The sequence below is a fragment of the Cervus canadensis genome, chromosome 1, assembly GCF_019320065.1.
Source record: "Cervus canadensis isolate Bull #8, Minnesota chromosome 1, ASM1932006v1, whole genome shotgun sequence".
Lineage (NCBI taxonomy): Eukaryota > Metazoa > Chordata > Mammalia > Artiodactyla > Cervidae > Cervus > Cervus canadensis.
The window spans coordinates 76,998,178-77,142,356 of NC_057386.1; the positions used below are offsets into that span (position 1 = coordinate 76,998,178).

Sequence of the window (144,179 nt, forward strand, 5' to 3'; positions counted from 1 at the left end):
TCTCACTCTTGGCCCCAGTCAACTACTGGTCTGTATTTTGTTTCTATAGATTTTTCTTTTCTGGATATTTCATGTAAATGGAAACATAGAATATGTAATCTTTATCATCTGGCTTCTTAACATTAATGTTTTGAGGATTCATCCATATTGTAACATGCATCAATATTTTGTTCCTTTTTATTGCTGCATAGTATTTTGATGTATGGATATACCATGTTTTGTTTATCTGTTGACCAGTTGATGGGCATTTGGATTGTTTCCAGTTTTTGACTGTTGCAAATAATGAAGCTTGAAAGTTTAAGTCTTTAGTGTGGACATATGGTTTCATTCTTTTGGATAAATGCCTAGGAATAGAATTTCTGGGTCATCTAACTTTTTGAGAAACTGCCAAACTGTTTTTGAAAGTGGCCACATTTTATATTCCTATCAGCAGTGTATAAGAGTTACAATTTGTTCATACCTTTGCCAACACTTGTTATTGTCCTTTTTGTTACAGTCATTGTACTATGAAATGTTTAACTCTTTGTGATTTTAAATAGCAGTTTTCCTAAAGATGCAAAGTGTTAAGCATTTTTTCATATGGTATTCATATATACATTTAGGTGGAAAAAGCCATTCAGATCTTTTGCCCGTTGTTGAATTATTACTGACGTGAAAGAGTTTTTATAATGCATTCTGGATGCAAGTCCTTTCTTAGATACATGATTTTACAAATATTTTCTCCCAGTCTGTGGCTTTTCTCTCTCTCTCTTTTAATTGGAGTCTTTTGAAGCACCAAAGTTTTAATTTTGGTGGAGCTTAATTTCCCGATTTTTCTTTTATAGATCATACTTTTGTTGTTTCAAGAATTCTACCTCATCCAAGAGCTTAAGGATTTCTTTTTTGTTTTCTTCTAGATATTTTATAGATTTTGCTCTTAGATTTATGATATATTTTGAGTTAATTTTTGAGTATGGTGCAAAATAAGGGCCTAAATTCACCTGCTGTATATGGGAAGATCCCCTGAAGGAGGAAATGGCAACCCACTCCAGTATTCTTGCCTGGAGAATCGCATGGACCAGAGGAAGCTGGCGGGCAATGGCCCATAGGGTCACAAAGAGTTGGACATGACTGAAGCGACTTAGCACTTACATAACGGGTTGTCTTAACACCATTCATTGAAAAGATCATCATTTCCCCATTGCTTGTAAATGTAAAGATTTAATTCCGGACTTGCAGTTCTGTTTCATTAGTATGTCTGTCCTGTGCTAGTACCGCCCCGTCTCCATTGCTGTGCTTTATGGTAATTTATGAAACCAAGTAGTGTAAATCCTTAAATTTTGTTATTTTTTAAAATTGTGGCTATTCTGGGTTACATGTAAAGTTAAAAAAAAATTGACTTGTCATTGTCTGCAAAAAAATGTTTTGGAACTTTTATGGGGAATGCATTGAATCTGTAGATCAGGTTGGGATGAATTGCTGCCTTATAATATAAATTATTATAATATTTTTTTAAATACAGGAACATGAAATTTTCTTTTTATTTATTGATCTTTAATTTTTCTTAGTGATGTTTTAGAATCTTCAGTGTACAAATCTTTTACTTAAATTAAAAAAAAATTATTGTAAGAACACTTAACATGAGATCTACCCTCTTGACTTAAAGACATTTAATTTATTTATTTATTTTTGGCTATGCTGGATTTTTGTTCTTGCTTGGACTTTTCTCCAGTTGAAGCAAGTGGGGCCTACTGTCTCGTTACAGTGCTCTGACTTCCCACTGCCGTGGCCTCTCTTGTTGCCGAGGCACAAGCTGTAGGAAGCATGGGCTTCAGTGGTTTTGGTTCCTCGGCTTTAGAGCACAGGCTCAGTAGTTGTGGCCCGTGGACTTAGTTGATCCGCAGCATGTGGGATCTTCCTGGACCAGGGATCTGGTGTTCCTGGACCCCAGGGTGTCTTCTGCATTGGCAGATGGATTCTTGAACACTGAGCCACCAGGGGATCCTTTAATTTTTTAAGAATACAGCACACTGTTGCTAACTGTGACAAAACGTTGTGTAGCAGGTTTCTTTATTTGGTAGAGGGTTCCTTTTAAATTCTATTTTATTCAGAGTTTTTTTTTTTATCAAATTTTACTGAAGTTTATCAAATGCATTTTCTGTCTCTTAACATGAAAAACTGTTATAGTTGCTCAGGCTGATCCTGGTTTTAGTACTGGAACTCCTGCTTCTTGGGAAACTCTTAGTCCCAGACAAAACAGAACGGTTGGTCACGTTAATGTCTGAGATGATCATGTGGTTTCTGTCCTTTATTCCATTAATATAGAGTTCTATATTAACTGATTTTTAACAATTAAACCAGCCTTGTATTTCTGGGGTAAATCCCACTTGATCATGGTATATAATTCTTACTGTTTGCTGCTTACTATTAGTTTGCTAATGTTTTGAATGTTTTTGTGTCTGTTCTTATGGAAGACACTGGTCTGAAGTTTTCTTGTGACTCTTTGGATTTTGTAATGTTTTAATCCCAGAATAAATTGAGAATTGTTCCCTCTTCTGTTTCCTTTGAGTTTGTGAAGGATTGGTGGTATTACCTCCTTAAATATATTCATAGAATTCATCAATGAAATATCCTGGGCCTAGGTTTTCCTTTTTGGAAAATTCTTAAACTACTAATTCAGTTTCTTCACTGGACCTATTCAGACTTTTTTTGCTAAGTTTTGTGTTACTAGTTTTGGTAATTGTGTTTCTAGGGATGTGTCTATTTCATCTAAGCTATTTAATATTTTTGGCATTCTCTTTGTAATAGTCCTATATGTGCTTTTAATTTTGCAAGCATAGGTAGTGATGTCTTTGTTTCATTTCTAATTTTGGTAGCATGTTTCTTCTTTTTTTACTTAGTCATTTTAGGAAAAGATTTGTCAGTTTCGTTTTCAAAGAAAAAGTTCTTCTGTTTTCTGCTTCACTGATTTCCATTTTAATCTTTGTAATTTCATCCCTTCTGTTTGCTTAATATTTAGTTTACTTTTCTTTTTCTAGTTTCTTAAGGTAGAAGCTTAGGTTATTGATCTGAGATCTTCTTTTCTGATATAGGCGTATAAAACTACACATTTTCTTCCAAACACTCTTAGCGACCATATGTTTTTATATGTTCTGCTTTTTAAAATTTTAATTCATACTTTCTCATTTCCTTTGTGATTTCTTCTTTGACCCATGGTTATTTAGAAATGTATTATTTAATTTTCAGTTATTTGGGGATTCCCTAAATTTCATTGTTGTTAATTTCTAGTTTAACCTCCCCTGTAGTAAGAGAACATACTTTGTATTTTTTCTCATTTTACATTTATTGAAACATCCTAATGACCTAGTAGGTAATCTTTTCTGAAGAATGTTCTATGTGCACTAGAAAGGTATTCTGCTGTTGTTGGGTGGAATATTTCATAGGTATCAGGTCAAGTTGGTTCTTTGTTGTGATTTTCTGTCTAGCTTTTCTATTAATTACTGAGAGTGAGATATTAAAATCTATTATTATTGAAGTGTCTGTTTTTCCTTTCAGTTCTGTCAATTTTTGCTTCATATTTTTGGGACTGGTATTAGATATGATATATGGATATAATAATACACATACATACATTTTGTAGTAATATTTTTTCTGGTGTTAGTGTGGCTACTCCAACTCGCTTATGTTTTACTGTTTGCATTACATATCTTTTTCTTTTTAACTTACTTGTTTCGAATCTAAAGTGTATCTTATAGACAGCATATAGTTAAAATGCTTATTTTAAAAAATTAATGTGACCCTTCTGCCTTTTGATTGGAGAATTCATAATCTGTTCACATTTAATGTTATCATTGATAGTAAGATTTATGCAGTTCTGCTAGTTATTTTCCATATGTCTTATTTCTTTTCTATTTCTTTCTTTGGCCTCTAATGCCTATTCTGGAGTTAATAGTTATTTTCCAGGCTATCATTTTAATTCCTTTGTTAGTTTTTTAACTGGATTTTTAAAAGTTATTTTCTTAAGTTGCTTTAGGGATTAGAGTGTGTATCTTAATTTATCAGTTTGCTTCAGAATTGACTGATTTAATTATAGCAAAATATAAAAATTTTGCTCTATTTTTTCCCCTGTCCTGTCAAGATTGTCATACATATGAAATTTTTATGTTTTAGGAGCCCAACAATACAATTTTACAATATTTTAATGTAATTGTATGTTTTTAAAGATAGTTAAGAGAAGAAAACATTTAAAGTTTTAAAAATATTTATTAAAAAATAAAATATTTATCACATATTTACAGTTTATGTATTCTTTATTTCTTTTTATGTATTGATTTATGGGCTCATTATTTCCTTTCAGTCTCATGAACTTCCTTTTGGATTTCTTGTAAGGAAAGTTTGTTACTAATGAATTATCTCAGTCTTTGTTTCTTGGGCTTGTTTTTATTTTGCCTTTATATTTGAAGAGTACTTTGGCTGGATATAGAATTCTTTGCTGCATTTTTTTTTTTTCTTTTAGCATCTTAAATATGTCATCTTCTACTTTCTGGTCTGTATTGTTTCTGATGAGTAGTTTTTCTTTTTGTGCTTTCAAGATTTTCTTTCCTTAGTCAACAGTTTTACAGTGATATGTCTGGGTGTGGATCTCTTTGTGTAATCCTCCTTTGGATTCAGTAAACTTAAATGTAGTGGTTAACATTTTTAAACCATTTGGTAAGTTTTATCTATAATTTCTTCACATGTTTTTTCTATTCTTTTTTTCTAGGACTCTCATTACATGTATGTTGCCATGCTTCATGGTATTCTTATATTTCTGAGGATCTGTTAATTTAAACTTTTTAAAAATTATTTTCTCTTCTTCATAATTGGTGGGCTTCCCTGGTGGCTCAGATGGTAAAGAGTCCACCTGCAAGGCGGGAGGCCTGGGTTTGATCCCTGGGTTGGGAATATCCCCTGGAGGAGGGCATGGCCACCCACTCCAGTATTCTTTCCTGGAGAATCCCTATGGACAGAGGGGCCTGGTAGGCTATAGTCCATGGCGTTGCAAAGAGTCGGACACCACTGAGCAACTTTCACACAGATTGATGTAGTTTCAAGTGCATTGGTTGTTTCTTCTGTCATCTCCAATCCACTCTTGAACTCTGCTAGTGAATTTAAAATTTTGGTTCTTCCTGTGTTTTTCCACCTGCACCAAGTGGCTTTTGGGATCTTAGTTCCCCCACCAGGGATTGGCAGTGAAAACTTTGTGTCCTAACTGCTGGATATACAGGGAATTTCCCCAAATTTTGGTTCTTAATATTTTTCAACTCTAAAATTGTTAATACTTTTTAACTCCAGGATTTACATTTATTCTTTTTTTAAAAAATAATATCTGTATGTTTATTGAGATTGCCTATTTTATGAGTTATAGTTGTCATACTTTAATTTTTTTAAACATGGTTTTTTTGTTTGGAGATGAAATTAAATTTTAAGTAGAAGATGATATATAAGCTATGTTAAATACTAAAATGAAGTTTGTTTTACTTCTAAATTATATTCAATATTTTAATCTGTATTTCATGATATGCATAAAAGTATATTACTCATAAATGCTAAATTTCATCTGATAGTTTCTTTTTAAACATAATTAGCAATTTACTTACAATACTATTGTTTACTGATAAGTAGGATCAGTGTACAATTTGAAAGACATGCTATTAATTCTGAAACCTTAGTTCATTTTCTGAATTGCTTATATATTATAAAGTCTACATGTTTATTTGTATTTCTTGCTGCTTAATTCTCTCACAGTAGGTGCTAATGGGTAAAAACAGCAGAAGAAGCCTAAGAGAGCAATATAATGTGTTAGAATGGTTATAAAATATCAAAGTCTTTATATGAGCCTGCACATTTAATAGTATAGTATTTATTCATTTTAGTTCCATGAGAGATTATAGTAAATAAGATAAATGTAGTACTTGTTTTCATGGAACTTTATATTCTGTTAGAGGAGACATACGTTAAACATATTAACAAGATAATTTTAGAGAATGATAAACGTAATGAACAAATAAAATAGGGTAAAGTGAAAGTCACTCAGTTGTGTCCGACTCTTTGCTACCCCATGGACTATGCGGCCCATGGAATTCTCCAGGCCAGAATACTGGAGTGGGTAACCTTTCTCTTCTCCAGGGGATCTTCCCAACCCAGGGATTGAACCCAGGTCTCCCGCACTGCAGGCGGATTCTTTACCAGCTGAGCCACCAGGAAAGCCCACAGTAGGGTATTGTGATCTCAAATAGAGAATGATAAGGCAGCTACATGGAAATGTGATATAATTTTGGTGGGAGGGGAGCCATGAAGAAAATGTCTCTCTGAAGAGGTGGTATTTGAGGTGAATGAAATATGCATGATGGATGAGGAGGATTCAGTTTGTTCATGATCTGGAAGAGCTTTGTAGCCTAGAGAATAGGAGGTACAGAACAAGCTTGGGGTGTTACAGGAGCAGGGCCGGTGTGGCTGGAGCTCAGCAAGCCAGTGAAAGAGAAATTAAGGGATGAATGAGATCAGAGAGGTGGGGTGGGCTTCCACTGGGTTATCTTTATAAAGACCACGTTAGAGTTTAGATTTTTTTCTAAGTGTGGTGGGAAAACAGTGGAGAAATATTTCAGTGACTTAACATTTTTAACTCAGGAGTTAATTACAGCCTGAAGCTCCAGTACTTTGGCCAACTGATGCAAAGAGCCGACTCATTAGAAAAGACCCTGATGCTGGGAAAGACTGAAGGCAGGAGGAAAAGGGGATGACAGAGGATGATAAGGTTAGATGTCATCACTGACTCGATGGACTTGAGTTTGAGCCAGCTCCAGGAGTTGGTGATGGACAGGGAAGCCTGGCATGCTCCAGTCCATGGGTTGCAAAGAGTCGGACACAACTGAGCAACTGAACTGAACTGATACAGTTTTATTCTTTTTAGCAACTTCTGAGTGTGCATAAATTTCTGAAGGGTTTTCTATAAATGGTTTTAGCTTTATAAAGGATAGAAGGGAAAGTAACTTTTCCCATTTCTTCCTTGAACTTTACTGAAAAATACAACAAAAAAATCAATATCTGTAAAGCTTTGAATTTGTAGTACAGTTGTAACAGTGGCAAAGATTCTTGCCTAGAGATAAGAGTTCCAGGTGCAGTGGAGAAGATGATACTTAGTTCTTCAAGTTAAAATAAGCATGCATTTGTTCATAAGTAGTTCAGGCCTCAAAGTGAGAGACTGGGTGCACTTTTCTCCCTAGCTACTTCTGCAGGGCCCTTTTAATTTAATACTATAAGAAAGTTTATATTTTGCTTCCAGGTGTAATACATATGGGCAAATCTTAATTAAGATTGAAAGCTTATGCCTGAAAAGCTTTGTTTGTTACTAATAGAGAGTTGCAGGCCAACGCTTCTTTCTAAAAGAAAAAAAGCTCAGCCCCTAAAGAGAGCAAAGGAGAAAGAACTTCTCATGCTGTCAGTTTCTCCCTTAGGCCTACAGGACTTGATATGAGAGAATTTGTGAGTTAAATAATTAATTCCCTCCTTGTACCACTTCCCCCATTTTTGGGGGGAAAGGGAGAAATGTATGCTTATATAGGTAAGATATATATAATTCCCATTTAGTATATTTGAACCTTTCTGATTAGCCTATGTTATGAGCCAATAAGGAAGTAGGTAGAGAAATCTCCCAGGGTTGGGTGGGAGAGGTTCTATGTGATTCTTTCACAGTTTTAATGTTAAAAACAGTTGTATAATCATGAGGCAGAAAAACTTAAAGAGCATAGACTCTGGATCCAGACTGCTAATCTCTATTTGTTTGTTGTTTGACCTTGAGTAAGTTCCTTAAAAAAAAAAAAAATCTCCTGGTGCTTCAGTTTCCCCAGATGTAAAATGGGGAATTATACTTGTTTTGTAGGATTGTGTAGATTTACTGGATGAATGCATATAGCAGGTTTAGAATAATGCTGGCATGGAGTAAGTGCTCTATAAATGTTAACTACTATTATCCCTTCATTGTTTGGAAGAAGAAAAAATACTCTTTTTTTGGTTTTTTTTTGGTTGGAAGCTAATTACTTCACAACATTTCAGTGGGTTTTGTCATACATTGACATGAATCAGCCATGGAGTTACATGTATTCCCCATCCCGATCCCCCCTCCCACCTCCCTCTCCACCTGATTCCTCTGGGTCTTCCCAGTGCACCAGGCCCGAGCACTTGTCTCATGCATCCAACCTGGGCTGGTGATCTGTTTCACTATAGATAATATACATGCTGTTCTTTCGAAACATCCCACCCTCACCTTCTCCCACAGAGTTCAAAAGTCTGTTCTGTACTTCTGTGTCTCTTTTTCTGTTTTGCATATAGGGTTATCATTACCATCTTTCTAAATTCCATATATATGTGTTAGTATGCTGAGAAAAAATACTCTTAAGCTAGGCTGGTTATTGACTTTCCTCTAGGATAAATTCACACTAATGAATTCATATCCTGTTGAACCAGAATATTAAAAAAAAGTTTGTTGTGAAGAGCAGTTCTTTGCTTCCTTTTAAATCACAAAAGTGAAGAAGTTTCCAGAGTCTTTAGAGTGATCTGTACTAGGGTCTCTCCTTCAAAAGGAAAAATTTTCCCAGTTTGCTTTGCTGAATAGAGCCTAAGTAGATTTGAGGTTTTTTCATGACTGGGAATCTGCCATACATTCAGATCACCACTAGCTTCAGCTTCCCATAAAGCAGTTGCTTGACTGCCTTAATCCAGTCGAAACAAGTCTTTTCTTGTATCTCCTTTTGGGTGTGCAAGAGCTAGAGTGACCAGGCTTGAGACTCTAAACATCTGCACAGTGGTCATGGGATGAGCCAATGACCTTTTTTCCTTAAATTTTGTTGTGCCAGGTCTTAGTTGCAGCACACGGGCAGGATCTTCAATCTCTGTTGTGGTATGTGGGATCTTGTTCCCTGATCAGGGATCCAACCCTAGCCCCCTGGTTTGGGAGCATGGAGTCTTAGCCACTGGACCAGCAGGGAAGACCCAAGCCAGTGACTTTTGATTGTTACTTTTTCCCTAACCAAACGTCCAAGTACATATTCTTTTTATCTGGTTCTTGCTTGATTTGGAAATGTCCTTATTCATAGAATATACGTGGCTGAACATTTATTTCCACCATTATAGTATTTCTTACAGATAGTTTGTGGAGTAAGTATAGAAATGAATATTCATTTAAGTTTAGGGTTACTGAGTAATGATCAAACCTTTGGGGACTTCCCTAGCAGTCCAGTACTTAAGGTTCCACCCTTCTACTTCTGGGGGCTCAGGTTCCATGCATACCTCTTGGTGAAGCAGGGAAAAAAAAAAAATCAGACCTTTGTTGCTTATCTGCAATCTTCAAGATAGGTTGGATTCTAAGATGTGCTTAATGTGATCAAGTCCTCCCTTGTTATGCTTATTTCCTTATTACTGCCCTGGAATTGAAGCGTATGTGAAGAGGTAATAGAGATTAGGAGGATAAAAATACTAAAGGAGTATAGCTAGGCAGCGGTATCAAGTTTAGCTCCAGTGGTAACTGTGGGCAGCCAAGTCAGGTTGACTTTGTCTTGCTGTTTCTTTGCTCATCAGTTCTTTAAATAACTCTAATGTTTGATTATTTGGAATATTTTTAGATGATAATTCCCTCCTAGATTTTCATCATCCTAAAATTAATTGACCAAACCAACATTTGTTAGATTATACCCAGAAACCTGGCCACTGTAGTTCTTTGGTTGATGAAGAAACCAACTGAAACATGCCTGGCAAGAAAAGCATCAAAATACCTTAAACAGAACTTGGATGATGTTACAAACTAAGTTCACTTCTTATCTGTATGTGCTTCTGTGTCTTTTTCTGTGTGTCAAAACTCAGGGCCATGAGTAAATGCAGATTTTAAGGTACTGTTATCCATGGTACGGGACTCTTGAAGTGCAGAATTGTTTTTTTGCTTGGCAAGTTATCTTACTTGATTTTCCAATTAGCCTGTTCAGTCTGTTTCTTCTTCTATAAAATGAACTCTAAAATCTCTTCAAATAATTTAATGCAGTTTCTTTTATCTTGTCATTTTCTGGGATCTAGTTTATATCTAGATGACTCCCCTTGCCCTAAAGTAAGTCCCATGACAATGACCTCTTGCTGCCCAAATAATTTCCAACCCTGACTTATGTGGCCCAGATATTTGTAAACTATATAACTTCTTACACTCAAGTTCCATTTTCAGAAGGGGATTCTTCTTTCCTTAAAAGATTCATTAGTTTACTTTTTATCCCTTTAAAATGTACTGATTTTTGTTTTAACAGATAACACTGAACATCTCAGTTTGGCATGAGGAGCAGTTAGGTTTTAGGTATAATCGTCTATTCTGTTACTGCTTTATTGTTAATATGAAGCTTTGGCAGTATGATACAATTCTGATTAATGCTATCAAAGATAATAATAAGGTCACATTCATTCAGTATTCATAGTGTGCCAGGTACTTTATAGAAAGGCTTAAAAGAACTAAACACACTGACTTCCTAGAATTGTTTCACTCTCTTTTTATGGATGAGGATATTGAAATTTAAAGAGATAAATAACTGTCCAAGGTCACATAGAGGTGAGGCCAACAGTCTATAAATTCTTATTGAGTACCTACTGTATTCAGGGAATACAGTGGCCAACAGGCTCTTAAGTTGCACATGCTCTTAAACATAAAGAATTCTGTTAAAATAGTCATCATTAATACAGGGATAATTATTCTTATTTCATATGGTTATATAAGAATGAGAAGACAATGCATAAGAATGCATGATTTAGTAACAAAGAAAAAATAGACATTGATACTATTGAGGCTGTCATATTAACATTATAAACTACATACATAATTTCCATCAGACTTGGTAGATAAGTAAAAAAATTGAACAATGAAATACGAATCCAAACTATTTTAGGAATTGAGTTCCAAATTTAAAAGGATTAATTTTAGCAATAAAATAAGAACAGTTAAGGGTTTTTTTGGGGGGAAGTTGTGAGTTAAACTGTACATAAGTTTAGATTATCAAGCTGCAGTTTTTCTTAGTATGATGATAATGTTAATACTGTACAATAATGTCTCTTTAATAGGTTAAATTTGTAGCATTGTCCTCTCCTTTTAAAATCTAGTTTATTGAAGTTTAATCACATGTAGTGAAATTCATCCTTACATTTCCATGATTTTGACAAATTCAATTTGTATCATTATGCAGTCACCACCACAATCAAGATGTGAACAGTGCTATCACCCCCAAAAGTTCCTTGTGCCCTTTGAGATCAACTCCTTCCCACTGATCTGTTTTCTGTTCCTATAGGACCTTTTCTTGAGTGTCATATAAATGGAATTGTCCTTCCTCTTACTGATCTGTTAGGCTGTTTAGATATAGTTGCTGCACTAGCAAGTAAGATAACCGTGACCCTCTATGCTGCTACAGCTTTCTTACAAATTAGGAATTACATTAAGAAGCAACTAAATCAGAAAAAATTGACACAGCCTGTTGGGAAATTGGAAAAAGAAGTTTGTCCATGGTTTAGTATTAATAAATGTTATTTAGTTTACCCAACATATTTATTATTATTATTTTTTTAATTTTATATATTTATTTGGCTGCTCTGGGTCTTAGTTATAGCATGTGGGGTCTAGCTCCCCTGGATCAGGGATCAAACCTGGGCCCCCTGCACTGGGAGCTCAGAGTCTTAGCCACTGGACCACCAGGGAAGTCCCTACCCAACATATTTAAAAGGAATCAATTCATGTGAATGGATTTCACATTTTAGATGTTGTCATTATTATTCAGTTGCTCAGTCATGTCTGACTCTGTGCCCCATGAACTGCAGCATGCCAGGCTTCCTTGTCCTTCACCATCTCCTGGAGTTTGCTCAAACTCATATCCATGGAGTCACTAATGCCATCCCACCATCTTATCCTTTGTCACTCCCTTCTCCTCCTACACTGTAGATGGGAAACTAATAAAATCATTTTTAAACCTCTCCTTTGACCAACCTCAGTTGTACAAAATTCAGTTCGTTTGCTCAGTCGTGTCCGACTCTTTGCAACCCCATGGACTGCAGCACGCCAGGCCTCCCTGTCCATGAACAACTCCTGGAGCTTACTCAAACTCAGGTCCATTGAGTCGGTGATGGCATCTAACCATCTCATCCTCTGTCGTCCCCTTCTCCTGCCTTCAGTCTTTCCCAGCATCAGGGTCTTTTCCAATGAGTCAGTTCTTCGTATCAGGTGGCCAAATATTGGAGTGTTAGCTTCAGCATCAGTCCTTCTAATGAATATTCAGGACTGATTTCCTTCAGGATTGACTGCTTTGATCTCCTTGCAATCCAAGGGACTCTTAAGAGTCTTCTCCAACACCACAGTCCAAACCATCAATTCTTTGGCACTCAGATTTCTTTATAGTCCAGCTCTCACATCCATACATGACCACTGGAAAAACCATAACTTTGACTAGACGGACCTCTGTTGGCAAAGTAATGTCTCTGCTTTTTGATGAGCTGTCTAGGTTGGTCAGAGCTTTTCTTCCAAGGAGCAAGCGTTTTTTAATTTCATGGCTGCAGTCACCATCCGCAGTGATTTTGGAGCCCAAGAAAATAAAGTCTATCACTGTTTCCATTGTTTTGCCATCTATTTGCCTTGAAGTGATGGGACCAGATGCCATGATCTTAGTTTTTTGAATGCTGAGGTTTTTTTTTCCATTTATTTTTATTAGTTGGAGGCTAATTACTTTACAATATTGTAGTGGTTTTTGCCATACATTGACATGAATCAGCCATAGATTTACATGTATTCCCCATCCCGATCCCCCCTCCCACCTCCCTCTCCACCCGATCCCTCTGGGTCTTCCCAGTGCACCAGCCCCGAGCACTTGTCTCATGCAAAAATATGGAGCGCTTCATGAATTTGCGTGTCATCCTTGCGCAGGGGCCATGCTAATCTTCTCTGTATCGTTCCAGTTTTAGTATATGTGCTGCCGAAGCGAGCACTGAATGCTGAGTTTTAAGCCAGCTTTTTCATTCTCCTCTTTCACTTTCATCAAGAGGCTCTTCAGTGGGGTCATCTGCATGTCTGAGATTATTGATATTTCTCCCGGCAATCTTGATTCCAGCTTGTGCTTCATCAGCTTGTACACAATTAGATAAATCATCCGTGATTCATGACAGAATAATTTACCCAGTCGTTGTATCTTGTGATCACACATGAGTCCATCACTCAGATGAAAACTAGAACCTTTTTTTTTTTTCTTTTTGGTCTCACTGGAGTGGGTCGCTGTTCCCTTCTCCAAGGGATGTTCCCAACCCAGAGATCAAACCTTGCTGGAGGGATCTTAGTTCCCTGACCAGAAATCGAATTTGAGCCCCAGTAGTGAATGCCAAATCCTAACTACTGGGACTGCCAGGGAATTCCTGAGAACTAGAATCTTGACAAGAATTTACATCACATTTATCTGTGTGTGCCTTAGTATATTTAAAAATCTTTAATAGATTTTGGTTGTGTATATTTCTCATTAATTAGTAGGAGCTCTCCTTTCCCCCCTTTTTGGAGGGAGGGGAATTACTTTACCTAATGTCTTGTCTTTCAGTTTTGTTTTTGGAGTCTGTTAAGAACTTTTAAAAATATTGGTGTAGTCATGTTTAGTAATTCTTTGTTTCTTGCTTTCCATGTATTTAGTAATTTTTCCTTAACTGTGAATTCATGAAGATATTCTCTATTTCCTGCTAATTTGAAAAGGTCTTTAGGTCTTTAGTACACCTGTATTTAGGTCTTTAGTACACCTGTGATTTAATGAGTGGTGAGAGGTGGTAATTTAATTTTTGTCTTGTATGGATAATCACTTGTCCCAGCATCATTTAATAGTCTTTTTTTTTTTTTTTTTTGCCATTGATTTTAACACTGCCTCTTGCTACATTGTTTCTAATATGCATGTGTCTTTTTCTGACCTCTATATTCTGTTACATTGTTATATTTGGTTATGTCTACACCACTACTTACTGTCTAATTACTAGACTAGACTAGGTAGGACAGTTCTTTTCCAGGGACTTTGTTCACTTTTGCCAGTTTCTCTTGTGTAATACTTCCCCCCCTCTTAACTATCTTTGTCAAGTTTTTTGTGAAACCTTCTTGGGATTTTTAACTGGAAATATGTTGAATTTGTTGGGCTTCCCTGGTAGCTCAGCTGGTAAAGAATCTGCCTGCAATGCAGGAGACCTGGGTTTGACCTCTGGGTTGGGAACATCCACTGGAGAAGGGAACAGCTACCCACTCCAGTATTCTGGCCTGGAGAATTCCATGGATATATATAGTCCATGGGGTTGCAAAGAGTCAGACATGACGGAGTGATTTTCACATATTGAATTTGTTAGATGAATTTGTTGAGCATTGGTATCTTTAAGTTATTGAGCTTACCTATCCAAGACTTCCAGGGAATTCCCAAGACTTCTTTAATCCTTTTCAGTAGATTTATTTATTTTCTCCATAGAGGTCTTTGTTAGATTCAGTCTTAGATATCTTTGTGCAGCTTGTGAGATTTTAGTTCCTGGACCAGAGATTGAACCCAGGATGTGGCAGTGAAAGTGCTGATTCCTAACTGCTGAAATTCTGTAACTGCCAGTGAATTCCTAAGTCTTAGGTATCTTATATTTTTGTAGTTATTGTAAGTTATATCCTTTTTAAAAATTACATTTGCTGTTTGTTTCTGGTATATAGAAAAGACACCTGATTTTTATATATTGATCTGTATCCACACAAATCGCAAACCCTCTTCTTCTAATATCCAAAGGTTCTTTTGAATTTTCTACAGTATGTAGAGAGTTTTATCATTTGTAAACAGTGATAGCTTCATTTCCTCCTTTCAGTTCCTTACTCCTTTTAATTTTTCCTTATCAAACTCTCCTGATCAGGATTGCTAGTATGGTTTTGAATTGAAGTGGCAATTGTAGGTATATTTGTTCTGTTCCCAGTATCAGGGGAAAGTTTTAAATATTTAGCCATTAAGTCTTGGCAGCTTTTTTCTTTTAATTATAAAAGTTTATCAAGTGATTTTTATTGTATCTACCAAGATGATGTATAAATTATTACTGCATAACAGGTTACCTGCAACATGTGTTGATGGGGATGTGAAGAAATTAGAACCTTCATACATACTGATGAGAATGTGAAATGATGTCATTTGGCATTTTCTCAAAATGTTAAGTGTAAAGTTACTATGTGTTCCAGCAATTCACTCCTGGATATATACCAAGGGAAAATAAAACATGTCTACACAAAAACTTGTGCATGAATTTTTATAGCAGCATTGTTTTATAATAGTTAAAAAGTGGAAACAATTTTGTACCAATTGATGAATGAATAGATAAAATGTGATATATCTATGCAGTGGAATCTTATTCAGCAATAAAAGAATTGAAATAATACATGTTACACATAGATGAGTCCTGAAAGCGTAGTAAGTGAAAAAGTCAGTCGCAAAAGCTCACATATTTAAAATTCTATTTATATGAAATGGCCAGAAAAAGCAAATCTCTAGAGATAAAAGTAGATTAGTCTTGCCAGGGACTAGGGGTTGGGGAAGGATGGGGAGGGAGTGCTAATGGACATGAGGTTTTTTTGAGAGGGAGTGCTGAAGATGTTCTAAAATTAGATTGTGGTAATGACTGCACCACTTCATTAATGTACTATAAACTTTTGGGTTATATGCTGTAAGTTGGTGAACTGTATGATATGTAGGTGTTAGTGTTAGTCACTCAGTTGTGTCTGACTCTTTGCAACCCCACAAACTGTAGCCCACCAGGCTCCTCTGTCCATAGAATTCCCCAGGCAAGAATACTGGAGTGGATAGCCATTCCCTTTTCCAGGAGATCTTCCCGACCCAGGGATCACACCTGAGTCTCCTGCATTGCAGGCAGATTCTTTCCCTCTGAGCCATCAGAAAGCCCATGATATGTGAATTATATCTCAATAAAACTGTTTCAAAAGGTAAGTACATATGTAGTTTTGTTAGATGTTGCCAAATTCCCCTCCCAAAGTGTGCCAGTTTGCATTCCCATACATTTACAATGTATAAACGTACAGTTTTACCAACAGATTATTGTTATACTTTTAAATTTTTACCAGTTTGATAGATGAGAGAAATGGTATTTCAATTTTTAAAAAATTTGCATTTTCCTGTGAGTGAATTTGAACATCTTTTCTTATGTTTAAGGGCTATTTTTATATCTAATTTTGTGAATTGTGTGTTTTTCATATTTCTCTCTCTTTTTTTGGTCCTTTATTCTCTATTTTGTTGTTCGGTCATTAAGTCATGTTCGACTCTTTGCGACCCCATGGACTGCAGCATGCCAGGCTTCCCTGTCCTTCACTATCTCCTGGAGTTTGCTCAAACTCATGTCCATCGGGTTGGTGATACCATTCAACCATTTCATCCTCTGTCACCCCCTTCTCCTCTTGCCCTCAGTTTTTTCCCAGCATCAGGGTCTTTTCCAGTGAGTCAGCTTTTTGCATCTGGTAGCCAAATTATTGGAGCTTCAGCTTCAGCATCAGTCCTTCCAGTGAATATTCAGGGTTGATTTCCTTTAGGATTGAATGGTTTGATCTCCTTGCTTGTCCAAGGGACTTTCAAAAGTCTTCATCAGTACCACAGTTTGAAAGCATCAATTCTTCGATGCTTAGCCTTCTTTATATGGTCCAACTCTCGCATCCATACATGACTACTGGAAAAACCATAGCTTTGACTGTATGGACCCTTGTTGGCAAACTAATGTTGGCAAACTAATGCTTTTTAATATGCTGTCTAGATATGTCAGCTTTTCTTCCAAGGACTAGGCTTTTAATTTCATGAAAGCAGTTACTGTCTGCAATGATTTGGAGTCAAGAAAAATAGTCTGTCAATGTTTCCATATTTTCCCCATCTATTTGCCATGAAGTGATGGAACCAGATGCCATGATCTTAGTTTTTTGAATGTTGAGTTTTAAGCCAACTTTTTCATTCTCCTCTTTCACCCTCATCAAGAGGCTCTTTAGTTCCTCTTTGCTTTCTGCCATTAGAGTGGTATCACCTGCATATCTGAAAAAGAAAGTGAAAGTCTCTCCGTGGTGTCCGACTCTGCGACCCCATTGACTATGGAATTCAATGGAATTGACTATGGAATGTCCATGGAATTCTCCAGGCCAGAATACCAGAGTGGGTAGCCTTTCCCTTCTCCAGGGGATTCTCCCAACCAAGGGATGGAACCCAGGGCTCCCACATTGCAGGGAGATTAATATCTGAGGTTGTTGATGAAAAAAATTCTCTCTTTTAGTAGTCTTTTGTGATATAGTATTCTATTTCCAATATCATAGAATTTTCCTTGTTTTTATACTTTATATAAATAAAATCATACACATAAACTGTTTTTGGGGAGAATGTGATCTAAGAATGTGATTCTAAGTAACTCAATTATAGTCTGAGGTGAATTTTTTCTGAGTGATACTTAGGTTTGCTATCATTTCTCAGAGTTTTTTTAGTCCAGAGAGTTGAGTCAGTATTCATTATTCAAAGATGTTTCTCTTATTGTTATGCCAACTTCCACCCCTTCTTCTAGTCCTAGGCCAAATGGTGACTCTCTAATGAAGTCTTTCTTGAATCTTCCCACCCCCCAGGGCTGATTGGGTGTTACTTTTTTTGATGTTGTCCACTGTGCTTTGTAGTTTCCTTCATGACATTTACATTAATGTACTCGCTTTAGGTGTCTCTCCTTGCTGTACTCTACGCTGCTTGAAGAGCGAGTCCTGGCTTTATGTTTTTGTGTCCTTGGCGTACTGCTGTGTTTGGTATATAGTTAAGTGCTTAGTAAGTGTTACTGAAAGAACTGGTGTAGTAGAGAGAAGAAAGAGGTGATATTATTATAGGGGAAACGTTGTCCATGGGGGAGAGGTAGAATTTGAATAACCAAAGAAGAGGGCATTCCTGGTGAGATAAGGGAACCAGCAGAAGGGTAGGGAAGGGAATGAGCTTGGTCTGTGTAGTGAACAGTGAAGATGTTTGTCTTATTGGGATATGTTTGTTTATCCTTGTATTCACCATATCTTTACTGCTGCATGTGTATCTGCTGCATGAAACCCCTGGTTTAGTGTATTTAAACTTGGTGCTTTGAGAAAGTAGTAAGAAGATAATATTAAGACGGTAAAGAGAAGCAAGATTTTAAGGAGCACTGAAGAAAAGCATTACGTGTTGGGTTTGATATGGTTCATTGGAGGTGGTAAGTGGATGATCTGCTGGAAACTGTTATTTTCTTGATGTTTTTGTGAGGAAGGTATATAATGTGGATTGGGGGAAGAGAATTACAGAGAATATTGATCCCTTTGGTGATGCAGGTGCTTTAGAGCTGAGACCTGTTAAGACAGCTAGGAATTGGCCAAATGGGCAAACAGAGGAAGGACGTCAAGAGAGAGAAGAAATAGAGAGCTGTAAACAATTGTGGTATTAAACAACCACAGTGGAGGGAGTAAAATGGGAAGATGAGGCTGGACAAGTGAGCATGGATTAGATTTGTGATTTCCATACTGGAGCATATCAGAATGAACATTTCATAACTTCTGAAAAAGAGACCTAGACCCCTTACTTGTTCTTACTAAATCAGTATGCTTGCAAAGATTGAAATTTCATCTTGTAGGTGATGATGAACTGTTGAAGAATTTTGAGAGGGGCTTGACGTTATTCAGTCTTGGATTACCCTGCTGGTGCGGTTAGATGGACTGGAAAGGAGGGGAGATTAGAGGCCAAGAGGCAAATTCTGAGGCTCTTACAACTTCAAAAAAGATGATAAGGACCTCAACTAGGGCAGAGCATATGAGATTATAGAGATGAGTCAAGAGTGAGAGAGGATGATGATGATAGTGGAAAAAGAAGTCACCGATGAGTTTAGCATCTGTTTCTTAGGCAACTTGTGTAGGCGATAGTATAGTTTATGGAGGTAAGCACAGTAGGAGAGATCATACTTTGGGGGAGGTAGCAGAGAAAAAGTTCAGTTTGGGACATACTGGGTTTCTCTCACACTTTTATTCATCCCACTTAATGGCTAGTCCAGGTGCTCTGATTGATTTCTCTGGAGTCATTCTTGATTCTTTCATTCACACCCCACATCCAGTTTGCTATCCAATTTTGCTTCTTTCATCTACAAAAATTTTTGAAAGTTCACTGTTCACTCACCTACCACTCAGTCCAAGCCACCATTGATCTTCACCTAATTATGATATCCGCTTCCAAATTGATCTCTGTGCTTCTGCCCTTGTCCTCTTATCTGTTCTCAATCCAGCATCTGATTATTGATCCTTTTAATAATCAGGTCATCTCTCTGCATAAAATCCTCCTTCTCCCTGGATAAAAGTCAGAGTCCTGAGAGAGGGATTTCCCTTTTCCTCTCATCCCTTTCTCTTTCCTCTCTGTCATCACCTTCTGTCTTCCTTTTACTCACTTCACTCCAGCTCTGTTGCTGATATTTGAACTACTCAGGCTTATTGCCTCTTTAAGATCTTGAATTTTCCTTTCCTTTCACTGGGAAAGTCGTCGTGCCAGTCACTGGCACAGCTCATTCCTACTTCCTGAGTTTTCACACGTGTCACTTTTTCAGTGAATTCTTCCTTGATCACCCAGTATGAAATTGCAACCCTCTTCCTTGCTAAATATTCTCTCCCTTTGGCTCATTTGTCTCCTTAGCCTTTATCACCATCTGCACATGCGTAATACATATTTTGCTTATTTTCTTCTCTCCACACTGGAATTTAAGATGCATAAGAATAAGGACTTGTGCTTTTAAAAAAAAATATTTTTTACTGTGCTGGGTCTTCATTGCTGCACAGGCTTTTCTCTAGTTGCAGAAGCTGGGGCTACACTCTGAGCTGTGTGTGGGTCTCTCGTGGTGGCTTCTCTCGTTGCAGAGCTCAGGCCCTAGGGGCTTCAGTAGTGCGGCATGTGAACTCAGTAGTTGCGCTCCCAGGGCTCTGGGGCACAGCTTCAGTAGTTGTGGTGCACAGACTTAGCTCTGTGGCTTGTGGGATCTTCCTGGATCAGGAATCGAACTCTTGTCTCCTGCATTGACAGGTGGATTCTTTACCACTCAGCTACCAGGGAAGCCCAGGACTTTTGCTTTATTCATCACTATAACTCTCACTGAAAACTACTAGTACATAAAAGGTGCTCAATTAATATTTATTGATTGGTTGAATTAATTAATGTAGTCCTTGGAATATCCTGGAATAGATGCTTGCTGTTTAAATTTGCAGGGAAGTATAGGCAAGAAAATACCTAGTAGACAAACTGGGGCCCATAAAATGGTTTAGACTGGAAGATAGAGTTGAGTGAAGCCAGGACAGTGTCTCGGATAGTTTAGACAGAGTGTGAAGATCTGAAGAGGACTAGGGAGGGATGGGATCCTGGAAGTACCTTCCAGGACTGACTAGAGAGTTACTCTGTCCTTAGAGTTATCCAGGCAGGAACCTTAGTCTGGGCCTTGTGCTTTAGAGGTCCTCATCTGGCCTTTTCCCAGCTATACCGCTCCTGAGAGGATGAGGATTTTGAGGGGCTAGTCCATCTGGAAACCATTTCCAGATCAAGCTAAGAGTATTTGTATCCCCAAATTCCCTGTCCACGTGGTCCTTCACAGGTCTCTTCCCTGATTCTCTCCTCTTAGACTGTACCACATGTATGTATCTCTGGCCTGAGGGTTGGCCAAGTGGCAGCTGTTTGCAGGCATGTAGGCAGAGGTTAGACATGTTGTCTGGGATGTCCACATGTATATATATGAGGCTTTTTGTAGTATGGAGTAGAACCAAAGATGGGATGAGAAGAAGGCAGGCCCCTTCCCCCAACTGATGTTGAGTCTGAGAATGCCAAATCAGAACTTAGCCTTTTAAGTTTTTATGAAAGTATATAGGTCAAGATAGTGGGATAGAATAAAATTTACTAGCCTGTTAGTTTGGTCTATAGCTTTAAAATATTTAAGCATATGGTATGTGGGCTTATATTTGTACTCTTAAAGTTCCTTGAAAACTAGGGGTGGGCCTGCAACAGGAAATTGAAAAAGAGTATCTGGAGAGGGAGAAGATAAATTCAAGGTAGTTTTAAGGAGGGAATAATCAACAGTGTCAGATGTTTCAGAGACATTAAGTCCTATGAAGACAGAAATGTATCCTTTGGATTTGATAACCAGAATTAATAAAAATTTCATTTGGTGGTGATGGATACCAAACTTGTGTAGAAATCAGAAAGTGGAGGCACAGTTTAAATGATTTTTTTTTTTTTTTTTAAGTAGAACTGTATCTGAGAAAGGAAGGAACTAGAGTGGTAGCTAGAGGGCTATGCAGGGTCATGGAGGAGTCATGTTTAAGATGAGAGGGTCTTGACTTTCCTGGCGGTCCAGTGGTTAAGACTCCATGCTTTTACTATAGCGGGCGTGGCTTAGATTCCTGGTCAGGGAACTAGGATCCCACATGTTGTGTGGCATGGCCAAGAAATTAAAAAAAAAAAAAGATGAGAGAGTCTTATAAATATTTGGATGTTGAGGAACAGAACCCAGTGTTAAGAAAGAGAAAGATAAGGAAAAAGAAGGAATAATTGATGGAACAAGGCCTAAGATCCAGTGCACCTGTCAGCAGATCAGCTTTAGAAAACATAAGGGCTATTTGAGGAGGCTTGGAGTGTTTGGATTTGTGTGAATGCTAACTTTTGAAGAGTGAGCAAAAAAGTGAATGGCAGGAAAGTTTAACAGGCAATAATATATTAATGTTGTTCAGTAGTAGTTTTCTGGGTTAGTCTTTTTTTTATTATTTAAAAATTTGTTTAAATTTTTTAAATTAATTATTTTTTTAAATTGAAATTAGTCTTTTTAAACTTGATTTAGTACTCCTGGAGTTCTGGGGTTATACTTGCAGCCATGTGTTAAAATCCTCCTGTTGGTTGATTGAAATATAGCCCATAATGTGGGATATAGGCTATGTATGTGGGAATCTGTTGTTATTCAGTAATTGTCATTTAGTGATGACTTAAAACTTTTAAGTCTGTTAAAAAACTTTTGATTCTTCAGTAGCTTAGAAATAATTAATTATGTTCATTATAAATTGTGTGCCATCAGGCTTGGAGATGATTTGTTGTAGTAAGTACATATTGTCTGAATCACATCTATTTTGAATAAAATATATATATATATTTTTTGAATAAAATATTTTTATAGAGTTATATTAATACTGTATTTTTCCCCCCATTAGTAGTTCCAGAGTACTGCTGGTTTATATTTTAACTCTTGCCAAGTTGTGAAACTAGTGAAGGATGCTTAGACTACTTAACATTCAAATTGTAAGTAAAATTTATTTCTGCTGTTGTTATCTGTATGATTAGAAAACAGAAATTGAAAATAATTGTTACCTTATGTGATAATAGTGAGATTCAGTGTGATGGGATTGAGGATTTCTCTTAGTTTTTATTCTTAAGATACAAATATTTCCTATCACATTTTCTGTTGATAAGATCAAGAAGAAGACTAATAGTAATACTGAATGGGTCTTAGGTAGTGAGGTGAAATTTCTGCTTTTTTCCAGGAATTTTCTATTTACTGTAGAAGTTTATGGAAATTCTTTATTATTTTATTTTCATATTTAATATAGGACATGTTATTAATGGAATGATTAATTAGAAATGATTGTTTTCTCTTTAAATATGCTTAGTTTTTTGTGTGTGAAATTTTTGTGTGAAAAATTCTATTAAAAAGCCCTGTGATTTCTTTGTGAAATATTTAATGTTCACAAAAATCAAATAAAATGTAACCTTTTAAGAAATAATCTAACATAAATCAAGATGATGTACATATTGCCATTCATCTCCACTAGGGGAAAAAAACTTGAATTATGTTTACTTGAAACCATTTGCTATATTGCATTTTGAACCAATAACAAAAAAGTTATTGAAGAAAGAATGATAAAGTAATATTAAAGGCATTCCAAGTCATTTCACTACTTTATTTTCAAACTACTGTATTTGAAAGTATAAGTAATTCAAATTAATCTGTTTTATAGACCTTATACAGTATACAAAATATGAACACAAAATGAGCCTGCTACTGTAAGCAAAAGATAATTCTAATTAGTTATTTATATACCTACATAAACAACATAAACATAAATTCATATACATAAACAAACCAAATGAGCCAAGGAAGACTGAAATGTTTACAGACCAATACATCTTTTAATTTGTTAAATAGGTGAATAATTTTAGAAGTTGTCTTGGTCCAGCACATTTTATGTTTTTAGTGCATAAAACTTTTTTTAAATTTCAGAAATTTTTACCAGACTATTTCAGGAATAACAGTACATCTTCATAAGGGGAAAAAGTTGTAACATTTTATTTCTTAGAATGTAAACATCATAAGATCGCCAATGTGCAATAGTAGCTTGGTAAGAACTGCAGTGTGAACTTGACTGCTCTAAGAGGAGTGCTCGTTACTGCCCTCTTTTGACACGAGCTGTATAAGCCTAGCTCTTTTTTTCTCAGTTTATAAAAATGTTAAAAAATTTTATTGCAAAATAGTTTGTGCTTTATATCCTTGTATTTCTAAAAATAATTTTTCAAATTCTTCTTCTTTTTAGGCTCTCTGGTTAATCATCTTAAGAAGACTGGATTTCTGGATATCAACTCTACTCCATCTCTATTGACTTTTAAAAGATGATAATGCAAACCTGTAACACTGACAGTCATCCATGAACCTTTAATTACAGTGATTGGTAGCGTTTGAAGCTTCCTCAGGGAGTAAACAATGACATCAGCAGTGGTTGACAGTGGAGGTTCTGTTTTGGAGCTTCCCAGCAATGGAGTAGAAAATCAAGAGGTTAGCCATCCAGTGTATTACATTTCTGTTTTGTTCATAAAATCAATGCATGAACTAATGAATTTAATGGGAAACAGACATTTGAGGGTAGAAATGTATAGTGCATGAGATTGTATGTCTCTGTCATGTGTCCTCATATAATTAGGTACTAGAAGGTTGAGGGAGGTAGTGCTGGGCCTGAGTTGCCTGAGTTGTTGGAACTTCCATATCTTGGAATGGACTAGGAGGGAAAAAAGAAACAAGACAATAGTATTAGTTGTGAAATAAATTTAAATCTCTGATAAAATCCGTTGTTTTGGATTTTAGAGTATATAAGTAAATACTGTACCTAAATACCTAAATTATGCATCTTACTTTAGAATTTTGTATCTCTTTTTGTTGTTACCTTTGTCTTTTGATTGTTCTAATTCATGTGAGAATCCATTGTATTTTAATTATGTATTATTTATACTTAAGAATTTAGATAATGTTTAAATAAGAAGAGAAACTCGGTTTTGAAATTTTATACTTGAAGGATTTTGGAATGCTATTTGTTTTTTTTTTTTGTTGTTGTTGTCATTATTGATAACATTAAAGAATAAGAGATAGGAGTAGAAAACAACAGTACCAGAAATACATGGACTTTGAGGGCCTGGCTTTTATTCCCACCATTTGGTAAAGACTGACTATTAGGAATTGTCTAAATTAAAATATAATAATACTGTCACAACAATGGTCAAATATTTGGCCAGAGATAAGATGGGAAAATAGAGGAAAAAAGTTTTTTTTTTCTACATTCTGTGAAAGATACTGCTGTTACTGGTACTTAGTATTACATCTGAGATACAAGTTAGGATGTCAGACTGTGTGTCTGGATGCTGGCGTCTGGATTCTTTTTCTCGCTTGCTTGGTGTCTCTTCAGTCTTCTGAGATAGCTATGGGCAAATTCAGTGGGTTTGTTTTCAGTGGACTTGGTAACTGAAATATTCCTGTTGTATTTGAATCTAAAACTGTTTGAAAATCTACTAAGAGAAAGAAAGGCAAAGAACATGTTTTATTTTCATGATCAATTCCTACTTCTTCTTGAAATTTCACTTTCTGTATGATCTCTTCCAAGTATGATTCATCCAAGAAATGAGGGACTCAGGATTTCTGTCCCGCCAATATCATCCAGTACTTGCTTCTTCAGGTACTTTCTTTTTGCCCCATGGTTTTACTTTGTTGATATTAATTCTATGGGGGAAGCTGCTAAGAACAGTTGGCAGAATATATTTACCTTGTGGTGACTGGGTACCACCATTACGGGAAAATGAATAGAACGCTTTGTTTCTGGAAGACTCTCTATACCTCCCTTCATTTACATGGAATCCCATGTGTTCATGGCTTGACAAACTGATTATTACCAAAGAAAGAATCTGACAAAATAATTTTGCCAAGACATTATTGACTAATGATTTATGCAGTAGTCTTAAAAGGTGATCATAGGCATTTTAGGGAGAGTGTCACCAGAAAGGAGGAAACTGTTCTCGGGAACTTTTTCTTCACATTATATCATGTGGATGCCTACTTACTTTCATTTCATTTATTCCTTCAACAAACACTAATTGACCTCTTACTGAATGTCAGTTACTTTTTTAGGCGCTGGGGATAAAATATTTCAGAATGGCTGTGAAGAATAAATCAGGGCTAGAGGTAGATAGAGAATTGGTAGGATATTTTGATTAGAATGGACAAGGAAGGCTTCTCTGAGCAGGCGGCATTTTAGTGTCGACCTAATGAATAACATAAGGGATTGAGCTGTAGAAACACCTGGGGAAGAAAATTCCTAGAAGAAGGAAAAGCCACTAGTATCTGTAATATTTCCTAAGTTTTTAAAGTGAGTTTTGGGGATAGTGGTATTTGAAAGATAGAATTTTGTCTTATAAGCTACTATTCAGGAATGTATTTATAATATATATATATACATATATATATATATATATATATATATACACTACTTATACTTTAAAATGTAAGGTGGGGTGGGAAAAAAATGACCTTATTACCTTAACTTCAGAATCTGAAGAAAAAATAAATGTTTAAAATATGATGGGCAACACATTTTAAATCAATTGTACCACAACACATTTTTTTTAAAATTATTAAAAAAGTGGGCATTTGGAGACTTACTAGTGATGCTTAGGCTTTATTTCTCATAATTTTATTCTTGATTATGCTTTATATGAATGTGTTTTATAAAATTAGGATAATTCTATTTCTGACAAAGCAAAAAAGTAGACTGTAATCTTATTAATGAGTGTGGATATAAAAATCATAAATGAAATAGTAATACATTTATAAAATAGTCATATATTTAAAAATCCAGTTACCAAATAGGATTTAGATACATAAGGATAATCCAATTTTAAGAAAACCATCAATATATATCCCTACTAATATGACATGTGATATAGTGGTTAGGATAAAATACTTGATGAAATAGAATTTTATGAAGTTAAATATCCTTCCTGATAAAAACCCTAAATAATATAAGTGTGTATTTCCTTAACATTATTTAAAAAAAATATATAAATCAAGAGCTAGAATCCTATTTAATGGTGAAATACTGGAGTATTTTCTTTGAAATTGGAGAGAAAGTCAGTATGGGCACTACTATTATTTAATATTTTCCTGTAATCAGACAAAATAATGAAAAAACATATAACTACTAAAAAGGAGATCAAATTGCTGTTTATAGATAATATGACTCACCACCCAGGAAAACCAAGGGGAAATCCATGAAAACCCATTATAACTAATAAGAGTGCCGAATAGTTTGGTGGGTACAAAATTAACATAAAAATATCTTGCTTTCTTTTAAGGACTGTAATTAGCTAGAAAAAAATCATGGAAATAAACTGTATTTCAGAAAATTAACAAAAATGTATCAAATGTTGAGGAATAAAAGTAAAAGATATGTAGGACTTGTTTGAAGCAAACTAATTAATGACACTTAAGTAGACTTTAATAAACGAAGAGATATAGTTTGTATTTGGGTAAGAGAAATGGGAATGGTCAGTATTGTGGAGGATGTCAGTCCTCCAATTAATCTATATATTTAATTCCATCTCTATCAGATGTTAGGGCCAGTTGGGAGAAATTGATCATATGGGCCTAAAGATTGTATGGAAGAATAAACATAGAGGAGTACCAGAGCAGTTTTTGAGAAGGAAATACATAGCAGGTAGGTCTCATAGAAATGGGGAATTAATGCAGAAAAGATAAAAAAGGATTTAGGTATATATTTAAAAACAAAATGAATGCAAGTTTTAGAGAGCATCTGCTTCCAGACAAAGAAGATTGAGACTTCTTCCACTTCAGGTTGTGATGGAACAACTGAAACCAGATTTATACTCCAACCATAAACAACTAGGAAAATGAACAAAACATATGAACCCACAGTTTTTATTTGTGCTATGGTCTTGAATGTTTGTGAACCCCTCAGAATTCATATGTTGAATCCAAACTTCCAAAGATGATTATCATTAGGAAGGTATTAGGAAGTAGGGCTTTAGGAAGGTGATTAGGTAATGAGGAAGGAACCTTTACAAATGGGGTCAATACTTTTATAAGAGGCTCTAGGGGAAAAAAAAGGCTCTAGAGAGACCCCTTGCCCTTTCTGCCATGTGAGAACAAAAGAAGAAGTCTGTGACTTGGAAGAAGGCCCCCACTCAGTCATTCTGGTACCCTGATCTTGGATTTCCAGCCTCCAGAACTGTGAGCAATAAATTTCTGCTGTTTTTCAGTCACCTAGTCTGGTATTTGTTATAGTAACATGAATGGATTAAGACAGTTGGACCACAGACAGTGCAAGACTGTTCTTCCTGAGAAACGATTGCACTGGCTTACTGCTTGGACCTACTTTCTGGACCAAACCATGGGAAGGAGAAATCCAAGCAGAATGTGACAGTCTCACTGTATCAAGGAACCAAAATTCGGAATTTGGAGAGGCTAATGCAACTAAAAATGGGAAAACAATGGAATAGGTGGGGAAACAATGGAATAGATGAGGAAACATGGAAATAATGCAACTAATAGATAGGAAAACAAATAGATGGGAAAACTGGAAACAGTGACAGACTTTATTTTTTTGGGCTCCAGAATCACTGCAGATGGTGATTGCAGCTATGAAATTAAAAAACACTTGCTTCAAAAACAAAACAAACAAAAAAAAACACTTGCTCCTTGGAAGAAAAGCTATGACCAACCTAGACAGCATATTAAAAAGCAGAGGCATTGCTTTGCCAACAAAGGTCCACCTATTCAAAGCTATGGTTTTTCCAGTAGTCATGTGTGGATGTGAGAGCTGGACTATAAAGAAAGCTGAGTGCTGAAGAATTGATGGTTTGGACTGTGGTGTTGGAGAAGACTCTTGAGAGTCCCTTGGACTGCAGGGAGATCCAACCAGTCAATCCTGAAGGAAATCAGTCCTGAATATTCATTGGAAGGACTGATGCTAAAGCTGAAACTCCAATACTTTGGCCACCTGATGCAAAGAACTGACGCATTGGAAAGACCCTGATGCTGGGAAAGATTGAGGGCAGGAGGAGAAGGGATTGACAGAGGATGAGATGGTTGGATGGCATCACCGACTCGATGGACATGAATTTGAGCAAAGCTCTGGGAGTTGGTGATGGACAGGGAAGCCTGGCATGTTGCAGTCCATGGAGTGGCAAAGAGTCAGACATGACTGAGCGACTGAACTGAATGCAGCTAATTTGAGGGGCAGGGTATCTGAAAGGAAGAACCTGCCCAGAGGAGGAACACAGAACTCAGCCTTTGGTTCCCCTAGTCTTTAGCTGAATGAGCTCCCAGGTATAGTAAGAAACTCCATGAAGCAAGGTAAAGGATGATCAGAAAGGTGTAAACTCAGGAACCTACTGAAAAAAATCTACATAGTTCACTCAGGGCTGGAAGATGCTAGAGTTTCAACCAGTTGGAAAAGAGAGTTTTTGTTAACTGCCCAGGGCCCTCATTAGAGATTCCAGAAGGGTCATGCCTATATAAGTGGAGCTAAACTAGCTCTGGAATAAAGGGGAGTCCAAACTTGCCCTAGAAAGATTTCAAAATAAGCCTTGAAAATTGATCCACAAGTAACATAACTGTCATAGTAAACATTATTAAAATAAGACAGCAATGTGTAAATTTCACCCAATGATGTAAATTTTACATATGAAATACCCAATCATGTTAAATGCAAGGATGCAGGAATAATATAACTTAAAACTTGGAGAAAAATTTGTCAGTGAAAATAAATAGAAATGATAGGTAATTAACAGATAAAATTTCAAAACAACTATTACAGATATGCTCAAGAAAGATAAAGAGAACATGAATCTCAGAGGAGAGGTGTAAATGACATAAAAGAACCAAGTGAAACTTCTAGAAATGAAATCTATCCTATATGAAAAGAAAAACTCACTGTATAGGATTACAAATAAATTAGGTACTGCATAAGAAAAGACCAGTGAATTTGAAGGATAGAAACTATATCATGAAGTGCAGAAAGACTGAAAAAAGAAAAAAAGGTGAACAAAGACTTGGTTACCTGTGGGACAATATCAAGTTGTCTAACATAATGTAATTGGAGTCCCAGAATGAGAGAAGAGAACATAAAAAGCATGTAAAGAAATAATGGCTATAAAATTTCCCAAGTTTGATGAAAATATAAACCCACAGATCTGAGAAGGGGCTTCCCTGGTAGCTCGGCTGGCAAAGAATCTGCCTGCAGTGCAGGAGACTCTGGGTTGATTCCTGGGTCGGGAAGATCCTGTGGAGGAAGGAATAGGCTATCCATTCCAGTATTCATGGGCTTCCCTGGGGGCTCAGACAGTAAAGTATTTGCCTGCAATGCAGGACACCTGGGTTTGATTCCTGGGTTGGGAAGATCCCCTGGAGGAGGGCATGGCAACCCACTCCAGTATCTTGCCTGGAGAATCCCTGTGGACAGAGGAGCCTGGTGGGCTACAGTCCATGGGGTCACAAAGAGATGGACATGACTGGACAACTAAGCACAGCACAGATGTAAGAATCTTAAACTCTAAATAGGATAAAGCAGAGAGTAAACAGACTGAGGTACATCATAGTAAAGCTGCTGAAAGCAGACTTCAAAAAGAAAATCTTAAAAGCTTCTAGAGAACTTCTCCTCATTGAGAGGAGTGTGGCCTTCTCTCACACCATGGCTTGTGCTCATTCACTGATACCAGTACTCCAAAAAGGAGGAGTCATCTGGAAAAATGCCTCTTTTCTTGCTGTGTTCAGGTCTCCCGTTTGACCAGATATTGTGTACTTCACTCACACCAACTTGCATAAGAACAATGGACAGCTCTATGCTGCAGTGAATTAGCAGGTCATCAAACCAGTTCTGAGTCTTGGGCCACTGGCAGAGCTGTGACTCTATTTCCCAGAGTTTGAGGTGGTGGGACTCACTGTTCTGGCCAGGGTGCTTTTGGAAATACATGTTGTGGAGGCCACATGTTTGCGCTAATCAAGGCCTGGTGATGTTGGCACTTCAGACTGAACACAATGCAGAAGTGATACTCTATCTGCTCTGCACTGGCTGCCTCAGCGTTACCAGCGCTGGTTGTGTCATCTTATTGAGGAAGTTCCTGCACTTGCTTTGGTGGCTGAAGATAAAGTTGAAGGCTACAAGAAGACCAAGGAGATTGTTTTGCTTCTGAAGAAACTTAAGGCTTGGAATGATATCAAAAAGATCTGTGCTTCTCAATGAACGAGAACTGGCAAAGGCAAAATGAGAAGCTGTCACTGTATCCAGCACAGGGAACCCTGCGTCTTCTTTAATGAGGATAGTGAAATCATCAAGGCCTTCAGAGACATCCCTGAAATTACTCTACTTAGTGTAAGCAAACTCAGTATTTGAAACTTGCTCCTGGTAGGCATGCGGGATGTTTCTGCATTTGGACTGAAAGTGCTTTCCACAAGTTAGATGAGCTGTTTGGCACTTGGTATAAAGAGTAACTGCAAACTCCCCATTCACAAGATGCTTAATATAGACCTTTGTAGAACGTTGAAAACCCCAGAGATCCAGAGAGCTCTCCAAGCACCACATAGGAAGACTCACTGCAAAGGCCTGAAGAAGAATCCCCTGAAGAACTTGAGAATCACATTGAAGCTACTAAACTCATATTCACAGACCATGTGCCATAATACCATTCTTCTCCCGACCAAGAACCACAAAATTCAGGTGGACAGAAGCAGCATTAGAAGCCAGATCAGATGAAGAGGGGATTCCAGGCAAGAAGACTGTGGTGGAGAAGAAAGGAAAGAAGGCTCTTGGCATTAAGAAGCAGAAGCAGCTTTGAGGGGAAAAAGCTGCAGTGAAAACAAAACAAAACAAAAACCCAGCAACTGAAAGGAAACCCACAAAAAGGAAGCCCAACACAGAGAAGAAGTCTGCTGGATAAACTCAAATTTGTTTATTCTGTAAAGGTCAAATCATTTTGGACAGTTAATTTTGAGTAAAGACCCGATCGAAGAGGTAATGAGAAGCATGGAGGAAAAAGGCTTCCAGAGGGAAAAATTCATTACCTACAGAAGAATGAAGATACGACTACAGATATCTTTATTAGAACTATGCAAGTCAGAAGATAATAACTTCCTTAAATTTCACAAAACTCAAACTTGTCAACCTACAATTACATATCCAGTGAAAATGTCCTTCAGAGTGAAGTTTTTCTCAGCCCAACAAAAGCTGAGAGCATTTATCACCAACGAATGTGTATTGTAAGAAATGTTAAAGGAAAATCTTTAGGCAGAAAGAAAATGATACCAAATTAAAGCATATGTACATAAATTTATACATAAAGCTAGAGAAATAGTTAATGTTTAGGTAAATACTTTCTAAAATTTGTTTTAAATTTTTTAAAAAGATAATTGTTTAAGACAAAAATAACAGTGCATTATACAGATATGTATGTATATAATAGCTGAATTATGGGGTTTGCAATGTGAAGAAGCAAAAGAAATGAATGTATGACAACAGTCAAACAAAGGATAGGAGGCAGGATTGGAAAAATACTACAGTGCTGTAAACTTTTTACATTAAGCATTGTTGGATATAAACTGTAATATGTTAGGAAGCCTATTGTAAGATCTGTGCTGTGCTGTGCTTAGTCGCTCAGTCGTGTCCGACTCTTTGTGACCCCATTGACTGTAGCCCACCAGGCTCCTCTGTCCATGGGGCTCTCCAGGTAAGAATACTGGAGTGGTTGCCATGCCCTCCTTCAGGGCATCTTCCCAACCCAGGGATCAAACCCAGATCTCCCACATTGCAGATGGATTCTTTACCATCTGAGCCACCAGGGAAGCCCAAGAATACTGGAGTGAGTAGCCTATCCCTTCTCCAGGGGAGCTTCCCAACCCAGGAATTGACCAGAGTCTGCTGCATTGCAGATGGATTCTTTACCAGCTGAGCTACCAGGGAAGCCCATTGTAAGATCTAGTGCACCACTAAAAAATAAAGAAATATAGATAGCAGCCATTACTATATATAAATTAAATAGAATTAAAATGGATACTAAAAAAATTCTTAATTCAAAACAAGACTGAGAATGAAAGGAACAAGGAATAAATGAAGTAAATAACAGAGCAGTTGGTAGATTTAAACCTTGTTTTATTGATAATATTAAATATAAGTATTCTAAAAAGCCCAATTTAAATGAAGATATTGTTTAAAATTAGATTTTTTTAAAAAGCCAAATCTGTTGGTTTCATGCAAAGAACTCATTTTAAGTATAACCACACAGTTTAAAAGTGAAAGTATAGATACAGATGATACCATGCAAATATTAATTATAAAACAAGGTGAAGTGGTTTCAGGACAAGACCAGGGATAAAGATAGATATTTCATAAATGATAAAAGGACCATCTTCTCAAGAAGACTTAACAATCCTAAATGTTTTGCATTCAACGTGAGCGCTTCAATATACATAAAACATAAACTGATAGAACTGAAAAGAACTGATAGAACTGAAAGAATAGATAAATCCACAGTATTAGTCAGAGTTTGCAGCATTCCTCACTCACTAATTGATAGATCGATTAGAAAATTAATGAGGATATCAAAAACTTGAATAACAGTATGAGCTAACTTCACCTAATGGACTTCTATGAAGCACTGTGCCTAACAGTATTAGAATACATATTCAAGTGCACATGGACAGTAAGCGAAAGTAGATCATATGCTGGGTTGCACATCTCAGTAATTTTAAAAACTTTCAAAGGATCAAAATTATATAGAGAAAGTGTGACCAAAGCAGGATTATATTAGAAATTAACAAAAAAAAAAATGATTGCAAAATGTTTTAATACTTGCATATTAAATAGTGTACTTATATATTAATGTAACCCATGGATTAAAGAATAAATGACAAGAGAAAGTAGATGTTCAAACTGAATGAAGATGAAAGCACAGTATATCAAGTTTGAGGGATGAAGCCAAAGTGGTGCTTAGAGGAAAGTTTATAGCTTCATATATTTACCTTGGAAAAGGAAAATCAATCTTAAGGTTTTGCCTCAACAAGCTAGAATATGAAGATCAAATCAAATCCAAAGTAGAAGGAGCAAAGTAATAAAAATAAAAACAAAATCACACCCCAGCCCTGGCTGCCTCCACGGCAGATGACCTCCTCACCCTACTTGGGCTCCCACCTGATGACAGATCTTCCTCCTGTATAGATGCCCTTCTCACAGCACTCAGGCTCTAACAGCCCAGGTTGAGCTGCTCGCATGTGTAGATGCCCTCTTTATTCCGTGTGAGTTGATTCTCCACATAAGACACACACACACTGGATTTGATAAGCCGCGCCAAGCCACCTACCTTGAGGATGCTCTCCTCATGCTGACACCACCACCACCACCCCCACCACCCCCTGCCCCCAGTCAAGCTGTCCCCCTTATGAGCTCCCACCTCACTCACTCCCTTTGACAACCCACACGTCTTCTTGCCTCTGAGGATGCCTTTCATATTCTCCAACCCTACATCAGGCTTCTGACCCCCATGGACACTCCTCACCCAACAGGGACTTAACACACCACAGCAGGCTTCAGCCCTGCGTGGATACCTCCTCATCCTGCTCAGGGTCTCACATCCAAGCTGGGCCAGTGCTGTGCATGACCTCCCTCCTCTTACTTGAGCTCTGACATCCATGACAGCCTCCAGCATGAACGCCTAACTTGCTCTGCTTCACATGATGGCATGAGGGCTGAATTATTCAGAGCAAAGGGAAAAGGACAGCTCCAGAAATAGTAACTATACCTAGAGAGCCTTTTTCATGAAATGTTTTAGTAACACAATGCAATGTATGAGTGTACTGGATCATGCTGTGAAACATTTTACTGTGGGTCTCAAGCAAGGTTTGAAGGCCAGTGACCTAGGAAGGTTCTAGAATGATGGTACAGTAGCACCCCATTTAGTACATCATTGTTCTCTGGATTGCTGTCTCGGGACAGACCCTGCCACCTGTGTGTGCACTCTATCCCAAAGGACACAGCTTCCAGGACAAGAGATGTGACTTTGGGAGGCCACTGGGAGTCACAGACCTGGGTTCCAGCCCTGCTTCAGCCAATCACTAGGCAAGCAATCCAATTACCTGACACATGAAAATGCAGACATAGTGTGCACTTCTCCCCCAAAGTATAAAATCGGGTAGTCGTGAAAAGTGCTTTGAAAACAATTAAAATAACTGGCATTTAAGGAATGCACCAATCCTTTACAATCTTGAATCTTTGTGAAATTCACACCTAATAGATGAAGGAACTGAAGCTTAAGGAAGTTAGGTGGATAGATGAACCAGTATTTGAATCCAGATCAGTCCATTAGCTGCTGCTGCTGCTAAGTCGCTTCAGTCGTGTCCAACTCCGTGCAGCCCCATAGACGGCAGCCCACCAGGCTCCCCAGTCCCTGGGATTCTCCAGGCAAGAACACTGGAGTGGGTTGCCATTTCCTTCTCCAATGCATGAAAGTGAAAAGTGAAAGTGAAGTGGCTCAGTCTAACTCTTCGCGACCCCATGGACTGCAGCCTACCAGCCTCCTCCGTCCATGGGGTTTTCCAGGCAAGAGTGCTGGAGTGAGTTGCCATTGCCTTCTCCACATTAGACTCCACCCTCAATCATTAAATGGTACTTCTCTGCGTGAAGATAAAAGTTACTGCATTAGAGACAAAGGAACATGTATTGTCATGGAGTTTGACTTACTTATATGGAGAATGAATCTTTTTATTATTCCCTTTTAATATAACTTGTGAAAGTTCTGAGTCCTATAGGGTCCCCCCTTTTCTATGTAAATACAGTTAAAATACAGGAATTTGAGACAAAAAGGGGCCGCTCTGAAAATGCCAATGGTGGGACCTGGTGCAGGGTCCCTGGGTGGCACAGTCATTCCTTAGCTGTAAGACAGCCCCAAGGTGAGGCCCTTGCATGAAGTGGGTGATGGATAAATATGTTGAAGAATAGATGAAACTCCAATTCCAATTAAAAGTCTTAATTAAAAAAAAAAAAAAAAAAACAAAATCAATGAAGTTGAAAGTGGACAATCTCTAAGTAGACTGCACAAGAAAAAGGCAAAATACACTAATATCAAGAATGAAAGATACATTATTATAGACAGTAAACATTAAGAAGAACTTTAGGCCAATAAGTTTGATAACTTAGATGAAATGGGCCAATTCCTTGAAAGTCATTCCAAAAGGAAAAGCAGGCCTGCATAGCCCTCTATTTTTTAAATAAGAAATCTTTTAAAAAGATATCTTTTAAATAAGAAATCTTTTAAAAAAGTATCTTTCAAATAAGATATTTAAGTAACCTTTGGATTTGTAGTCAAGGTCTTTCCTGCAAAGAAAACTACAGAGCTAAATGGCTTTCTTGACCTGCTAAATGTTTATGGAAGAAGTAATACCCATTCTACACAACTCTTTTAGAAAATAAGAGGACAAGAGAATTTTATGAGGTCAGAATTACCCTGATATCAAGACCAGACAGATTTTATAGGAAAAGAAAACTACATGTCCATATTCTTCATGAACATAGAATCCAAACATTCTTGATAAAATACTTGCAGTCAAATCCCGGGGCGTATAAAAGGGATCATATGTCTCAAATGGGGTTTATCCCAGGGAGGTAGGTTTAATCAATTAGTGTAATTTTCCATGTTAACAAAGGAAAATGGGAAAATCATGTGATCGTATCAGTAGCAGCTTAAAGCCCATTTGCTAAAAGCCAACACCTATTGTACAAATTCCATAAACTAGTCATAAAGGGCCGCTTTCTTAGTCTGGTAAGTACATATGTGAAAAGCCCACAGTAAACATACTTAACGGAAAAGGACAATGTTTTCCTTTTAAGGTTGAGAACAAGGCAGGGGTGTCTGCTCTAACCACTTCTGTTCAACACTGCACTGGCAAAATTGGTACAGGGCAAGAAAAATAAAAAAGACTTACAGATCGGAAAAGAAGAAATAAAACTGTCTTTATTGCTAAATGATGCAATCATATACATAGAAACTCCTAAGAACTCTGTGAAACTGTTAATAAGTAAATGTAGAATAGGTGTCTATGTAAAAATCAGTTGTATTTATATATTCTGGCAAAGTGCAATTCAGAAAGTAAATTTAAAAAGCAATACTATTTAACAGCAGCATAAGACCAAAGGGTTAAGTTTAATGAAATCTGTACATAGAAAACTACAAAATACTGTTGAGACAAATTTAGTTCAGTTTAGTTGCTCAGTCATGTTCAACTCTTTGCGACCCCATGGACTACAGCATGCCAGACTTCCCTGTCCATCACCAACTCCCAGAGCTTGCTCAAACTCATGTCCATCGAGTCGGTGATGCCATCCAACCATCTCATCCTCTGTCATCCCCTTCTCCTCCTGCCCTCAATCTTTCCCAGCATCAGGGTCTCTTCCAATGAGTCAGTTCTTCACATCAGGTGGCCAAAGTATTGGAGTTTCAGCTTCAGCATCAGTCCTTCCAATGAATATTCAGGACTGATTTCCTTCAGGATTGACTGGTTGGATCTCCTTGCAGTCCAAGGGACTCTCAAGAGTCTTCAACACCACAGTTCAAAAGCATCAATTCTTCAGCACTCAGCTTTCTTTATAGTCCAACTCTCATATCCATACATGACTACTGGAAAAACCATAGCTTTGACTAGATGGAACTTGGTTGGCAAAGCAATGCTAGGTTGGTCATAGCTTTTCTTCCAAGGAGCAAGTGTCTTTTAATTTCATGGCTGCAATCACCATCTGCAGTGATTCTGGAGCCCAAAAAAATAGTCTGTCACTGTTTCCATTGTTTCCCCATCTATTTGTCATGAAGTGATTGGACCGGATGCCATGATCTTAGTTTTTTGAATGTTTTGTTTTTAGCCAGCTTTTTCTCTCTCCTCTTTCACTTTCATCAAGAGGCTTGGTTCCTCTTTGCTTTCTGCCATGAGGGTGTTGTCATTTGCATATCTGAGGTTATTGATATTTCTCCTGGCAATCTTGACTCCAGCTTGTGCTTCATCCAGCCTGGTATTTCACATGATGTACTCTGCACATGAGTTAAATAAGCAGGGTGACAATATACAGCCTTGACATACTCCTTTCCCAATTTGGAGCCAGTCTGTTGTTCCATGTCTGGTTCTAACTGCTGCTTCTTGACCTGCATATAGATTTCTAGGAGGCAGGTAAAGTGGTCTGGTATTCCCATCTCTTTCAGAATTTTCCAGTTTGTTGTGATCCACATAGTCAAAGGCTTTGGCATAGTCAATAAAGCAAAAGTAGATATTTTTCTGGAACTCTCTTGCTTTTTCTATGATCCAATGGCTGTTGGCAGTTTGATCTCTGGTTCTTTTGTGTTTTCTAAATCCAGCTTGAACATCTGGAATTTATTGGTTCATGTACTGTTGATGCCTGGCTTGAAGAATTTTGAGCATTACTTTGCTAGTGTGTGAGATAAGTGCATTTGTGCAGTAGTTTGAACATTCTTTGGCATTGCCTTTTTTAAAGATTGGAATGAAAACTGACCTTTTCCAGTCCTGTGACTACTGCTGAGTTTTCCAAATTTGCTGGCATATGATTGCAGCACTTTAACAGCATTATCTTTTAGGATTTGAAATAGCTCAGCTGGGTATTCAATCACCTCCACTAGCTTTGTTTGTAGTGATGCTTCCTAAGGCCCTGTTGATTTCTCATTCCAGGATGTCTGGCTCTAAGTGAGTGATCACACCATGGTGGTTATCTGGGTCATGAAGATTTTTTTTTTGTATAGTTCTTTGTATTCTTTCCATCTCTTCCTAATCTCTTCAGTTTCTGTTAGGTCCATAGCATTTCTGTCCTTTATTATGCTCATCTTTGCCTGAAATGTTCCCTTGGTATCTCTCATTTTCTTAAGAGATCTCTGGTCTTTCCTGTTCTACTGTTTTCCTCTATTTCTTTGCATTGATCACAGAGGAAAGCTTTCTTATCTCTCCTTGCTCTCCTTGAGAGAAATTAAACATTTGAATAAATGGAGGAATATAACATAGGTGTGGATCAGAAGATTCATGGCTTAAGAACAGAGTTGGAGGGCTTACATACCTGATTTAAAGACTTACTGTTAAGATCCAGTAATTGAGATAGTGTGGTGTTGGTATACTGACAGACCTGTGGATCAGTGGAACATCGCATAGTCCTGTGTAAGACTGATTGATTTTCAGTAATGGTGCTAATGTAATTCAGTGGAGAAAGGATAGTCATTTTAACAGATGAGGTGGAACAACTATATCCCTATGCAAATAAATGAACTACAGTCCTTTCTTGCATCATACACAGTGACAAACTCCAAATGTATTATATAATTAAATGTTTAAATAGTGTAAATGGAGAAAAATGAGGAAATTTTCTCAGCCTTGAAGCAGGCAATAATTCCTTAGATTGAATATAAAACACATGAACCTTAAAAGAAAAAAATGATAAAATTCATTTAAATGAAAAGCTTCTATTCCTTAAAAATATCCCATTAATAAAATGAAAGGGCAGGAATTCCCTGGTGGTCCATTGGTTAGGATTACGGGCTTCCACTGCAGGGGGCTCAGGTTCTATCCCTGGTGTGGAACTAAGATCCTTTATGCTGTGTGGTGAGGGGGAGGGAGGGAAAGGCAAACCAAAGATTGGAAAGGAGTTACAGCACATAACCTGTATTCAGAATATATAGAAGGACTTATATTCAGATGATATATAATAATAAGTTGGAGATAATCCATTAAAATTAGAAAAAGATTTGAGCTGATAACTATATGAATGGCTAATAAGCACACTTTTAAAATGCACAATATTATTAGCCATCAGGGAAACGCAAAGTGAAAACACAAGGAAATACTACTACATAGAGAATGGTGAAAATTGCAGAGCATGTTTGGAGAGGAACTGGAACTGAACCTTTCATATATTACTAGTGGGAATGTAAAACAATGTGACCACTTTGCAAAATAATTTGACAGTCCTTTTAAAACTAGATGTACAATTACCATATGATCTGGTAATTTGATTTGTAGGTAAATATTTAATGGAAAAGGAAGGAGAGGAACAGCAAGACATTACTAGGAGTATTGCTGCTGTTTAGTCACTAAGTCGTGGCCAACTCTTTGTGACCCCATGGACTGTAGCCTGCCAAGCTTCTCTGTCCATGGGATTTTCCAGGCAAGATTATTGGAGTGGGCTGCCATGCACTTCTCCAGGGGATCTTTCTGACCCAGAGACTGAGCCTGTGTCTCCTGCTTGGCAGGCAGATTCTTTACCACTGTGCCACCTGGGAAGCCCCGATAGAAGTGTTAAAGCTCTGTGTAGAGAGGTCTGTCAATACGGTGGGAGTCTCAGCAATAAAAAGAAATGATCTACTGAACATGCAATGACAAGTATAAATCTTAACATTATGCTAACTTAACTCAAATACAAAAGAGCAAAACTGTTGACTTCATATATATGAAATTTTAGAAAAAGAAAATTTATAGAGATAGAAAGATCTGTGATTGTCCACGTGGGTGGATGGGGGAGTAGGTGGTGGTATGGTGGTGATTGTGAGAGTTTGACTGGTATGAGGGGTGCAAGGGAGCCTCCTGGGGTGATAGAAGTATTCTATTTCTTGATGGTGATGATCGTTACAGGAATTTCTACATTTACAGAAATCCATAGAACTATACACTTAAAATGGTTGCATTTTATTTACATAAAAATACATCGGTAAAGTTGATTAAAACTAAATAATTTATTTTATTAGTTGAGATATATTATCCTGCTAGTTTTATAATACTGAAATGATATTTCTTTTTAAATTACCCCTATAAGTTTTAATATATATTTTAGTAATTGTTATTTTTCCTTTATTTTTTCATTTGTTCTCTTTTTTTTGTCATTGTTATATTTAAGTGGGAAAAAAAGTATTTTGATTTTTCTTATACAGGATTATTATAAAAAACAAATTCAGATACACTCAGAAATGAAAATTCCTTTTATCTTCTCACCTGTCTTACAGTGTTATTAATAGTTTGAGGTATATTCTTCAGATTTTTTAATACATATGTAAAACAAATATGTTTATAAATAGAATCATACAGAAGGACTGTTCTGTTAATCATTTCCCTCTGACTTATTTGTATCATTATTTGAACCAAACTACAAGTCCTTAAAATGACAGTTTAGTTTATATGAGGTGTATATTGTTGAGGAAGATACAGTAATTGACTCTTGATGTAAAAATGGGCTTTTGATCTCAGTCCTCTTAGTGTCTTGTCAAAGAGTTGGATATGTAAACAGGTAATTATAATACAGGATAATGTACAGTGGTGATAATAGGGAAACAACTTTTTCTAGAAGTATTTGGTATGGAAAAATTGATTCAGATTAGAGGATTGTAGAAGACCCTGTGGATCTGTGCCCTGAGTGGATAAAAAGGATTTGGACAGATAATGGAAGCAAAAAATCATGGAAATTTCACTTTTGGGAACAGTAGACACTTACTGTGTCACAGTTCTGCAGGCTAGGAGTTTGAAAACAAGGTTGGTGGAGTTGATTCTTTCTGAGGGCTGTGAGAGAGAATGTCTCCCACTCCTCTTTGTTAGATTTTGGCAGCTTCAGGTGTTCCTTGGCTTGGAGTTGGTCTCCCTGTGTCCGACTCTTTGCAGCCCCAAGCAGTGCAGCCCACCAGGCTCCTCTGCCCATGGGATTCTCTAGGCAAGAATATAGGAGTGGGTAGCCATTCCCTTCTTCAGGGGACCTTCCTGACCCAGGGATCGAACCCAGGTTTCCTGCACTGCAGTCAAGTTCTTTACCGTCTGCGCCACCAGGGAAGCCCATGCTTCTCATTAATCACTCTTATTTAACTGGGTGGTGCTGTCAGCAGGCTGTGATTATAAAGCTGATCAAGAAGCATGATCAGCATGAAGATTCAACTGTCACTGTATCCAATTGGTGAAAAAGAATTTTTTTCTAATGTTTAAAAGTTGGACTCATTTCTTGCCTTATACACAGTAAATTCAAGGTTAATATTCAATATGTACTTTCTTTTTAAAAATTCACCATTATCTTTGCTTTGTAATTTATTTAAAAAATTTGTGCAATATTTTACACAAAATGAAGAGTATATAAGATAATATGTTTCAATTTAAGAGTAACAAAAAGAGGACATATGATCTATCATTCAGGTTAAAAAACAGAAATTATTGGCATTTTAGAACACTAAGTGTGCCGCACCTCCTGTCCCCATTCCTGTTCCCTGAGGTGCCATGATCCTGACTTAATGTGCTAACAGTCTTTTATTTTTCTTTATAGTTTTATTCTCTCTGGATATCTCCTAGACAACATATTATTTACTTTGAGAAAATGCGCAGTGTACTTGGCTTTAGAGTTAGGAAGGGACAGCATTACCATAGTTAGTAAAAGCTTCTGGGAGACAAGCTGACTAGTCTGACATCGGATTCACTGAACTTCTAGAGATTCTACTCAGGTAATCCTTAAGCAGTGTAATGAGTTAGTTCTGGAAACATAAGGCCATCTTGATCTGATATATGGCAGTGCTAGGGTTTGGGCTCGGTATTGCAGCCTTCTTCAATAGGTATATGATCATATGGAAAGAGTGCTATTGTGCCATTGTTTATTTTTGATTTTTGAGCTCTTTGTGGTCTTCCAAAACTTAGGAGTAGATTAAATAAAGCAGAATACATCTGGGAGGTTCTCAGCTGATCCAGGTAGCAAGGGAAGGTGGGGTGAGTAAATATATCAAGACAAGCCAAATATAAATAAAAATCTGGAATAGGCTTATGGGCATCCTTTCCTTAGGGACCAGTGTCAGTGGTCATCTTGGTGATGACAGTTTATCCTGCTGTCTCAGGAGTTACTTTGCTACAACTGAACTAGTTGCCCTTCAGATGCAGTGCACAGCTGGCATCCTGGAACCTCTCTTCACAATCCGATCCTCCTAAACATTGCTATTGCCTCTCTCCCATATTAGACCTTCTATATTCTAGGTTATCATCCTTATTAAACTTTTACTTTTTTAGTGGAATACACTCTCCAGTTTCTTCTTGAGAAAAGATGCAGGGAAGGTAAACATTTTGAGATCTCTCATGTCTGAGACAATATCTTTACTTTTTCATAAGATGGTTTGGGTGCAGAATTCTAGATTGGAAATAATTTTCCTTTATAATTTTGAAGAAATGGTTCCGTTGTCATCCGTCTTCCTTCCAGTATGACTGTGGAGAAGACTGAAGTCTGAGTCCTGATTCTTTGTATGTGACCTGTATTTTCTTTCAGGAATCTTAGAGAATCCTCTTTTTGTTCCTTAATTGTGATATTTCACAGTTGCGTGCCTCAGTGTCGGTCTCATTCTTTATTTGTTTATACTTAACACTTGGTAGATGTTTTTAAATGGTCACCTCATATCCTTCCATACTAGGAAAATTTCTGAAATTCTTTTATTTCGTTCCAACTTTTTTCTTCCCCTGTTTTCTTTTTCTGAAACTCCTGTTATTCAGGAGCTTGGTATTGATCATTGGTCGTCTTGGACTGATCCTCTAGTAGTGTTCCCGTTTCTCTCCTCTTTTTTCTCTGGTTCCTGGAAGACTGCCTCAGTTTTATCCTCTGTGCCTCATTTTAGCTATTGTGTTTTTAGTTTCTCAGAACTCTTTATTTTTTAATGTTCTTTATTAAATTGTATTTTGTTCCTGCTCTTTGGATATATCTTCTCTTATTTCTGTGAAGAATGTAAATTTATAAATGTATATGTAAGTAAATGGTATGCTTTGTGTTAGAGGTTTTTGCTTGGATGACTAGTAATACTTGGCTGTCTGCTCATGGTTAAAAGTGGAGGACTAAGAAGCTGATTGGGAACTCTACTTTGGGTACAGAATTGATACTAGTAAATGTGCCTATGTACCTCAAAGATGCTCTTGTTTTTCTCTCTCCAGAAAGTAACTCTCCAATCTTCTGCTGAGGTGGGGAAGGGCCGGTTGCCTAGCATCATGGAGAAGGGAGCAGGTCTAGGAATAAAAGTGCTTTTCAAACAACTTTAATGGAATCTTCCTTGTTTTAACCCCCCTCTTCTTTCTCCACCACCTGCTGCTCCTCTATTTCCAGAAGTAATTGGTATTGCCTTCTGTGGATTCTCCAGTGTAAAGTGTGTTGTGTCTCATTTATTTTTTGCTGCCAGGCTATGATTTGGCTTTCCTCGGTCTGCTAAACCACTTATTAATATTCATCCATTCACTATCAGTCTTTCAAGATTTTGTTGCTCTTATCTCTTCTTATGAGTTTATGTCTAAAAGTCTTTTATTGCATTTTAGTGGGTTTTCATGATAGAGTGAAATTATATGCATGTTTTTAATTTGCCATCTTAATCCTAAAGCCCTGACTTTTAAAATGTTTAACATATGTCTCACCTTTTGAGACTTGAAAAGATTATTAAAATGAACCCTTTTCATCTCTTGCTTTGGTTTTTACATTCATATTTATAATACATGAAACTCATTTGAACTCCTTGAGACTATATGAACTCAAGGATTTATAAATGAATTCAGAGTTTGTGAATAAAGAAGTTGATTGTTTTTTTAAATTTGCTCTTGTAGGAAAGTGGAAAGGTTTCTGAATATCCAGCAGTGATTGTGGAGCCAGTTCCAAGTGCCAGATTAGAGCAGGGCTATGCAGCCCAGGTTCTGGTTTATGATGATGAGACTTATATGATGCAAGATGTGGCAGAAGAACAAGAAGTTGAGACCGAGAATGTGGAAACAGGTAGACATCTCATAAAATGTTTATTATTTTTAACTTTCTCATTTTGTAAGTGTCAACATAACTATTGCCAATTGAATAATATACCAAAAAAATCTCTTTTTAATGCTATTTAACATAGCTTGGAAATGAGTGAAACATTTCTTAAGAGAGTTTATATTTATAGGAAGTTCTACATAATTCTTTGAGGTATAACAATCTCATATCATTGACTCTAAATTACAGACCGATAATAATAAAACTATTTTTGTCATTTTTTCCTGGGAGTGGCAATATTGACTAGTTGTTATTTGTAGAAGTCAGTAGACCAGTATATGATTTTTCTTAATTAAAAAAATAAAGTGTCCTCATTTCATAGCAGATTAGTTTCTTTTAACCAGTAGCATTAGAGCAGTATCATTTCTTTTTCTCTAGCTCAAAAGCGTCTTTGTGGTAGTGTATCAAATTCCTCTTTGCTTTTTTGTCTTCTTAGAAATTTTGAGGAAAAAAAAAATTTTGGTATTTCAGTAAGTCTGTGGTGAGATAACTGTATGTTTAGTTGGGTATTAGTAGTGTATGTATAATTCTTGGAGAAACCTTTTCATTTTTGCCATTGACCATAAAGAAAAAAGGATTTTTTTTACCAGAAAGATTGTAGTGACAATTTTATAAAATAAACATTAAAATTTTTCTTTATTAGTTAATAGGAAAAGAAATCCTTATATTTGGTTTGCAATCCTAATAAAAATTTCTAGTACTTCAGATAAATTTCTTTAAATGTAGCAGAATCTCATGATTAAAAAATTTTTACTTGATGTCTTTCGGCTTATTGAGGCCCAGTTGTACCCCCTGGGACTATTAGCTTCCTTCAGCTTAAACCTGTTCTTCCTCCACAGTTTTATTTTTTGTTGAGCTGGAGGATTGAAACTTACCTTGCTCTTTGGAGGTACAATGATGACAGCCCTGCCGGCAAACCCCGTGTGCAGTGGTAATCAAGTCATTTTATTAAAACAGATAGCTAAACACTTCATAAAGACTTCGTGGCTATAGTCTGGAGTGGTACTTGATTTACAGTGCAAGTAGCAGGAAGATACTTCTTTTTTTTTTTTTGAGAGTTTGGAGAGTTTTCCAGTCTAAAGCTACAAGTTTAGTGGCGGAGATGAATTTTCCTCGAGGAAAAGAAGAGCACTTATAAAAGTATTATGCAGGATGATATTTTGAAGTAGATATTGTAACTGATTTTATTATAGGAGCATAACTAAATAGAACTAATGAAACAAGGAAAGTGTGATAGCTTAAGTTGAATAAAAAAAATAGAACTGATTGAAATTTCTGGGAAATGTTTTGATAAAAAAAAAAATAAGAAAAGCCATGATTTTGGTAGTAAATTGGAAGCTTGGAAAAATGAAAATTATAGGGCTAAATTTGTATCAGTAGAAATTTAAATTCACATTAAAATACCAGAGCATGTTCACCAGATCTTACTGGTTATACAGTTAATGGTCAACAGTTCATTAATTTAATATTAATTAATTAATTAATTAATTAATATGGCAAAAAGAATTCCAAATAGGAAGTGGATATAATCCATTTAAGGGATTTTATTTTCTTCTTGAACTCACTGAGGGGTGATGATATAGTTTGCATTACAGAGATAAAAGTGATTATTTATAATTTTGAAAAAGAGGATATACATCGCTTCTCGGCCTTTTGGCTAAGATCAAGTGCGAAAAAGAGGATATACAAAGTCTGGATAAAAGAACTATTACTTTAATGGCATTATGAAAGTAGTTTTTGAATACTTGATAATATTTTTTAGATTTATTTTTCTTCAACACTAAAAGGAAATTTTAATAAATAGCTTACATTATTCTGAAACAGTCTAAAAGTACTGAGAAGTTCATCTTACATTTTGTTTTTAATTCCATTCTGGCTCATGGATTTTAAAACTCGTTTTACTTCTGAAATCCATATTACTTAAAATATAGAATAGGATAGTGTAGCTATTCTTGGCTTTCTTTACAGAACAACACTGTAAGATGTAACATTCAGATATAACATTTTTAAAAACAATGCCAAATTCAGAATGAAAACTACTGGCTCATACATTTGTAATCAGAACACTCACATTTATTCATCATAAGGCATGCAGAACTTGGAGACTACAATATACTAATTTATTTAAAAATGCCCTGGCTCATAGTAACTTAGTAAGATTGTTAATATACATAGATTAGTTTAAAATCAGTTAATCTGAGCTGAATTATGTTTTTTCTTGAAGACTAAAATGCAGTTTTACATGAGTTAAAATCTACACTTGATCTTAGCCAAAAGGCCGAGAAGCGATGAGTTAAAATCTAAATAAATTTTAATTCTCCTGATATCTAGAACCTACACAGATGAATAAAGGTTGTTATGACTTATTGTAATACATGTTTCCTTTTAGTGGATTTGGATCAGGTTCATTTCTTGTGGTGATAATAAATATTTCATTTAAATCTCAGATATATGTAGGTTTTGGAGAAGAAAATAATTGGGAAGGAAAGGAAAGGAATATTTATAAGATGGCTGTAGCAGTTTCTGTTTGGTGAATTGGTAGAAATGAGATCTGTATAGAAAAGAGTGCCTTTTGCCCATCTGGGAAACACTTCTTGGAATGATCCTACATTATCATTTAGATTACATTAGTCCACAAATGTTCATAATTGTGTTTATTGATCTGTTATATCAGTTCTCTGTATGTTTTCATTGAAGTTTTTCTTCTTTTATTCCTTTATACCCATACATACATGTCTGTATGAGAAGCAGTATTCATAGTGTCATCCAGGCAGGAGTACTAAAATCATACAATGATGTACATTTATCTGTCTTCATTATTTTGTGTATAAAATGATTTATTTTGTTAGTGATAACTATACACTGTCTTTCTTCACTTTTTTTATAGACTGAACATCATTTCCCTCACAGAGCTTGTGTGTAATAGTAATCTTCTCTTAATTTATATAGGAAAACCCAAATATATTTGAAACTTTAAAAAAGCAGACATATTTATCTAAACCTATAAGTTGCTTTTTGATGATAGCTAAAGTTTAGTAATCATAAGGAACTTCTGTGAAATAGTGACAAAGTATGGATGAAGGGTGGTCTTGACTGTGGCAGACTGAAATACCTTTGCCAGAGGCTGCAGACTCCAGCAGTTCCAGGAGGCTGCTGGGGAGACTGATGTGTTGAGTTGGGGGTGGAGAGGCATCTCTTGGATTCCCTACTAAGATGTGGAAATCAGTTTTTATGTTCACTCTTTAAAAAAATACATATATAAATAATATAAATTTTAAAAGGTTGTTACAGATTACCATGTAAAAAGTAATGTTTATACCAATACAATCAATAGTAAGTTTTCTCAGAAAACTTTTAAGACTTGCCTGAAAAGATGGAGCTGTTTAGCACCTGCTTCTTCATTTTGTACCTTAACTTAAACTATATTTATACTCATAACCCTCCAATTTGTGAAAACATATTAGTAAATATTTTGTGTTTGTTATGTGCCAGGGCACTGTGTTCAACATGTTTGTTTCCCACAAGGAGGTAGTAATTTATATTTTGTGGAGATAAGATACATGTATTATAAAAAAATATAAACCAACATAAAATCAACTGAGCACTATTTATAAATTCAAAGAAATGTTCAGAAGAGGAAAGTCCAATTACAGGATTAGGGAATGTTTTAGAGAAAGTAAAGGAGGAAGACAAATGATAGGATTTGGATGAGGTAGCAGGTAGGCGAATGGCATGTAGAATGAGGGAAATATAGTTAACAAATGGGTGGAATGTAGAAATTCAAGATACGTTTAGGAGATACTGAGTAAATGAGATATTAATAGGTTCCATTAAGAATTGTGACTAGTGTGTGATTTGAACTTAAGAGTTAGTAATTAAGCATATAATAAACGGCAAGATCTGGAGGGTTTTGAGTAGATGCTCATAGATGATTAGTATCTCGGTACACAGGATGAACTGTAACGGTGAAGCCGAAAGACCAGCTGTTGTGGTACGAGGCAGGGACGGCTTGAGAAGCGCTGAGATGAGGTAGGGGCAACAGGGGCCTTCTCAGGGGGCGCTGACGGTGAAGAGCCCCCCGCCCAGTGTGGGGGACTGAGACCTGGGTTCAGCTCCTGGTCCAGGGAGATCCCCTTGAGGAGAAAGGGCACTCCACTCCAGTGTTCTTGCCGAGAGAATCCCGTGGACTGCAGAGAGTTGGACACGACTGAGCGTCCGAGTCATGCACAGAAGCAGTAGGAACAGAAGGGGCTTATATAAGCAAATACTACTATGTAAGATCTAATAAGACTTGGCATGATAGATTATGAGAAGAAACAGTTTTTTTACCTTAAGAATGATGAAAGTATCATAAAGGAGTTTGGGGAAAGCACATAAGTTTGACAATAAGCATGTTGATTTTGATTTGAAGCAGGGCATCTGAGGGGATATATTTAGGTATTTAAAAAGACATGTAAATGTATGGTCAGTATCCCATCACAAAAGAGAGGGCATATTCAAATTGGGATAATTTAAAGAATGTTTTAATAAATGGATAGTTACAAATATGTCAGCGAGTGTAGGGTGACCATAAGTAATAGCATGGTACTCGTGAGCTAGCAGTAATAGAGTTATTTCTGTCCTTTGGCCCAAGGGCCAGAGGGAAGGGTTACTGGAACCCAGAAGAAGAGAGCCCTGGAGAGAGGGTTACCTTGAGAGGGTCTGGAACCTTTGGTCAAAGGACATAGCTGACTTGAGGGCAGTACCACCTAGAAGGAGCCCAGGGAAGTCAGCCTCCTGGGACAGAACAGAGAGGAGGGTGGGGAGTAGATCCACAGAGCACATGGAAGACTTACCTAGTGCAACTGAGGCTTAGTACAGCGAGCTCAAGGAGAGACTAATTGGAGAATCATCCTCATTGAAACCACTGAAATAAATGAAAGCGCCAGGGGGAGAGGAATTTGAAAGATCTCCTCAGGGCAAGATTTTAAATTCTATATTTGTCACTCTGTACTCGAGAACAAAGGACACAGAATTAAGAAATTAACCTTAAGGAATGTTTACATTTTGAAGATGTGAATAAGAGCCAAAGAGTAGTCAAATATGATAGAAAATCCTGGGTGACTAATCCTGAGCTTAATTTTTTTTTCTTTTAAGCCTTTTAAGTAGCTTTCTTTAATAGGAAAGGGAAGAATATTGATTGGGTTAGTTAGTCTTGGTTTCAGGTTTCTGCTTTATCACTTACTTGACAATAATTAACCTTTTCAGAGTCTATCTTACTGTGAAAAGATAGGAGTTCAAGGTTGTGAAGATTATATAAAATAAACCTATAAAACACAGTGCTTGTAATGTAAGTACACCATAAGTGTTCCTTAACTTCATTAACACCTCTCTTCGTGCCTTCAGATATGGAGAAGGTCTTTTATACATTGAAACACAAAATTTGTTTAATACTTCTCTACTTCTCTGTTGTAGTACTTCTCTTTCCTTTCACTTTGACTTTTTAAAAAGACAAATATTTTATACCATAAGTCTGTACTTTTTCTTTCTCGTTCCCTCCTTAACTTACTGTGCTCTGGTATCTACATTTATCATTCTCCTGAAGCTCTTTTGTTTATCAGATTTCAAAGTCCACTCCTCTATCAAATTCACTGACCCGTGGAATCATGTAGAAGTAGAGCCTTTTAAATCTGGCCTTCTTAGCTACAGAAACACTGTACTCTAGCTGTTTCCTTTCTGACCTCTGCGTGGCTGTGCTATTTATGCTTTTGAGCTTTTGCTCAAATATAGTTTTCTATCAGGAATGTCAAGTATTATTCATACTTTCAGGCCCAACTACATGAAACTGCCCACACTCCCTCTCCTGATCTTCTGTTAGACCAACTGGATGTAGGCACTTGATCATTTACTTTCTTATACTATTCTTGTGTGTATACTCCTTTTGTTTTCAAAGTAAGCATACAAGCCCCTTGAATACAGGGCCCATACTTTTATTCTATTTATTTTATTTGAATATAATATATAATATAGTGTTTAACACATAACTGTTAGGAAATACAGACTGAAGCAAATTGAGTTTTGACTTAGAATTGCAATATAATCAAGAATCATGTATGTAAAATCTTAAGTGTGTTTTCTTTTTTATGTAAGTTAAAAAAAGCTATTGGATACTCTTGAATTATTTAAAGTATTAAAAGGTACTCATCCAGAACATAAATATTGTCATCCAAAATATATCAAAGTCATAATGTTGTCATACTTAGATTAACTTTATCTTAAAAATCACAGTAAATTTTATTCATTCTTGCTTATACCTAAACTTGACTTTTTATTTTTGTATACTAAAAGCAATACATGCTCACTGGAAAAACTGGAAAGTATTGCAAAGAATAAACAAACAGAGAAAATCACCTATAATCTTACCAGTGAGGGGACATAACTACCACTTTTCTAAATTCCCCGCTCATCTTTTTTAATGTATGTTTTAAGTGTAATTAGCATCATGTTGTATAATGCACATTGACTTTTTTATTAATCTTTACTAACAAACATTGGCTGAAAAGGATCTGATAGCTTCCTGCTACTCTCTTCTGATTATTGGGAACATGACTTTGGTTTTTAACCAGGTATCAAAATATAAAAGGTTGGTCTTACTAGTTAAAGTAATTGTCAAGAGAACTCAGAAAGCTTTTTTTTTGATCAACAAAATTGCGTTTAGAGATTAGCTGAAAAGATAGATGAATGATAAGAATTTTTATATACTTCAACAAGAAAGTAGTGCTTTTTTTTTTTAATAAATGAAAGATTAGCTTTTTTGAAATGGAGTTTTAAAAAATAAAAACCACATTTCTCTTGAAAAATAAGGAACCAAATTTCTTTCTTGAAGAATCTCAAGACTAGGTTGACTTCATGATGAGTTGTGAATAATGTTTGTATTTGTTATACCATCAGAAATCCTCCCTGTGGCACAAGAGGACTCTTTTAATTAGAAAATATTGTTGCCACAGGGAGGTAGAAGATCGACATGAAAACTGGGGATCTGAAAAGGAGCCCCTTTCCTAGGATTACCTGAAGGGGAGACAGATTGAGCCAGAAGGAAGACAATACTGGTAGGTTGGTCTTTAATTTATTAAGAATGTTTACAATTTTACATTTAATTACAATTATTTCTACTCCCTCTACCATATTTTTGTTTAAAGGCTGACAATGAGTCCTCCTTATAGGAGAAAGATTAAAATAGTATTCTTCCTCCTAAATAATTTGCTATCTAAAATTAAATCCCCTGTTTTGTTCCTAATACTTGTTTCTTTTTATGGGTAAAACTCTAGGGCTATTTCCTGCCTCCACTTCCTTGGAAGTTACTACTGACTGAACATCTTCAAGTCTGTCTCTTTTTTTTTTTCATGTCTGTTATTTCTGCTACTAATCTATACTTTTTCCTAAAATAACTTTTTAAGAAGTGTTTTCTTTCAGTTATCTATTTTCTTGAGTTTAGCCTGGTCACTAGTCTTCTAAAAAGGTAAAATGTAAATCTTAAGTTTATTTAGTTTTGATTCTAGAATTGTTTGAGTTATAATTATACTATGATTTAGTTAGAAAGCATTATTAGAGAAAAGTTTTCAATATTTTATTGACAGTATTTCATTTAATCTGAGATGCCATCAATTGTAAGAAACATTTTTAGGCTACTGAAAGAAAAAAATGCTGCCAATTGTAAATTTTAGGCTATCATCAATTGTGAAATACACCGATTTCAGAGATGCCAAATGTGAAAAAACATGTCTTAGAATTAATGAACTATGTTATTATACAATTATGAATCTTCCTGAAATTCCCATTATCTGGGAATTAGATACTAAAATATCAGGTTTATGAAAAATGAGAGAGAGGAGTTGCAGTTGTGGAGGTCTCTATATATGCTAAGATCTCTAAATTTTTTACTGTCTTTTAAGAGAGGGTATTTAAAGCACCATTTAACTATATTGTTTAAAAGTATACAAAATAACCATAAGATAAATGAAAAAGTATTCTAATATGATGCTTTTACTTAACTCAGTAGGTAGTTTGGGAATTCCCTGGTGGTCCAGTGGTCAGGACTTGATGCTTTCACTGCTAGGGCCCTAGTTGGGTAACTATGATTCCTCAAGCCACCGCAGGGCCAAAAGAAAAAAAAAAAAGAGTTTTATCATAATTGGCAGTTTTTAGTTGAATTTTGTGACCTAGAAAACTTTTTAAACTATCATTTTAAAACAGGATCCTTTAAAGGCTTTTTAAAATAGCCACAGATTTCTAGTACACTTTGAATATATTTTTTACATACTATTAATTATCTGGAGAGTGGCCAAAAGCAAAGAACTACCCCATCAATTAATAAAACAAATGAAAAAGAATGATTTTAAATGGTATTTGTATACTTTTCAAGAAACATCTGTTTTGTATAAAAGGAAAGATAAATATATCCAGACAGTAGATCATTAAAGAATATTTGTTTAGTTTGGGAAACTAGTAGCATTCATTCCTTTGCACTCAGACTTGTTTTTTTAAACACTAATAACTTCCAATTTTATATATAACAATGTGTCTAAGTAATACAATTTTATTAATGCAGACTGTGGAGAGGGTTAAATGCAGATTATATAAAATTTTAAATGAGTAGCACATAAGGTTACAAGTGTTACAAAGTAGGGATAGCTCAGGCTTCTTAGGTATACAAATAGGAATGCTTTAAAACTGCAGGCAGATCCATTCCTCTCCCAGCTCTTTCTGCGGACCTGCAGCCTGTCCAGCTCAGAGCTGAAATTCTTGTGGTAGGCAGAACCCTGCCTTTGCCCTCATCAGGCTTTCAGCTTTGTGGAAAAGATGAACAATTAAACACATTGCTGCAATAAAATGTGATGAGTTAGTGTTATGATAGAATTCATGAAAGGTTTAGAGAGCATACAGCAGAGGAATGGCTAGGAGGTCAGAGAATGCCTTCATGAGAAAGTGACATTTAAACAGATTTGAAAGGTTTGAAGTAATTAGCCATGTAGTGAATAGCATGTCTGAAAGTCTGGAGGAAGGAGAACATAGTCTATTTAATTAGCAGAAAGGTATTCAATATGGCTAGATTATGATTTATGACAAGGAAAGGGGATTAAAATGAAGCGAAAGAGGTAAAATCTTAACTGGTGAGGACTCTGAAATCTTTATACCTGCTTTTTGGGCCTTATCTAAAAGGTGGTGGGAAGCTTTTTTGAGTTTTAAACAAAGTATGTTTTTTATTCAAATTGGTTTCCAAAATATTGAGTACTGTAAAGGAAAAGTAAAGTAAGACAATAAAAGCATTACCTGAAATAAAGACTGAAGTCCTTAGCTCCTCATTCACAGTTTCCTAATTTTAAGCTAGTTGACTATTCTTATTCACTTTCCGCTAAATTGTCTGCCTCTGCAGATTTGGGCTGTAGATGTGCTCATTGCCCACACTAAGCTAAAAGTTAATAGAGATTAAAGTAGTTGTACAACTAGTGTTTCTTTTAGGAATCAAGATGTGGGTGCTTTGATATAATGCTGTCTCAGGAGGAGGAATCATTGTCTCTTCTGCATGCCCCGTGCTCCATTGTAAACTTGGGAGAGCGTCTATACATTTTCTCAGATTTGTGAAGGGGCGCATAACTTAAGAAGAGGTCAAGAACACTTTTAACACAACTGTTAACTATTAGCTTTTGCACGATTTTTTAATGGTTTTGTACTGTGGGCCTTTTTGGCCATGTGGTAAAGCCTGTGGACCTTCTCTCATATTTAACGTTTTTAAATATATAAAATACCTAGGAATACCAAGGAACCAAATATATTGAAATATAGCTGTCAGGCTATTTTTGTGATATATTAATACATGTTTCCTTAATAATGTATTAAATAATGAGATTTAGTGGTAAATCAAATTTACTGCTGTAATTTCAAAGTGGTGATGACCATCAATTATATTTTGAGAACTATGTAATAATTATAATACAATATGAAAACATTTTGTGATTTCTCTTGGTCATGAGGTCACAGATAATGTGACTGTGAAAACTACTGTGGTTTGTACTTTATTTAAGATTAAGTTGCTAAATTTCAGGTGGATCTAAAAAGCAATTTTCCTCTATTTCATTCATGTCTTATTTCAGCTGTGTACCTTATCTTCCTTTTCTTCTCCATATTCTGCCCTGCTTCTGTTCTCTTTCTTTAATAGCTCATGGTAGGGACCTGAAAGCCACTTTAAATATGTTTCTTATTGAATACAGTTTTATGATTTCTGCTAAGGAAAAGAAAAAACCTCTTAACTGTATAATGGTAGTTTTTCATGTCACTTAATGGTTTGACTTAAGTTATTCTAAAAACATTCTAGTGTTTGTACATCAAGTACATTTCTTAAAAGCTTCATCTGATCTTTCTTTACTTTTCTGTTGGTTTGAGATCCCTTCGATTTCCATGAAAAAAATTTCTGTGGCTAGTGGTTCTCAAACTTGAGCATTCGTCATAATCATCTGGAGTGCTTATTAAAATACAGATCGCTAGCCCTCACCTCCAGGATTTGTGATTCAGTGGGGTGGAATTCAAGAATTTGCATTTTTAACAAGTCCCCAGATGATGCTGATGTTGATGCTGTTGGCCCAGGGATCATACTTTGAGAACCATTATCTTTTTTTTTTTGGTGATCTCTACAGTTTTATTGTTACTGGAAGAGAACCATTATCTTGGCTGTTGGGAATGATAGCACTAAAAGAGCTTCTGCCACTGTGAGAACTCAGTTAATACTGTAGTTTCTTATTGTGTCATATTTTACCCATCACAAAGATTGCTGTTGAGGGTGAAAAGGTACTAACGTTATTTCAGGTTTGTATGAGATGATGTAGTACATTACTATTAATTAATTCACCAGTAAACATTCATTGGGCATCTGCTATATATCAGGCACTATTTAAAGCATGGGCTTCCCTTGTGGCTCAGCTGGTAAAGAATCCGCCTGCAATGTGGGAGACCTGGGTTTGATCCCTGGGTTGGGAAGATCCCCTGGAGAAGGGAAAGACTACTGACTCCAGTATTCTGGCCTGGAGAATTCCATGGACTGTATAGTCCATGAGGTCACAAAGAGTTGGACACTACTGAGTGACTTCACTATTTAAAGCATGGGGTTAGAGTGATGGACAAAAGAGGAAATGTCTGCATTCATGCAATACTTAGACTTTGCTGCTGCTGCTAAGTCGCTTTAGTCGTGTCCGACTCTATGTGACCCCATAGACGGCAGCCCACCAGTCTCCCTCATCCCTGGGATTTTCCAGGCAAGAACACTGGAGTGGGTTGCCATTTCCTAGTCCAATGCAGGAAAGTGAAAAGTGAAAGTAAAGTCGCTCAGTCTTGTCCGACTCTTAGCGACCACATGGACTGCAGCCCACCAGGCTCCTCCATCCATGGGATTTTCCAGGCAAGAGTACTGGAGTGGGGTGCCATTGCCTTCTCTGACTTAGGCTCTAGTGGAGAAAATATGTAAATCCCCCTTAGAGTAAAATTTCTTTATCACAAAGCAGATTACATAAATTATCAACTCCTGAAATTGTTCTTTACAGTTAGTATTTTCAGTTAAGATAAAATAATAAATTCATGAACCATTTCTTTTCAAGCAATTGAAGCAACAGGTAAATTCTCCCTTTTCCTCCTCCATACATCAGTTTTTAAGCACAGTTGTGATACTGGTGAACTAATACCTATCATGTACAAAGTACCTATTACGTGCAAAGTACTGTCACAGCTCCTAGGGAGTAAGTGATTCAGAGTTGACTATAACATCGTGGTTGGCCTCAAAGAAGCTTACCAACTAAGTTGAGAAAAACAAGGATTTAAGGAAAAATATTATAAAGTAGATAAGGTTGGGGAAAGGTAAGGAAAGACAAAAAATAACCTAGTAGTTAGTCTGTAAGTTCCAGATTGAATTATTTCTACTGTGGTGGGTCATATTTAAATTTTATCATAAGGGCATAGTTGACTGTTAAGGCAGAGGGTTTAGGGTCAGAGAAGCAAGTCAAATGGAATTAAGCATTTGTAAATCTCACCTTTTTTTTTTTTTTAATCGTGTGGAAATACTGCCATCAAAAACATAAGTGACTACTTCTTCCCACTCACAAAAAATCAGGGAATAGGGCTAAGAACTCAGTGTGTTTGCGATGCTTAGTTACAATTTGGGAATGGGATCAGGAGATGAGATAGGACTAGTTTTTATTTAAAATTTTTTATACATTTCTGTAATTTTTTATTGAGTATATCAAGGGAAGAAGGAATATAGCTAATTTCTTTCTTTCTCTTAGACATTATTAAGGTGAAGTACAGATTTTTATAATAGATATTGCATATTCTCCACGTTTAAATTCAGCATTTGGTTGTAACTGTTTGATTTCTTTTTACTTTTTAAATCAGCCAAGATATATATCTTACTTAAAAGGAATGAACAATTCAAAATTTTTAATTTAATGAAAATACTTTTCATATGTTTTCTGTAAGACTGAGTCATGATAATAAGTAGTTATCCTCCAGGACTTTTTTAAGAATATATTTGAACAAAATGAATTATTAGCCGGAACGTAGAGATTTTCTTATGACTAGATGAGCTTACAAAAGATAAACTAGAAAGTGTTAGATAAAAAAGAAAAGAGTTATGTCTAAAAAGGAGTTCTTGTTATGCATGTTGTTTGATGTGACTTTTAGGAGAACCTGAATCCTGTTTTTGTTTTGTTTTTCATACCGCCTTTTTTCCCTGCAACTTAATCCTCCTAAAATAAAGACTTAGAATAATGACTTAAAATGCGAAATTGTTTTGAAGAGGGGACCAAGGGTTTGGTTGAAGAGGAGAAAGAACTCAAACAGCTAGCATGGTTAGCATCTATTTGGATTTACGGCAGGAAGCTTTAGCCATTTGGTTTGGAAAACACAAGGCTGGCAGAATAGCATTTGTTTTTAATTTGATTGCTACATTACTTGCCTACTTAGGAGACCCTTATAAGTGCCAGTTATCTTGAGATAAGAAGACACTGATTATTATGTCTAGGCTTCATCTACAGGCTATATTCTGGAAAGAGAGGCCTTCACACACAAAAAAAGAAAGAACTTTTGGTGAACCTCATCCTTGGTAATAAAAGTAAGGGGCATTCAGTTTACCCTCTCACAAAGGGAGTCAGGAACTATAAATTAAAGACCACTATTGTAAGGTAATATAACCCTGTGTTTAATTTTGTTACCTTGCATTTTTCAATAGAATTAGTAGCAAGCACTTCAACAAAAAAATCCCTAAATACTTGTTTTTGGTGGCTTCAAGAAATGGGGATGCCAGTGAAAAACTAGTTAATTCTGCAACTAATCTAAAGGGAAACAGAATCCCCAAAGATAGAATAATTGAAAGGAGAAGAAAGCAAACTGAATTCCTTTCAAGGAAAGAAAACAACTTGAGGAGTTGCCTTGGCTTTGAGACCATTTGTGGGGTTATCCAAGACTGCCTGTACTGCATGTAGCACTTTTTTTATGTGGGCTAGAACAAGAAATATAGACTATAAAGGAACTTACCTCTATTAGGGAAAATATATATTTAGAAAAATAGCTCTTTATAATGTAAAGAGTGTTGTGAGGAGGAGACAGCTATTAGCTCTTGTGATGGAAAGTTCATATTTTAGCTGAGCCTGGGAAGATAACTCTCATTTGAGAAGTGTTAAAAAAAAAAGTACAGTGACAGTCATTAAAGTACATACAGTAAGGAAGACTTTATTCAGGGTTTGGGGCTGGGTATTGTAAGAAGTCATCATTTATACCCTTCCCTCCCTTAACCTCCTAGTCCATTACCAAGTCACATCAGTTTTACCACCAAAATGTATCATAAATCTACCAATTTCTTTCCGACTTTATTGCTACTAGCCTAGTCCAACCTGTAGTTATTTTTCATATGAGCTATTGTGATGGCCTTTGGCCTTCCTATAGATCTTGTTTCCATTTCTGCCCCCTGCCCCCAACCCTAATCAATTCATTCATGTTGACTTTAAAAATGTATTTATAAATTGAAATGTGATATTCCCTTCCTGAAAAACCTTTTAGTGGGTTCTGACTGCACTTGGGGTAAATTTCAGGTTTGTTTGTTTGCTTACTTGGCTGTTCAGGTCTTTGTTGCAGCACTCGGGATCTTCCTTGCATCGTGTGAGACCTTTTGTGGTGGTGCACAGACGCTGGACTATGTAATTGTGGCTCTTGGGCTCACAATTGAGTAGTTGATGCAGTTGGGCTTCGTTGTTCTGTGGCCTGTGGGATCTTAATTCCCCTACCAGGGATTGAACCCATGTTCCCTGCATTGCAGGGTGAATTCTTAACCACTGGACCACCAGGGAAATCCCAATATTCAGGATTTTTAACATGGCCTTCAAGACACAGAATAGTTTGTCTCTTCTCATCCGTCTAGAAACAATAACAACAATAATAGCAACAAAAAACAAAACTATAACATTAATATATCTTTACTATATTGCCAGGAATAGTTTTTAGGGCTTTATATAATAATAGATTTAATACTTTTAGCAACCCTAGGCTGAATAACCTTTCTAAAGCTAGACAGCTATTTAAGTGGTGGAACAAGAAAAGTCAGAGGATAAGTCAGATGGTAAGTTAGCTAGGGCTTCAGAGCCCAAGCTCATAAGCATTGTACTCTGATGAATTACCCAGTACCCTTACCCCAGACATACACACACACGGTTGTCTTTTTACTTTTCCTTTAAATCAAACTTTATCTTCCTAGGGTGCTCACATATGCTGTTCTCTTTCTGGAACATATTCCTTTCCATTTTTTAGCTTTTAATTCCTGGTCATCTTTCAGATGTCAGTTTGAAAGTCACTTTCTCAGAGAGAGGACCTTTAGCTGATACTCTGCAGTCTCAGTTGTGACAGCTCTGTTATTTTGTCGGAGACTCCCATTCCTTTTTCCTCTTTTGATTAGCACCTACAAAACTTATGATACAGTAAACTCCGATGATAAAGTAATAAGTAATTTTAAAAAATTCAAATCACAAATGTGATTTGAAATATGACATTATTGTGAGATTAATAAAATGGCCCAGGTCAGTCTGTGTGGATGAGGAAATGTGTGTGTGGAGTTCAGAGTAAGGTGTCCACGTCCAAGGTCAGACTTAGGGGGTTTGGTGCCACCTGCTGGTATTCGTTTTCTCCAGTGACTGCTGTCGGAGAACAGAGTGCAAGATGGGAGCCAACTCCCAGTTACAATTTATCTGAATTCATGAAGTTTTACTTTATTATGTTTATATTTATTGTTTAATCTTTTCACTCCATGCTTCATAAAGCCAGAGGCCATATCTGTTGTGTTTACTGGTATTGCTCAAAGCCAGGCGCCAAGTGGGTTTTGAATAACATATTTGTTGATTGAGTGAATGAATCAGAAAACGTCATGAACCAGAACAGAATTTCAGAAATTTTGTATTTTATTTAGAAGCTGATAAATAATGTAGTTTAAACTGATAAGTAATGTAGTTTAATTAGGCTTTGTAGATGTATATGGTTGAGAGAAATAAGCCTAGAAAGGTAGAGTGGAACCAGATTTTGGTGGCCTTTGAATAAAATAGGAGCTGTGTGAAACATGATCTGAAGAAGATGAGAAGTGAAAAGAACATTTATTTTAAGTAACTAGAGCATACTAAAATAATAGAAATAGAAAGTATGGCTTCCAAAGTACTAAGTTGGGGGGTAGGTTAGGGAATAAATTAAACTTTTAACCAATCTAACAAAAAAGCAACAAAAGAGGGGGAGGAAAAAACTATGGAAATACAAATCATAAATGCAGACAGTAGAAATAGTCCAAAACATCAATTATATTAAAATTGCCAATTGTGATCTTAACATGAGTCTGCTCTTTTGAACAGATACACAAAACAAAATTAAATAAAAACAATGGAAAAACATGTTTATCAGAGAAATACTAACCAAATAAAGCTAATGTACTAAAATAGAATTCAGGGTACAACTTAATTGGGCCAAAGGCTCTTCAGACTGCTAAGAGGAACAGTCCAGAATATATAATCATCGTAAACTTATATGCATCTAACAACATAGCCTTGTAATATCATTTTAAGTAAAAACATTTGGGAATTCCCTGGTGGTCCAGTGGTTAGGACTCCTTTCTTCCACTGCAGGAAGATCTACTAAGATACCACAAGCTGTGCAAGCTACCACCAAAAAATAAAGTAAAAACTTTAAGAATTGCAAGGCTAAGTCGATGTGTCTACAAAACTGGGACTTTAAAAACACCTCTGCCAAAATTGAAAAATTAAGCAGACACAAAATTTAAAATGACATCAAAGAACTGAACCACAGGATTAACAAATTTGATAAATGAGATATATAGAACATTGTACTTAACTAAATAAAATACAGCCTTGTATATTTTTTTCCAGTTATATTCAGGTCAGTTTTTAACCATCATAGCAGAATCTCAACAATGTCTGGAAACATCAGTATCATTCAAAATACACTATTTCGAACTTCCCTGGTAGTTTAGTGGTAAAGAATCCGCCTGCCAGTGCAGGGCACATGGGTTCATTCCCTGGTCCAGGAAGATCCCGCAAGCAGCAGAGCAGCTAAGCCTGTGCACCACAACTACTGAGCAACTTAACAACAGCGACAAATAGATTTTAGCATTGCTTAGGTTCATCGGGGTTGCTGTGTGTACCACAGCAACGAGACAAAAAAGATCCCATTCACATAGTTTTCAAAATTTAATTAGGTACAGGTATATGTAACACCTGTATGAAAATAAGAACTTTACTTTATGGAGGGACATAACTAAATGAAGAGATACATGACTTCCTTAAAAAACAATAGAAAAACAGACCAAACTGATTTTATTGGTTCCTTTAATCTTTAACCCATAAACACATGGAAAACTGGACATGGTAAAGCTGTTAATTTTCCCCTATTAATCGGTAAACTCAATACATTCCAGTCAAAATTCTCAGAGGACTTGTTTTTGGTGGAACTGACAGACTGTTAGATAGAGATCCAAAAGTAGTCTATACTGCAAAAGAACAAAATGTGTGGTACATAACCTCCTATTCATAAAATTATATAAAATTTTTGAATGTGTTATTGGCCCACAGATGAGTAGTTGGGTAGAATAGAAGACTATAGAGAGCCCAGAAACACAGTAAGCATACATTTATGCCTGGTACATAATAGACTGGGTTTACAGAAAGGAAGAATTATTCAATAAATTATATTAGGACAGCTAGCTTTTTATAGAGAGAAAAGTAAAATATTAATAGATCCGTGTTTCATACTTTTATTTATTTTTTCAATTGATTTGTTTATTCCTCTTTATCCTTTTTATTTTTGTAAAAATCTAGTTTTCCTCCCTCATAACCATCAAATTTAATTTGATTAATGGGTATTTTTTAGTGTATTAACTGTATATATGGACAGGAGTTTGAGGAAACTCAGGGAGATAGTGATGGACAGAGAACCCTGGCGTGCTGTGGTCCATGGGGTCACAAAGAGTCGGACACGACTTAGTGACTGAACAGCAACTGTATATATATCCTGTTGTATAAATTTAAAGTTTATAGAAATGGTATCATGTATATTAGTCTGTTTTTTAGTAAGTACTATTCTTAGTATCCATTCATGTTGCTTTGTATGTCCGATCTGTTGTTTCTAACTGCTGCACAGTTCTCCCTGATGGACATCGGCCACATTTTATTTTCCTGTTTGTGGTGGTCTGTGGATCAGCTGGGAGCTTAATGGCCTAGGATGGTCTCAGCTGGGACAACTCAGCCCTCTCCTCTCTAATCTCCAATCATCTTTTTTATTTTTAAGATGTTGATCAAGAGGCATTTCTTGGGTGTTTTTTTTTTTGGTAATGGATTTTCTCTTAAAATTTTTTTTAATTAGAAGAATTTTTAAATGAGGTGTAGTTAACTTATAATATACATTGTATGTCTCAGGTGTACAATAGTGATTCATAATTATTGAAGGTTATGTTATATTTAGGTATTGTAAAATATTGGCTATGTTTCCTGTGCTTTATAACAGCTTATTTATTTTATACATAGTAATTTGTACCTCTTAGTCCCTTACTCCTATTTTGCCCCTCCCCCTCTCCATTCTCCACTGGTATGTTCTCTGTATCTTTGAGTCTGTCTTTTTGTTATAATAGCTAGTTTAATTATTTTCGATTTCTTATACAAGTGATATACAATATTTGTCTTTCTCTGACTTATTTCACCAAGCATAATAATATTCCGAGTCCATCCATGCTGTTGCAAACGGCAAAATTTCATTCCTTTTCTGTGGCATTCCTGTTTGTGTGTGTGTGTGTCTCTGTGTGTGTGTGTGTATGTCTGTGTGTGTGTGTGTCTGTGTGTGTGTCTGTGTCTGTGTGTCTATGTGTGTGTGTCTGTGTCTGTGTCTGTGTGTCTGTGTCTGTGTGTGTCTGTCTGTATGTCTGTGTCTGTGTGTGTCTGTGTGTGTGTGTCTGTGTGTTTCTGTGTGTGTGTCTGTGTGTGTGTGTCTGTGTCTGTGTGTGTGTCTGTGTGTGTCTGTGTGTGTGTATGTCTCTGTGTGTGTCTCTGTGTGTGTGTGTGTGTATGTGTGTGTGTCTGTGTGTGTGTGTCTGTGTCTGTGTGTGTGTCTGTTTGTCTCCATAGACACACTGCGTCTCCTTCATCCTTTCTTGGGTTGGTTCACACTTTGACTGCTTTGTGTCTTCACTGTTGTAACTACTGCTGCTGTGAACATTGGGGAGCATACATCTTTTTGAATTAATGTTTTTGTTTTCTTTGAATATATACCCAGGAGTGAAATTGCTGGATCATATGGTAGTTCTACTTTTAGTTTTTTGAGGAACCTCCATAGTGTTTTCTGCAGTGGCTGTACCAATTTACATTCTCATTCGCATTCCTGTTTTCTTCCTAAATCTTGAGAGTGTATCTGAAGTTTCAACCTGAAGTTTAGTGTTTGTTGTAGGTTTTAGTATATAATATATACCAGGTTAAGGAATTTCCATGTAGGACATTGGTTTTGCTTTTGTGTTAGTTTTTTACAGAATCCTATCAGATGCTTATTTATCATTCTTTGATAAGTTATGATTTTTCTTCATTAATGTGATCAGTTAATAGAATTCTTAGGTGTTGAACTCTCCTTGCATTTGAGGATACATCATTTTGCTCTTGTTTTACTGTTAGTTAAGGGCCTTTCATAAGTAGTATGCAACTATAATTTCTTGTATTATCTTTATCTAATTTTGGAATCAAGATCACACTGGGCTCATAAAATAATCTAGGTGGCTTTCACTTTTTTATTTTTCTGTAACACTTTCTATAAGATAAGAATTAGTTTAAAATTTTGCTAGAATTTTCTAAAAAGGACATTTAAGCCTGTAATTTTTTGTTTGTTTGTTTTTGTAACGGAAGTTTAAGACTATATTTTAATTTCTTTGCTGCTTTACTATTCTATTCGATTTTTTTCCTTATACAACTTACATAGTTTCTTTATACAGCTCATCCAGATTTCAACTTTGTTAGTGTGTAATTGTTCATAATCCTGATTTATTATTTCTGTATGTATTATATCTGTGGTTATTTCTCCCCTTTTGTTCTTGTATCATATTTGTACCTTCTTGGTAGCTCTTTTTTTTTTTTTTTTAAATATGGAACGCTTCACGAATTTGCGTGTCATCCTTGCACAGGGGCCATACTAATCTTCTCTGTATCGTTCCAATTTTAGTATATGTGCTGCTGAAGCGAGCACTCATGGTAACGTAACTCTTGCAGAGAGGTCTATCTGTTATAGTAACCTTTCCAAAATCAATTTTTGATTTTGTGAATCTTTTGTATTTTAAAAAATTATTGCTTTCTATTTCATTTTTCCTGCTTTTTATTTTCTTTCTTCTTTTTTTCCCATCTTTATCACCGAATGTTTAGCTTATTTATTTTTAAACCTTTTCATTTCCTGGTATCTAAGTACTGTTTTAGCTGTGTTGCACATAGTTTCACATGTTGTATTTTTATTGTAATTAATTTCTAAATATTTATTAACTACTTTATGATTTCCCTTTTATTCTATGGGCTATTTAAAATACACTGTAAGTGATAGCACACATTAGTTTGACTGTATCAAAACTTAAAATTTTTGTAGGACAGAGGATACCATAGACCAACCAAAGTCCAAGTCAAACAGCAGGCTGGCAGAAGATATTTGGAACATCTGTCTGAATTATTATTATCTAGTGTACACTAGATAATTAGTGTTATTACACTAGATGTTAACATTCTACACATAAGTAAGACAAAGTGTCATAGAAAGATGACAAAGGATATGAATAGAAAATTCACAGGAGAAATGTTAATGGCCAGTAAGTATGTGAAAAAAATGTTTATTCTCAGTACTTATTAGGTATATGCAAATTAATGGAGCAGTGAAAATTTTCCTGCCATCCAGGAGATGGCAAACATTTTAAAAGTCTGATTATATTTTGTAATAAATTAAAAATGCACTTATTCTTTGACCTAAAAATTCTCTCTGCAGGTATGTACTATGGAGAGACTGTAGCATGCATTCTTAAGAAAACATAGATAAGATTCTTTTTTTGCAGCATTGTTTATAAAATGGAAAAATGGAAACAACTTTATTTGCCTATCAGTAGATAATTTTTTAACAAAATGGGGTATATTTATGCTCTGAGATAATTTGAAGTATGTAAAAGGCATAGCTATGTCTACTTATAATAACATGGATAGAATGTGAATCTTGAATGAAAAAAGCAAATTTTAGAATGGCATATATAGTATAATGTCATTTATGTACACAAAGCATGTAAAATAATACTGTATGTCATTCTGGGATATATGCACACACATGTGAACATGTAAAAGTATACAAAATAGGCTGGAAGAATATACACAGAAACTCATGATAGTGGTTTCTTTGGAGAGATAGAATGGTGAATGAAGACTGGGGATAGTTCTCAAAGGTGTTATCATCTTCATTTGTAATGTACTGTTTCTTAGGGAGAAACAACACTTTCAAGTATAAATAACAAAATGATAACAATCGTTTGTTCTGGATGGTGGGGCCATGAACTGTCTGTTTTTTATATATATATGGTTTTTTTTTTTTGTAATTTCACATACATTTTAAAATTTCCTCAAAAATTATATGACTTTCTCTTAAAAATTTTTTTTTACCGGAGGATAATTGCTTTACAATATTGTGTCAGCTTCTGCCACACACCAGCTTGAATCAGCCACGGGTATACACATATCCCCTCCATCCTGAACGCCCCCTCATCTCCATCCCCATCCCACCCCTCTAGGTTGTCACAGAGCGCTGGCTTGAGCTCCCTGTGTCACCCAGCAGATTCCCACTTGCTATCTGTTTTACATATGGTAATGTATGTGTTTCCTTGCTATTTTCTCAATTCATTCCACCCTCACATTCCCTCACTGTGTCCACAAGTCTGTTCTCTATGTCTGTGTCTTCCATACGGATGTGTTAATACATGGTATTTGTCTCTCTGACTTACTTCACTCTATTAGACTCTAGGTCCATCCACCTCATTAGGACTGACTCAAATGTGTTCTTTTTTAATAGCTATATAATATTCCATTGTATATATACACTGCAATTTCTGAATCCATTCATCTGTCGATGGACCTCTAGGTTGCTTAAGAGATGACTTTCTAAACTAGGAACACAGACAGATGACTGAAGGTTTCTAGCCTGGGATGATGTAATGTTATTGATAGAGGAAACAAAGGAGATTTGTAGGTAAAAGACCTTTAGATACCAGTGGGTTATCCAAACAAAGACATTTACCATACAACTGGAAATTAGAACTTAGACCTAAAAGAAAAAGAAAAAATTAAGTCAAGCCTAGAGATGCTAATTTTTGAGTTAGTTCAGAAATAATATTGAAAGTCATGGTGGTGCATGGATATTAACTGTCATTCTTCAGAGAGTGGAGAAGGAAGAGAGAAGCTGGCTAAGGCTTATGCTTTGGAAGAACAGTCACATTTGAGGGTTGTGCAGATGTAGGCTAAGTCAACTGAAGAAAACAGGAAAAAAACACAGTCAGTCTATTATTGTGAAAGTCATATGAAGGGAAGAAGGTTAACAATGGATAGTCAAAAATGTCATTTGTTTGAAGAGGTAGAGTCAGGTGAAAACTATGAAGAGGTCCTTGGGCTTGGCAGTTAAAAACTTGAAGGGACTTTTGAAGAACTTTTCAGTGGGTAGGTGCAGAAAGATATATTGTAGCAGGAGAAGAAATTAGTTAATTTGAATATTCCTTTTACAAAACAGAATTTGACTTATGTTGCAGTATGTTTTAGTTAAGAACTCCACTGTAAATATTTTTGTAAATATGCCAAATGAGAATCATGCATAGCCCTTGTACTTTCACAGGAATGAAAACTATTTCCAGAGTATTCAAAATACATTCCCTAATGATAATAGAGAACCCACATCCTTGAAATCAGTTGTTATAAATGTTATTTAAAATAGATCATTAACCATTTTAACTTACTTGTATGGTGTCATACACATAAGGGTACTTAATAAATGCTTTTGGAAGACAATTATTTGTCCAACATCCATTGGAAAAGACCAGCTACAAGAATCAGTTGATGTGTTGTTCTAGGAGTGGCTGCTAAGGATTAGAAAGTTTTTTGCTTAGTATAAACCATAAAGTGAAGAATCAGCAGGCTCAAAGAGAGTTTGGCCCAGGGATAGCTTAAGTAAAATGCAGAAAACATGAATAAAACTAAGCTAGATTATCAGTTTCAAAAATGGTATGTGCTGGATCCTTACTCATCATAGGTTTTTATGGTCCATAAATGCATATGCTGAGAAAAATTTATGATAAAATAACTTTTGGGAATCATAGACCTCTGACTATAATAGTTTCTGACTAGTCATAGTTTTCTTTTCTTCAGAAAAAAAATGCTATTTTTTGCTAACAGAATATTTTGCTAACAATTTTTCCTTTATGAACCCCCTATTAAAAATTCATACCTTATGAAGGCTTTTATACATGTAAATATAGGATATACTATCTTAATTACTATCTTACTTTCTTACTAACTTTACTATCATTACTGTCTTAATTTCATGTATAGGCAATTTTGTATATCACACTTGTCTAAGAATTTCACCCTTGGCAGAGGTTCTGTGTGAATTGAGAAGGCTTAATTTTTTTCTTTTGTTACCTAATTCAGTGCTACCAGATGTAGTAATAGGTGACTACAACAGAAAGTGTTGTACAAAGTGCCTACAATACTTACTTGCTCAAAGTAAGTGCTGGTCAATTATTTGTTGAATAAATGAATGGACATGTGAATATAATGTGGGTTCAAACATCTTCATTTTAATAATATTTTATAAAACCTAACTATAATATTAAATAAAATGTATCAGTATTATAAATAACTAAAAACAGAGAAGTAACCACAGTAGTTTAAAAACATATGAGATAGTCTATCTTTTCTCTTTGTAAATCTACAGACTTGCATACCTATATGTATTTGTCTACCAGTATTGATGAACTGAGCTTTACTTAATGATCCTAAATCTCTTGATTCCAGTTTGTTGTCCTAATAGATATATTTTATCTATAAATTTATAAAATGGTAAAATGGGTTTAACTTTTCATCCATTTTGTAGCTTCTTAGTTTTATAGAAGATTGTTTAGTAGAATTTTTAACCTCAAAATCATAAGCTACCATGTGACTTTGGTTAAATTATTTAACTTCTTGGGGCTTCAGTTTCCTAATGTGTAAAACAGGGCATTGGATAAAGCTGGCGATTCTCAAATAACCCTACCATTGGTAGTTACAGAGTTACTATCACTAAAATAGGAAGTTTTTATCCTTCTCCAAAATTATAGGGTGTTAAATGTATATGACATTAAATGGATAAAATGTCTCCATTTAATTCCTACCTGTAACTTTTTTAAAGCCTGTTGCCCTTGTATCTGATAGAGCACACAGTTACATATTTGGTTTTAAAGTGTAATATATTTGATTCATGGAAGTCAGGAAAAGAGATCATGATGTTCAGTTCAGGTCCTTAATTTTTTCAAAATCTCTAGGTGATGTGGTCTCTAGGCACCTTTTCAACCATAACATTTTATGATTCTCTTTTCTAGATAAAGAAAAAATACAGGAAGTAACCAGAATAAGCTAAAAACATTAAAACCTGTATGGTGTAAGAAACAATTGTATGTTTACATACCTCTAAAGAATTTTTACCATCTTGGTTATTCCAGGACCATAAAATCATTGAAATACCCAAGGGTATCTAATTATTTTCGGTTATATTAGACCTGGATTCCTAGGTAGCTCAGTGGTTTAAAAAAAATCTGCTTGCCAATGCTGGAGCTTCAGGAGATGTGGGTTTGATCCCTCCGTGAGGAAGACCCCCCTGGAGGAGGACATGGCAACCTACTCCAGTATTCTTGCTGGGAAAATTCTATGGGCAGATTAGCCTGGTGGGCTACAGTCCATGGCATCACAAATAGTCGGACACAACTGAGTACACATGCATTCATTCATTCGTTCATTCATTCATATTAGACTTTAATGGTAATGATTATGTTTTGATGACTTACTTATTTTTAAAATGGAGAGGCTGGAGGATGAAAGAATTGATGCTCAGACTATAAAGACAGACATGGAAAGAACTGCTCAGGACTCTGTAGTTGAAAGTTACAGGTCATTTTTCAAACTTTTCCCTTCTTTAAGGTGTAAAATGTGACAAGTTGGGAGTTTAAACTGCTCCTTTTCTGTGTTAATTATCTTTTGCTGATTAACAAATCATCCAAATTTAGCAGCTTAAAATAATAAACATTATATTATCTAGTTTTTGAGATTAAGGATTGGGGATTGACTTACCTGTATGGTTCCTAACTCAGGATCTTTCATGAGGATGGAATCACCTGAGGGCTTGATTAAGGCTGGAGGGTTTGTGTCCTAGAGAGTTCAGTCACAGGAGCGTTGGCAGGATGCCAGTGTTCCTTGTCTAATGGGACTCTCCACAGAAATGCTTCCTCAGATTGACCCAAAAGCAAGAGATCAAGCACTTTCTGAAGTCACATACCATCACTTCAACTCTGTTCCGTTTGTTAGAAGTGAGCCGTTAAGTTCAGCCTACACTCAAAGGGAGAGAAGATTATATTTCACCTCTTGAAGGAAGGAATGTTAAGGAATTTTCAGAAAAATAGGTACTAAATGCATCATAATGGATAAACAAGCCTTATTACTTTGGAGCTTGGGGAAGTGTTTGAGAGTAAGGGCTATGGAGTTAAGAGTTCTTGGGTTCCAATCCTGGCTCTGCTTCTCTTGAACACCATGACCTTGTTCAACATTCCTCATCTATAAAATGAGCACAGTGGTAATATCTGTTACAGAAATGTAAAGCAGAATAAGTGAAAAAACTGAAGGTAAAGCACTTACTCTGGTGGCTTTGATTTCAGTAAAAGTTATTACTTACCTTTTTCCCTATTAGATCATAGCAATACTTTGATATAGAGGATGTCTTTCTGCAATGTTATGAGCAGGATATGAATTTGCTCTAAAGTTTCTACCATGCTAACCTAACTATTCTTACTCAATTTTAAAAATTCTGCTTATGAATACCTGCTTAATCTTGAAGACTTCAGAAATGCAGATGTATGTATGTGAATGTGTATATATATACATATATATGCATTATATACACATTTTCACAGTCTACATGGCTTGAGTGATATTGTATGGAAGAAATGGATTATATCTTAGTCCTGCCACATTTATATTTTAACATTTTACCATGTTGTTAAAAATTCTTTGAACATGTTTTTTAATAAAATGATCCATTGAATTTCTTGATTATTTCCTCAAGCTAGGCCCTGGAAATGAAATTCCTAGATCAGTATATATTTACCTCTTTAAGACTGTTGATATCTGACATTCATTGCTTTCTTGAAAGTTTGTACCAGTTTATGTTTCCAGCAGCTATAATTTCTAAAATTGTAAAGTGGATTTTAACTTTTCATCTATTTTGTAACTTGGTCTCACCTTGCTTGTTATTCCTATTATGTTGGTGACTTTTGAAAGCCTAGTTATAGGACCAAAACAGAATTGCATTAAACTCTAGGGAATTATGTTTCTATAAGAGCTTTACATATATAGGAATATTTTCTAGCCTTTCTACATAATTTTTATTAATATTTCATAAATATTATATATGTGTATATATTAACTGTGAAGCATTATGCAGGAATAGACACAGCTTCTGTTTCCTTGAAAGTTAAAATATACGGCAGATATGGGTCTATATAATTAAGATTCTGTTGTTGTTTAGTAGCTGAGTCATGTCTGACTCTTTTATGACCTCATGGACTGTAGCCCACCAGCCGCCTCTATCCATGGGATTTCCCAGGCAAGAACACTGGAATGGGTTGCCATTTCCTTCTCCCAGGGATCTTCCCTACCTAGGGATTGAACCCACATCTCCTGCATTGGCAGGCAGATAATTACTGAGCCACTAGGGAATCCCCTTAATTAAGATATACTCAGAGTAAAATACACAGACACACACTGTTATCTTCCTTAAAAGATATACCTCAAGAAGCAAATAGTAAGATGAAAGTTATGTATGAGGCTTCAAAGTGACTCCCACAGTGAGAAGAGATTTTGTTTCCTTTTGAGCCAAGTCTAACTGTTGCTTCCAGAAAAAGTAAACCTTTGGCTTACTTTACTCTCTTCCTTTCAAAACATATTAATATCTATTGATTGATAAGAGTGGAAATTCATGTTTGTTACCAATTTCAATGTTCTGTCTAAAGCTAGAAATTAGCTCCTTAGTATTCCTTACCATCCTCTCATCTGGAAATTCTCAGTTTATGATACTCCTGGTAAATGGATGATCCTTATTTTAAATTAACTAGAAATTAAAAAAAAATAAAAGCGACCAATCATACAATTTTGTCCAATAGGTGGCAAGTTTACCTAACTACAGGAAAGAAATCACTGTTTGGTTTAAGGGAAGGTTGTACATTGGAAATGGCAGATAGGTTCTTTTTGGGGAGTCTGGGGATTATGGGGGCAGGACTAGGGGAAAGGTCCAAGGGAATCAATGAGTATTTGGAAGAAAAGAAAAAAAAAGTCATGGACTGTGTAATCTACTCTGAAGTTGCACTGACATGTTGGGCAAATATTTGTAAAATGACGTTGTATTAATACTACCATTGGAAAAAGTTTTTTCTGTAGTTATCAGCATAGTTCATTCAATCTAGATCATAAAAATTACACCTTATTATTCAAAATAAGTAACAAAATTTTCTTTTGTTTATTCAGCAAATACTTTTTGAACACTTATTCTGGAGGGACGCACTGTGAAACTATAGGGCAACATTTTGTTTCAGGTTTTTTTTTTTTTAAATATTATGAAACTCTGAAACCAAGGAAGCATTTTTTTGTGTGTTTTAATGATGCTTCATCTAAGTCATTTTATAGGCTTGATTTCTTGTGTTAAGTTTGTAGTCACTAAGTGGCAATTTAGCTCCTGCTTCTACTGTATTTTAATGTGTACGTTATTTGTAATAAGGTTAGTTTTATCAAAAAGATCTTTAAAAGTAGATGATGTGAAATACGTTTGCTTCAGAATGAACCAAATAGAAATATAAGAGGGTACATAAACTTCATGACTAGCAAACTGGGGGAGGATAATCTAATCTCTCAGAGGTTGGCATGTTCTGTTGTTTCTTAATAAATAGTTATCTAGAGTGCTAACACTTCTGCAGGGGGAAAGGACAAAGTCGGTCCCTGAGAGTAACTGGATGCTCCTTACTTTGTTCAAGGAAAGCTTTTATGTTTTCCGGGTATAACTTTTTTTAGTTGGTATTCCTGTTTTAAAGTGCAGCCTTTCAAGTGAACGGGTTACATGTAGCATAAGCTTTGACACGGCCAAACAAGTTCAACAGCTACCTTTATTTACAGCTGCAGGACTAGGATTAGATCTCTTCCAGAATGAAAATCTGATTAATGACTCTTTTCTTGAGTGGGGACAACTGCAGACTTTTCTTCCGCAGAGCGTGAAATGTGCCTCTTCCTGCCGAGGGGCCTCGTCCTAGCCGCGGCTCCCGGGGCGACTTCCAGCCTCAGGTGTCCCCCTCGGCTGCGGGCCGCTGCCGCTCTCCGGGGCGGGCGTCCGGGACTTCCTGTCTGGGCGCGGGGCGGAAGGATCGCGTTGCCAGCCGAGGCGGCCGTCGCCGCCGCCGCCGCCGCCCCTGCCGTTAGGTGGTGGGGTTTCTCAGCCCGGCGGCGGGAGGCGGGCCGGCCTCGGCTTCCTGTCGGAGGACGCGCAAGGATCCGGGCGTCTGAGTGTGCGAGTGCGTGAGTGTGTGTCGGCCGCACGGCGTGTGTCTCCGGCCGCGGGTTCCGCCTCCTCCCCTGCCGCCGCTGCTCACGGTGTAAGTCAATGTGAAGCAGCAGCTCCAGCCCCGGGATAAACATGGCGACGTCTCTGCATGAGGGACCCACGAACCAGCTGGATTTGCTCATCCGGGCTGGTAAGGACAGGGGAACTTTCCTCCGGTGCATCAGTGCAGCAGGAGAGGGGGTGCACAGGAGGCGGGGTGGCTCCCCTGTAGCGGTCAGTGCAGGGGGGACCATGTCCATCAGTCACTGGGGCGGCCGGGGGAAAGGGGGGTAGTGAATGAAGTAATGGAGGCGACGAATCAGGAAGTGATCACCTTGGAGAGTAACCTGCCTCGAATCCGGCGCTGTCGCTCCAGGGTGGGTTTGTGGAGCAGCGGCGGCAGCTGCCGGGCGGAGCGCTGGCAGCGGGTGCCGGGGAAGGGAACCGCAGTTAAGTTGGGGACTCGGGGGCGGACGAGTTGTGCGCTTCACCCCAGTTGCTGAGGAACCAGGAAGTGAGTGAGGCTGTTGTCTCCCGGCAGCGCCTGCCACGCTGTCTGACCCGAGAGGCCGCTACTGCCCGCGGTCGGGGGCGGCGGGCTTCTCGGGTGGACGCTCGCCACTCCCGCCCCGTCCTTCTTTCAGACTTGGTCCACAAATCCTCGACTTCCGCATGGACGAGGCAACCCCGGGCCATGTCCGGTAGATCGATACGCGCCAAAAAAAAAAAAAAAAAAAAACCAACAACAACTCTGACCCTCGTCCTCACATCCCCACCTTGTGCGGTCTCAGGAGTAACGGTTCTGGAAAGGGTCACTTAATAACGTGGAGCGGCCCGGGGTGGTGTTTCTCTCAAGGGCCCGCCTCCCTTTCCTCGTTTAGTGGGCGGCAGTGGAGAAGTAGGTTTATGCCCCTTCCCTCGTGGATTGTTTTTTTTAGGGGGGTAGAATGGAAAAGACATGGAATGTATTTTGTACCCCTGCCCCGGAGCGTTGGGGCGTCAGAGAAGAACGTTTATTTTGGTAAACAGTGGGTGAAGGTGGGGCGGGCGGGAGGGAGTCTTGGCCCTAGGGAAGTCTCCGCAAGGAATTGCCCCCTTTTCCCCTCCCCCCAAGCCTCCCACCTTAGCGGAAGCGCCTCGGAAAGGACAGAACGGACGGGATTGACAGGCCTCTGGTTCCAATCTGCTTGCTGAGTTGTTCCAAATAAGAACGTTGGTTTCTGGGGGCGGGACTCCGGGCCTGCGCTGGGCCAATGAAGATTGGGCGGGAGTGAAGCTGACAATGTACGCATGGAATTGGAGGGAAGAGGAGTGTAAACACGGAAGTGGCCGCGGGGGTGGGGGATGTGCAGCGCCACTGCTGCAGCGGAAGGGCACGGACTTAAGTTACATAGAAAAAGCAGCTTTACTTAATAGCAGACAGCGCAGTGAGAGTCCTGAATAGGCGTAGAAGTGCTTGAATACGATTTACTTACTGTAGTGAGCACAAATGTTCCTTTCCCAGGGTTCTATTTCATATCGCCATCGATGGGAATTGGAAGATGGGGAATATTCATCGAAGAGCATTGCTGTGAAAGGTCTTACCGTCTGTTTTCCATCCATTGTTTTTAGGTAGTGAAGTTAGTAGTTTGGTTGGTGAAACTCTGTGTTTCAGTTCGATTGGGAGAAATCATAAATGTATATTTAACAGAACTTAATCTTTAAAATGTAGCACTGCACAGTCCCAAAGAAAAATCACAGTGAGTAGTGATGAAAGCACATTTGACAGTTATTTTCTGATTAGAGCAAGATCTTAAATATTAGTGAAAAGGGGGCAGAGTACAGTGAGAACTTGGTCCCTTTATGTACATTCAGTCTGTTAATAATACTGTATGAATTAAGGGATGGAATTTTTGGTTTTATATTATTGGTACTAACAATACTTTTGATTAAGTCAGTCATGTTGAGCGTGTACCTTTTCAGAAGCGTTCCTAGTGGTTATGAGAACTTTAGAATAGCCCATGCAGTTAGAATTTTGAAAAATACTGTGAAGATAAGAGGGCTTAATTTTGCCAAGAGAAGATCCTTTTTATAAGCTTTTGGCATTATCAAAACCGAATGTGATCTGTAGATATTTTGCTAGGAGTGGATACAAACATTCTACAGTTTTAAAAATACAAAGGTTCTATCTTTTGATGATTTTTTTTTTAAGTGAAATGCTGCTTTCGAGTTCTGCATTTCACAAGTATATACAAATCTTACAGTTGAAATTTCTTTTGTGATAATAGTGTTCTGTGACAAATACATTTTAATACAGTTGTTTTCAAATATTCCCGCAGTTATGTTCGTGTAATCTGAAATTCCTTTATAAACTCTGTCTTAGAAGGAAGTTTGAGACAGGTTTGCTAGTTTATCTAAGGTTTATTCATTGAAAAAGTTGGGGAGGAAACGTGACCTGAAAAATGAAGAATCATGGATCTAAATTTTTATTGCTGCCAGTTTCCAGTGATGTTGGGAGAGTCATGTTTAAAGGGTTTGTATTTGTAAATGGACATAATGATACTTTTATTCCCTTGAGCGAAGTCATCAAGTGTTAGGATTATTCCTCACAAAGGTTTACAGTCTAATTGAGGAGACAGGTGAAAATCTATATAATACATAAATGTTAAATTTAATTACAGTGATTGCTATATGGGTTTATAAGTGTAGAATAGAATGATAGTAAGGAAAACTTTTAGAGGAGATAAGCTTTAAACTGAATATTGTTAGCATAACTGTTGTTTCTAAGTAGGTACAAAGCACTTAGAATTACCACTACTATTATATGTTAAGATGTTAGAGGATATATTTTTGCTTTTATTTTCCTCCTTTAGAGACTTAACTGTCAACTTTAGCTGTCAACTTCAGCTTTAGTTATCACTGTTTATGTTGTCAGAGGCGTTTGAATGAAGAATGAAGTAAATATGCTTGTTTATTAAAAATCACTTTCATTTTAACATACAAAATACTTGTTTACGGTAAAGACTTGACATACTTTATTAAAAACTTTCACTGGCAACATGATGTTTGAGAAGGAGCCTTGACCCTGAGGTCAGGAGATAAGGATCTTCATCTAGCTGTCACTAAACTGCTCTTTAAAGCTTCATTTTCTGTAAGAGAACAAGATTTGACTAGGTGATCTCTACTGACTTTTAAAGCTCTAAAACTATAGGCAGCTCAAATATATTTAATGGAAAGTGAAGGTTCTCATTTTCTTGGATTTATTTACACCATGTGAGTGAATTTGTCTAAGGTCATTATGTAATGGGGAGGTTAACTTCTTTCACCAATCTTTGTAACAAATTGGAGCTTGAGGTTGTGTCTGTATGTTGAATAAGACACAAGATATAGTTTATTTAATAATTTAGACCCATTTTTAGTCTGTAAGGAAAAATAAATATTCCTTAATATTTATGCAAAAGTGTTTGTATATGTGGTCTGTGTTTTTTGAAGACTTTGAGTTTAAAATATTCTCCTTTATTATCAAGTACATACTTTTCTTGACTTTTTTTTTCCATCTTTTTTTGAGAAATTGAAAATTGGGAAAGTGGAGAATTTGAGATTTGAGAAATAGGGTAACCAAAAGTATTGTTCTGCGTTAACTGAGTTATTGAAGGGAAGGGGGAAGGGGGAAATTTTTCTGGAAATGCAGCCTAGATATTTTCCCGGACAGAACAAATCTGTCTAGTTTGTCAAAGTTCATCATGAAATTTGAACTTAAATCTGATTTATTATAAACAGGAATACCTAGTATCAACCTTGAAAAGATCATTATTTTGAAAAAAGAGTTTAGCAGGCAGTGAAAAAATGAGGGCCTGTGTTGAAATAAAATTAGAAGAATGGCATTACTTTTTAAAAAATTTATTTGAAAATGTGTTTAAGAAATTACTCTTCAGAATTCATTGCAGCATTAGTACTAAAATTCACAAAAATTGAGTGAAAGAGTAAGTCATCAGTATGTTAATAGTCATTCCAGGTAGTTCAACATCAGTTTCCTTTAGGGACAAATTTAACTGGTGGAAAGGGGCAGGCAGGAGAGTGTTTCTGATTTATGAAAAGTTAAAAAAAACAACAAACTTTATAAGTTGACAAAATACTATTGTCAAACTTACGGAAATGGAATCATAATTTTTTGTCCACACATTGATTTTATGTTTAGAAGCTAAAACTTACAGAAATATGAGGATAGAATTTGGGTGTTCTTAATTATGTTTGATACTAAATTACACCCGCGGTTCTTGAAAACTGAAATTCCTGGGAGTCCCCCCAGACTCTTTCAGGGGAGTGTGTGGAATCAAATTATTTTCATAATGCTAAGATACGTGCCTTTTCACTTTTACGAATGTTCACAGGAGTTTTCTAGAGGCTACATGGCTGGGTGTAACAGATCAAATGAAGAAGCAAGTATGAGAGCCCCAAGTATGACAGCCCCGATGTTTTCTACTGTGTACTAAAAAGATTTGCAGAAATGTGAACTAAAGCTACTCTTTAAATTTTTGTTTTTAAGAAAAAGTTACTTTTTATAAAAAATATTAAAAGTTGCTTTAGTTTTAATTTCAAATAGGATAAATATCTAAACACGAGACTTATATCTTCTTTGTGGTCCTCTGAGTGTAAAAAGAATCTTTGACCAAAGAAGTTTGCAAATAGCTGTACTATAGTTTAATTAGTCTACACTTTGCAGTACCATAGCGACTAGCCTTATGTGGTGATTGAGTATTGGAAATGTAATGGATAAACCAAATTTTAAATTTTATTAAAACATAAAAACTGAAACAGTAGAAAACTTCTTTACCATGTACATTTCTTTTACATGTTGAAATGGCAATGTTTTTGAATATACTGGGTTAAATGAAAGGCACTGATTTCACCTTCCACTAACTTTTCTCAGTGTGGCTGCTGGACATTTAAAAATTACATGTGGCTCTTGTTATCAGACAGCTCTACTTTAGAAAATTATTTTATTCTCTTTCCGTTCTTAACCTTATAATGAAGCTGTAGAAAGTCAAAGGGCACAGGTAAAGATGAGAGGCCTTTACCTTTCCTCCTCTTCAGTGTGTTCGTTTGTGTTCTTTACTCATCTGTTAGTGTTACAGTCCTGGGGCTTGAGAGAATAAGCTGTGGTAAGTCAGGTGGGGTAGCCGAGTGATGGCCTTGTAAATATTAGTTTATGGTCTTGTAGGGGAATATCACTATCACCTAATGAAGTGTTTTCTAATTTTTTCCTGTGGCTCTCAAATTGCTGTTAATTTTTACTTTTGACTTTTAAAAACATTATTATGAGCTAGGGCTATTGCCAGCATTCTCTTCTGCAGAGCTGAGAGGTACGTCTCTTGTCAGACTTAATTACCAAGTTTGGTATTTAGTAACAGCTGTTGAGTGAGTCTGGAATCGTCTACCATACAAACACCAGTTGATTAGAAAGCTAGAAATGGAACAAGACTCTTACCAGTAGTAAAGGAGGGCATAAGCAAATTTAATTTTTGACACTGATTAAAATGGTTTTGAAATTTATTTGATACATTTAGTTTTTCAAGGAATGTTGACCAGAGACCTAACTACTAGTGGTAACTAGATGATGATGTGTCTGTCAGATAACTTTTTGCTTCATTGTTTCTATTTTTTAAATGAGTTTTTTTTTTAAACTCCCATAAATTTAATACATAGGCCTAGAAAAACACCAGTAAATCAAGTTTTAAGTAAGAGATGATAATTCTCAACTGCCACTTCTAAGTTTGCTAACTTTGATGGCACAACACTGTCTTATTTACCTTAAGAACTGTGCAGAAGTTTAGTTGTGTTTGAATTATTATTTAGTTGTATTTGTATTGAATTCAAATTGTATTTGAATTACTGATAAGAATAAAATAGTATTGAAAAGTTTTCAATTATTACAGAAACTTGCATAGGAAAAATATTTCTTAAATTTCTGTTCCCAAAAATACTTATTGACTTAGGTCAACAAAAGAAGAGAAAAAGGAGATAGTGTTCCCTTTTAACAAAATGGATTATGTATTCACGGAAACTGTCAAATTATTTTGCATCTTTGTTTTGAAATATTTTACTCCTGTTTGTCTTTTCAACACTTTCTGAACTATTTGTATAAGCTTCATGAGGCCAGAGAGCCTTCCACACTTGTGTCTCAGGTTTGTAGCACATGGTAGACCCTGAACAACCATTTATTGACTGTACATAGAGTATAAGATCCGATCATTAGTTTATAGAGAATTTATGCATGTTTAATATTCTCATCCTAAATTTATAAATGAGTTAATAATCTTTTTCTTAAATTTGTATGTTTTCTATTTGTTTTACTATGTACATGTACAATATTTTAGGGAAATAATATTTTGAACTTAGGGAAAAAGGGGAGGTTGAGGTTGGAAATAAGAGCTAGGAAATTTTCACTGACATAACTAACATGAAATCATGGTTTTGAAAATATACCTCAAAAAAAAAAAAATATACCTCAAGCTATGTAGGAATTTGGGGCAGTATAATATGTAACTGTTGGGAAATTTTGTTTATAACTTAAAACATTAAAATATCTGGTAAGATTCTATTGCTGTATTATTATGAAATACTCAGAGCTCTAACTTTAATATGGTAGAGTTTTAGGGTGTGTCTTAATACAATTACATAAGGAATTAGTTTACCCAGGGTAGTTTATTAATAGCACCTCAGACAACAGTTAAATTGCAACACAAGCAGACTTTAAAGAGAATGAAGTTCTTAGAATAAACTTTAAAACCCTGAAACTGCTTCTTCCTAAGGTTCTTTAGTGCACATGAGTATTGTAGGGAGGTAATTTGAAAAAAAATATTCTTGAGAATGGTAATACATTTTATACTTACTAATGGTAAGTTTCTTAAAGTTGAGCTAGAAGCACTGATTGAATCCTCTGCTTCAGTGAGGCTGCAGATAAGAGTAAGCAGGGTCACCTAAAGATAGATTTACTTAGAGGTTTGGCTGCCTCTCTGGAACCGTTTAGCTTTGAGCAGATTTCCATAAATGGAAAGAGCAACTGGAGAGACTCGGTACCTTGGTTGAGAGTGTGGATGATGTGCAACAGGTGGTAAAGCAGTCAGTGGATTTTTTATAAATGCTGTCCAAATGACTGGTGTTTAAGGCGGAGGCCTTAGCCCTTGGTGAATTTTGAAACTAAGTGAAAAAATCTTTTTCAATTAAAAGTTTACTAGAAATAATTTTAAAAGATTTGTATCTTTAGTGTGTAGAACTTGTGAATTTATAATGGTTTTATGAAATTTGTATATTTCTTTTAGTCCTTGAGAGGACATCTTGAGAAAGATGTATCAAATTAGAAACTGTTAAACATATTCGTGTTTCAGAACCTCTTAAAAAGTAGAATTTCAATATTTCAAATCAGGATGTGAAATTAATATATCATTAGGATAATGAGTTTATGCTTGGATTGCTACTTTTCTGTAAGGTCTGTCAGTTGTCCTTAACTTTAATAAATAAAAGAAATACTTATATACCTACTATATGAAGAATCTATGTTAGGGTCTATAACAGATATGAAGATGACTAAGACAGGCCTCCCTTGGACTTCCTTGGCAGTCAGTGGTTAAGGCTCCACACTTCAACTGCAGGGGGCATGGGTTTGATCCCTGGTCTGGGAACTGAGATCCTGCATGCCATGCCGTGTGGCTAAAAAGGGGGGGTGGGCAGGGAGCTAGCCCTCCGTGACCTCATGGAGCTTATAATCACATAGAAGTGATAAGAAATTATCACCATTTATTAAATTCTTCAGGAAAACTGCATTTAATTCTCAAAACTGTATGAGGTAAGTAATATTACTGTTTAGTGAAAGAGGAAACTGGGCCATACAAGGATTTAAATTACTGGCCTTAGGTTACAGAAATAAGTGGTAGAGACTAGAACCAAAGCTTTTTCACAAATAATTTAATCAGCAAAGCATAAAGTAAGTATTAGAGGAGTTACAAAAGGTGGTAGAATTAGAAAAGGCTTCATGAAGGGGGGGAATAGGAACACTCTCTCTCTTTTTTTTGCCTTTCTAAATTTCTTGGGTGAAACCCAGCAAAGGCAGTGAAATCTTGAAAAGAAAGCAGATAATTGTGAAGAAAATTTCTAAGTTCTCCGGTGCACTCACCAGGAGGGTTTGTAAGAATTGAACTAATTCATTAAAGTAATTTAGAAATATGAGTTTCTGACTGATTCTGCTGGGTGTTAACCCCCGATTTTAGTAGCAGTATGTTAAAATTACAATAGGATTCATAGGATTGTTAATCTACAACTATCCTTCCCCCCCATCCCAAGTTAGTTTTGGCCTAAAATTGATACAGAGTTCAAATTTCAAGAGTCTGTCTTTGTTTTCCTTTGGATAAGATTCAGGAATTTCTAATTAATCTCAATAGTTGCTTTATAATCAACATTCATTTTATAAGTGGCAGGTTTGTTGTTTTAGTTTTTAAATTATTTCTGTAATTTGTGAGACTAATATGTATTAATGGCTTATTTTGAGTTATGAACTAAACGTGAGCATTTAGTTCAGTAATGTGTTCAATGCATTTTTATTGAGTGGACCTTACTTTCTCTCCAGTGGAAGCATCTGTTCATAGCAGTAATGCACACTGTACAGATAAGACAATTGAAGCTGCTGAAGCCCTGCTTCATATGGAATCTCCTACCTGCTTGAGAGAGTCAAGAAGTCCTGGTATGTGAACTGTTCTTTATTATATTAAAGATATCATATCATTTCATGTATCTAGAATAAAATTTTTTTTTTTAATCCAAGGGAATTGTTGTTCTCAAAGTCTGTTATACATAAATACCTGTGACAGCAGTAACTGGTCTCTTTACCTGTCAATGTTCCCAAGTCTTAAATGCTTTAAATAACTTAATTTTCAAAATAATTGATACAGAAGGTGCCCACTGTAGACAGATAAATGTCAAATTGCTGTTTCTACTATTTTGTCTCATTTCCTTAACTCTGGGTACATGAGAGACCCTAAGAGCATGGCTGGAGAATGGCCGATGGGAGCTCTTGCCACCCATGCCCACTGTGAGTCCTTCCTTCAGTGATAAGGGGCAGCAGCTCCGGGACCATTCCCTGGAAGAGAGAGGATAGTGTCCACCTCTCTTCACACTCCCTTCAGGCTTCAGGCTTTCCATTGGTTTTGATCTGTTTTTACAGATTGCCTTTGAGAATCTGTTTGTCCCTAATTTTAATGTCCAAATGTTAATTTGATTTAATACAGTAAGACTGGCCCTTCTTTTAGGGATTTACAGTAAATACTAAGATCAACTGCACTTCTTAATTAGAGTAGTAATCCCGTGTGTTATTCAGGAATATGAGAAGAAAATTAGTGCATATTGGTCAGTGTATTAATCTATGGTAGTATGTATTAATTGAGATGGAAATGTCATATCCTAGTTATTCAGGCACATTGAAAGGAAGCCAGAGCAACATTATTATACGTAATAGAATACTAAAAATATGTATGCACCATTTCAGTGACCCAAAGTATTAGGGACTGTTCCGTTAAATAAAATATTGAAAGATGATACTCATTTGGCTATAATGAGCAGGTTTTTTTTCATATTTAAAATGAACTGTAGGAACTTCCTTGCCGGTCCAGTGGTTAAGACTCGGCCTTCCAGTGCAGAAGGTGCAGGTTTGATCCTGGTGGGCAAACTTAAGATCCCGTATGCCTCAGGGTGTGGCCAAAAGTTATTTTTAAAAAAAGAGAGAGAACCATAAGTGCTTACTTCCACTGAATATGCTTTTATCATTTTAATGTTATACCAGGTGTGTGTTTTACCTTGTTAGAGAATAATGATGAGTAAGTAGAAGGAAAATAATTATTAACTCACTGTTATACTGTTTTATTCTCAACTGTTTTCCCAATTGTCAAAATGATACAAAGTCTTCTACAATGAACTTGAAAATACCTAAAGTGTGAAGCAAGGGGGTTGACTACTCATGATCTCTCCCTTTACCCAGAAGATTAACATTTCCTCCAGGTCGAGTTTCTTTGCATTTATTTACTTACATACTTTAGATCGTATTGTATATTCAACAAATTAACGTCAAGTTCTTCCCCTGCTTTGATGAATTCTTAATAACCTCACCTTACCAAAAATTGAATTGTCCATGCTAAGAGGCATTAATGGGGGTGGGAAATTTTAATTTTTCAACTTTTTTTTATAGTGGAAGTGTTTGTCCCTCCTTGTGTATCAACTCCAGAATTTATCCATGCTGCTATGAGGCCAGATGTCATTACAGAAACTGTAGTGGAGGTGTCAACCGAAGAATCTGAACCAATGGATGCCTCTCCTATTCCAACATCACCGGATAGCCATGAACCAATGAAAAAGAAAAAAGGTAGGGTGTATTTATAAATTTCTGGGAAATTGGGTGAAATTTTTTCTAGTATCTTTTTTCTCCATCAAAGGACATGGGAAATACATGCTATATTTATGATTGATGTTATCCTGATTAGATATTCTCAAAAAATTGAGATTGTTAATTGTGTCTTTTAACATGTTCATAGTGTTTAAAGGAGTTACTATTTGAGCCCTAAAAGTAGTAGCCCAAAAATGAGATTATAGTAAGAGCTTGATACACAGCAGGGGTCCATGGGGTCGCAAAGGGTCGGACATGACTGAGCGACTGAACAACACAGAAGGAAGAACAGGGATTCACTGCACATTTTTCTACTTTCTGATCCTTTTAGGTACTCGGTTACTTGAAAGAAAAGTATTCTTGACTCTGTTTTTCATAACCTTATCTTCCTACTCTTTTGTGGGCATTAAAATAAAAGGCCCAATTTTCTTCCCCACTAGCTTTGGCCTTAAAACACCAAGATTGCCTGTAGGGAATTCTGAGGGGACTAAACTCACCATTGGGTAAAGAGCATTTCCACTTACTCTTTGACTCCTGCTGAAACCTGTGTTCATCTGATCCTGGGGGTTGGGGGTGGTGGTGGGATGGCGCACAATGCTCCAGTCCATCTCTAGCATCTTGAGTGGGTTCTTTTTTTTCTTTTCAAATCAAAGTTAAAACTTGAAAGAAGTGAAATTCTGTGTAAATGGGTACTCACCTAATTCCACTTTCTTCTCTGCCTCTTTCTGCACATTCTACAGTTGGGGGGAAAAAATCAAAGGCAAAAAATAAGGGGAACAGTTGTGTTAGAAATAATGGTATTATCTAATCATTTAGGTAGCAGTATTTCAGATTGCTGTGATGTTCACAGGTGTGTGCCTCATTGCTTTGAGGGACATAACAAAGAATAACACAGGTTGCCTTCCCTCTTATAATATAGATTATATATATATTTGAGAAAGGCATGGATGAGAGAATTTAGAAGGAAGAATTACTTTCCACTGTAAATGTTTAAACAAAAGACATACATGTAAATAAAACCCTGTTTACCCACTGCCCACTGTAGCCTTTGACTGGTTGTATCTTATGCAAACTGTTACAAAATACCTAAGAAAATTTTAGATTTAAATGAAGAGGAAAAAGACTATGAAAAGCTGGGAGTATTTAGGGAACCAAGATCTCTAGATAAATAGGTTGATCTGCGTACATGATGGTATGGTATAAACCAGGAAATAATTTGCCAATTTAATACTAATCTTACGTATTTGAAAATAGGTGGTCTTAATGAATGACAATTTAAAAATTACATATAACACCACAAATTATTCATTTGTGGTTAAGTACATTTGGGACATATAAAGTTAGGTAGGTTATTTTTAATAGTAGGGCCTTATTTTTATTTCCAGAGCTTTTAATATACTAATGTGCATTATAAATCTCTAAGAGATGATTATGTGCAGTTCTGAAAGTTAATTTGACTGTAGAACCCTTTTCCTACTGATGAATAACCTATCTGTCAAGTAACATGATTTGGGACATGCTGCTTTATAAGAAAATAAGCCTTTGGGGACTAACCTATCCATTAAGGAGTTCGGCTTTTGTGCTTGAATTTAGGAGACAAAGAAGATGTTGGTCTTGCTATTGACTGCTTTGTATATATAAATATTATTTAAATTGAGAAATTAAGCTCTATTTTTAATTAGGAGACTGGTGAACTTTGTTTTAATTTTTGCCAAAACATACTTCCTATTGATTAGAATTACCATAATGAAATCCTAGAATATAATAGCTATGCTTTTTTAAATATAAATTAGGGCATTTTAATTTAGCTGTAGATAATCGTTGTTAATGAAGAGTAGAGACATCAGAAATCCCAGGTGTATGACCATCACCAAATCAGTAATGTTATACTTAATAGTCCCGGTCTCTTTCTTGAGACTTCGCTCACCTGCCAGCATTCATCTTCAATGCTGAGGGCTGAACACAACACATTTCAGAAATATGCTTTCCTTAGGAAGTGTAGCTCTTGCTTTTCTGTTCATTGTGGATATTGGACTGTCTGCGGCTTAGGGCAGAAGTGAGTGAGGAGAAATGAAAGGGCACAAACATTTCTTAGACATATGAAGCAATTACTTGGAAGGTTTTTTTTTTTTATCCTTATACCTGCACGTTGAGGTGGGGAAATTTATGCTTAAATTCTGGTGAATTGATTGGCTCAGAGCAGTAGAGAGTGTTTAAAATAATATTTTTTACTTTTCCTCATTTGAGCTCAAAGGGCTTCGCAGATTATCAGATCTTCTGCAATAGGTAGGTAAAGCTTTTTCTAACAATTCTGTAGAAGAGAAAACAAAAGTTTATACTAGAATTTGTTTCCATTGCTACATTATTGGAAAAGGTTAGCAGATTGAGGCTGTGACCATGTAAATAATAGGTTAGTAGTACCTGACTTGCCATATACATTGATTTTCCTATCAATTAATGCAAAGAGGGGTCGCAAAGAGTCGGACACGACTGAGCGACTGAACTGAACTGCTGTAATTTATATTGTAGAAGTGCTTTTAATATTCCTTTTAAAAGCAGCTTTTATATACACAGTATATTAATCCATAAATTAGTGTCTAGTTTCATAAATAATGTGTTATCAAAAAGCCTGCTATATTTTTCCTGTTTTCCATGTATGGTTTCAATATCTTCTTTTTTCAGTTGGCCGTAAACCAAAGACCCAGCAGTCGCCAATTTCCAATGGGTCTCCTGACTTAGGTATAAAGAAGAAACCCAGAGAAGGAAAAGGTAATTTGGGGAGGGCTGTTTTGTAGGTGAGATGGATTTTTTTTTCCCCCACTCAAGTACATTTGTAGGAAAATTACTTTTAGTACATGCACATGCACTGTAGCACTGACTTGGATTGTAATTCTTAATCAGGGGTGTATGCGTGTCACATGGGGAGCTTTCTCAAACTTCTCTCTGCCTGGTCCTTACCCAGTGAGGCTCTGTAGGCATATAGAAGCTATAGAAGCTGCAGGAGTGGAGCTGGGGCCAGGCCAGCATTTGGGTTTGGAAAAGGCCCCGGGTACGGGCTGGTGCGCACCTGTGTTGTTTTGAATGGTGTGTGTATATTGACACCCATCCTCATGGAGAGTCAAGTGGAGTCACTTACGTTTGAAAAGGTTTACAAAACAAAGACTTCCTTTCTGATACATACTTTTCTTAACTGATAGAAGCAAAGTGAATTTACTTTTCCAACCAACAAATTTCAGTCATGTCAGTAAGGATGTCTAAACAAAACTTTGATGTATTTTTTAAAAATTGATGTGTATATTGAATTTGTATATTCTCATTAAAAGCAAAAATAGCAATAAGCCTTCTACAGTCTCTGCTCTCTTAATTTGTTGGATTAAGTCTTTAATAAAAAAAAATTAAGTCAGTAAATCTACCAAGAAATTTGGTTAGATTTTTAAAAATCCAGTTACGTAAACCTTCATTTACTTAGGAACTGTTGTTCAGTTTGGGACAAGTTTAGGATAGTTTTATTTTCTTCTCTGTCTTTGGTTGTTTTACAGTCCTAACATCTTAGGTTTTATCTTTTAATTTGTATTGAAAACCTTAAAACTTTACTAGTAGTAAGTGTTAGAAATTTGAACTGTAAATATACAGTTATTACTGTTTTTAAAATTACTCCCATCATTAATGGTATCTCTTATATTGAAAGACCTTATGTTTAACACTGGAAAAAAATTTTGTGGTAACCTATTTTTACCAGTCAAAATCATCTTTCGTTAAAATTTCAGTTTTGTATTCTTAAACCTGAGGCAATATGTTGCTGTGTGAAGATTAAAGTCATTACAGTCACACCTGGATTAAAAAAATCCAGTCAGCGCTTCATCTTCTGCAAAATTATGATGTCTGCATAGACTCTATGAACTACCTTGTCTGATAAAAAAGGCTTCCTGTTCTGAATTGTTTTCCTTAAAACCAGAAATAGAATTGTTCGTTTTAACTTAGGGATGGTAACTGGAGTGAAGCAGTTAAAGATAATCTGAAGAATGTCAGTGGGTCTAACTATAACTAATTCATTAGACACAGGAGCATTCAGATCTCTACTATGTACAAGGCATTGTCTATTGTACAAAAATTTCTTCTAGAATGAATTCTTATAATCTCCAGGTCATAAACAGAATAAAAATTCCCAACTACACCTCTTGATTCAGTTGAGACTGATATAGTTGAAAGTTGTGATTTAACACTGAGAGTTTTTAGGTATTGATACTGATGTAATAGGTCTTCGGAGATACAAATGTAATAACATTGTAAAGTTGAAGATTAATCTTTTTAGGTCAAGAGAATGCACACAGGGCTCAACTATGGGTTAATGGATTTATTGAATTTTCGGAGAAATTACAGGATGAAAATGAAATGCTAGAGGAAGAGCATCAGTGTTTAGATTGAGTAGTGGAAGCCTCCCCACCCCAAAATCTGAATTTTTGAGGATAGTAAAGTGTTAATGAGCAGGAGCCTAGAGATGACCCAGTGGCTCAGAGGTGGCATATGTATTCTAATCTTCTCAGGACTCTCTTCTGTTCTCTCATCAGTTTAAGAACCTCCATACCTAGAGGCTTACGGAGGGAATAAAGAAAAACTGCAGCCCATAGCAGCCTTCTCATAACACTGCCCACTACTCCTCCCCACCCTTCCAAAAAAAGAAGAGTGATGCTCTCTTCTCTTTGGGACTAAGTTCCTTATTTTGCCTACCCACATTCCTTCCTTTCCTTCTGCTATGCAAATCTTAGCCATCTTCCAAGACTGAATGTCTTACCAGTCCACTTTATTTTCACTTCCGAGATCCCAGACATTATTTTCTGTCATTGATTTGAAATAAAACTGCATGGCATTATGATATAGCTTATATTGTGTCAAAACTGTTATTTATTTCTTGAATTGTTATTCACTAGACAACACAGTTTGACACTGTACAAATGATTGATAACATAGTCAAGTATTTAATGGCAGACTCTTAGTACATTTGTTCTTTACCAGTAGTAAGTTGATTTTTTTATTCAGCGTAAGTAACTACTTGCTTTTAGTTATGTTGATGAATTTTTAATTAGTATCTATAATTTTTTTCAAAGGAAACACAACCTATCTGTGGGAGTTTCTTTTAGATCTACTTCAAGATAAAAATACTTGTCCTCGGTATATTAAGTGGACTCAGAGAGAAAAGGGCATATTCAAGCTTGTGGATTCAAAGGCTGTCTCTAAGCTTTGGGGAAAACATAAGAACAAGCCAGACATGAACTATGAAACTATGGGACGAGCTTTGAGGTAAGAACACAAGAGTTTTCAAAGAAAACTTATGTATTTCTTAATACTTAATACTGTCTGTTAATACTTTGTGTGAGAGTGCTCAGTTGTGTCTTAACTCTTTACAACCCCATGAACTGTAGCCTGCCAGGCTCCTCTGTCCATGGAATTCTCCAGGCAAGAATACTGGATTAGGTTGCCATTTCTTCCTCCAGGGGATCTTTCTGACCCAGGGATTGAACCCAGGTCTCCTGTGTCTCCTGTAAGGTGAATTCTTTACCACTAAGCCACCTGGGAAAACTGATATTTAAAGAGAAGCTCTTAAAATCTCTTACTTATTATAGCTTTTAATTTGGGTGGATTTTCTAGAGGAAATTCTTGGATCTGGAGGCAGATGAAGAGAGAAGTTTAGTCTCGATGGCTACAATTTGAACACTATTGGAAAATCCATTTGTGGAAAATGTGTGCCTTTAAGAAAATTAAACCCAAACATTGTACAGTTTCCAAACTGTGAATTTGTTTTTTAGTTTCTGCAAATTTGTTGAAATTTTCATATCACAGTAAATCCATTGTAAGTTTTGTCAGTTTGAGGAACCCAAATACATAACTTTATGTATACATAAACTTTATGTGTACATAACCCAATTACATAACTTTGTAATGTATACGGCTTAAGGGTATTTGTAAATGAACATAGTTTATGTGACAGTATTCACATATGCCACAAATTCATTTTTACTAAATATGGTTTAGGTAATTTTTCCACATAACACCAAGTTGCTTTTATAACCTATGTAAATCAGAACTAAATTTTTACCAGTATCTGTGAAATCTAGTTGTCCCTCAGTAGTATCTGAGGGGTGTGACTCCAGAACCCTCCTTGGATACCAGAAATTCACGGATGATCAAAATCCCTCATATAAAGTGGGGTGGTGTTTTCTTGTAACCCACTTATATCCCCCATATACTTTACATCATCTATAGATGATACAATACCTAACACAGTGTAAATGCGATCTAAGTAGTTGCTATCACATGGCAAATCCAAGTTTTGCTGTTTGGAACTCTTGTGGAAATTTTTTCTCCTTGAGCATTTTCGATCTGTGGTTGGTTAAATCCATGGATGAGGAACCCATAGATATAGAGGGCCAACTGGACAGCAATACATTCTGTATTCAGGTTAGATGACTTCCTTTAATAAAAACAGTGAGCGTTTAGCTCATTCACAGATTTCAGGGTTATAGGGCAGACGGTGCCAAGCTCTAATTTCATAGCCACTTCACATTCTTGGCCTTTTGAATAGAGTCCCACCTTACCGCTTCCTAGAGTAAGTGAATGTTTCTGTTAGCATCTCTTTACAGTATTTTTGTTTGGGGATTGTGGGGGGGCAAACATAATATACTTGACTTATTTAATACTTTTTCCTTACAGATATTATTACCAAAGGGGTATTCTTGCAAAGGTTGAAGGACAGAGGCTTGTATATCAGTTCAAGGATATGCCCAAAAACATCGTGGTCATAGATGATGACAAAAGTGAAACCTGTAGTGAAGATTTAGCAGCAGCTACTGATGAAAAATCATTAGAACGAGTATCATTGTCTGCAGAAAGTCTCTTAAAAGCAGCAACTTCTGTTCGTGGTGGGAAAAACTCATCTTCTCTAAACTGCTCCAGAGCAGAGAAGGGTGTAGCTAGAGTTGTGAACATCACTCCCCCTGGTCATGATGCTTCATCCAGATCTCCTACTACTACCACATCTGTATCAGCAACAGCAGCCCCAAGGTAAGTGAGGGAAACCAGTAGTGGTAATGTGTTTAGTTTTTAGAAAACTCTTTGGCACAACTGGGATGTTCCTTTTTTAATATTTGCATTCTAAGAACTGACTCTTTGTCAAGACTTTGAAAAGTGCTTGGTATTTTTAAATGTATTAATTAAAATATTCGTATTAAAGTAGATGTCTTTTCTTACTTGAATTGATTTTTATGATTTTATAGATGGAATTTAATGTAGGCTTTTAAATATATATATAAATATATTCAGCTCATGTTTAAATATATTCATCTCATGTTTTTAAAATATATTCATCTCATGTTATTTCATGCTGTAAACTTCAGAGATTTTCGGCACATCTGTAAAATTGGGTTCACTAGTTTTATATATGTTGGATTTGTATTCATCTTTTTCTCTCTCTCAAAGAGACCTGTTTGATAATTTAGTGTTACATATAATCAAATTTATTTTTTTTAATCAACCAGGACAGTTCGTGTGGCAATGCAAGTACCTGTTGTAATGACATCGTTGGGTCAGAAAATTTCAACTGTGGCAGTTCAGTCAGTTAATGCAGGTGCACCATTAATAACCAGCACTAGTCCGACAACATCAGCCTCTCCAAAGGTAGTTATTCAGACAATCCCTACTGTGATGCCAGCCTCTACTGAAAATGGAGACAAAATCACCATGCAGCCTGCCAAAATTATTACCATCCCAGCTACACAACTTGCACAGTGTCAGCTGCAGACGAAGTCGAATCTGAGTGGATCGGGAAGCATTAACATTGTGGGCACCCCTCTGGCTGTGAGAGCACTTACCCCTGTCTCAATAGCTCACGGGGCCCCTGTAATGAGACTATCGGTGCCCCCTCAACAGGCATCTGGCCAGACTCCTCCCCGGGTTATCAGCGCTGTCATCAAAGGGTCAGAGGTTAAATCAGAAGCAGTGGCGAAAAAGCAGGAACATGATGTGAAAACTTTGCAGCTGGTACAAGAAGAAAAACCGGCAGATGGAAATAAGACAGTGACCCACGTAGTGGTTGTCAGTGCGCCGTCAGCTCTTGCCCTTCCTGTAGCGATGAAAACGGAAGGACTGGTAGCGTGTGAGAAATAAAACAGCAGCGCTCCCAAGGACATTAGAATGTTAGTGAGAGTCCTGGTATAAGTATTTGCAAGGATGTCATCGAAAGAAGTCAGAAGACTTTAAAACATCTTCAGTGCATTTAAGAAAACAATCAGACTTACTGGAAATAAATTACCTATCCCATGTTTCAGTGGGAAATGAACTACATATTGAGATGCTGACAGAAAACTGCCTCTTACAGTAGGAAACAACTGAACCCGTCAATAAGAAAAAGGACTGAAAGGGACCAAGCAACTCACTACAATATCAAGTTACACTAAGACTTGGAACACTAACATTCTGTAAGAGGTCATATAGTTTTCAGTGGGGAGGGATTGGGATGGGTGATCTTGTTGTTACATATAGCAATTTTTGATGCATTTTATATGCATACCAGCAATTATTACTGTGTTCACACAGAACTCACTTAACTGGTGCTATGTGAAAACTGCTAATATAGGTATTTTAGAATGTGAATTGAAGAATGGATCCAAAAGCTTCAGAAAGAGGTTAGCAAAAAAGATCTAGTGCGTTTTTTTTTTTTGTTTTTATCATATAGCTTAAGCTGATTTAAAACAAAGGCCTTAGACTAATTTTCGGTTTTCTTTATTGAAATAAGCTAATGGCTTGTTTGTGTAAAGCTTTTTTTATTAAAAGAAAAATTTTAAAAATCTTGTACCTAGCACAGTATTGTTATAGAATTTACATGTAACTTTTATATGGTAGTTTAAGTCTGTCAGTTTCTTAATTGTGGACAAATTAACAGTTGGCTCTGGCCTTTTGCTATAACATGCCTGTTTGTCACTCACTTAGCCCTGGCATCTGTGCAGACATATCCGTTTCAGTTCTACTGTCACTTGGAAGTTAAGGCTCAGCATGATTTTTGTCAGGTAACTAATACCTGGAGTTTTCTTTCTTCCTTTTTTTTTTTTTTAGTTGAAGTTTAAGAGGGGAAGTACCAGTGTTCAGATTTGAACTATAATAGTTTGTATATTCAACATTTGAAGTATATTCTATTTTGTTGTACTCTTGTTTCAAAGTGTATTCAAGTAGGTTTTCTGAAATATAGAAATGAAATTTACCTTGTGTTTTGGTCTCTGGTGATATTTATAACAATACTCAAAAGCTACTATATAAACATGTTTTAGTTAAGAAGTAATAGAAGTCCTATTTTTCCTTCCCAACTGCTGCGTGAAGAAATTGTTTTGTTCCATTACATTAATATTTGGCAAATAACCTGCATGTTTCCACTTCCTAATTACTGTCATGTAATTATTATAATGTTCTACTTACCATATGAATTTACTATTTGAGTGTTGGCCACACTTAAGTAATTTATATTTCAAATCAGATCATTTGTTTCTCAATCAGACCTTTTTTGGGTGAGGAAGAACAAATAATACTCTAGCCCTTTTAGGAACTGGAGGGACCAGAGGAACCTCATTTCACACCAAACTAGGTCCCGTAACTCCACATAATAATTCTCTTTCTACTACAAAGAAAAGTTGTCTATTTTTACATCTTTTAGAAATTTAAACTGATACTTAATATCTGTGGCCTTTAATTGTGCATTTGGTTAGACACTACTTAGGTTGACAGATTTTTATAACAGCTCCCTTTGTAATCTTTTATCTTTTCCATAAACATACTTGATGGTACTTTTTAATAAAAGCTCAAAGAAAAACTCATTGATTCTTATCCCATTTGGGGTTAATCTCAAACTCTACCTCCTTTTAAAACATTTCCTAAATATTTCACGTTTCAAAATCTGTATCATATGTCTTGACACATAACTTTTTTCTTGCACTGCAGTTTCATTTTTTGAGTCATGTCTCCTATAATATTCTGTTAGGGCAAAGAAGTCACGTGAAAAAGCATTAGTCGTTCAGTCGTGTCTGACTCTTTGACGCCATGGACTGTATAGCCTGTCAGGCTCCTCTGTCTATGGGGTTTTCCAGGCAAGATTACTGGAGTGGATTGCCATTTCCTTCTCCAGGAGATCTTCCCAACCCAGGGATTGAACCTGGGTCTCCTGCATTGCAGGCAGAGTCTTTACTGGCTGAGCCAGCAGGGAAGCCCGAGAAGTCACATGGAAGATAGCTAATGAAACATACTTTAAATGAGCATTTCTTTTCCAACTATGCTGTATTACTAATTGGTTTTCCTTAGGCTAAGCCAAGGCTGCTTGCTTACCTCTACCACTCTACCTTAACATCTTCTGTGTGTCTTGCAGAGTAAGTTCACCTAAGGTCTCGATTTAGAAATACATGTTGACAGTATGTAATGATGAGAGTATTTCTTCTGATGGGAATTATCAGTGGTATGGCTTTTAATTGCAACTGTTCTGTTAACCATTATAACTTGTAGTTGCATTTTGTGTCCACTGTAACAAAGAACCACATAGCAATGACTTGATGCCACTGTATTTTCCAGTCTGGCCAGGCTTTTGAACAGTGAATCAGCAGTCAGCCCATTTATTCCTTGGGTCATCTTCCAGCGACAGTTTCAGCCTTTCACCACCATCCTGCTTACCAGCCAGTATACCTCTTTATAGAGAAAAGCGAGGTCTGAGCTGTGAGCTCCACTTCTGGACCGCTTGCTGTGAGAGCATCTCCTCATTCCAGCATCCATCCTGAGCGCCTGCCTTGGGAAGGAGGCAGGCGTGCTGTTCTCTTGTCCTCAGCACCTCTTCCCCTTTCACAGCTCCTTGGTTTCTTTGTTCCAGCAGTCCATCGTTCTTCAGTAGCTTGCAGTTAATTCTGGCTTAGAAAAAGTTCCCACTGAGGTCTCCAGGAACGCAGTAGTCAAATCCAACAGATACTTCATTCTTCCATGTGCTCAGCCTACTTCTTAACCCCTCCCCCTTTTTTTCTTTATTAATTTATTATTTTTTCCATTTATTTTTATTTGTTGGAGGCTAATTACTTTACAATATTGTAGTAATTTTTGCCATACATTGACATGAATCAGCCATGGATTTACATGTGTTCCCCATCCCGATCCCCCCTCCCAAAACTCCCCTTTGGCTTCGCATGATACCACTCTTCTAGTGTACTTCTTGCCTGACTTCTTCGTCTTTGTTTTCTGTCAGCTTTCCCATTTAAAGGTGGTACTTACCATGGGGTTTTTTTCTTCATAAAATAGTTGTATTTACTAATACGATTTTGTTTCAATATAACTGTTCAATAATCTCATCCATGCATATGGTTTTTACTACCAAATACATTGTCATAGGCTAGACTGAAAGTCTTAAGATGGCTTTAATTACCTACTGGTTATTTCCTCCTGAATGTCCAGTTGAACTCTCTTCTAAAATCTGTCCTCTTAGCTCAATAAATGACATTACCAGCAACCAGTTACTCTTGCCTGAAAGGCCATTTTAGACACTTGATTTCCAACATCCAATCTTTCACCAAGTCCTATTGGCGGTTCATTCTAAATAAATTCCTTTCCTATCCTCCCTACCTTACTGCTTAGTCTTCTCAAACCTCTCTCTACTGTTTTCCATGCTACCAGTTGAGTTTCTAAAATGAGTATTTTCAACTTCTTTGTGACTGCATTAAATTCTTCAGCGCATCTTGTGCTAAAAAGATAAAATATCCAAAGTCCTTTGATCTGGCATCTGCCTACATTCCCAGGTCTTAACTCTTGACTCTATTTTAGGCATCTCCAGGCTACAGACCTACTGACATATTTTCCCAAATATTTCAGGCATCTGTACCTTTGTTGACCCATGCCTCCTCAATGGCCTCTCTCTGGACCGCTCTTCACCTAAATTTGAAGTGAAGGTGACAGACATCAAAATATTTCTGAAATAGGCATGGAAGCCATTAAAGGTGGGGGTTAGTCTACTCTACGTGAACTCAGAAAAGATTGAAAAACATCAAGTATATAAAGGGCTAGGAGAGAGGAAAAGTAATAAGTAGAGATCAAGGACTGTTTATGGAAAGGCAACAGGACAGATGAGGTCCCATTTCAGGGTACGGTGGGAACATTATCAAGTGTACCAGGAAGGACCAAGCGAGTAAGGTCAAAGAAAAAGCCGCCAAAATTGACGTAGAAACAAAAGGGGCAGTTCCACTAGGGGACGACCTGAACCAGGACGGCAGGGGCACAGCACCGGTTCATATCAGCCACTGTGGCCCCTGTGTGCAAATGAGGCTTAACAATAACTATATTTGGGCTTATAAAGGATCTATCCTGGGATCCTTTAAGCCTCCTGGTCTACTTTATGTGAGGACATTACATATGTGATCTGTATTAAAGCACATTTTGGGGAGGCAAGGGGAACCCTACTTGCGGTTCCCCAGCCACTCCAGTAACTCCCTTTTGTAGCTTCTCACTGTTCGTAGTACGAGTCCTCTGTACTTGTGGCTCACCTGTCCCTCAGTCCCTTCGTTGTTAGCATCCTCCACAGTCAAAGCTTGGCCAGTCCTCTTGAGAATAAGACAGTTTCCCCACCTTTGCAAGTACACTGATGTGCCTCCTGAATCACACCAGAAACCTTTGAAACACAAGCGCGGCAGGGAGACTTGCAGGCCCACTTGGTTTCACCATGCCGCACGTCCCAGGTGCTCTGTTTTACACGAATCGAAGATTTGTGACAACACTGCTGTCAACGTGGCTGTCGGCATCCTTATTCCAACAGCATTTGCTCAGTTTCATCTCTTTGGTAATACTCATATTTCAAACCCTCCTTCAGCAAAAAATAACTGACTCACTGAAGGCTTACATGATAACTAGAGTTAATAAAGTATTTTTAAATTAAGGCACATAGTTCTCTTTTGGAGATAGTATTATTGCACTTAATAGACTGTCATACAAATGTCACTTCTCTGTTCACTGAGACACCAAAAATTCACATGATGCTTTATTTATTGAGATACTCATTGTAGTGGTCTGGAACCAAATCCCCAATATCTCTGGGTACGCTGTATTTGATTTGGCATACATCTGCTTCACTTTTTAAATACCTGTAGCTATCTTTTTAAACACTGCACCTCAGCAGTAATGCTCTGGGTTCAGGACTTATAAATGATATAACTTCCAAGTGAGAACTTAGAAAAACATGAGTATTTAATGCAAAATGCTCTGTAACAAAAACAAAACTCTAGACTGTAAACAGCAGAGTTTTTGCACACTGTATGTTTAAACAAAAAATCTTGCTTATTTTACAAGGTTTAATGATGTGATAAAGTGCATGAAAGTTGGGTACTAAACTGTTTTACAGAATCTGCAAATTATTTGGGTTGTAGGACATGAATTCACCAAAATACGTGGTAACTTTGCTGCATGTTGGAAGTCACCTGGGAGGATTTTAAAATACTATTGCCCAGGTCACATCCCATACCACTTAAATCACAATGTGTCTAAGGGGGAGCCAGGTATTGGTATTTAAAAAAAAAAAAGAAAATCTCAATGTGATTTCATTATTCAGCCAGGTTTGGGCACCTCTGTCACAAATTTTACATTTAGACATCTGTCTTAATCTAGGCTTTTCTAAAACGTTCAACAGAAAAAGGTAGTTTAGGATATTACATACTGTATATTTCATTGATTCTAAAGCTGTTTTCTCATATTTTAATGTATAACTAGGATGAGTTATTTAAAATTCTTATGAAAGAGTACACTATGTTAGTACCTTGTCCTTTAAAAGAAATTACTTTCAGAAAGCTATATATTAAGTGCCACCAATGCTACCAGTGTTTGAAAAAAAAAAAAAACACTTTTGAATTGCTTCTTGGAGTAGAACCTAAATTTTTAAACATACTTAACTAGGGACACAGATGGTAAATAATCTGCCCTGCAATTCAGGAGACCTGGGTTCATTCGATCCCTTCATGGCAACCCACCTTAGTATTCTTGCCTGGAGAATTCCCATGGACAGAGGAGCCCAGCAGGCTACAGTCCATGGTGTCGCACAGAGTTGGACATGACTGAGTGACAAACAGAAGGACAAGAATAAGAGACAAATTTTCCTACCAAGGAAGGTTTTAGTTTTAGAAATAGTAAAGTTACTTGAGACTAAAAAACTGATGTGAATTAAGCTAGGTACTGCCATACCTGGCAAAATGAAACATGGCTAAAGTTCACACTAGTTTTCTTGAGACCTTCATAGAACTGTATATCCAATCTGTTCCAAAAAGTTTCAAAAATATTTTTGAGCAGCAATTAACAATTGCAATTAACAATTGCCAATTAGCAATTGGCAGCAGTTAACCCAAATTGTTTTGAAGTGCAAATCAGTTTTAATGCTTTTAAGAAACCCGAGAGATTTTCTGGTCTATTCCCTGTATTGTAAATAAACTAAAGTTCAGAAAAACTTGACTCAGTTTCAGTTCAGCTAATCAGTGGCAGACCTAGAGACAGAACTTCTTCTCTGACCTCAATCTCTGTTCCCTCCCATCTACAAAACGGCAGGGGTTGGGGTAAAATAAGCTTAGTGTCTGAGCAAGTCTATCTCACCATGCAGTGATCCCTGCTCTCACAAACTTAAATACTAAAATGCAGAATTTTGCTGGGTGTTCTCTTCAGGTTTACCAATCTTAAGATGTGAAGGGTAGCCCATATCCAGCTTTCCATCATCTCTCCTGACTGGTGTTTCCTCCCTGTGATGCAGGACTCTTATTATACTTATACTCCTTTTATACTTCCAGCATTCTAATATGCAAGTGGTCTACATCTAGAAGCCTGAATCTGCTCAGTGTGGCAGTTTAGACTCTGCTTTAGATTAAAAAAAAAAAAAACTTTAGAAAGTTTATATATTGTAAGAACAAATGAAAGTCAACAAAAATAAGCAGGTGAAAGACAATGACATGAAGAAAAAGGCAGGATGGCAAAAGGAATACATGCTACAGAATGGTACACAGTAATTAAAATCCAGCTATAAGGTTTGGTTTTGAATGTCTCAGCAGCCAAAGCAAATAGGAATTCATCCTGAGACTTCATCTTGGTTTACCAGTAGCAGCCTAGAAGCAGCAAGGCTTCTCAAAATATTCTGTCAAGAGGAATGGATGCGACTACGTCCTAATGAATAGTTTCTTAGAGGTGAGCTTTACACAGACATCTGGCAAACAAAGGGCCTGGAGTTGTGGCTGTTGTTTCATCTCTCAACAGGTCAAAGTAGGGATGACATCCTCTCCTGAAATTGAATCACTGACCTACAACCTCACATCTGCCTGGACAAATGGGGCTGAAAAAATCTTGCCACTCCCAACAGCCCCTCACCTATTTGGGTCTTAATTTCTATTAACACTATCTGCCCTTTCAAATGGAAGGATTAAGAGTGGCTTGTTAGGACATCAAGTACAGTGCCCTTTCCTTGACCTTAACCTTTAACCTTTACTCAGTGACTTACCAAAAATTTACAATATTGTTTTACAAATATCTGACAAATCTGAGACTGACAAGGTAGGTGTGATGCTGCATCTAGATGAGAAAATGGAGGCCCTAGAGTCACAGTGGTCACAGCTAAGTCCTTTACTTACAGCCCATGCCCTTCTACAGAATTTGCTTTTATAAGCCCAGCTCCAGACCTCTTGCCATTCCAGTATCCAACCACTCTAGATAAAAGCCTGCCTGTGCTGTATTTTTATACATGTCATTTAAAAAAGTTAAGAGCTCCTTATTCAAGCACATTCATTTTTTGGATGCCTTTCCAGTTGAAGTCAATTATGATTATTAGCATGTGTTTTTATTTTCTTCTTTTTTAGAATTTAGTCCCACTGGGACTTTGCTCAGATTATTTGGGCTTTTTAGGCCCAATTATTTTTTAAAATATTTATTTGGCTGTGCTAGGTCCTTCCTTGTGACACACAGCTTTAAGCTATGGCACGTGGGATCTAGTTCCCTGATCAGGGATCGAACCTGGGCACCCTGCACTGGGAGTGCAGAGTCTTAGCTGCTCCGTTACCAGGGAAGTCCCTAGGCTCCATTTTAAATTAGGAGCAGTTTTTAAGTCATATGCAAAGCTCCTGGAGCCAAAAATAAGGGACTCAAATGTTATACACACCATTATGCTTTACTGTGTCATCCCTACCACCTCGTATAATCTCCTGAAATACGGCCATGGAGGAATAAAAAAATCCACTCTGTCTTCAAGAATCTATACAATTTACCTTCTAAGACTCTAATTATAACAGTAGTCAAAATATCATGGACTATAAAAAGGAAAAGATGGCTCAAAAGGGACATAGGCATGGAATAAGAAACTCAGTAATGGAACATATTGATAATTTTAGAAATTTAGAACAGAGATCTGTTATTTGCCATTATGCCTTCAGGTAACTGATGGTCCCCAAGGCAGAGCTGTCTACAAAAGAAAGACTAGAGAAGTAAAAATAAAGTGCCACCTAGCAAGATTTATAAACTACTAAAAAAACTTTACATAAAATGCTCACATGACTACATTTTCAATGAAGACAAATACAGATAACAAAGGCATACAGAAGTATGTGTTTAGCCTACCACCACGGCAATACTGAAGGGTGACCTACCTGTCGATATTTCCAGGAGCCCTTTTGCTCAGAGGCATTCCCACCCACCCCCACCCTTCTCCCATAGCCTGTTAACATTTGAAATGGAAACACTTTTTTGGCTTTTATTCTCATCCAGATTTGCTTATGATATGGGTATGATAATTTCAAACTGGTGTGCTGTAGGGCAGGTAAACAGTATTTAATGCCTGTCCAAATCAGTATTCTGCTTCTCAATGTACAAATTCAGTCACTGCTAAGATCTGAACCAGGTGATAGCTGGTACAGATGCTATTTTGATATTTACTGAAATCCTCATTTGTTTCAAAAGCATTTCCAATACTTGGAGGAGCTATTTTTGCGGACTCCAACCTTGTCACCAGTGATACCTCACACACATAGCATCAGATGCCGCCTTCAAATACACAGCCACATCTGTCCACTTTAAAATGAAGGTCTGACTGTCAGGGATTGTGTGGGCGCCACATTAACAGTATTAAAAGATCAAATTTATTCTCTATGCATTAAAAAGACAAGATATTAAAACACTAGCTTTAAGAGACAATTTATTAATCTCAAATATTTACAACTCATGGGTTAAAATATATTATTATCAGTGGGCTGTTTTCGGGGATTTCATTAGGAAGGAGTTTCACCTGTTAACTTTACCACTTTATTTCTGAGCAAAGAGAATTCCAGGTTAACTTTTTATATTCTGCTTTCTAGATGTTTTAAAACCAGTTACCTGGCCATCTTAGTAAATCTCAACCACAGCTTCATGAACAGACCAGGAATAGTTTCCCATCTCTGAAAAGAAGGTCCTACTGTCTTTAGCCACTACCACATAACAGCTCCTAAATATATCTACTGTGCAAAGCACATTCAATACAAATAATGGCAGAGTGACTGCAAATGAATACCAACAGCACTCCAAGGGAATACCGGAAATGTGTAACAGTGACTAAATAATGAAGACTGGCCATGGAATCTCTTCAAGAAACACAATAATGGAGAACACAGAGGCATAGCAAAGATTTATGAAGAACATATCAAGGAGAACTGGTATTTCCACTTAAATAACAAAACCCCCTCAAGACTAAATAGCTCCTTTATACACTACTATTAGACCCCAATAAAAACATCTTTAAAGCTTTAAGAAAATTACTATAAATTATTCTATAACTTATGTTTTGCATGGTTTTAACATGGTCATGTTATAATTTACTTAATTTTACATGAAGATATAAAAAAATAAATATTGCCATGCATAACTTGATATTAAAAAACACAAATAAATAACTTGAAATGTCTAGAGAAACTTCCTGCATACTTGTTAATTATGGGAGACTCAAGCAAGTCTACTATTTTAATATAGTATCCTCTAACAGAAAAAGCTTCAAAACAAGCCTAATATAATGCCCTTAAATGATCAACATGTAATTAATCCTAAGGGAAAGAAGAAAATGCAAAGCAATACTGGAGTGCAAAAACCTTTTTTGCTGAAGGTTTCAATGTGAGCTAATGGGGTTCCTTCCCAAGGGCATGCTGGAAACAATGAAAGAAAGAAGTGAGAAACTGGGAACCCTTCCTCAGTCAACTTAATCTATTTCAGTTTCCTGAAACATCCCTGGTTAAGACTCCTGCAATTAAAAAGACACAGACAAGGACAAGTGTTTATAAATGTCCATCAGGGTTCCTCGTTAAAGCTGAAGTCACACACTAGGGACAGGTGGTCTGAAGGGTAATTGAAGGATGGTAGCCGGTTGGGTCCAATCTGCTCCTCGGTGAGCAGGTCCAGGGCTGACCGCACACTGAGAGCCTGCCTGGAGTACCAGATATAATCTAGCGTGTGCCGGCACTCGCCTGAGGTCCGGATCTTCCAGGTCGTGTACGGAGGTTCCGACTGCCCATCAGCGCTCAGCAGCTTGTAGGCGCTGTTCAGATTGAGGCTGGAGGAAGCAAAGTGCTTGTAGACCTCCTCTGTGGGCTCTGCGTTGAAGTCTCCACAAACAATCAGGGGAATCTTGGCCCCTTGGGTGATGGTCTGCAGGTTTTGGAGGAGGTCGCAGCCTTGAGCTGATCGAAATCGCTCCCAGCCGGTGCGAGCCTTCAGGTGGGTGACGGCGATGCAGAGCTGGCGGCTGGACTCCTTGCACTCCAGGGTCTGGGCAATGGCCACCTGGTTGGTTTTCAGCGTCATGGCTGTCAGCCGGATGTTGGCACTGTTGACCAGCTTGAATCGGTTTTGGAGGAAGAACAAGGCGCAGCCGTCGGGTCCATTGTTGTGCTCCACATCCAGACAAGGCGACCAGGGCTTGGGGAAGAAGGTGCCCTGATAGCCCAGTCTACTGAGGAGAGGCTGGAAGGTGTCGAAGTAGTGGTCCACCTCTTGGAGGCACAGGATATCTGGCTGGTAGGCGAGGATCTCTTCCAGGATCAGACATTTCCTTTCTTCCCACTTGAGGGCTTCGATAGGGCACTGGACAAAGTTGTCTTTGCCTTCGCCAAGAGCTGAAATACAAAAGCCGGTCGGTTGTCAGCTGCTAAATACCTGGGGGTCTCCTTGGGTGTAAGGCCACCTAAGACCTTCAAAGTACTTTCTCTGCTTCAAGTGCTCTGGGGGGATTCTCTTACTGCACTGACCTCCAAACTTTACCTCTTACCATCCACATGAAGCAAGGAATTGACTCTTTCATATTAAAACTATCTGTCTCTATTCCAGGACAGAAGACATAATAAAGCCACATATTCCAGGACATAAAACATTAAGTTTCAGCTTTGAACAATGTTCTTTGTAGTCTAAGAGATCTAAGCTATGTCAGATGAACTAAATACATTTAGCCCTGTACTAAGCCTTTACAGATACCATAAATGACACCTATTTTAAACGGGCAGCTTTTACCTCTATCTTGGAAAAGAAAAAAATGAATCCAAAATTTTGGAAAGTCAGGGAGTATGTGCCCTTCTGTTCCAGAAAAGGAGGGGAAAATGGTGACCCTGGTTTCCTCTTAAAATTTCAAGAGCTCCACGATCAGCACCACTGCACAAAGTTGACTGACACAGCTGTTTTTAAACGCAGCAGACCCAGGAAAAGCGTCCTCTCTACCGCAACAAGAATCTCAAAGCACAGAGAACAGAGGCAACATCCCTGGCCTCAAACGATAAAGAAGCGTTTGGATGAGAATCTGGCCAGAGTACCCAGACCACCACCCCCCTCTCCTGCAGAAGATTGTACATCGCCCACTCGGTAGACTCAGTCTCTCCCTGGCAAACGCTGTCTTAGTGCTGTGGACTGAAAGCTGCAGACAACAGAAAGTTTCAGGCTAATAAGAGACCGGGGCCTTGAAATCTGGATGTGCTGGGAGACAGAAGCTGTCACTGAATATCCAAAGCCTACCAACACGTAAGAAAGAAATACCTCTGAATCGCTGGATTTATCAGTGAAAACCAGAGGACTCCCTGCCCCCACCTCCCCTTGGGACAGCTCCCCGGCTCTAGCCGCCCCCACCCTCGTCTGACACCCCCCGCCCAGGCGGAGCCCGCGGCGGTACAGGCAGAGATGCAGCAGGCCTACCTTGGGCAAGGATGTTCCACTGCATGACCCTAATGGGAGGGTGGCTGCTGGGGCAATCAGCCGGCAGAGCCACGAAGTCCCTCTGGAACCGCGGGGGCCGGGTGTGCAGGACAGCCCTGCATTCCTCCAGGAGCTCTTTGGGGTCGATGGGCTCCAGGTGCTCCGGGTCGGCGGCCACCAGGTACTCCGGGTGCTGGGACGCCGCGCTGCTGGTGAGTGTCTTGGCGAGAGCACTGTACAGCCTGCTCGTGCCGTTTCCCATGGGATATACTGCGGGGAAGGAGACACGGTCACACACTCAGCCTTCTGCCTCTCTCCCGTTCTCACTCAGAGCCACCACAAGATAAAGCGGTTAGTGTCCACAGAAGCTGGGGCCGATGTGGCCACATTCATGGTCGATGGAGTGGACTACAGGAGCTCCCAGCTTCTAGCTTTCTAGGAGGACAACTACTTGAAATACTACAGTTGAAATACCTTGATCTTTATGGCTTATTCTAACCTGAGACTTGTCTTTATAATTTATAGACACAGTCTTACAAAAGCATGGCTAAACAAAATCCATATTCCTTTTTCTATGTATTTTAAATGAGAACTTGAAGACCAGTTTTAAACAGCCAGATGTCAGAAAGCCTGGTTACTCCGTGATGACCTTAGAGCAGGCTCTTAGTGGGTCATCTACTCAGATCCCTGTTATAGGAAGAATCAGCTGGATTAAATTCATTTCTCATAGGGCTCTGGCTTTCTACAGGATTCTGTGAACATCACTGAGCAGCATAGTCTGCAATCTAATCTCTAGCTGCCAGATTTTTAAAAAATCAGAAAAGAGGTTGGCGGTGGTGGGCGGAGAGATAGTGGAGATGGGGGTGGGGTGGGTGGGGTATGGTGGTGCAGGAAGCATTTTCTAGGTCCATTTCCTGGGGCTTCTGATTCTTACCTAACTGGATAATAACTAAGGACTACAGAGCACAGTCTTCAACAAGTTAACATGAAGGGAGAGAGCTGTCACCTCACTAGGAGGCAGTTGATTGCTCTTTTAAAGGTCAACCTTGTTTTCTCTTCATTACAGTGTAAATTAGGCCAGATTCTGCTTGGAACCATGTCTAAGATTCCTGGTTTGGATTTCCTGACCTCATCCACGTCCTTGCCTTCTCTTGAAGGACACAACGTTTTCTTTACAAAATACATTATTTGGCAAGCTGATTGCACCTGAAAGTAGCAAGCAATTGAATTCACCTTATATAGCAGGTCACAAAGGCAAATTCAAGTGTTTACCCCTATGATTTATCCTTAAACATCAAGACCAAGATGCAAGCATGCTCTATTATTCCTTTTCAATGACTCTATAAAAGTAGTTCCCCAATGAGAAAACGAGGCAAAGAAACACCAGTTTTCCCAACACACATTTCTGCGTACGTGCAACGGCCTGGCAAGCCTGTTCTCACAAGGGCACATGCATGAACACACGCACACACTTATTTCCTGGATGTCTGATATTCTTTTTTTTTTTTTTTGATATTCTTTTTTATCAATTTGCTTGCCTATCTGAGTACATGGGTCCAAAGAAATCTTCTTCTTGGCTGGCAGTACAACTTTGAAAATCTTTCTTCTGTACTTCTAGTTCAGCAAAAAGCGGTAAAAAAATTCTACTGTTTTCTCAAGCATGGTTTCCAGCATCAGTAATAGCCTAACAGTAGACCAATCTGTCAGGGTATCACGGCAAACTCACAAGGGCTCCAATATCTGACATCTGTCAGGCTCCAGGCAAATGAGCAGCTTGAAGCTGTTCACAGTTTTAACAGGACTGCTCTGCATCCTTGATGACATCAGCTTCGCCAAGCTGAGTTTCAGGGTGGTTGCTGTGATAAAAAAGCAAGTACCATGCGAAAATGAATGTGAAAAAGGTTAATTGTGTCCAACAGGAGTTGAAGATTTAAGGAGTTATCCTAGCCACACTTCCTCCTAAAAACTTTTTAAAAAACCTTCAATATAAAGTGAACAAGGAACAGTATAATGTGCTAATACAATGAAAGTGCTGGAAGACATGCCCAGAAAGCCAATCAAAATTATATCCTATTGCAAAATTAGCTAAAAGATATTAAGAAAATGACAAAGTAGTCTAAATTAGAAAACTTACAAATGAGGCAATGTGAAGAATTAGTAACAAAACACCTAACAGAAAGAAATGAGGAAATAAAGCTTGAGAGATAGTGGCAAATACTATGTACTAATTTAAAGCAAAGATGCAACATATGGATAAAAGGTTCTTGTAGCAGGAAAACCAATGCAAGGAAATGAAACACATATTGATACTAAAAACTATAAAAACTCTTCAGAGTACAAAGTTCAATCATGCAAGATGAATTAAGTTCTGGAGGTTTAATGTACAGCAAGGTAGCTTCAGTTGAGGATACTATATCCCATACTTAAAACCCTCTAAGGATCTTAGATCTTAAGTGATCTCACCCACCCCCTCAAACACACACTACCTGAGCAACATGTTAATTAGCTTGATTGAGGTAATTATTTCAAGATGTGTACAAGTATCAATGGGCTTCCCTAATAGCTCAGTCGGTAAAGAATCTGCCTGCAATGCAGGAAACCCGGGTTGATTCCTAGGTCGGGAAGATCCCCTGGAGAAGGAAATGGCAACCCACTCCAGTATTCTTGCCTGGAGAATCCCATGGACAGAGGAGCCTGGCGGGCTACAGTCCATGGGGTCGCAAGAGTCGGACACGACTTAGCGACTTAACTACTACAAATATCAAACCATCACGCAGAACACCTTAAGTACATACAATGTTTGCTAATTATACCTCAATAAAGCTGAAAAAAAGGTCAATGGTTTAAAAGAAAAATTATGAGGTTAAAAAAACATGTATCATGGACACAAACACACATACCTGAGACTATCAACCCAGAATGACCAACACCAGCTGGACTGTAAAGAAACAGAAACAAATCCCTTGGACTCCAGGCCAAAAACAGCAAGTAACTTATAAGTTAGAGGATCAGATTTCAACTGTAATGTTTTTAGACCAGAAGAAAATGAAGTTACATATTTGAAACATGTCAGGCTTTATATATATGACTCATGGTATATGAGCCAAGAATTTCACATCCAGCAAAACTGGAATACTGACTCTAGGAGCACTTCTTCCAGAAAATACTAGAGCAGGGGATGGCCAACTGCAGCCAGATGTATTTTGCACAGTCCTTGATCTTGAGATGTTACACATACACACAAGCACACAATATGTGACAGGATCATTTCTGGCCCTCAAAGCCAAAACGTTTACTATCCGGCTCTTCGCAGAAAAGTCTTACCACCCCTGGAACTAGAGAACAAGCTTTAGACCAAAATGACCAGAGATACTGATATACGAACTGGTGGTGCTGTATTAAACATAGCAAATCAAGTCTAAATGAGGTTAAGATAGTACACTATCTACTGGCTATGTGATCCAAGAATGAGCCAAAGAGGATTTAATACAACAAAAAAAAAAAAAAAAGAAAGAAAAGCTTGGGATGAGGGGTGGGGGTGGGACAGGGCAGGGACCAGAAAGAAGCAAGCATATTCAATTAAAAATTATTTGCAGTGATCATCATTAGTAATAGTAGAATCAAAATTGTTACTCTAGACTGCTTAAACTGGGTATTCTAATTTCATTATTCCCTGTTGGCCTTTTTAGGTTTGGTTTTGGAAATGTATTTATAGGGCTGTTAGCTACAAAACTCAAGGAAAACACATTCTTATTAAAGCCAGCTCAGCTCAAAAGAAGTCAGCTCATTTTGGTCCAATAGTGGATTACTATATCTTGTCATTCACCTTACTTGTGACTTTTTGAGGGTTTTCAAAAATTAAATCTACCACCTAAAGACAAAGGCTTTGCAGCAAAAAAGAGGAAGGACATACTGCAATGTGGGCATCAAAGCCCCAGTTCTAGTCCCAGTTTAAGTGCTTGGATTCTGAGTAAATCCAAAATTGGAGCCAACAAGTTTTGTGGATGACTTACTTGGATGTGGCCTATGAGAGAGCAGTCAAAAAAGTTTCCAAGATGGGTGGTTGAGCAACTACAAGGATGAAGCTGCCAATACAGGTTAGGAAAACTGGGTAGGGTTTGCAGAAAATAGGGGTTTGGCAGTTAGGTATGACTGATGTTCAGGAGAGAGGGGCAAATTGGAAACAGGTGGGAGATGTTTGTTGCCAGATGGAGGACTGAGCTCTGGAGCAGACTATCAGGTCTGTTTGCTAACAGGGCTGACACATTAGAGGGAGAAACCTATCAAGCAGACTGCAGGTGCGACCGGGGGAGGCAGCTGACAAGTCCTCCCCCTGAACCTCGGTGTCAAAACCAGCCATTTCAGTGCTCTGGAAGTAGACCAAAGGCGCACAGCAAACTGAGACGCTTTTATCTGCAAAAGCTATTGGACTTTAGTGTGCGAAAATTCACAAGATCAACGTGGAGGGACCAAGAGGAAATGTAGACTCTGACAAATAAATCTATTACAAATGTATGACAAATTCACAGAAGGGGGTTCAGGAAAAAAGGAATGATGTCACTTTCGAAAACAGCTTTTAACTGCTCAACACTAAAGGAAGTGCACTCAAGTTAGCAAAGCTGTTTCTCTTGGGGGGGTGGGTGTCACCAATTCCCAAAATGCTTTACATGGGTATGGCGAACAGATACAGTAAATAATGGGTGGGAGTCTGATTTCTGTGAAAGAGGAGAGCTGCAGATGAATGAGGGAAGGCTTAGAAGGAATCACGTGGTACTGAGGTATCACACACTTCATCCAGATTTCAGGTTTCGCTTACAGTACATGCAGACGTATAGACAGAGAGCCATCAGGGATGTCTGAGACACCTTGGAGAAATGCAGGGCCAAGGTTTTCATAGCAACACTGAGGCATCCTTTCTCTGTTTGTTTTACCCGCGCTCGTGAGGAAACCGCCGCTTTGTCAGCATTACCTCAGGCAGTGCCCCCAGGCTCCAGGAGGGGCCACTGTGCTCGTCACCATTATTCATTTTTTAAATTGCCTGCTTTACCCTCAAATGTCCTCAAGTGAGGTGGCAGTAAGCACTCTGTTAACTTTGGAGCCCTGATGACCTATCTTTAAATTAGACAAAGAGCAAAGTCCACATAAACACTTGTGCTACACATAAAATACGCTGCCTTAAGCAAAAGCACTCGGGTGAGTGTCTGGCCTGCAAAATGAACTCGCCCCTGTCTTCACCTCAAAGAACCAACAAACTTTAGTCAAGCACATATGGATACAAGGCAGACATTTATCCACTAAAATGTAAGAAGTGAGCCTGTCACTTTAAGGAAAACAACGGACAGTATTTTTGCCCATGAGAAAAATTTCCCAGAGGAAATTTTGGAAAACATATTTGCCATCAGGAGCCTGACAAGTCCCCAGTACCTTTTAAACTTCTCTGACAAGATTGGCGGTGATAGTTAAGGTTATTTCTATACTGTATAACATCTGGAAGAGCCACATGACCTAGTTAACCACACTTCCCAAATAACCAATAAGATGTTCACTGATTATCAGATTTGACGTTGCAAATAACTATTAACATAAGCTACTACAAAAGACTACCCACAATTATCATAAAAGGCTATTAAAATAATTCTCTCCGATTATATAACCAGTGAGAGACTGGATTCATATCTTTTAACCAATATATCACAACAGGCTGAATGGAGAAGCAAGTAGGAGGATGCAGACAGCTGTCACCCATTAAGCCAGACTTTCAAAATGAAGAGATTTCCAAAACCGTCAAATGGTGCCACTCTTTCAACTCATCTTTTTATTTGGGGAAAAGAAAATGCTGGTTAAAAAGTAAAAACTAGACAAAAGCCAGGATGATCTGGGTACACACCTGAGACGCTGCTGTAGTTGACCAAGCCTGGGCCCAGCGAGGAGAAAAGCACCGCAACCCGAAGGACTGACGTCGCAGGAAGGCCCCGTTCAAACAGCGGCCTCTGCTGCCGCCCACTGGCCACTGTGCTCAGTCACCCCAGACAGGTCAGAGAACGGATTCAGCAGCTAACTTTCACTGGCCTTAGAGATGCCTGAACAAGTGTGGCCACCTTCAAAATATTCACGAGATTACCATCGAGCTAAAACAGCCTGGATGTTGGGTATGCAATGTATTTAATACTTAATGAATAAAATCAATGAAGATTCACAATCCCCGTGGCTCACAGCTTCATGGATCAAGTTCAAGTGGCTCCCTTTTTCTTACTCTTAAGTCACCCTTAATATTTAAATTACAACCCCCGTTCTTCACTCATTAGTTCCATGAGGATAGGGACTATATCTGCCTTGTTTATGGACTCAAGGTAGGTCGCCTGGTTTTCCAGAAATCAGGGCTTCTCTTTTCACTAATCAGATCCTGAACAAGTTATTTATCTCTGTGGCTCTGTTTCTTCATCTGGGGATCACCATGACCTACTTCACTGTGTTACTGTGAGGATTAAGAGAGTTAAACGAGCTATACCTAGTACATTCTAAATGGCAGCTATTTTGTTACTTTTCTTTTGGGGTTTAAAGAGCAGCTATTAACATTTGAGAGCCAAGCATATACTACACTTATCTTTCCAACAATCCAGCGAAGTAGGTATTGTATTCTCCATTTTATAGACACGAAGACTGACTGCACAATTGGCCAAGGATCTGGCCCTGGAGAGGCTGCCTGCACCTCGGACCACTGCTCATCAACATCTCTGACACTGCTGACCCAGAGTCAGGATGACCGGATGGAGCTGCGCCAGGGGCGCGCGTGGCAATTAACAAGGGTCCAATTTCACCTCATCTCTCTGCCCCAGTCACCGCCGTCAGGGCGTGCACAGTGGCGCAGCACAAAGTGTCCGAAGCGGTGTAATGACCTGCTTTACTGGCACGTGGCATTACTAGAGGTATCAAGTGAAGGTCATGTCTCCCAACCCAGCGGGTCTATAAATACAAGCTCCTGGACACAGTGCGACAACCCCAGTGACCTTTCTTGCTAGGCAGGAGTCAGACACAAGAATACCCAACTGCGTTCTGGACAAAGCGGAGCTGTCCCTCAGTCATGCCAGATTCATCTTGAAAATATGGCTAAGGAAAGAGAAATCCCTCCACAATGAATACATAGGTTAGCGTGTTAAAATTGGTGCTTGATTATGAGTGGGCTGGCCAAGCATTTGCACAAGCCAGACTTTTCCAGCAAAATGCTAGAAAACTGAAAATTGAAAAGGCAGAAACAAGGAATCTGGTGTGACAGCTGCTCTCCACCAACTAAGACATCAGGTTTGGGTTACTACCTGGTGCCCATCATAACATTCCCAGGATGCTCAAGAGGTGGTCTGGGTCCACAGCTATGAATGGACATATGGGGCTAAGGAGTGCTCTGCTATTCTTCCCTGGGGGTCAGAGGTCCACATACATCTCCCAGTGCCTGGTATGAGATGCCTATGGCTGCTTACATTTTAAGATGGTTGAAAAAAAAAACACTGTAATAATATTTCCCGACATGTGAAAATCATCCAAAACTCCAATTTCAGCATCTGTAAATAAGGTTTGTGTATTGTCTGCAGCTGCTTCCACACTACAGCAGCCGAGCTGAATAGCTATAATGGATATCTGGTCTATTAAGCCCAATATATACTAGCTGGCTCTCTACAGAGTTAGCAGACTCCTGCTCTAGATTGTGAATTGTACAGTCCATGTGTACATACTACGAAAGACTCCGTCATTTAAGGGAAAAACTAACTTTCATATATAGATTTCCATAGCCTTGCTTGAATAATTACAGCACATGTAGGAAAAGAATCATCTTCTAAAATGTGTAAAATCTCCAGTCCAATGACTCATTTTTAAGATGGGAATTGATAAATAATGTACAATAGGTCATCAGACATGAGGCCAAAAATACATTATTCTCCTTCCTAAGAGCTTTCCAGAATAAAGTACACACACGCATGTTTTTCTAAAGTCTGAAAGAATATGTGTAAAATCAGAAAGGATGCCACCAGTGGGCTTAAGAAACAATTCCAGGAAGACAGAGACAGGTTTGAATTAACAGAGAACCCAGAGTGGAGGGCAATGCAGTACAAACTACCAAAGGTAAATTAAATACGGCTTTTCCCAAGGGAGCTTTGAAGAAACCGAAAGCTAAGTCCACAAAGAGAGGGCCATCGTTAGGGTCAGTCTTTTTTTTTTTTTATTAGTTGGAGGCTAATTACTTCACAACATTTCAGTGGGTTTTGTCATACATTGATATGAATCAGCCATAAGGGTCAGTCTTTCAGCAACGGTATTTGAGACAGCTGCTAGTTCCCTCACTTCCCCTCTCAGACAGAAGAGGGTGGCCTCTGCCAGCTGGAGAGCAGGCTTCAGAGATGTGGGGACAGGCCCTGGAAGGGCTCTCAAGAGTGATGGAGGGGAAGGGAGGCAAAGCAGACCAGGCACTAACCATGGACCTCAGGGATATTTCTAAAGGCGTGGCTGGAGGGGTGAGCTGAGCGTTGGCGAACACAGTAGGGAGCCTGCCTGCACTCCCCCACCCCTAAACCTCCCCAACTGCAGAGAATGCAAACTGCTCTCCCAGGAGGAAAGTTCTGGGGTTGAAACATGCACACACAACTATATAGGACACAAAGTAAGACTAGGCTTCTATGAACAAAGGAGCAGAGAATTAGAATGTCCAGAGAATGTCCAAAAATTATAAACAACTGCAAAATAGGCATGTTCCAAAAAATCTCATGAAATATAGAGATAATTCTTTAAAAATGCAAGAGGAGCCACAGAGGGTGGATCCATATGGACAACAATCTGTCTAGCAGGAGGTTTAATAATATGAGAACAGGGAATTTGATAAAATAGTGATGAAAATCCAAGATAAAATCCAAGAAATAGAAATTTTCCTGGGCTAAAGAATGCTATGTCCCTGGTGGATCAGTGGTAAAGAATCTGCCTGCCAATGCAGGAGACATGGGTTCAGTCCCTGATCTGGGAAGATCCCACATGCCGTGCTCAACTATTGAGCCTGTGCGCAACTTCTGAAGAACTTGCACCCTAGTACCAATGCTCCATTTTGCAACAGGAAGCCACCACATTGAGAAGTCTGCAAATTGTGACTAGAGAGTACTCCCTGCTCTCCATAACTAGAGAAAAGCCCACACAACAATGAAGGCCCAGCACAGCCAAAAAAAAAAAAAAAAAAAGAATGGTATGTCCTTAGACTGAATGGGCTCATCTGATACTGAGACATTTATCCTGATAGAACTTTTGAACCCCAAGGACAAACAATCCTAAACTTCTAGAGGATAATCGGTATTATCAAAGAGATTGATGTTCTGAGGCAAAATTAACAGACATGTTATTTTTGAAAAATCATTTCTTAAAATTGTCATGAAAATTTTCCAAATAAAATTCAGAATGAACCACAGGAAAGAGAAATTAATTGTAGAATATATCTCAGCAAATCTATTTGACCTAGAAGATCTGAAAGATGAACATGAAAGCAAAACATAAAGGAAACAGAAAACCATCATGTCCAGGGCATCACTAGGACATGCAAAATAACTTCCTCGTACCCTGTACTGGATGGACTTGCCCAAGCACTGGACACTCAGAGTCGGGGGACAGGCTGGGAAAGGCAAAGGAAAACGATGCACAAGGCACTTCCTGGACACCCTACTGCAACTTTTCTTTACTGCTCCATGATTCTGGCTCCAGGTAACTCTGGACTTCTCAGACTACTCCATTCCGAAGGGAAAAAGCAATTTTTACACCATTCTGCACAATCCCTCATAATCCAATAGCCATCTCTACTGGAGACTAACTTCTGGGGACTTCTAGCAGGCTTCCAAGCATTTAGCAAAACAAGTGTCTCACTGGCTGTCTGCCCAGGCTATACATCAGAACTAGCAGATGCTCAAGACCCACTTGCAGAAAGTAAAATTCAGATGATCTGAATTTGAGATGATCAGATGATCAGGCATTCTTTTGATAGTGTTAAAAGAAAAAAAAAAGTACAGTCATCCCTTGGGGATGGGTTCCAGGACTCTCCTCGGATGTCCAAAATCTGGATGCTCAAGCTCCTTTTAAATAATGATGTACACCCTTGGTATCTGCATCTGGGGATTCAACCAACCTTGGATGAGGAACCCAGGGGGAAGGGGAGGGGTGCTGCATTTCATAAAGACATTTAAATCTGACAGGTATGATTTTTTCTTAGCCCTCTTTCTCCTGGACACTCCCCGACACTGACGCTGAATTCTGTGTAGCTGGTAGGTTTCAGCTGCTGCTTTGAGATCATGTAGAGACAAGAAGACAGCTAAGATTTTTGCTTGAGGTCTTATTCCTTCCTGTAGGAAGGCTGCTCTCCCCATCCTAAAACAGCAAATCCAGGAACTTCCTGCCTAGGACTCTGTGCTCCCGATGCAGCGGGCTGGGTTAGATCCTGGTCCCCAGGAACCAGATTCCACATGCCTCAAGAAAGATTTCATGGACTGCACAGCCAAATATTTTTTTTAAAATAACAAATTCAAAATATTTCAGTAGTTTTTCATTGAAGTACAAGTGGGTTTACTATGGAACTAAACACCCATGCGCATCATCCTTTTATTCAAATGTGATAACCATTCAAGTGGTTAGCAAAGTCCTGGAATCCTGATTAAAGAGTCATTCCTAACAGTAAATATACGCTGAGTGTCCCTTCCTCCTTCCAAGAACCAGAATATACCTGCCTCACTTCATCTAGCAAACACCAGAGGAACCTACCCAGTAGGTATTTTATCTGGAGTGGGCTGCCATCCCCTTCTCCAAAGGATCTTCCCCACCCAGGGGTCGATCCCCCCCACCCCGCCCCGGTGTTCATCCCTGTTCCCACACTTGCTACCTGCTTCCAGGCAAATGATCTCTCTCTGTTTGTCACCCTCCTCTCTTGCATTCAAAGTTTTTTCCCTAACAAATCCAGCCACACTCATTTCTTAATTTCCAATGCAATTAGTCATGAGACAATAAAATATTTGGCCTTTTAAGTGTACTGTGTTCAGTAAAACTTACAGATCAGTTGATATCATGGTTTCTAATCCAAAAGCCCCCAGTAACTCACTGTATTTAAGCTCTTACCATTGAATGCTATGGGAAAACAGATACCGTGGTTCTCCTACAAAGAAAATATATTTCTATAGAAGCTTGATAATTACAAGCTGTTGCACTCTCTCATAAGCAGATTACTCACATTGTTAAAGGACATACTAAATAAAACCACCTCCTCAAATGAGCTGGTATTTGCTTTTAAAACTGTACCAAGAAAAAAAGCAATGTGTTCCAGTGGTGGAGAACAGTAACTCAGCCAACTCTTCATTATCTGAGGAGGTGGGATCTGGAGGATGGCATTTATAAATCCACAGATGACAGCAGACCACGTTTCATCCAGCAGAGTAACTGACAGCTGCTGCTTCTCTATGGGCCCTGTGATCCTTCCATGAGAAAAGGTCCCCTTTAAATTCTAATAACCCAGTATTTGATGACTGCAAAGGGGCTGCACTCACCTTTGCAGTGACATGTGACTGCCACAGGGCATAGGTTATCAAGGAACTGATTAACAAATAGGGTCAACTGTTGGGATTTAGCATCCCCCCCACCAAAGTAAAGATTGGGGCTTCCCAGGTGGTACTAGTGGTAAAGAATCCACCTGCCAATGCAAAACACATTGAGACTTGGGATTCTATCTTGGGTTGGGAAGATCCCCTGGATAAGGACATGGCATGGCACCCCACTCTAGTGGGGTGCCTAGAAGTCCCATGGACAGAGGAGCCTGGCGGGCTTATGACCCATAGGGTCCCAAAGAGTTAGACAGGACTGAAGCGACTCAGCACACACACACCCCAAAAGATGCTAGAGGGAGCGAAGTGTAGCTTTCAGTTCCTTGAAGACTTTCTCTAGCCAGATGTCTAAACCTTGAGGCCTGTAATACTCTGCTTTTTATTTATTGTTGTCATTTTGTTAAGTAACGTGGAACTCGGGACCCACCTGTAACGATTCTCTTAAATAAGTCTACAGTAAGATCTATGAATCTTGGGAAACATTTGGCGAGGTACCTCTTCTCTCACCCTGCCACATCCATGCCTCACACCTTCCACATCGCTCCTGGCTTTTCCCAAGCAAAATGTTTTTAATCTCTTTCAATCTTAACTGTACGTCAAGGACCAACTCAAATGCTAACCACTTTTTGAAGCCAAAATGATCACCACTGATGGAACGGACTTCATGCTCTCCAGCACCCTTGTGCCATTTGCAAACCTTTAACTGAAAGAATAATAAAAGGTATCTTATTTCATTAAACACTCAGGTCTTTGTGCAAAACTCATCTCTCTGACTGGGCACTAAACTCCTTAGAGGCAGACTATGTCTCACATTCTTTTACCTCCTATAAGGTGGCACCTAGCTCAAATGGTAAAGAATCTGCCTCTAATGCAGGAGTCCAGGGTTTGATTCCTGGGTCAGGAAGATCCTCTGGAGAAGGGAACATCAATCCACTCCAGTATTCTTGCCTGGAGAATCCCATGGAAAGAGAAGCCTGGCAGGCTGTAGTTCGTGGGGTTGCAAAGAACAGGACACCTCTGAAGGACTAACACAAATAGATTGAGACAGATGAGAAATGGAAAGACTTTATGAATGAATGAGTGATCAAAGGATATGCAAATGAATGCATTCATGAGTTTCTCCCAACAAGCAGCTGAAGCCAAAACTGAGCAAGATGAGAAAACTGCCTAGGTCTTGTAGTAGTTTAACAGCCATAAATCCTTTCAATTTCTTTATAAAACTAGGGGATTTCAGGGGACTTCCAGAAAGTTCATTAAACATCTTTCTATGTCAAAGGCCTAAGACCCAACATGTCCTGACCTTTCTTCCCACTAACAGCATAGATCTCTATCTGGATTACACAAGCTATGTGTATTCCCAAGATGAACCTACTGGCTAACTCTGCCCTAGGACCCGCAGGAAATTTAAGGTAAGAGGTTAAGACAAGAGATATGGTGCTACAGAAGACACCAGCTGATTTTCTTTTACTTCTCCCACCTCAAACCCAACAATGTGCCTCTAGAAATTTTTCCATTCTAACAGTTACTTCACAAATGCCAAATTCCTACAGAACTGCAAAGAAAATCTCAATGACTGTCAAGTTCACCCTTTTTAAAAAAAGAACAAAAGAGTTTAGTCTCCAGTAATCAGTTTAACATCCTAATTTTATTTATTTTTGGTCACGCTGGGTGGCATGCAAGATTTTAGTTCCCTGGCCAGGGCTGGAATCTGTGACCCCTGCAGTGGAAACGCAGTCTCAACCGCTGGCCGCCGGCGAAGTCCCTTTACAAAAAGAAAATCCTGATTTTAAACAGTATGTCTCAATCTAAACATCCGCCCATAATCTGAATAGAGGCCAATCATCTGAATAGAGTTTAATATCTTGACTTCAATCACATTTTGGGTGATCACTTTCAGTAAAGAAAGTCACATTGAACATACTTTCTACCGCTCTATCTGTTCTGAAGTTAATACAAAACTTGGGAATTCCCTGGCAGTCTAGTGTTTAGGGCTCCGCTTTCTTTCACTGCCTTGGCGGTTCAATCCCCGGTGGGGGAATTAAGATCTGGCAACCCGTGTAGGGCGGCATAAAAGAGATAACACAAAACTTCTGGAGCAAAAGGCAGTCGTTTACGATCTGAGATGTTCATACATCTTAAACAGCAATAAACTTGAGTACGACTAAAATATACCTGCTAGAGTGACGAAATTGCCCACTTTTGAAGGAGAAGCTTTATTAATTTTAAAAGTATGACTAATTTGTATGTAAATTGTGGCCGCAGTATTGAGGCCTCGGGCAGAAACTTCCGTGGCCAGAAAAGGGGAAATCCAGGGAACTTCCCTGGGGTTCCAGTGGTTAAGACTCCACACTTCCAATGCAAGGAGCACAGGTTCGATCCCTAGTCAGGGAAGATCCTGCCCGCCGTTTCCCTCCCCTCAACCCAAGGAAAATCCAGAGCACGTGACCTATAGAAGAGGTTCTGGGCAAAGAGATGGCATCACCTTTACAAGATCTTAACCCCAGGTATACAGGACGCACAATGACTCAAATATTAAGACTGGAAAGGTCCCCCCAAATTCAAGTCCAAAGAGTCAATGCGTGTTCATACATTTTTCAAAATTCAGACCACCTAAGCCATGCAGGCCACATGATCGGATAAGTGTAACTTTATAGACATATTGCATAAAATGTTCCACCATTAGCGCAGTAAGTAAAACACAATCTGCGGCATCGGAAGGGGAAAAGATAACGTAGGTCAAGAACGAGAAATACTGAAACCGCGGCATCAAACGGGAAGGATTAAACGGAAACCTGGTACGGGGTTCCAGTTCTTACTGGACGCAATGCAAGCCCCAGGCAAGAGATGGCGAGAGCAGAGCGGCAAAAGAGAGCAGAGACGGCGGCTCCGGGAGAAGAGGCACCGCTTCCCGCTCGCACCCCACCGCCCGGCAGCCCCCGGCTTCCCATTCATTCCCCGCCGTCTCCAGGTGGCGGCCCGCCGCCGCGTTCTCCGTCCGGAACGGCGGTGCACTCACCTGTTCGAGAGCACGACCTCGCGACGTCGCGGGCCGCCGAGGCCGCCGCCAGGAGCCGGGGGGACTGGAGCCGCGGGGCGGCCGTGGGCGAGAGGCGGCGCGGCGGCGGCGGGCCGGGCGGGCGGCGCAGGCCGGGCGCGTCCCTCTGTAGCAGGGCGGAGCAGAGCCGCCGCGGGCTCTGATACATGCCGGGCGCCGCCGCCAAAACCGCCGCGGCCCCTCGCGCGCCCCACCGACCTGCGGGCCCCGCCGAGGCGGGCAAGCCCAGCAGACTCTCGGGGCCTTCCGAGCAGAGGCTCCGGGGCTCCTTCTCTTCCAGCCGCGGCTCGGGGGAAGGTCGCAGGCAGACGAGCCCGAGACGGCGCAGACAAAGCTGCGGATGCCGCGAAGCGGAGGCGCTGTCTGCCGCGGGCCGGCTGGAGCTGGAGGGTAACCGGCGAGCGCAGCGCGCTGACAAAGCGGGCGTTACCAAGCGAACCAGGGAGGGGGTGCCCATGGGACCGGCGCCCGGCGCGACCTGGCAGAGATTCGTAGAACTGGAGTGATCCTGCTTTGAGAGGACGCAGATCTTCAGCTATTTATAGGGGGAGGCTGTGGGAGGTTTAAAGTAATAAGTATCCCTCAAGGCAGTTTTAAAAGAAATGAGCCTCCCCTTCCGCTGGGTGGAGTGGAAACGTCCACAGGCTAGGAGTCCCAAGACCGTTCCAGGCTAAGGCCCCGGGGACACGTGTGTGTCCGAGTAAAAAGCAGCATCCGTGTACGCGTGTAAGTGAGAATCCGGCAGAGGTTGTCTGCCCCCGACCCTTTCGGCGGGATGTGTGACATTAAAACGAAATTAAGCACGATAAAGCCCCTACTGTGTGCAAGGGCGACGCTGAGTAAGACAACGTCCCTTTCCTCGAGAATGTTATCCTCAGGCAAAGGGGGCCCAACGTGGCAAGAGAAATCAGACCGTAACGCTGTACGAGGTATATTAAGATCAGTGCCGTAAGTTTATGTAAATTTGGCGATAGAGGTCGTAACACGCCTGGGTTTTCTAGAAGTCTTATTAAAAGATTGGCGTTTGTGTTGGGCTACGACTTGGATTTACATTTGTGGAATTTGGAAGGAAGAGTGGTGGTGATTTACACAGGCAAAAAAGGAAATAAAGCAAAAAGCCCTAGGTATCTTTGCAGCAACATCTCTTATGTAGGATGGAAGCGAGGAAGTAAGGCAGATGCTTGGATAGGTTATACTGCGGAAGGCAGATTGTATTAGACTTAACGTAGAAAAGGGTGAGCTGTTTTGTTAAGTTGGGCAAGGATATGTCTTAGGGCCGTGCTGTCATTGGAGGTCAGGTGTCTCGGGCGTGTGAAAAGGCAGAAGAGAGTAGACTAGCTGATATGAAAGATATTCTAGATTTGCATCTGGTACTGGAAAAGAATGAATGGAAGAAACATCTCAGATAGCTTGGGCGGGAAGTGATGACTAACCAGAACAGGAAGTGGGGTGAGTGGGAGAGATACCCAAGACTCGGTTCCTCTCTGAATGATTTATGACCTAGAAATGTTTTCTTGTTGGTTTTCCCATGATTTTGCTGAGTCTAGTGTCTTGTGGAATTGGAAGCTTTTCATGACTAAGGATATTCAAAATATTTTTAAGACCTGGGTTATATATTCGACACTCAGAGGGTGTGGATGTGTCAGCTGACAGGGTTGATCATAACTCCTGGGAGACACCCTCCTTGGCAAATCGTTAAATCTCTTAGTCTCACTTTCTTTATCTATAGAAAGTCATACCTTAGTCATTAGGTCAAATAAAAGGTGATGATCAAACCAGTCCATAAAAAGTGTTCTGCAAATATAGCAAAATGTTGAATTAGAATCTAGGGTTTATGGGAATTCACTCACAGTTCTTTTTCTTTTCCATATGTTTGGAAATATCCATAATAAAGTGTTGGAATAAAAGTGCTTTGAAAAATTAAAAGTACTGTTTGAATATAAACTGTCATTATTAAAAGGGATTCAAAGAGCCTGCTCTCCTGAAACTGGGTCAGTAGCATTATTTTTGGTATATGCTAAATACTGTATACTTTAAACAATCAGAAAAATATAAATTAAAACTTTATTCGCTTCAAATTCATTTAGGGGCCTGGTGGTTAAATCCCCAGGTTGACCGGGAGCCAACCCTGGTGGCTCAATGATAAAAAGTCCATCTGCCAATGCAGGAGACACAGGTTCAATCCCTGGTCCCGGAAGTTGCCAGGGATACCAGGGAGCAAGTAAACCCGGGCGCCACAACTACTGAGCCTGTGCCCTGGAGCCTGGGAGCTGCAACTACTGATCCCACGTGCCACAACTTCTGAAGCCCTAGAGCCTGTGCTCTGCAACAAGAAAAGCCACCGCAATGAGAAGCCAGCACGCCACTACTTGAGAGTAGCCCCTGCTTACGGCAACTAGAGACAGCCCTTGCACAGTGACGAAACCCTAGTTGCAGCCGAAGATAAATAAAAATTTAAAAAAATTCATTTAGTAAACATTTGTTGAGTACATATTATGTGTCAGTCTTCACGATAGAGATAAATAATGAACAAAGTTTGCTCACAGTTTGGTGTGTGAGACATTGTATAAATAGAAATACTTATGGTCATCCGATAATAAATATAGAATCATGATTTGAACAAGGTCCCGTGGAAATACAGAAGAGGAAGTGCCTCACTGCCTGTAGGAGTCAGGAGAGGCTTTTTGAACAAAGTGAATTCCAGGCAGAAAAGGCTTAGGGAGAACCACTGAGGACAGCAAAAGAAGGAAAGGAGGGATGTTCTGGGAACAGCAAGTACCACCCTTTGATAAGCCTTGAGTGCAGGCTGCCTGTAAGGGAGTGGCAGGAGATGAGGTGGAAATTGTGAGCAAGAAATAAAGTGTCAAGGGTTTTCCGAGGAATCTGGACTTTATCCGAAGGTTTTGGGGAACCTCTGAAAGACAGGTTCCACTTTCAGGATTGAGTTTTGGAAAGATCATCTGTCAGCAGTGTGGAGGATGGATGGGAGACCAGGGAAAAATAAGAACAGTGTGGGGAGGAAGAGGACTTGTTGCTTCAGAACCTCTGGAGGAGGGCCAGGGTAGGCACGCTTCTTTAAAAAGTAAACCACAGAGGTGATTCTGATGTACATCACTGTTTCTCCCACCACACAACCTCCCAAACCAATAAACTGGGGCAGAGGTAGTGGAAAAGAGATGGGTTTGAGAACTGTGAAGGAGACAGAAACCACAGCATTGAGGAACAGATTAAATCTGGGGGGTGAGGGAGGAGAGGACAGAGTCCTTGGTAGATAATCGTAACAAACAAGGAAAACAGGTGGAACATATAATTGAGATGCCTCTGTGGAACACCCAGGTGGAGTTACTTTGTAGGCAAATAAACTAAGACTGGGTGTTCATAGAGCAGTCAGAGACAGACACTTTTGAAAGTCTAGGAGTTAAACTCATGGATAATGAGGTTACTCACAAAAAGTCTTTTGAGGGAGAGAAGAAAAGTGTTAAGGATTAAATTCCTGTGAAACATACATCTTTATGGATGGTTGGAAGGGAAAGAGACTTGAAACCTGGCCAGAGAGGGAAAACAGGAAGGTTGGTATCTTGGAAGTAAGGGAACCTAAAGTTGCCAGAATAGAACAGTGATGAATGTTGCCGAGAGGTCAAGGCAGCAAGTGAATCCTTTGGATGTGACAGTTAGAAGGCTCTTCATGCGAACCGTTACATGGTGGTGGAAACCAGATTGCAGTGGTCAGTGGGGCTGGAAAGCAGGAGACCCATGAAAGAACAATGCCTTAAGGAATCAGGTGAGTCTTCTTTTTCTCTGAAGATTGCAGGAACCTCAAATTATAAGTTGAGGAAAAGGAGCCAAGAAAGACAGAAGTTAGTTTTTCTCCTATTGAGAATTTCTGCAGTTCTAGTTCTTTTGTTAACGGCTGAAGTGCAGCTATATATACACATGTACATACATATACACACATATATAGATACGCACATACATATACACACAAATACACATATGTTTATACATATGTGGGCATGAGGAGAAGAGAAATCTCTCTCTTCCTCTTCTTATGAGGCCATCTGTCCTATTGGATTAGGGGTCTACCTTTATGACCTCATTTAACTTTAGTTACCTTCTTGAAAACCTGATCTCCAAACATCATATTAGGGGTTAGGGCTTCAAAATATGAATTTGGAGTGGTTGGGTGGGGGGCACATTTCAGTCCATAGCACTGTCCAAGGGTTTCCCAGGTGGTAATAGTGATAAAGAATCCACCTGCCAATGCAGAAGACACATGGGTTTGATCCCTGGGTCGGGAAGATCCCCTGGAGAAGGAAATGGCACCTCACTCCACTGTTCTGGTCTTGAAATCTCATGGACAGAGGAGCCTGGTGGGCTACAGTCCATGGGGTCACAGAGAGTTGGACACAACTGAGTGACTAAGCACACACATACATACATGCACTGTCCAAAACTGGAAATATATCAGTCAACAAGTAGTTGAAAGAAAAAAAAGTAATGAAGACTCTAATTCTTTACTAGAAATGATTCTTCACTTTTTAATATCTGAAGTGATATCACCTTTAGCATATTTTAAAATGCAGAAAAATCCCAGTTGCTTCAGCTCTATTTTTATAATTATTAAAGAACAAAATTTTATATTAGACTATTGGAGTTTTTTATAACCCTTTTCTCAGAAGGGAAAAGACCCTGATGCTGGGAAAGATTGAGGGCAGGAGAAGGGGACGACAGAGGATGAGATGGTTGGATGGCATCACCGACTCAATGGACATGAGTTTGAGTAAACTCCGGGAGTTGGTGATGGACAGGGAGGCCTGGTGTGCTGCGGTTCATGGGGTCGCAAAGAGTCGGACACGACTGAGCGACTGAACACTGTGCCAGGTGTCTTTTCAGAGGTTCATCAGGTGTCCTGAACCAGGAGAATGTGGCTCTCAGACCTCTCACTGGGACCGCAAAGATAAAATTGACCTATGCCCTCAGAGGCTTTGCTCTGACAACGCATCACTGTCGTGGAGCCGGAGCGAAGTGTTCCCAGCCCACAGCTGAGCACACTGGGGACCCTGAGGCGAGTGCTGTGAGACAGAGGACTACTCTGAGGGGGGAATTTGGCTGGTGAACTCCCACGGCCTTAGCAAGCTCTCTCTCTCTCTCTCTTTTTGGTAATATGTTGGAGGATAATTGCTTTACAATCTTGTGTTGGGTTTTGCCGTACGACAGTGTGAATCAGCCATAAGTACACCTAGATCCCCTCTCTCTCGAACCTTCCTCCAACCGCTCTCCCGAGGCTGTCACAGCACCAGGTTGAGCTCCCAGTTACCAGACTCTCATAACTGCACTGTTACCTATGGTCTTGTTACCCCCAAACTGGTTTTGCCTTTCTGTGGGTGTCGAGCCAGTAGACACAACCAAGCCACAGATCAGGAGAAGAAGGATTCATTATTACTTGCAGCAAGTGAGGGGAGCACCAGGATCTTTCCCAAAGCAGTGGTGCCCTGAACAGCAGAGTTGGGAAAGCTCTAAGCTAAGGGTACATGCATATTCACGAAGGGGCTTAAGCAGAGAGAATTCAGCATAGAACTAGGGCAAAGGTCCACAAGTCCGAGTGTTGCAGGAAGGGAGATGCCTTCTAGCACTGAGAGTGGGCCTGTCGGACACTTGCAAATGAACTGTCTGAGGAGACACTACTGACAAAGAGAGGCTATTGGAAAGGAGCGCCTGGGCAGAGGGCAGCAGGATAAGGGAACCCAGGAGAGCTGCTCTGCCCTGTGGCTTGCTGTCTAGGGTTTTTTTTTTTTTTTTTTTCATTTATTTTTATTAGTTGGAGGCTAATTACTTCACAACATTGCAGTGGGTTTTGTCATACATTGACATGAATCAGCCATGCTGTCTAGGGTTTTATGGCTATGGGGTTAGATTCTGGGTTGTCTCTGGTCAGTCATTCTGACTCAGGTCCTTCATGGTGGCCCACGCATTGCTCAACCACGATGGATTCCAGTGAGGAGGATTCTGGGAGGTTGGCAGGACATATGGGCTGGGTCTCCTCTGTCATTTTGACTTTCTTCTGGTTGGTGGAAGCTTGTTAGTTCTGGTTTCCTTACCAGGACCTTCCTCCCTCCCTCTCTCACTCCCTGTTGTAAAATAATACATGCAAATGGTTATTGTGGTGCCTAGCCAGGGTGGGCAGTTTCGGTCAGTGGTTCCCTTAACACAAGCTTTAGTTGACAGATGTCAGCAGGGTCCACACTGTCTTACTACCCTCCACTTGGGTAAGGGGGCCGCAGTTCCTGCAGAACGCAAAGATATATTTTTAAGTATATCCCTTGAGGAGGAACTCTGGACTCTTTTAGCACTGTACTGTTGTTTGACTTGCTTTTTCTCTGTTCCTGAATTATTTTGTCCTCTTTAGATCATTAATTATTGAGACCAGTTCAAGGGCAAGCATTGTGACCAGGCTTAGATCACAAAATCACAAAATGGTTTAGGCCAAAACCAGGGTCTCTTATGTCAAGAAAGCCATGCCTGGTTCTCTTTTTCCCGGGACCCCTTATCTGCTTACACTCCTCCCTTCCCTTCCTTTTTCTTCTTCCTTCCTCCCTCCCTTCCTCTCTCTCCCTTTCCTCTTACCCTTCATCCGGCTTAGATGCAGAGCATTCTGCAGAATGAGGGCTGTTTCAGCCTCCTCCAGGCTACTGCCCTGTTTTCACAGGTCTTGCTCTAATAATTCTTTTGTGTGTGTCAAATGCTAGCCCCCAAATATCACCAATGAGATAAAACTGAACTTATTGCTTGCCATGGGATGGGGGAGTTACCACCACTAGAGAACTCTGTGTCTATTTCAGCTCTTTTGGGGAAGGGTCAGACATTTCCAGGAATTGATCCACCACTCACTTTTTGACTTTTTAGCAGTTAAAGCGTCTGCCTACCCTGCTGGAGACCCAGGTTCGATCCCTGGGTCGGAAAGATACCCTGGCGAAGGAAATGGCAACCCACTCCAGTCTTCTTGCCTGGAGAATCCCATGGAGGGAGGAGCCTGGTAGGCTACAGTCCACAGGGTCACAAAGAGACAGACTGAGTGACTTGACTTTCACTTTCACTTTGGAAATGTCATGCACCTGTAGGTATGTCACGTAGATGCTTATGTATTACAGTGAGCATACAATAAGGTTCAAGTTCCACGGGAAGCCAAATCTTCCCCCGTCTTGGACTTTGTTCTGACCAGTTTATGTCATATCCTCAAGGGCTGTGTCATTCTTTTAGAGGTTGTGCCCTGCTCCCTTCCCTCCTATTTCACACCTGGCCCATATTCCTTGCAGGTATCTCTGCTGATAGTTCTATTCCAATAAGCCTTTTTTCTAAGCTCTTTGGGCAGCTAAGGGAGAGGTAAAAAGAGAGACTTCTGTTTCTTAAAATAATCAGCTTACCAGTAAATTATGTATTTAAACAGTGCGTTCTATGAACTGTAAACTGTATCTCAATAAAGTGGCTTTTAAAAATCATACACACACAAAATAATCAGCTTAAATTAATCCTCAGGCCAGAGTGATACATTTTGGGGTGGCAAATTTTGCTCTCCTATAGCAATTAGCTCAGAATAAAAAGTATATATCTTATTTTTTAAAAGATAAGTATATAAAGAAAAAGATTCCTTGCTGTTTTAAAAGAACATTTATTGTACTACTGAAATCTTCAGAGCTTTAAGAAAAATGACGATTAGTGTAGTTAGGAATTGTAGTTAGCTGATAAGAAACCTGAAATAACTGTGACTTAAAACAAGACAGAGCTTTATTTTTTCCTTCCGTAAAATAGCATAGGGGCTGGCAGACCAGGGTTGGCATGATGTCTCCACATCACCAGAGATTCTGACTCCATGTATTTTTCTGCTCTGTCATCCACTGAGCAGAGATTCCACCCTTAAATTTGCCTCATTGTATAAGACAGGGCTGTTGGAACTATGATGTCTGCATTCTAGACAGGAAGAAAAAGAAGGAAGGCAAGGAACCACATCAACTGTTTGTTCCCATTTCACAGATCTTTTTAAGAAGGACTTCCAACAGTTTCCATATGTATCTTATTAATTATCTGAGCAACCTATCCGCAAGGGAGCTTAGAAATGTGGTCTTCTTGTTGAATATATGGTCTTCAAGAAAGAAAGAGAAAGTGAAACCAGGTTGGCAACTCGCTGTTTCTCTTACATATTAGAAGGAAGGTATACAACTTTTATATCTGAAGTAGGCATGCAATAAATGACTCAGCCTTAAACTGTGTCAGGATAAGTAATACCAGAGCATGAGATGGACATGGGGACGTATTTACCTGACATTTCTGTTGCAACCTATGAAATCTTGCCATTGGGACGGACATAATAATGATTAAAAAAAAAAAAACTTTTTCCTATTTCATTCATTCTTTTCTTAAAATAAATAAGTTCATAATCATACTTGAGATTTAAAATATATATATTTATTTATGGCTGCGCTGGGCCGTGGGTGCTGCACGTGGGCTCCCTCTGCTTGTGGTGAGTTGGGCTGCTCTCCCGTGTAGTGCTGGGGCTTCTTACTCTGGGGGCTTCTCACTGCAGGTTTCCGTAGTTGTGGTGCATAGGCTTAGTTGCCCTACCATATGTGGAAACTTCCTGGACCGGGGATGGAACCCGTGTCCCTTGCATCGGCAGGCGGATTCCTAACCACTGGGCAACCAGGGAAGTCCTTTATTTGTTCTTGAAACAAATATTTTAATGTCTTTTAGATGCCAGGCACTGTTTAGATGCTTGAGATATATCAGTAAACCAAGATTCCTGCCCTTGAGGAGCTTGTATTCTAACAGGGTTATACAGACAAGGAACAATAAATAAGTACTTCAGTGATGAAGATGTAACAAAAATTTCAGGTCTTAATCATGCTTGGTAGCGCACTCCCAAATGATCAAACTAAAACCATTGGGTTACAGGTTTGATATCCTCTATTCAAGGGAAAACAATCCATGGGTTGGGGGATGACAGCCCTTCACAAGCAGTGGGACCCTCTTCCAGACAGATTTTGGGCAGAGGTTGTACAGAGGTTTAGAAAGAGCCAATGGGAACAGGGCATGATTGGGCTGGAGGTTGGAGATCTCCTTGTAAGGCTGGCAAGTCCTGTTTTCTAGGTTAAGGTGAGCTGAGCTGAGTTGAAGGACAGTGATTGGTGTTTGTTCGGTTTCTTTGACAGTGAGGTGTTTCGGGTAAGTGCAGGCTGACTTAGGTTTAGATTTGTGATGTGTGGGATCACTGGGTTGGCCTCCATTTTGTGGGTCTCAGTATACAAGTTAACTTTATCACTCTCAATATGAATATAAATTGGTACAATTTGGGGGGGAAATGCTATGAAATGGTTTTCTCCTACGGTGCATTCACTTTACTTCCTATGAAACAGAATCTAATTCAAGGAAGTAACCCTAAATACCAGAATGCTTTCTATATAAAGGTATTAATCCTTTTCCCTCATTACTGAAGATAGGGGAAAATGGGAACCAGTCTATCAAAGACAGGATAATGGTTAAATACATCATGACACTACTACTGGCATTAAATAATAAAAACTACCAGATGATATGGAGATGCGCTTATAGTATTAAATGAAGAAAAAACTATGACGCAAGACACCATCTGGTAGGGGTCTGGATGCCAGGTTCTTTTATAGAACCAGAGAGAAAAGTGGTGAGGAACAGAAGTAAAAAGGCAGAATGGAGAGGAAGAGACAAGGAGGAAGTAAAGTAATAAGGGCCATCAGTCTTGCAAAATGGGAAGTGTTAATATCTTCTTTTCACAGGTAGGTAGGGTCAGATTTTTCTCTCTGTGAGCTGAACAAAGGCACTTCAGTTTAACAAGCAGAGGGGCATCTGAGGCAGGACATTATGTATGATTATAGTAACAAAAGCAACAAAAAGCAAAGGTTAAAGTCAAAGAAAGTGATCCAGCATGGTCAGAACTGGCTCTTCCCTGCAACACTATTTGGATACATTTTACGAACTTTCTTGATTGGTCATCTATAAACTGGTTAAAAATTAGAAGTTAGCACAACTACTTGATTTACTTGATTCTAATGTGAGTATTAAGTAATCAGCCTCCACAAATGCTGAACTCACAGTGTTATGCTTCTGTGGTTTCTACTTTAAATACAAAGTCCTGATAGCGCTCCTGGTCAGTCATGACCAGCTCTTTGTGACCCTATGTCTTTGTGACCCTATGGACTGTACAGCCTGCCAGGCTTCTCCATCCGTAGAGGTTTCCAGGCAAGAATACTGGAGTGGGTTACCATCTCCTTCTGCAGGGAATTGAACCTGCATGTCTTGCAATTCGCAGATTCTTTACCACTGTGCCCCCAGAAGTTTTTTTCATAATTGGCCCTGATAAGTAAATTGAAAAGTAAATTGAAATCACATAAGATTTTGACTGCTTGGCTCTGTAGAGGTAAATAGAACCAACATTACTTCTACTGATGGGATTGAGGCTCTTTTAGTGTCACAAGGAAGGACCTTTAGAGATCATCTGCTCAATCATTTTTACTTACCATTGAGAAAACTGAGACCAATAGTGTTAGTTTGGTAATAACTATTATCAAAAGCTTGGCCTCTATACACCAATTTCAAATCAAATCTTGAAGAAAGTTTTGGGTGAAGTAGGAAAGAATAGCTTTATTTGTCAGGCAGAGGGGGACACAGTGAACTCCTGCCTTGGAAAACCATGTGTCCCAATCCAAGAAGATTTGATGAGGAGTTTTATAACTATGGTTTGAAGGTGGGGTCTCTGACAAGATTAGGGTGGGATTAGGGCATGGACTCCTTTAATCAAATGATCTGTTTTCTAATCTTGATGGCTTCCCCAGTGGCTCAGAGGGTAAAGCCTGCAATGCTGGGTTCAATCCCTGGGTCAGGAAGATCCCCTGGAGAAGGAAATGGCAACCCATTCCAGCATTCTTGCTTGGAGAATCCCATGGATGGAGGACTCTGGTAGGTTATAGTCCACGGGTCGCAAAGAGTCAGACACGACTGAGCGACTTCACTTCACTTCACTTCTTCTAATCTTGGTGAGTTTTTCTAGTCCCTATAATCTTGCCTCAGATGATTCTTGGCTGCTAATCCCTTGGTTAGCAACTGTTTGAATTGGCCCTTTGGAACTCAGGGAAGGTCATGGAGGCTGTAGTCTTGCCTACAGGAAATGGGGAACAGAAAGTCTTCCCCACTTGGTTTAATCACTAGGCAGGGATTGGGAGTTAGGTTTCCTGACTTTTTAGGAAACCAAGCCCTTGAGAATCCAACCAGAGCCTTATGATTCAAGATTTAATTCTGCAATACTGGCTGTTAAAAAAAAAACAAAAAACAACAAAGCTGTCCGAGAGCCTTGATGGAAAGAGGAAACAGTGAAAAATTGTTAACTTATTATTTGGACATCTGCTTGAAAATATAAACAAAAAGATATATTGGCTTTCTGTCAGGTGAATGTATGCTCTTGGGTTCTTGTCTCATCACAACAATGATTTGGAGCGGCGGACATTAAAGCCCTCAGCGCGTCACAGCTCTCGGGTCTTGGACAAACCATGTCATAGCTCTTAGACAAATCAGTGTTACAGCTCTCTTTTATTTAGAAGATAGCAGGAGAATCCATCCTCGAAGAAGAGAAGAGAGTGGAGGAGTGCGCCAGCGCGTGGGGGGTAGCGGGGTAGAGAAAGAGAGAGAAAGAGAGTTTGCACGTGGGGGAGGGAGAGAGTGGATGCGCTTGGCTCCTCCTTTTATGTGTTTTCTTCCCCCTGGGCCTGCCCTATGCAAATTGGGCTCAGCCAGGAGCGGTGTTCTACTGGAAGTCCTCACTCTGGTCCTCCGATCTTCCTTTGTTCTATTTTCTCGGGCTTTTCCCTTCCTTGTCTTTTAGCCACCACCATTTTGGACTCCTATTCCCTATTCTAACTACCTAACACTCTCTTTTTTAACAACTTTATTGAGCTATAATTCATATACAGTATAAAGTGAAAGAAAGTGAAGTTGCTCAGTCGTGTCTGACTCTTTGCAACCCTGTGGACTGTAGCCCACCAGGCTCCTCCGTCCATGGGATTCTCCAGGCAAGAATACTGGAGTGGTTTGCCATTTCCTTCTCCAGGGGATCTTCCTGACCAGGGATCGAACCCAGGTCTCCTGCATTGCAGGCAGACAGTTTAACCTCTGAGTCACCAAGAAAGCCCTCCATATACAGTATAGTTCACCCATTTAAAGTGAACAATTCCGTGCTTTTGAACACATCTGTGGAATTGGGCTTCCCAGGTGGTGCTAATGGTAAAGATCCGCCTGCCAATACAGGAGACATAAAGAGACTTGGGTTCGATCCCTGGGTGGGAAAGTTCCCTGGAGAAGGAAATGGCAACCCATTTCAGTGTTCTTGCCTGGAAAATCTCATGGACAGAGAGCCTGGCGGGCTACAGTCCATGGTGTCACAAACAGACATGACTGAAGCGATTTAGCAGACACATAGAATTGTGCAACCATCAGGAAAGTCCATTTTAAAACATTTTTATAACCCTAAAAGGAAAATCTGTAGATATTAGCTGTCACTCTGCATTTCTCTGCAAATTCCCCATTCCTGGGCAACTGTGAATCTACTGTCAACTACAAATTGGCACTTACCAAGAGCATTGCCAACAACTGAACAACAAAGGCATTTACCATCTGCCTCTATGAGATTGAAGCCCATGCTGCTATAGCTGGTGACCTTCAACAACCCCTGAGGGAGTTCAGGGTGGGATGAGGCACTCTGTGCTCCAGGGAATCTGGAGGGACAGGTCTTTAGATAGTTGCATATTTTTAGGAACAGATTTTATTATCTCAATCCTTGCATCTCCTCATATCTAGAGAAGCAATAAATCCTTTCATGGTGACATCAGAGCCTCATGACTAACAAAAAACCCTTTTATAAAATGAGTACTTTAGTTCAGTTCAGTTGCTCAGTCATGTCCAACTCTTTGCGACCCCATGAACCGCAGCATGCCAGGCCTCCCTGTCCATCACCAACTGCCGGAGTCTACCCAAACCCATGTCCATTGAGTCAGTGATGCCATGCAACCATCTCATCCTCTGTTGTCCCCTTCTCCTTCCCGCAATCTGTCCCAGCATCAGGGGCTTTTCAAATGAGTCAGCCCTTTGCATCAGGTGGCCAAAGTATTGGAGTTTCAGCTTCAGCATCAGTCCTTCCAATGAACACCCAGGACTGATCTCCTTTAGGATGGACTGGTTGGCTCTCCTTGCAGTCCAGGGGACTCTCAAGAGTCTTCTCCAACACCACAGTTCAAAAGCATCAATTCTTCAGCACTCAGCTTTCTTTATAGTCCAACTCTCACATCCATACATGACCACTGGAAAAACCATAGCCTTGACTAGACGGACATTTATTGACAAAGTAATGTCTCAGCTTTTTAATTTGCTGTCTAGGTTGGTCATAAAATGAGTACTTAATGGTATTGAACTCTGCCTTCACCAAAACCATATATATTGACCTTCCCCTACTGTCGCTTTGGAGCGGAGTTTTGGATATCTCTCAGAGCTATCTGAGATGCTGCCTCCCAAGGATGCAGTCCTCATTTTGCCCCAAATAAAGCTTAACTCGAAACTCTCAAGTTGAATATCTTTTTTTAGTTGACACTACTTCCTGTTGTTGGGGGGAAGAAAACTTCCTCTATAGTCCTAGGTTCTTCAGGCTGGTCTAAGAATTAAATTGACATGGGACAGGTTAACAGGAGAAAGAGGAAATCAGTCCTGAATATTCAATGGAAGAACTGATGCTGAAGCTGAATCTCCAATCCTTTGGTCATCTGATGCGAAGAGCAGACTCGTTAGAAAAGACTTTTATGCCAGGAAAGATTGAAGGCAGGAGGAGAAGGGGACGACAGAGGATGAGATGTTGGATGGCATCACAACTCAATGGACATGAGTTTGTGCAAACTCCAAGAGATGGTGAAGGACGAGGAAGCCTGGCATGCTGCAGTCCATGGGGTCGCAAAGAGTGACGGACTGAACCACAACAACATACTTGGGAGAAACTCAGAAAAAAACTGAGTAACTTGCCAAAAGTGCCAAAAGCCTCACTCTAAGTACCATCCTCAGCTAAAGATGAAAGAGGATGTTGTTAATACCTGTTTATAGCCATTCTAGCTAGTAGGTGCAAAATGTTATCTCATTTTGCTTTTGATTTGCAGTACCTAATGATTAATGATGTTTGGAGAAGAGTCTATTCAGATTTTTTGCTGATTTACAAAGATTGGATTGGGGAGTCCCTGGTGGCCTAGTGGTTAGGATACTTCTAGGCTTTTACTGCCTGTGGCCTGGGGTTCAATCCCTGGTCAGAGAACTGAGGTCCTATGTAGCTTTTTGAGTTGCGTTGTACATGTTTTGAATAGAAGGTCCTTTTCAGTTATATAATTTGCACATGTTTTCTCCTATTCTGTGGATTGTCTTTTCAGTTTCTAGATGGTGTTATTTAATTTTTAAAATTTCTATTTATTTACTTTTTGGCCATCCTGAGGGCCATGTGGCAATTTAGTTCCCCAACCAAGGACTGAAACCATGCCCCCTGCTGTGGAAGCATTGGACTGCCAGGGAAGTCCCAGGCTTGTGTTACTTAAAGCACAAAAATTTTAAATTTTCATGAAGTCAGATGTATTTTTTCATCATTTGTGCAGTTGATGCCATATGTAAGAAACTGTTGCCTAACTCAAGGTCACAAAGGTTTGCTTCTACATTTTCTTCTACGAGCTTTGTAGTTTTAGCTCTTATATTTAGATCTAGAATACATTTTGAGTGAATTTCTGTATATGGTGTTAGGTAAGGGTCCAACCTTAAATTGTCTTGGCACTTTTGTTGAAAATCATTTGACCATGAATGAAAGGGTTTATTTCTGGACTCTCAATTCTATTCCCTTAATTTTTATATCTGTCATTATGCTAGTATCAGATTCTTGATTATAGTCATTTTTTTTGCTTCCATAACATTAAAAAATTTATTGGTGTATAGTTGATTTATTAATACAATGTTGTGTTAGTTTCAGATGTATAGCTAAGTGAATCAGTTATACATATACATATATCTACTATTTTTTTTTCTTAGATTCTTTTCCCATATTGTTGTTATTGTTCAGTCGCTCAGTCATGTCCAATTCTTTGTGACCCAATGGGCTGCAGTATTCCAGGCTTCCCCGAGTTTGTTCAAATTCATGTCCGTTGAGTCCGTGATGCTAACTAACCACCTCATCCTCTGTCACCCCCTTCTCCTCTTTGCTTCAATCTTTCCCAGCATCAGGGTCTTTTCCAATGAGTTGACTCTTTCATCAGGTGGACAAAGTATTGGAGCTTCAGCTACAGCATTAGTCCTTCCAATGAATATTCAGCACTGATTTCCTTTAGGATTGACTGGTTTGATCTTGCTGTCCAAGGGACTCTCAAGAGTTCAAAAGCATCAGTTCTTTGGCATTCAACCTTTATGGTCTAACTCTCACATCCATACATGACTATTGGAAAAACCTTAGCTTTGACTATACAGACCTCTGTTGACCATTACAGAATATTGAGTTCCCTGTGCTATCAGCAGGTTCTTACTAGTTATCTACTTGGTATCAATATACAGTAATGTGTATATGTCAGTCCCTTGATTACAGTAGCGTTGTGGTAAGTTTTGAAATTGAAAAGTGTGAGTCCTTTAAATTTGTTCTTTTTCAAGATTGTATTGGCTGTTCTAGGTCCCTTGAAATTCAGTATGCATTTTAAGTTCAATTCACCAATTTCTGCCAAATAACCAGCTGGGATTTCGATAGGAAACATGTTGAACTGATAAATCACTTTGGGTGGGATTATCATTTTAACAATATAAAGTCTTTTGATCAAGGAACATGGGATATCTTTCCATTTGTTTAGGTATTCTTTAATTTCCTTCAGCAATATTTTGTAGTTTTCAGAGCCTAAGGACAGTTTATTTGTTTGTTTTTGTTTTTGTTTTTTTTTTGAAAGAACAATGGCATTGGAATTAGTCAGCTCTGTAGTTGAGTCTCAACTTAACCACTCAGAAACTGAGTGACGTTGGGAAAGTTACATAATTTCACCAAACTACTTTCTTCATTAGTGTAATTGGAGCTGCCATACCTATTTTACAATTGTTTACAATTGTTAGGGTTAGATGAGATATTGCAAATACCCTCAGCAAAAGAAGTGGTGTTCAACACAATTAATTCCTTTTGGAAAATTCCTTTCAGCATTGCATCATCTCACAGTATATTTTCTGACTGATCTATGCCACTGTTTTGTTCTTGTACGGACCTGTTTCAAACAGTAGGCTTCCCAATTTACTTGTCTGTTTTCTTCACCATGGGAACCACTCCAATTTCCTAAAATACTTTGTCCAATTATATTATTCTTATGTAAAATAACCTGAAGTTTCACCCCGTAACTTTGTCTATAGAGTCCAAATTTGCTGAAATTCCCGGGTCTCACTCTGCCCAGTCAACATTCTCTTCAGGGTCGTCTTCTCTTTATAGAAATTGGACCAGAGATTCTACGTTGCATAGCAGGGCAAAGAGAGTTGGGATGTATTTTGGGCTTGCTGTCACAGGTATCTGTTCCTCCATCCTCACAACAATGCAGACAATTGTATAAGGAAGAACAATCTATCCTCGAGGCTTCAGGTTGTATGGATCTGTTGTTAGGCAGAGCTCCTCTGTATTGAGGAAGCAGCAAAATATAGGCTGTTTTAGTCATACAGGCAATTGACAGGATTGAAAATATAGAATGTAAAAACCAGTAGTCCATTATTATGGGATTATATGAAATCATGTGGAACTTTTGAACATTTTAAAGCACTATTGGTATTTAAAGAATACTTCATTCCATTAAAAAAAAAATCCAAACCACCAAACAAACCAATAATCCAAAGCCAGTCATTCAAAATGTAGATAAATAAGCATAGAAAATACTATACTGTGGCTCAATGGTAAAGACTCTGCCTTCAATGCAAGAGACGTGGGGTCGATCCCTGGGTTGGGAAGATCCCCAGGGGAAGGAAATGGTGACCCACTCCAGTATTCTTGCCTGGGTAATCCCACGGACAGAGGAGCCTGGTGGACTGCAGTCCTTGGGGTCTCAAAAGAGTTGGATACAACTTACCGAAACAACAACAAAAGAACAAACTATGAATATATAACATGGTGGGATAGAATCTTTTTGTCTAGGGTTATCAGTCTCTAGCTGACAGAATCCAAAGCCTACCAGGGCAACCAAAATTGATTTAAATCTCCAGTGTCCTCTTTGAAACCTGTAACAATAAAAAATACAATGAAATAAAAAATTAAAAGCCTACAACATACCAACTGATTTAATGACCATGTGGTATCCCTGAAGATATTTTTTTTGGAAATAAGAAACCAGTTAAGGGACCTCCCTGGCAGGCAGTCCAGTGATTAAGACTCCTCACTTCCAATGCAGGGGACATGTGGGTTCCATCCCTGGTTGGGTACTAAGATCCCATATGCTGGCCACAGGGTGTGGCCATAAAATTAAAAAACAAATAAAAGAAAAAGAAGCCAGTCAAAAAGTTTTTCCTTGGATATCTCTGTAATGTTAATGTAGTAGACTTAGAGGTAGGTGTGAGTATTTCAGTCCATCTTAAAAGTTTCACAGAGCCCAATACTGATGCAGATCCCCTTCTTAATGAACTCTTGTCATAGCAAGTCCTCCCCTCAGTAACCTGGTCTCCAGTTTGTCTTGAGCATGCTTACCCAGTTCTGAAACTTGTCCTAACAACATTTTTGCCAACCTGAAACAACTGTCATTATGTTATTGCATACCATGAGCTCTGCATCATTAACTCTAAGATACAAAATACAAGTTTGATTTTTTTTTCCCCTTAACATTTTAACACCTTGGAAATGGTCTCTTAAATTCAGTGAAATTCACTATTTATATCCATTAGATGTGTAAATTCTCACCGATCCTTTCCGAACACCTTTTTGAGATCTCCTTTTCTTTATCCAATAGTAAGAAATCCATAATTTCCCTGCACTATGCTAAATCCTGGTTGGCTGAGTTAGGCCCAACCAGCCCGAGCTTTATTAGTTAACATGGTCATCATAGAACCTGAGTCCCAGGCCCCAAAGGATACAAGTTCTTTAACTTTTAGGTTGTTCAGAGACATTTTTTTCCCCAATGTCTAAATATTCTGTCCTCACATGTAGCAAAGGCAGTGGTCCCAATCTTACTTGTTTTTTTTTTTGTTGTTTTTTGTTTGTTTTGTTTGTTTTTGGCTTAAATCTGTTTGTAAGAGAACGGGGCCCTGAGGGGTTCCCAGGCACAGAGGCCATTCTGTTCCCCCATTTCTTGTAGGCAAGACTCCAGCCTCCATGACCTTCTCTGAGTTGCAAAGGGCGGATCCGAACAATTGCTCATCAAGGGAGGAGTAGCCAAGAAACCATCTGAACCCTGCTCATAAACTAATCTTGTCAAGAGTCTCCAGCTTTGAATCACTGTTATAAAACCCTTCATCAAATCCTCCAAGGTTGGACACATAGTTTTTCAGGCAGGAGCCTGTGTCTCCCTTTACTTGGCCAAGTAATAAAGCTATCGTTTCTATTTCACCCAAAACCCTGTCTTTGAGATTTGATATGGCGTTGGTGCCCAGAGAGGCTAAGCTTTCAGTAACACTGTTAGGAAATTAAATTCCACCTCCCTGCGCCGCCTGCCACTGACATGTCAGCTGTCCCCTCTTCTTTTTCCCTAGCAAAACTGTGTTAGCACTTAGGCAAACTAAACAACCTGATTTTTTGCTGGCATTAGACACTCAATCTCTGAACTACTTGTCTGTGTAAATAACAACCAGTTTATTTCATTATAATCAAACTTTGGTGTAGTTTGATAAGACCTCTGCATCTATGCCTTAGAAAAAGGAAATATGTTTTTTTTGTGTGTGTAACTGAATCTCCTACTTATTTGCATACCGACCCCTCAGATGTCTGGAACCAATGTGATAGTCCTCCGAGTTGTATTCTTAAACTTTATATTAGCTGGTATAATAATTGTAGGGAACACACACCAAAAACTGGTAATTCTACCAAAGCTTTATTTAAAACTGAATCTCAGCCTTCAAGCAGACACCATAATGGGATGTTACCAGCCAGGAGAAGCTCTGAAATGAAAAGTTCCACCCTTGAAAGGTCTATCTGCAGGAGACTTTGTCTGGAAGCTTAGCATCAAAGGGACTGCTGGGTTATAAATGTAATCGCGAGTTAAGACTGTGTGCCTTCAGGGCCACATAGAATTATTTACATCAGAATTGAGACCCTTCCTTGCCAATCAGCAGATTTCCTTAAACCTATGTGAACTGACTGGGAAATTATTTTTCGTAGCAGCAAGTACAATATTATTACATAGGGATTCTATTGAAATGGGATTACTAGCCATTTTCAAACATTTTATAATATCAGAATATGTAATTAAAGTTTTGTTGCTGTTTAAATCAGTTGGCAGCCTGTAATATCAATACTATATAAGAAGTGAATTCTGTTGGGGCCTTAAACTATAGATTCCAAGTAGGCATGCTGCAATTGGTGATAAGACTAGAAAACAGCAATGAATAGAGTCAGCATATAACAAAGAGGAGGAGAGTGTGGTGGGGACAGTGCAGGGCAGTGAGGGGCTTCTCAAACTTTGCTTTATTTAAAGAGACTAATGCATTGTAAAATTTCTTTCAAGCCACCTGTTTCATCATAAAAGTGAGTGCAATTTGACCCTCTACACCATAATGTTTATTGTAAATAAAATTCCTAAACTTAATCTAATTCCTAAATCCTGGAGTGAAATGTGTACCGCATAGTTGTGCTTAGTCACTTGGTTTGTGACCCTGTGGACTGTAGCCCACCAGACTCCTCTGTCCGTGGAGATTCTCCAGGCAAGAACACTGGAGTGGGTTGCCACTCCAGATCCAGGGGATCTTCCCAACCCAGGGATCTAACCCAGGTCTCCCTCATTGCAGGCGGATTCTTTAGTATCTGAGCCACCAGGGAAGCCTGTACTGCATACAGGATGTGCTATATTTTTTTGTGTGACTTCAAAAAATCTCCCTGCTCATTTCTGAGGATCAGACTTTCGTGCTGAGTGAACCAGATTAGTATTGGGTGCTGGAAAGTATACGGCTCTGGAACGAGAACAGAAGTAAAATTCCAGCTTTAATATGTGGAAGCTGCATGAATTTGTTGTTGTTCATTCACTATGTTGTGTCCAACTCTTTGCGACCCCATGAACTGCAGCACACCAGGCTTCCCTGTCCTCCACTATCTCTTGGAGTTTGCTCACACTCATGTCCCTTGAGTCTGTGATGCCATCTAGCCTTCTCTTCCTCTGTTATTGCCTTCTCCTCCTGCCCTTAATCCTTCCTGGCATCAGGGTCTTTTCCAATGAGTCAGCTCTTGGCATCAGGTGGCCAAAGTATTGGAGCTTCAGCTTCAGCATCAGTCATTCCAGTGAATATTCAGGGTTGATTTCCTTTAGGATTGAATGGTTTGATCTCCTTTCAGTCTAAGGGACTCTCAAGACTCTCAAGAGTTTTCTCCAGCACCACAATTCAAAGGCATCAACTCAGCCTTTTTTTTGTTTTGTATTTTAATTAATTATTTTTTAATTCTTTTATTTTATATTGGAGTACAGCAAATTAACAGTGTTTTGATAGTTTCAGGTGAACGGCGAAAGGACTCAGCCATACATATACGTGTATCCATTCTCTCCCAAACTCCCCTCCAATCCAGATTGCCACATAGTCAGCCTTCTTTATGGTCCAACTCTTGCATCTGTACATGACTACTGGAAAAACCACAGCTTTGACTATACAGAATTTTCTCAGCAAAGGGATGTCTCTGCTTTTTAATGCGCTGTCTAGATTTGTCATAGCTTTTCTTCCAAGGAGCAAGTGTCTTTTAATTTCGTGGCTGCAGTCACCATCCACAGTGATTTGGAGCTCAAGAAAATAAAATCTGTCACTGTTTCCAATTTTCCCCTTTCTGTTGCCATGAAGTGATGGGGCAAGTTATTTAACCAGTCTGGGCTTCAGTTTCCTCAGCCATGAATGGTTTTAACAATGCCTGTCTTTAAATGGCTATGCATTCTCCCCTTCTTCTTGAGCAGTAATACCCTGTGTTTGGCAGGACAGTGTCACCAGTTAAAGTATTTCATTTTCTAGCCTTATTTTCACAGAGATTTAGCCATTTGACTAAATTTGGGTTAAAAAGGTGTAAAAGGAAGTGTCATATGGTACTTCTGAGAATTCTCCTTAAAACAAGTGTGGGCATCCTTCTTTCTAACTCTTTGTAAGTTTCCTGGAATGTGAGAGTGATGACTGGAGCTCTGGAAGACATTTAGAATCATGAGAATGAGGGTTACCCTTTGTGGATGTTGAAATAGAATTGAAAGGAGCCTGCATTCCTGACCACATTATGGAGCTGGCATACCACCCCAGAACTGTCCACCTCTGGTGATTTTTTATGTGAGAGAAAATAAACTTTTATTTTGTTAAAAAACCCACAATGGAGGAGGGAGGGATAAAGAGTTTTTTTTTTAATTGAAGTTTAGTTGATTTACAATGTTGTATTAATTTCTGCTATACAGAAAAGTAATTCAGTATTAAATGTACATACATTTTTAAAATATTCTTTTCCATTATGGTTTATCACAGGATATTGGATATAGTTCCCTGTGCTATACAGTTGGATCTTGTTGTTTATCCGTCCTGTGTATAATAGTTTGCGTCTCCTGACCACAATCTCCTACTCCATCCCTCCCCTACCACCCTCCTCCTTGACAACCACAAGTCTATTTTTGAGGTCTGTGAGTTGGTTTCATAGATAAGTTCATTTGTGTCATATTTTAGATTCCATATATAAGTGATATCATATGGTATTTGTCTTTCTCTTTCTGACTTACTTCACTTACTATGATGGTCTCCAGGCCCAGCCATGTTGCTATGAGTGACATTATTTTATTTTATTTTTTATAGCTGAGTAGTATTCCATTGTATATATGAACCACATCTTGATAAAGAGTTCTTTATATCCTGCTGAACCTAACAGATCCTGATGGATTCTAATAACAGAGTATAACCTAAAAGATACAATGTGTATATAATATGCATATTATATATAACATAGACTTATAACTTTAGTACATTACACATATAATATTAATCAAAGAAGAGAAAGTATTTAGTCCAGGCAGGATCTGAAACTCAATAAATAGCTTCTGCAGGGAATTCCCTAGTAGTCCAGTAGTTAGGATTCCATTCTTCCGCAGTAGGTACAAGCAAACACACATGTACAAGAAAATACATACACACAGGCAGGCATCTTGTACACATTACTCTGCATCTTGCTTATATTAGGTACCTTGGAGATCTTTTTGTATTTTGTCCTAATGCTATTATTTCACTCCTGCTTTCTTCATCTATGATTATTGTTTCTTGACTGAGCTATTCCAGAAGTACCCAGAGTGACCTGTATCAGTAGCCAGTCTTAGTTAATCCTACCAGATACATGCTCCATTTTCAACTAATGAACTGGCATTTTGGCTTATACATGGATTTCCTTGTGTATTTGATTATCTTGAACTTGTCCTCTTCCCCTCTAGATAATAACATTGCCAACTACCATTTCACCTAAGTCTAAAACCTGGTAATTACCCTTGCCAGGTTTAGCAAATAAAAATGAAGGTGCTAGTTAAATCTGGATTTCATATAAACAATGAATAATATTTTAGTTTAAGTGTTAGTGTAAGTTTGCCTATCTAACATTTGGGATGTACTTAGCATCATAAAATTACTCATTTTTTTGTCTAAAATTCAAATTGAGCTGGGAGTCCCAGTTATATTTTATCTGGCAGCCTTACCTCCTCAGGATCTCTAAAGGTAGCACAGATTGATATCTAAACTCTAGAACTCTCTCTCTTTCTGATGTTGGGTAGGAAGACATTTTCCTCTCCCCTTCTAGTTTCCTCTGACTAGTCTAAGAATTAAATTGACCTGAGACAGATTAACAGAAGAAAAATCACACAAAAGCTTAATGACTGGTAAACATGGGAGAGACCCAGAAGCACTGAGTAACTCACCAAAATGGCTAAAGTCCTCATCTCAAATAGTATTGTCAGCTGAAGATGATACCGGATATTGTGGCTAGTGTTTTCCTCACAGTTGAGGAAGACGATTCATTAGGAGGTGGAAAAGCAAATGTTTACTGGGTCCTGCGGAGACAGGAGGATACAGAATAGATGCTGGACCCTAGGCCCTGTTTCCCCCACAATGCCCAGCCCATGTTCTTGGCACATCTCTGGTGGTAACTCCATTCTGTGAACAGGCCCTCTAAATTCTTTTAGACAGTTAGCGGGAAGGCCAAGGTTCTCCTTGAGTCTTTGAGTCCTTGACTATTTTCATCTGGCAATAATTTGCATGCCAGAGAGACATTTTGTGGAGGTAAATTTTGCTCTCCTGCAGTACCATTTGGCTTCCCAACTTCCCAGCATTTCTCAGTCTCCCCAGGAAGTAGATGGAGCCAAGGGACTAAGTTCTTTCATGGAATAGAAGGAGGGACATATGCTACCTCCAAGCCTTGTTGAAAAAATATCCCATGTGCTTTCCTTTATGTTCTTCTGTCTTCTCTCCTCTCAGAAGCTGAATTGGCCTTTACAGTGATGGCCAGAGTGACTTGAAAAGCAATGTATTAAAGATAGTGGACTCAGCCTGGATCCCTGAATAACTGAGAATCAGAGCCCTAGCCACCTTGGAATTGATGTCGAGAACTCAGCCTCTGTGCACCAGTGCCAAATCGAATCTTGGAGATAGAGTTTTGAGTGAAATAGGAACAACTTTATTGCTTTGCCAGGCAGAGGGGAACACAGCAGGCTCCTGGCCCTGAAAAACTGTGCTTCCTAACCTGGGAGGGTTTGGTGAGGAGTTTTATAGCAATGACTCAAGGGTGGGGTTGCTGATGAGGATTAGGGTGTGTGTAGGGTCTCAAGGTGTGGAGAGCTTCTCTGGTTCTTTTAATCTGAAATGAAGAATGCTAACATCTTCCATTTGTTGGGAGTTTTAGTTCTCTAAAGACCTCAAAGAGAGTGTTATGTGTATTCCTTGAGGCACAATCAGGACCCTGCCCCAAAGTTGCACTGTTGGTTCTGGGCTTTTCCTGTCTGTCTCTGCATTCCTTCCATTCCCTGATTAGCAACTCTCTGAAAGGCCTCCATGCCCAGGAGCTCCACAGGTTCCTGCTCAGTTTCAGCAAAAACTATAGCACACAACCATGGATTTTAGATTGTAATGATATTAATTGTCTTTGGGGTTTTGTTTCAGTTTAGTTCAGTTCAGTCGCTCAGTCGTGTCTGATTCTTTGCGACCCCATGAATTGCAGCGCACCAGGCCACCCTGTTCATCACCAACTCTCGGAGTTTACTCAAAGTCAAGTTCATCAAGTCAGTGATGCCATCCAACCATCTCATCCTCTGTCATCCCCTTCTCCTCCTGCCCCCAATCCCTCCCAGCATTAGGGTCTTTTCCAATGAGTCAACTCTTCGCGTGAGGTGGCCAAAGTATTGGAGTTTCAGTTTTAGCATCAGTCCTTCCAAGGAACACCCAGGACTGATCTCCTTTAGGATGGACTGGTTGGATCTCTTTGCAGTCCAAGGGACTCTCAAGAGTCTTCTCCAACACAACAGTTCAAAAGCATCGATTTTTCGGGGTTTTGTTTACCTACCTATAAACTTGACTGGAACCTGAATTTTTCTATTGAAATATTTGGCTGTAACTCTTCAAACTAGTATTTCCAATTTTTCTCCCACTGTTGACTTGGAATCTTTGAGAACTAAAGCGGTCCCTTTTTTGAAGCCCTGCAAACTGAAGCTGAATAGCTGATATGCATTTAAGAGAGATCACCACAATGTAACAGAGACTGGCTGATCACAGTCCTTAGCATGGGACTGTTGCTACGCACTATTACGTTCACACACCAGCCCCCCTTACTAGCCAACAGTTACTGTGCGGACCGTTAGTGGTCCTGCTCAGCTATTGGTTGGCACTGCAGTGGGCTCCTCCCCCAAGTGACCAACTGTCACTGAGTGACTGTTAGTGGTCCTGCTCTGCCATTGGTTAGCGCTGCAGTGGGCCCCTCCCATGAGTGACCAACGGTCAGTGAGCAACTGTTCGTGGGGGAGTCATCCACGGATCGAAAAAGTGTTGACCGTCAGGTGGAGAGTGAGATAAGAGGCAGATCCTGGGCCTCAGGTCAGCAGGTGATACGGGGCGGGGGAGGGGCCTCAGGTCAACAGGCTGGGGGCTGTGCCCGCAGGGCTCCAGAGCCCTCATCAGGGCGCCCCGACTGGTGAGGTCTAGGCCTTGAGGTGGTGGTGAACCTCTCCCCTCTCCCCACCTCTGTGACCTAATGGCAGCAGCGGCCTCTGCCTGGGAGACAGTATATGGAACCTTCCTACCACCTATGTTTGGGTGGCCTGAGGAGCCAGAGGGCCAGTTGGGTCCTGGGCGCCTGGCTTCCTCAGTGATGACCGCTGGACAAGGTCTGGGGACCTGTCCCTAAGGGAGCCACCAACTGAGATCTGTTTCCTCTTAGCCAGGATGGACCTTGGAGGGTGAGGGTTGAGCCTTGGGAGCCTGCCCTTCCTTGTCAGAACAGAGAAGATTTGTTTGGTGGAGATTTATAGGCACTTCGTTACCTGACCATGAAGTGACCTCAAGAACAAAGGGTCTGACACCAAGAAGTTTACAACAGCCAACCACACCCCTCCCTCACATTTCCTAGGAAAGGGCTTTGTTGAAAGCTTTCAGGAGTTTGGGCCATCTCCTTCCATAGTCCTGCAATAAACCTTTCTCTGTTCCAGACTACAATGTTTTGATACTGTTTGACCTCACTGTGCCTTGGGTACACAAACTTGTGTTTTGGTAACAATAGGTCATGTTTAGATGATCGTTCTGTCTGTTGCTAGAAAGTCCACCTGCACATCAATGACATCATCAGAGACATTGCAACCTGCAAAGCTGGCAGCTCTCAGGACTCAGACCCTGAGTTTATAATTTGCTCCAGCTATTAACCTTTGTTTTTCTTTTGTCGCCATAGAAATGCCTCTTAGTAAATACCTGACTTCTTGCACAACATAGGATTAATTTTAAGAGTCTGGCAACATCACCACTTCCTGAGATGAGACACAACTGTTTAGCTGAATTGACCTG

The 144,179-nt window shown here is 38.6% G+C and overlaps 2 protein-coding genes, 2 non-coding genes and 2 pseudogenes across 13 annotated transcripts; 2 read left to right on the forward strand and 4 right to left on the reverse strand.

Moving 5' to 3' along the window:
• Positions 1-12,904: 12,904 nt before the first annotated feature.
• Positions 12,905-13,011, reverse strand: LOC122424945. Its single transcript, XR_006264624.1, has one exon. It is a non-coding gene; the product is annotated as a U6 spliceosomal RNA (small nuclear RNA).
• Positions 13,012-22,258: 9,247 nt separating this feature from the next.
• Positions 22,259-92,286, forward strand: ELF2 (E74 like ETS transcription factor 2). 10 transcript variants are annotated; one of them, XM_043486139.1, is made up of 10 exons: positions 22,259-22,352; positions 23,642-23,880; positions 43,999-44,164; positions 81,231-81,344; positions 82,842-83,015; positions 85,284-85,322; positions 85,719-85,805; positions 88,142-88,334; positions 89,745-90,095; positions 90,569-92,286. In XM_043486139.1, the coding sequence occupies exons 2-10, from the start codon at positions 23,809-23,811 to the stop codon at positions 91,194-91,196; spliced, it is 1,824 nt and encodes a 607-aa protein (XP_043342074.1). In that variant the 5' UTR covers positions 22,259-22,352; positions 23,642-23,808; the 3' UTR covers positions 91,197-92,286. The 10 variants fall into 10 exon arrangements, with proteins under 10 accessions (XP_043342074.1, XP_043342089.1, XP_043342098.1 ...); XM_043486147.1 differs by having other exon boundaries at positions 22,269-22,352; positions 82,878-83,015; XM_043486154.1 differs by lacking the exon at positions 85,284-85,322.
• On the forward strand, positions 29,899-32,038 carry LOC122452530 (annotated as a pseudogene).
• On the reverse strand, positions 46,355-46,487 carry LOC122424714 (annotated as a pseudogene).
• On the reverse strand, positions 63,873-63,979 carry LOC122425080. Its single transcript, XR_006264685.1, has one exon. It is a non-coding gene; the product is annotated as a U6 spliceosomal RNA (small nuclear RNA).
• A 7,933-nt stretch (positions 92,287-100,219) lies between the features above and the next one.
• NOCT (nocturnin) lies at positions 100,220-118,452 on the reverse strand. The gene is made up of 3 exons (XM_043486220.1): positions 117,876-118,452; positions 103,254-103,523; positions 100,220-102,190 (listed from the first exon to the last, which is right to left on the reverse strand). The coding sequence occupies exons 1-3, from the start codon at positions 118,369-118,371 to the stop codon at positions 101,367-101,369; spliced, it is 1,590 nt and encodes a 529-aa protein (XP_043342155.1). The 5' UTR covers positions 118,372-118,452; the 3' UTR covers positions 100,220-101,366.
• Between the last annotated feature and the right edge of the window lie 25,727 nt (positions 118,453-144,179).

Coding starts and splice junctions, on each gene's coding strand:
- ELF2 (XM_043486139.1), top strand. CDS start 23,809: ATGACATCAGCAGTGGTTGACAGTGGAGGTTCTGTTTTGGAGCTTCCC. Junction 81,345..82,841: donor GAGAGAGTCAAGAAGTCCTG/GTATGTGAACTG, acceptor TTTTTTTTATAG/TGGAAGTGTTTGTCCCTCCT. Junction 90,096..90,568: donor TCAGCAACAGCAGCCCCAAG/GTAAGTGAGGGA, acceptor TTAATCAACCAG/GACAGTTCGTGTGGCAATGC.
- NOCT (XM_043486220.1), bottom strand. CDS start 118,371: ATGGGCACCCCCTCCCTGGTTCGCTTGGTAACGCCCGCTTTGTCAGCG. Junction 103,524..117,875: donor GAGGTCGTGCTCTCGAACAG/GTGAGTGCACCG, acceptor CCTTCCCCGCAG/TATATCCCATGGGAAACGGC. Junction 102,191..103,253: donor GTGGAACATCCTTGCCCAAG/GTAGGCCTGCTG, acceptor TTTGTATTTCAG/CTCTTGGCGAAGGCAAAGAC.